The sequence below is a fragment of the Haliotis rubra genome, unplaced genomic scaffold (assembly GCF_003918875.1).
Source record: "Haliotis rubra isolate DU_JTF1 unplaced genomic scaffold, ASM391887v1 Scf403, whole genome shotgun sequence".
In the NCBI taxonomy this organism is placed as follows: Eukaryota; Metazoa; Mollusca; class Gastropoda; order Lepetellida; family Haliotidae; genus Haliotis; species Haliotis rubra.
The window spans coordinates 275,499-419,677 of NW_025767084.1; the positions used below are offsets into that span (position 1 = coordinate 275,499).

The window sequence follows — 144,179 nt, forward strand, 5'->3', positions numbered from 1 at the left end:
TACTTAATCTCAACAGCGTTAGCTTGAGAAACTTTCAAGAATAGTGGATATTTTAATGTGGATGAAATAATTGATCTTATACTGATGCCCATTAATCGTTTCAAAACACAGTGCCTTGCAGCTGTACTCATTCTAAATTAGCATAGTATTTATTTCTAATCATCTCAAGTGAATTTGCCAAGAATTATGTCATAAATGTCAAAATGAATGGCACAAAAATAGTCTACACGGCAGAATAATGCTGAAAGGATTCGACATATGCTCTCGAGAGCTGCAGAGTGTTTTTCACCTGCTCTTTGCATCGGTGTTCCGCTGCTTCCAGCTCAGTGTTGTATAAAAGCATTTCCCTTGGTTGTAACCTTGGAGAAACAGTGCAGAGGACCTTATGATGGACACAGAAGTGTCAATCCTCCTGAGAAGACACAACTTTGACAAGAAGGTTACAGGGACTTACATTGTAGCAGGAGTTGTTAAGTTCAGCAATGTTCCAGCTAAATGTGAATGGTCGCCCCGACAATCATCGATTGATTGCTTATTGTTTAACGCCACACTCAGCAGTGTTTCAGTTATATGGCGGCGGGCTGTAAAAGATCGAGTGTGGACAAGAAAACTCTGTGATCAACAGCATGAACATTGGTCCTCGCAACTGGGATACCATGACACGTGTCTACTAAGTCAGCGAGCGAGACTACCCGATCCCGTTAGTTACCTCTTAACCCAGATTCACGTGGCACAAAACATGCCCAGGAACAGTTAGGATAGTTTGATTTCAATAAGTTAAGATGACATTGCGCAACCTTAACGATTCTCTTCTAATTCAAGCCAAAATAAACAACTTGTTCTGAACCAAACATCATGAGCACCGAGCTGACCATCCAATGTTATTAGTCGCCTCTTACAACAGGCATGGTATGCTGAAGACCAGTTATAAGCCGGATTCACGTGCGCCCTTTGATATGAGTTACTTACTCCAGTTTTACAAAAAACCCAAAGAAGCACAGACTACAAATGTGTACAATGCATGTCCAGCAACAGTGAGAATTGTTGGATTTCATGCAAATAAACAAAGATGATACCGAGGTTCTTTAACTATTCTCTTCTGATTCAAGTCAAAATGGCGCAATTCCCCCTGCAGTACAGTGCCTTGTTATCTGAGTTGCTTACCTTCTTTCATAAGTTTTAAATGTCAGTAACAGAGCATAAAAATATCACATTTAAAGCCAGAGTCATCTTATGTGCTGAGAACATATCCACCTCCAGGGTCATAGTTTCATGGATATGGAATTATGAAACGTCTTTTGACAGAACATCGCATTTAAAACCAGAAATACATGTACTAAAACTAAAACATAAAAAAAAAATATGTATAAAAACTATTTTACATTTTATGTTGTCTGTAATTCTAGAGATTTACATTTATCATATCAAACATAGCTACAATACATTCATTCCCGATCCTCGATGCCCAGATCTGGGGAGGTTAAAGTTCATCTAATTTTCCAAATAATATTTTTAGAGTATTGCAAATGTCCCAGATATATGCTTGCCCACTGAGCTGAGTGTAACTGTGATCGCTAGACTCGCTGGCATCTCAAAGCACCTAGTGTCAGAGATAATGCTGTTGTGGCCAGTTTAATGGCACCATTAAACGCGTTCTATCAGATAGTGGCAGAATGTCAGTCATTGTGCTGCATGTATCAAATGTTTCAGTGCAGCCATGGCCAATAACATGTACACTGTTTTAACAACAGTCTAAAGGCGGCTGGTTACTGTCTCCAAGACGTCATCATCTCATGTGATGAAAACAACATGCTCACCATCAGGGTAATATTGTCATGGATATGAAAGTATGAAACGGTTTTTTTTTATGGGCGTGTTGTACATTCTTTCGTTGTGGTATGTGTGTGATAAGGCATACCAAATATGAGTAAGTCGGATATATCTCCAAATTTGTTTTGTTGTTGAAGCTTTTGTGTGGTGCTTGACACACCTAGAAATATGATCGGAATGAACCAGGATTCTGGAACACAGATCATTTGCAAGACAACAGAAATTCAAGAAATTAAAGATCATGGAACGAAACCAGAGTAAAATATGTTTCCTGTATTTTTTTCTCACACTCGCGTCTCCCTCCACCGATCGATTCCATGTTAAACCTGCTATATCGTGGTTTAAAAACAACAACATAATAATATCAAGAACAAATACAGACATATCGATTATACTAACCTAGGTTTTTGTTCACTGTGCGTAGTCCACAGAAGGGATCAATCCGGCTTCATCACTGTTTCCAACACAAGGTGAAATATGTGCTACTGCTTACTTAATTTACGAGGTGGACCAAACTGGTCTCTGCTGTTTCTCTTGTCTAATGGATTAATCTTTCACGAACTTGTGACTTGTTTTTTTCCAGATCAATTATATATATCCATGCACACAAATTATTTGCTTAATTCAGTTTTTTTCTTCGTTCGTCGGAACCAATTATCGAGTAATAAGACACATGATTTGTAAACACGATACAGTCAGAGTTGTACATTCCACTCTTAGATTTCTTGTGGAGAGGGTTTTGTCGCTTTTCATTTCCTTCGCAGCAATATTTACGAGGCGAGAGTAGTTATTCCAATTTCCTTCATGAAAAAGTGAGTCAAATGGAATTATTGTTTCTGATGTGCTTGTGGGGTGAAGATGATTTATGTCATTTTAGGTAAAATGTGGTTCAACCTCGCGTTACTCTATTTTACTTATTTAGCGATGGACATCCACCCGCGTCGCTGGCCAGACTTTTGATGGTTATAACGTGCCAGCGCACTGACATACCATGTCCTTATTTAATGGATACATTATACTGACGCTGAGCCGACCATTTTTCTTTCATCACTTTGATGTTGAGCGTCAGACAATTAACAATAGGTATCATCTTTTGGCGTTTCTTGGCAAGACGCAACCTTCCCCTCTCTGGGACGTACGTTCTTGATGAACATTTCTGTTTTGCTTTCTGGCATGCAGATATTTTGTTGAAACAATATGCCACCAAGATATATGTATTCAATAATCAGTCATCCTTTGTATATTTAATAGGTACCTGCTTTCAGATATTGTATGGTCGGTATTATTCTATTTAAGAGTTAGGGGTGTGGTTGCCAAATGTTTTAAGAGTTCGCTCTTCACACCCAGGCCCTGGTCTCGATTCCTCACATGGCTACAATGTCTTAAGCCCATTCCTAGTATTTCCTGTCATAATATTGCTAAAAGCGGCGCAAAACCTGATTCATTCATTCAGTCACTCACTCACTCATTCTAACAACATTAATTTTTCCACCATGTCATGTCGACACACAATAGTTCACCGACAACCATCATCAACCGAAATTCTTTATGATCACAAATTTATTTATTTAACTTTATTAGCATGTCAAGATAACACGCAAATAAACGTAATCCACTTGTGAAATGGCACCATAAATGACACAGTCACCTCGATATGACAATGTTCATTAATATTGACAATATTGCCGTTATCATAATAGCAGTTTTCTCTACAATAGCATTTAGGCATTATGTTGTGGATGTAGACAGCACCCACTTCATACAGACAAAAGCAAGAACTGTACAGTTCGAATTCAGATTTACATCTATTATATTTCTAAGTTGACGTGATAGGTGTCTGTGATCTGTATCACCTGCTTCGCCTCGTTCTCACATAAAACTGAAATACCATTAAATGCGGCTTTAAAGTCAAACTCACATACCCATACACTCACCAACTCACTCACAAACCCACACACCCACACACCCACACACTCACTCATTCGTATGCTCAATCAAATGTGATGTACGCCCCTCTGGCTAAGGTAATATACTAGGCACATAAAGAAACTGTGCATACAAAAATTTAAAATCTAAATTTATCAAACCTGTGTAGACACATAAGGATTTAAACTCAGAGATTAGTGACATGTATCCAACATGCATGCACGTGCCACGTTCCGTGACGTCAGTGGGTTCGTCCTTGAGACGTGCAATACGTTGTTGCACGTGCATTCCGGGAGAGAGGAACAGAGCAAATGAATGCCACACAATACTGTCACTTTGGAAAGCTCAACCCCTGCCCTTGCGATCGTTCAAAAAATTAAACGGCTATTGAAACGCATAGCATGCCAAGGCTCAGGTCTGCACAAAGTCATGAGGCCATTTGGATGGTCCGTGGGGGAATGTCTCAACGACAAGTGGCTGCACATTTCCACTGGCACCGGAACACCATTTCTGCACTGGTGAGACACTACCATAACACAAATGACGTCATCGATCGGCCACGTTCTGGACGTCCACGTGTAACAACGCCAAGACAGGACAGATGGATAAGGGTGACCCATCTTCGCCACAGGTTTCAGACTGCAGTGATGACTGCCCGAACCATCCCAGGACTTCACCGTATCCACCCCAACACAGTTCGACAACGTTTACGTCATCACGGGATCAAACCACGACGTACCGCCATACGGCCTATCCTGACACAACTTCATCGACAAGCTCGCCGAATGTGGTGCCGAAATCATGTCCGCAGACCCTTGTTTTGGTGGAGAAATGTTGTTTTTACAGATGAGTCCAGGTTTAACATTTCCCATAGCGATGGGCGTCAACGTGCCTATAGACGCGTGGGAGAACGTTATGCAAAGGCCTGTGTCTTGGAGAGGAATCGCTTTGGTGGTGGTTCCGTGATGATTAGGGGTGGAATAACAGCACGCCAAAGAACGACTTTGGTGATTGTTCAGGGCAACATAACTGGTGTGGGCTACAGGGATCAGATTCTTCGACCTGTGGCAATTCCTTTTCTGCAACGTCATGGCCCTGGGTTAACATTCCAACAGGACAATGCCCGCCCTCATACGGCAAGGGTTGCTATGGAGTTTTTGCAACACCACAACGTTGACTTACTGCCTAGGCCTGCAAATTCACCGGATCTCTCCCCGATAGAGCATGTTTGGGACGAGGTGGATCGACGTCTACGCCGTCTTCCTCATCCGCTAGATAACGTCCTTGACCTTGCAACAGAACTTGAGAGAATCTGGCGTGACATCCCACAAGCCTTCCTTGCACGTTTGATAGCCTCTATGCGTCGTCGATGCACTGCTGTTCTCAATTCCGATGGTGGACATACCCGTTATTGAGCTTGTGACATGGTCGTTTGACCCCTGTCCCGCTTGTGGACTTTTCAATTGAAATTCTCCCGACTTGTTATGGTCTCATGATCCCTCCATTAAAGTTTATATGTACCTTTGACATTGTTATCGCACTTATCAACTGGGATAATATTTTGACAATGCACAGTTTCTTTATGTGGCTAGTTATTTACAATTTACGAAAACTACAACATTAATCGATTTAAATGTTCGGTTGAGTAGACTATGAACTAAATATATACGAAGCAGGAAGCCTTCTTGCATCAGGAACCACCACCAAAATAGATCACTGTCTGGTTTTCTTTTTTTCAAAATAATCCTTCACTGTCATGTTGCTTTACACCATGTGACACAGGGAATTTTGTAATCTCCGACTTGTTTGATGTCCAGTGGGTGTGTGATGTGCTTATGCTCTCCTTTATGACGTTCATCCTACCACTGCGATGTTCCTATCCGCAGGAAGATGTCTCTTAACGTGGATATTTGTTCATAAAAGTAATAGGATCAATATTTTCTTTGGTAAAGAATAAACATTATATATAATATAGAATGGGTTTTTTTTATTTTAAATATGTTTGTTTTATAGTTCAATATGTATTCGTGATTGTGCTTCAAGCGAACGGAAACAACTTTACAGAAACATTACAAAAACAAACAGAAACAGTGCGTTCAGGCAATGCTCATGACGTCAAATAATGGTACTGTTACAAATTAAAACTCAGGCAAGACAATACATTAAATGAAGATTGTGACGCTTGTTTCGTGTTTAAAGCTTTTTATTCCTAAAGCTAATATCAATGTCACGAATATTGTACGGTTTCAGCATGCACCAAAAACAATGACTAATATTGTAACTGATCATTTTCGGTTACATAGTAATCTGAAGATTCACATAAAGATATAAACAACGATATACGTATTAGAACGGAACTATTCACCCACTCACTTGCCTGTTCCAGGTTCACACTCTGTGGCGTGTACTTTTCATTTCCTCTCAGTATGTCTGGTATTTCTGAAAAGGTCTTAAAGGAAATGAGATCATCTATACAGAACAAAATACTCCCGATCATCGTCATCGACCGACAATACAAGCTGGCTTAAGGGAAGGGCTCCCCATGGTGATCTCCTCGTCTTGGCTGGCTGGGTTATTTCAATACATAAAAGACAGAGGGTCCTAAAACTACACTCCAGCTTAGCTCTTTGTGTGGGAGGACACAGGAGTACTTTCTTAAAGATGTAACTATGGACTGGTCTGCTGTTGATTGAAATGGAAAATGGTGTGTGTGTGTGTGTGTGTGTGTGTGTGTGTGTGTGTGTGTGTGTGTGTGTGTGTGTGTACACATACAGTGTTCCATCAGAAGAAGAGCAAGTATGATTATGTTCTTCTTCGTGAATCATAGTTTAATGAGCAGATAATTTAAAAGCACTTTCATGTTTAAAATACTGTTGTTAATTGGAATGAAATTTCTTGACATTTATGTAAACATGTATAAAGAAACAATTATGGATTATCTTGGGAACAGATTATTTATGCCATGGTCCGCTGTTGAACGGAAATGGAAAGATCAATCATATTTATGTCGTAATTAGGAGATAAAACAATTCTGACTGTGGCACTAGGACGCTTCCGTAGAAATTCAATAAGCAAGTAATTTAGAAGCATGTTTATGTGAAGCTATCAAATGCTGGTGTTTAATTGCGTTTCGTAGGGTTTATATAGACTAAATGCATTAAGGAACAATTGTGGATCTTGGGAACAGAGTATTGATGCCATATGTTAGACATGTACCCTTGTTTACTAGAAAGACGGTTCAGACCGGTACTAACAACTCTAATTTCATTATCACAATTTCTATAAATGATGCAAAGCTGAATTTGAAGTGACCATTAAAGGTCACATGCAACCAAATAAGCAAACATAATTAAAACACAATTATCGCTTATTCATAACATATAATATACATTGCTGATTATGAAAAAAACAAATAAACAAATTATAAGCGTACAATCGCAAATCAAAAGTGCAATATTTGGTACTTGGGTTTACTTCCCTCGAAACGAAGCACCCGGGAGACCGAACCCAGTCTGAGGGAGTGGCTGTGCACTCAAGTGTACCGAACTTTCAGTTCTATCGGCTGGTTCATTTGCCGAGAGGCTGAGGGCTCATTGTGTGTGTGTGTGTGTGTATAGAGATGTTGGGTTTTGCAAATACTTGCTCATTTTTTCTGCATTTGCGTTCGATCCAATCAACAAATACTTAGATGGTGAACGACTGCGTGGCTGGAAACTGTCGTTCGTTCAAGTACAAAGCATGACCTGAAACTGACAATCTGAGTTTGCACCGGTTTCCGTCCGATCCTGTCATCCGAAAAAAAAATAGATGCAGTTTGTTTGCAACCCACAGACATAATAACATGTCATGTCTACAAGTATCACACCTGCCTGTCTGTGTAATTACATAATGTGACAGAGACAGAACTCAGGTGCACGATCGCGAGCCAAAAATCAATGTAGTTTGTTTATGGTGTATAGCCTGATACGTTTCAAGTTGATTGAAGTTGTGTATTGCATATCGTCATTAGCAGACAGGCAGGCAGACACATAGATGTCAATAAAACAGACATTGAGTTTAGTCTGTGACAGAGACTGCTTATCACAATCAACATATTTTTCTATGTTTCCATAGACATGTATGAAAACATTTCAGTTTTCAAGCAGAGCAATTTTTAACAAAGAAATTAGTATTTCTAATGCTACACTTTCTTGAAAACTTGGTTTGCAAATCTGCCAACCCCCCAAAAAGCAAGATGTGAAAACATATAAGAAAAAGTATGGGACCAGTGTATTTTTATTACTGCAGACCAAAGATGCTTGTAATCACGAGAAACATCTTTTGTTCTCCAAACCACAGCGATGATCCTTGCACGCATCACTTGCTGTGTTTTTACAAGTCGCCTTCCCGGTTCAAACCGCGTGAACCTAATCATTGCGCATGCACTATGGGCGCAGCGCAGCTAAGCTGTTGAAAACAGTTTTCACCCCAGCGCTGGGTTGAAATTAGTGAATCGTTTGAACTTTGATTTCGCGGGGGTTTTTTCATCGCGTTATTTATCAACTTTATAAGTTGAATTTGCATTTTTGATAATTTGTTACTGTAAGTCCATACCGAAAGGTATCAGAATCTGCAAAGTAGTGTTTTGTGTTGCATGTGACCTTTAAACCAACTGAAACATAATAAACGCGAGTTAAATATATTACTTGTTTAGTCACCGAGGTTGACCGTCTTTAGGTTAGGTATTCACATTGTTAACAGGCCTATCGTTAGACCACCGATGCTTTATGCCCAAGATCAGCATCTCACTGCTTGGGCTGTTTTAAGCTATGGGGCCGCCGTCATTTCCAGAGAGAAAACTTCATTTACGTTCACAAATACCTTGTCCTCAAATAAATTAATTTCACAATCCTCTCAAAAGAACTCGAAAACTCCTTTGAACAGTTTCAATAATACACACCATTTATGTACTCTAAACTGACAAAATGGCGGCCATAGTAAATTTCCAGTTCCTATCCACTAAACTTACGGTAAGAACAGATGTAAAACATGTTGGTCGGCAAAAGGGGACTAGACGACACCCACAGCTTCAGAAGTGTTTCTATAGCCTCAATGTCTTGCGACGTATTTCCTCTTCGTTTGTTTTAAAAAAATAGTTCATAAGTTTGGCAACATCCTAACTAGAGGACAGTTGTTTGAATATATTATTTTGATTTTACAAATGTATGGTATAAAATAATAATTAAAAAGGCACCTGTAAATAACATGAATGAAAATAGACAATGAACATTAATAGTTCAGAACATTTATAGGGTGCATCATGTCTCCCACTTTTGTATTTGCAAGGGGCATTGGGGGGGGGGTGTCGAATGCCTTCATAGAAATGAAATTGCATCTAAATTTATAGGGTACATCATGCTTCCCACTTTTGTATTTGCAAGGGCGATTTGGGGTGTTCGAATGCCTTCATAGAAAATTGGGAAGTCGCATCTGTTTGGTGTCAGCACAAAAATATGAGGAAAGTGTTTGCAGTGATTTGCATATTTATTTCAACTTTCGGTAAAAAGGTGGGTCATCACATATATTCAGTAATCCATTCAAAAAAGTTTCACTGCTGTTTGGCCTTCTATGCTCAATGGAATCTCTTTGGTTAGATAACTGAGACAGCTATTTTGTGGTGTTGATGTTTCAAAACGATCGTCCCTTCTGGCAGTTCATCAAAGTATAAAGACATACAGCAAGGCAACATTCACTCGGCTTGACATGTGTTGTCGGTATTAGACAAGATGTCATTGTCATCGTGTGGACCATCCTTCACGAACGGGCTCTTCACATTAATTCCATTTGTCACTTAGTGTCGCGTTCGCAAGTTGTATTTACTCAACAGTCAGATGTACATCCTATCTGTCTGATCACGGGCACTTTCTGTCAGTCTCAATCACCTGATAGGACAACTGTAACCGATGGAGTAGAAATAACACGGTTTTAGCTGTACCGCGGTGATTAAATACTGCGAGTTTGAAACAAGATTGATGTTCAGGCCATAAACTGACTCGCAGGGAGTCCGGGTTTCCATTATTATCCATGTACCACTGAAGCATTTCACTGAGAAATATTCCAGATGTTGTGTTAAGATAATGCATACATTTCTTTAAAACTGCATTGTTTTCAAATACATATTCTACAAATAAGGTAAAACAACTATGTTATTTTTCATGGATTTTATGTGCTTCATGCTTCATGGACTGACTGACTGAGTTTGGTTTTACGCCGCTTTTAGCAATATTCCAGCAACATCACGGCGGGGGATACCAGAAATGGGCTTCACACCATGCTTCAAGGAACTGGCATTGTTTAAAAGTTACAATTTATTTTCATGACTTGTTCTAGAGACACCAGGGCGGTGGGGTAGCCTCGTGGTTAAAGCGTTCGCTCGTCACGCCGAATACCCGGGTTCGATTCCCCACATGGGTACAATGTGTGAAGCCCATTTCTGGTGTCCCCCGCCGTGATATTGCTGGAATATTGCCAAAAGCGGCGTAAAACCATACTCACTCACTCACTCACTCTAGAGACACCAATTGTTGAAAACAGTTTTTTGTTAAATTGAAAGAAACAGCGATGCAAATTTATCAGTATTCCGAAAACGAAATTATATATTGTGAAATTGATGTCTCTTGGCCAACGATGTAATATATTTTAGCGCGAAAAGGTCCCACATGTAATTGTTCAAGCTGGGGTACGTTTATTCTCCTAGACCTGTATATGGTTATACTGAGACAAAATGAAACAAAAGCTTTAAGTTCTTATCATCTGTCACGATGTGCGATGTGTACTTGCATTACATGTAGGAACATGCAGCGCTTACACAATAATTCACATACATCAGCAGCATTTAAGTGAATTATGTTTTTCTACGACTATAAGTCGATAGTTGAGGACACAATTCGCTACTTTTTAGTGATGAAAGGAAGTAAAAGAATACAAATGTTTAATATGTACATGTATATGTATTCCTTTGGCAAGTGTTTTTTCTCAGAATTGGCCAATTTATAACACATTTATACAGATAAAGGGCAAATGTGTGAATACTAAACATTGAAAGAATACCTACAGACAAAATGCCATACTTCCATGGAAATAATAACGTCAATCATTAATGAAAAGGTTCGTAAAGGATATATTTGTCATTTTATCATCTTGGGTTAATTTTGATCCGAAGTGCTATGGAGTATGAGAGTGATGACATGGTGTATGATTAAGAACCAACTCAAGTCTGGTAAAGGTGCTTTTTGTATGTTGTTTTTGTCGGGATTAAATATTAGAAACTTTAAAAAATACTTACACGCCCAATTTTATTGATCATAAATCAAGGAATTTATTGTTAATCGTAACAGAAATTGGTATTTAATCAAATGAGCTACATACATGCTAAAGGATGTTGGCAAAAGGTACGTTTTCTTCGTCTTCGTCTTCATCTTCTTCTTCTTCTTCTTCTTCTTCCGTTGCATCTGCATCGGGTGTATTTTTCAATGCCGTGACACGCAGTAAGTACACAGAAGTTGTCTTCAAAAACTATTTTACATGTGACACCTAAAAGGTTGTTGCTGTTGATTAGCCTAGAAAAGTACAGTTAAGGATACACTACGACAGACGTGACATTAAAACCAAATAAATAAAACCAAAGGTTTTGGTAAAAGAAAAAGTCCAAACTCATGTTCCCATTATCTGTTTTGGCAAACAGTACGAAAAACAGTCAAACTATTACAATATAACAGAATGCCAGCATGAGAACAGACACCGATGGATTTCAATCATTAAAACATGTTTTCCAAAACAACGGTCTCTATTTCACGACTGCACATAATACCTGCAGATCATCCATGATTATATACGATATTCTAAGTAATGACTGTACTTTACAGCAAATGTGTTTTCGCTTCTGACTTCTTTATCAGATAATATTTTTTGTTGATGTTTTGCACCACAGACGGCTTTATGTCGGGTACCTTGAAAGTTTTCATTTGCGGAATTTTGCACCATTGTGGACGATAGTCTATCGTAGGCCACCTTAAGATCTATTGCATGACGTCACCATTTGCGGCGTTGCGCAATTTACATATTCTCTTACCTAAAAAAGAGTTGAGTTGTGTATGTTTCTTCAGGTAATATAATGTCTATTTTCTCATAGAGTTTCCCTACTGATGGCTTGAAAATTCCAAGCAAAACGTTGTTTAATAGCGTGCTCGGCAATGATTCAAATCATATGACGACAGCCTGGATCATAACTAGGCACTCCAGGGATTGACATAATGAGCAATAATCCCACTTGTCTGGTATAATGACACATAAAATCAAAGGAGCCTAACCACCCGATCCAAATATTCACTTCTAGAACCAATGAATACTAAACTGAAAGCCCCACAAGGCTGAAAGAAAACGAAGAGAAATAGGAGAGAGAAATTAAAAGATAAGAACGAACACAATAAGTGTACAGTGCGTTCAGAGACATTTCGATTCCATAGCCGACACTGGTGTCCATATACAAACGTCAGTGCAGAGGGATCTCAAGTCTTGACTTTCTTTATATTGTGCTTAAGACCAATTGGAATCTGTTTATAAAGAAAGTCAATACTTGCTTCTGCACATACGTTTTAACAGACACCACTGGTGTTTCCGTTCTTGCTGATAGGGATGTCATGTTAACCAAGTTAGCAAGCCTATTCACACGATCCCGTTAGTAGCCTCTTACAAGCATGGGATACTGACGACCAATTTTAACTCTGATTTTCACGGGGTTATGACCGCTTTAAACGCCAATTTGCCCATCGACCCAGGTACAAGGATATAAGTGGTCGAAAAAAGAACCGTACATACTTCCCATGTGACTATAGCTCAAAAAGTGTTTCATCAGGATTACACCATCACCATCAGCGACAAAACATGTGATATACATTTTAGGCAAAAAGTTGACTTGCCTTTGCATGTGTTTGTGACGCCATCGGTACGGCAGGATGCGAGCACATTTTCGCAATGTGGCATCATGGTATTCACAAACAAATGCTTCCGACATGATCGGATTCGCACAGTGGACATTCAAGATTATACGGGAGAGAGTTTTTATGGATGTCAACTTCTTTATTAATAGCAACATTTATGATTATGATTATTATGATATTTGTTAAGATTATCATTTGGAGTTTTGTGACGCACATTTACCATTCAATACAATTTCCGCGTGCTTCAATCCACACTACGTAGGTTATTTATCACAATTGAAGGCCAATGGGCACATCCTTAATGAGCCCTACTAATGAACGCCTGTGTCTCTCGTATAACCAAAGTTAATCCGACAGGCTTAAAATAGCCCCACTTACATTGAATGTGTGTTTGTCACAGGATCGGTTCATTTACAAGCATCAACCGCTAATTGATTCCCATCAGATACCTCATGATTAACCTGCTCAGCTGTGATAAATTCTTCGGTTTGAGAGAAGGGTTTAGTGCCCCATTGACCCCAAGGTCTGGCTGCTAACCTGATGCCTCGCGTTCACCTGCATGTACATAAGGGTTCATTGGTTTCACCATCGTGGAGCAGCTATAACAACGCGGAACATAGTCCGATAAGAGTTTCAATGACATGACCCTATGCTGGTTCCTTGACAGAGTAAATATAAGGTTGGGTAAGGTTCTACCGTTCAGTGCAGAGTTGCGTCCCTTAGGTATGCGACGATGCTATGCTTCTAGCCTGGAATCCTCAATCACAATGCTGACATGTCTTGATATAATTGATATATGACTTTTCCAAGAGTGAGAAATTTGAATCATTTACCCACAGAAGTCAGGTGCCGGATATGGAATTGGGGGCGTGGTGGGCGAGCTGGCTAAGGCCCCAGGCTAGTGATCCAGCGGGAATGAGGTGCTGGGTTTGAGCCCACCTGTGACCGGGTGTAAAAAACCTTGGAGTCAACTTTGTGTGCAGACTCTTTCAGTGTTGTCATAACCCCTAGTGTACAGTACACAACCCTGTGCACTTAAAAGAACCCACGAATCCGTTGGTATATGACCAGATGGTGGCCACATGAATACGTGCAAACACCTAGTTTCGGGTACAGCAACGTGCAGTGAACTTGGACCAAATACTGTGACTATGTGTCCCAGTCCACCCAGCTGTGAATGGGTACCTCGTTAGGATTGGAAAGCCTTGTGGCTGCAAGAGTTGTATGGTCCCCAGGGAGCTGAGATTGATAATAAGATGTGCCGTTGAGATTGACATCCAATGATCGTGGAAAAAATACTGGTCAGCGCCTTGAGCATGAAATAGTGCGTGGACATGTGCGCTATATAAATATCCAATAATAATAAATAATAAATAAACTAATAATAAATAAATGTATTTGAACGCACTGTACACTCACTCACTCATCCCATCACCCACCAACTAACTCACTCACACTCTATCAGTATCGAAAAGCAGACATGGATTCTCCACAGGTCTTTACAAGACTAAATTCACTGATCGATATTCCCCCCGATCATTGCATCTGATCTGCCACGAGACGGAGCAAGTTTCCTGCACAGGTGTTGTTGTCGCCGATAAGATAGTTGACAGTTCTCCCACAAATCAGTAAACGCAGCGTATTTCAAACAAATCTGTTTACACTGCACTAGTCAATCCCTTCATAATATCTTCTAAAACTTTTTTAATACTATGATTTATATGTTCTGAAACCATACTGCGGAAGAAATACTGATCAAAGAAAATAAGATGTACCTTAGACATGTCAAGTGTTTAAAATAAATCAAACCGATCCTAGTTTGTCCCCGCTAAAGAAGTCAGATACAAAAACACTTTGGATGTAAAGTACAGCGGTTACGCAGAATATCTGCTATAATTAGGGATGATCTGCAGGCATTGTTTGCTGTCATGAAATAGAGACCGTTGTTTTGCAAAACATGTTTTAATGATTGAAATCCATAGGTGTCTGTCCCCATGCTGGCATTCTGTTATCTTGCAATAGTCTGACAAAACAGAGGATGTGTGCATGAGTTTGGACCTTTACTTACACAAAAACCTTTGGTTTTATCACGGTGCCTCACTTTAATGAGGAAAGGAAGGCCTTATGTCACGTCTGCACTTTGGCGAATTCTTTCACAGTATTCGCTCAGCTAATCTTAGAAATCAGCAACAGCCTTTTAGGCTTCATATTTAAAATATTTTTTCGAATACAACTTCAGTATACTTATTGCGTGTCACGGAATTGAGAAAATACACTCGATGTAGATACAACGGAAGAAGAAGAAACAGGAGGAGAAGAGTGTGAAGAAGAAGAAGACGGTAAGGCACGTATTGTCGATGACCTTGAGCATGTCTGTAGCGCTTAGCAGTAAATACCAAGCTCTGTTAGAATTAACAAGAAATACCTTTAATAATGATGAATACAGCTGGGCGAACATTATTTTTTAAATATTTAATCCCGACAAAACCAACATCCATATTATTCAGTAACACAAGCTGCTTTGCTAAAGTTTAGCTGTTGTTTTTACTTCTCCGCGTCTAAAACGACAAATATTTTCTTTAAGAACTTCTTCAATTATGACTGACAATGTTATTTCCATGGACGTATGGCATTTTGTCTGGTGGCATTCTTTCAATGTTTAGTGTTCATGCATTTGTCCTCTATCTGGATAAATGTTAATGAAAAGGGCGTTATAAATTTGAAAATTTTACTCAGTCCTTATAACCTTTTATGTCATTGGAATAAGTTTTAAAATATAGCCAGTTAGTACCCCGGTTAATGGATCAGTGTTTTTTCAGGTGCATTTTCATTTGATTCCTAACGGGTACCCATTTTCTGCCGCGTTAACAGGCCCATTTCGAACAAAACCGCTTGCCTAAGGAGATCCGTGTATTTCAACCTGTGTTTTAGTGGGCGAATTTTACCCATGATTTATTGTCGTAGAAACGATGAAAGCAAGTAAAAGATCACATAATAACAAAACATAATTTACTGCAATGCTACTGATGCATGTGAACTATTGTGTGAGCACATCATGACAAATAATATGAATTTATAGATTTTGTTTCAAAGTAATCATATAAAAGATGAAGAAGATAAAGGTAACCCCGGCTTTACATCGTTGGCAAAGAGTTACAGTTGTCCTATCAAGTGATAGAAAGACTGGCAGAAAGTGCCCGTGGTCACACAGATAGGATGTTCATCTGTCTGATGACTAAATACAACAACTTGCGAACGCGATGGAAAGTGACAAACTGAATTACTACGAACTACATCTTCGTGAAGGATGGTCCACACGATGACAATGACATCTTACACCGACAACAACACATGTCAAGCCCAGTGTATATTGCCTTGCTGTATAAGTTAATACTTTGAGGAAATGCTGCAGTTTAACTTGCCAAAAGGGACGATCGTTTTGAAATATCAACTCCACAAAATAGCCAGTCTCAGTTATGTAACCAAAGAGATTCCATTGAGCATAGAAGGCCAAACAGCAGTGAAACTTGTTTGAATGGATCGGTGATAATATGTGATGACCCACAGTTTTCCCGAAGGTTCAAGCAAACGGCAAACACTTTCATCATGTTATTGTGCTGACACCACACAGATGCAATTTCATTTCTATGAAGGCATTCGACCACCCCAAAAACCACCTTGCAAATACACACGATGTACCCTTTAAACCTTCTGCAACAACTAATGTTCATTGTCTGTTTAAATTCATGTTAACTACAGGTGCACCCATATGCACCTTTCTATTAAGGCATCGACCACACCAAAAGCCCCCTTCTGCAGCACATGATGTACATGATGAAAATAATTTATTTGAGGACAAGGTATTGTGATCGTAAATGAAGTTAACTCAGTGGAAATGACGGTGGCCCCATAGCTTAAAACAGCTCAAGCAGTGAGATGCTGATCTTGGGCATCAAGCATCGGTGGTCTAACGATAGTGTCTGTCTACAATGTGAATATCTAACCTAAAGACCTTTAGTGAGCAAATGAGTTTAGTTTTACGCCGCCCTCAGCAATATGCCAACTATATGGCGGCGGTCTGTAAATAATCGAGTCTGGACCAGACAATCCAGGGATCAACAGCATGAACATCGATCTACGCAATTGGGATACGATGACATGTGTCAACCAAGTAAGCGAGCCTGACCACCCGATCCTGTTAGTCGCCTCTTACGACAAGCATGGGTTACTAGCGAAGATCCATTCTAACCCGGATCTTCACGGGTCCTAAAGGCGTTCGACCTCAGTGAGTGACCAAGTAATATATTTAGAGGTCATTTCAAATTCACCTTTTCATCATTTATAGAATTTATGATTTAATAAAATAGGTTTTCTCAGTACCGGCCTGAATCCGTATTTTTAGTTCAGTGGACACATGTCTAACAAATGGCATAAATAATCTGTTCCCAAGATAATCCATAATTGTTTCTTTATGCATGTTTATATAAATGTTAAGAAATTTCAACCCAATTAACAACAGTACTTTATACATGAACGTGCTTTTAAATTATCTACTTATTAAACTATGATTCACGAAGAAGAACATAACCACACTTGCTCTTCTTCGGATGGAATATTGTATGTGTAAAACACACACACACACACACACACACACACACACACACACACACGTCTTTCCATTTCCGTACTACAACAGACCAGTGCATTGTTACATCTTTAAGAAAGTACTCCTGTGTCCTCCCACACAAAGAACTAAGCTGGAGTGTAGTTTTCGGTCTCTCTGTCTTTTATGTATTGAAATAACCCAGCCAGCCAAGACGAGAAGATCACCATGGGGAGCCCTTCCCTTAAGCCAGCTTGTGTTGTCGGTCGATGACGATGATCGGGAGTATTTTGTTCTGTAGAGATGATCTCATTTCCTTTAAGACCTTTTTCAGAAATACCAGACATACTGAGAGGAAATGAAAAAAAAAATTTATTAGAAATACACGCCACAGAGTGTGAACCTGGAACAGGCCAGTGAGTGGGTGAATCTTTTCTTTTCAATAGCCAATAAGTGTAAATTGTTTATATATAATTATTCAAATCATCTCTGACCCAGAGAAAGCAGCTTGAGTAAAGGTTTAGTCAAAGTATGTTAATATCTCTACTGAGTCCAGTGTGGGAGTCCAATTATATCATCAGTATGTGTGTATGAAGCACTGGTACACAGTGATAATACAAGGTGTTCGCCTAAAGTTGACTGTAGTCGCCCTCATCCATCGCATCCATCACAAACACATGCAAATAGATGGTAGACTTTAAACTAGGGAATTGAACTGGACATCACTTTTGTGACTGATTTGCCAAAATTGGAAATGTCGTTCCCATGCCTTGAGTACCCTTCACCTGTGCACGGGAATATGGAGGGGCAGTCACCAAAGGCACCGCTGTGTGTAGTGCAGTTGCGTCCCTTGGTCAGGCCATAATTTTATGACGTGGGTTGGGATCCCTGTCCACTCCGATTGTGTTTCCAGGCTTTCAGCACCATACCTATGGGGGCGGTGGGCTAGCCTAGTGGTTAAAGCGTTGGCTCGTCACGCTGAAGACCCTGGTTCGATTCCCCACATGTGTACAATGTTTAAAACCCATTTCTGGTGTCCCCCCGCCGTGATATTGCTGGAATATTGCTAAAAGCAGCGTAAAACCAAACTCACTCACCCATAGTGAGTTTTACTCAAACATTAAGCTTACACGATGTGCTGTAAATGGATTACTCTTCAAAGCCATGTTACTCACTCACAATAGTCAGATTACTATATAACCGAAAATAACCAACCATTGCCTTTTGGTGTTTGATCAAATGATTTCCTAACGGTACTATATTCTTAACATTATTAATACTTTGAAAAATAATAACTTCAAACACAAAACCTTCCCTTTAATGTATTGTTTACATTACTAATGATTTTTTCATCAGTAACATTAACATTGTTTGACGTCATGAGTATTGCTTAAAGGCACTGGGTTATTTTTTCTTTTACAAAGCTGCTTCTGTTTACTTAAAGCACAATCATGTATACATACAATAAATAGTGCTATAATTTGATATTCAAATAAAAGACGCAATAAAGTCTTTTGAAAAGTTTATTCTTGACCAAAGAAATATTAATCATTTTACTTGTATGAACAAATACCCACGTTATGAGACATCCTTCCAGCGGATACGAACATCGCAGTGGTAGGATGAACGTCATAAAGGAGAGCATAAGTACATCACACACACACTGGACATCAAACAAGTCGGAGATTACAGAATCCCCAGTGTCACATGGTGTACATCAACATATTAGTTAAGGATTATTTTGAATAAACAGGACACAGGTCTATCTGGTGGTAGTTTCTGATGCAAGAGGACTTCCTATGCTCATTTTCTGGTATTTCATATATATTTAGTCTATAGTTAGTTAACCGAATATTGAATAATTAAGGTTGTTGCTTTCGTAAATTGTAAATATTGTTTAGCCAAAGAGGCGTACACCATGTTTTGATAGTCAGTGAGTCAGTGAGCATACAAGTGAGTGAGTGAGTGAGTGAATGAGAGGGTTTATATGAATGTGTGTGAGTTGATTAATAGTATTTCACCTATTTCACGGCGTGTCAGGTTGATGTGAGAAAAAGGAGAAGACAATGTGATGCCAATATCAGACGTTTACTACGTCAACCTAGAAACACAACAGCTGTGATTCTGGATTCGAACTGGGACTTGTGACTGTGACTGTGAGATCTCTTGCTTTTGTCTGCATGAAGTTGATGCTGTCTCCATCCACCACATGAGTAAATGGAAAGGATCCACCCATTGTGATAATGGTCGTATTGTCACCATTTATTACCATTGTCAGGATTGACGTTACTCTGTTAATCATGGTGCAGTAGTTTGCCTTTAGTTGCATGTTATCGTGACATGCTAATCAAGTTAATTGAACAACTCTGTGATCATGAAAAAAATCCCCAAAACAAAAAACTACTAATAACGAAACACTTCTAGAAAATTATGCACATATGTATACCATGCATCAAAATACCCCCCAATTCAGTAAGATATATTTTTGTAGGATTTCCCCATGTACTATGACATCATATATATTTGTTGTAAACTCAACCTTTGTTATTGTATACATGTGTAAATGTAAGTGAAAATTGTATATATGTTGTATACGGCCTGTGGCCTATAGACAATAAAAAGACTTTGACTTGAAAAAAAAACAAAAAAAACAAACAAACTCTGTGATCATGAAATCGGTTCGGTTGATGATGGCCGTCGGTGACCTACTGTGTGTCCATATGATATATTGGACATAATTAGAATTAGGGTGAGTGAGTGAATGAATAAGTGAGGCTTTGCGCCGCGTTTGGCAATGTTCCATTAATATTATGTCGGGGGAATACCAGAAATAGTCTTCACACATTGTAGCCACAAAGGGTATAGAACACAGGGCTTTGGCGTGATGCTTTAACCGCTTGGGAACCCAATCCACCCATCTCAAGTCGAAGTATACCGTCAACATGATATCTGAAGACAGTTGTAAGGGGACCATGAAATATACGAAAAATCACTAATTATTGGATACTCCCAAATATCTTAATTCCAGAAAACAAAACAGAAATGTACATCAACAACGTACACTAGACAACAAATTAGACATAGTTTCTCAGTGCGATTGCACTTTAAAACGATTGCAAAGTCTGGGGAAAAAGCCGCATTAATGTACATCGCTAAATAAGTGAAATAGAGTAACGCGAGGTTGAACCACAGTTTACCTAAAATGATATCAATCATCTTTATCCCACAAGCACACCAGAAACAATAATTCCAACTGACAAACTATTTCATGAAGGAAATTGGAATAACCACCATCTTCTTGTAAATATTGCTGCGAAGGAAATGAAACGATACAAAACCCTCTCTACAAGAAATCTCAGAGTGGAGCTATAACACGGACTGTATCGTGTTTACAAATCATGTGTCCTTTTACTCGATAATTGGTTCCCATAAACGAAAATAAAACTGAATTAAGCCAATGATTTGTGTGCATGGATGTGAAAAAAACAACTCACAATTTCGTGAAAGATTAATCCATTAGACAAGAGAAAAAAAGCAGAGACCTGTTTCGTCCACCTCGTAAATTAAGTCAGGAGCAACAGCACATATTTCACCTTGTGATGGAAACAATGGTGAAGCCGGATTGATCCACTCTGTGGACTCCGCACAATGAAGGCCTAGGTTAGTATAATCGATATGTCTGTATTTTTTCTTGATATTGTATTATTGTATTAAAACGACAGCTTTAACATGGAACCGACCGGTAGATGGTGACGCGAGTACAGGAAACACGTTTTGCTTAGGTTTTGCTGAATTTCTTGAATATTTATTGTCTTGCAAATGATCTAAGTTTCAGCAGCAATACTCCAGCTCTATGGCGGCGAGCTGTAAATAATGGAGTCTGGACCAGTGATCAACATCATGAGCATCAATTTATTTGGGATACGATGATATGTGTCAACCAAGTCAGCGAGCCTGACTACCGGAAGTGCAATGGTTGGTGAAGACAAATTTAACCCGGATCTTTACGGGTCATAGTAGTTTCTGTACTTGACGATTACAAGACTGCTTTACTTGTGAGATTCAGCAGTATTGTTTGCATGCGGGCCCGAAAGCACGTGAGCATGTTGTTCTCATCACGCCAGATGACTACGTCATTGGGACAGGGCCCCACCGCCTTTAAACCTTTGTAATAACAACGTACATGTTATTGGCCATGGTTGCACTGAAAACTTTGATAAAAGCAGCACAGTGACTGATTTTCTGCCACTATCTGATAGAACGTGTTTAATGGTGCCATTAAACTGCCCACAACAACATTATCTCTGACACTATGTGCGTTGAGGTGCCAGCGAGTCTAGCGACCAGACACAGTTACACTCAGCTCAGAGGACAGACATTTATCTGGTACATTTGCAATGCTAAAAAAAAATATATTATTTGGAAATTTATTGTGATTCAACCTCCCCTGAGATATTTGTAGTGGGTAATCTTAGCATCGGGGATCGGGCATGAACGTATTGTGGCCATAATTATACATTGTTCTTGTGTGTTTTATTTTTTTGTTTATCTTTATAGGAATGATGCCGTATTTATCTCAAGGTACCGCTCGTGAGGTGAAAACCCGTGAAGATCCGGGGTAGAACAGGTCTTCAGCAACCCATGCTTGCCACAAAATGCGACTATGCTTGTCGTAAGAGGCGACTAACGGGATCGGGTGGTCAGGCTCGCTGACTTGGTTGACACATGTCATCGGTTCCCAATTGCGCAGATCGATGCTCATGCTGTTGATCACTGGATTGTCTGGTCCAGACTCGATTATTTACAGACCACAGCCATATAGCTGTAATAGTGTTGAGTGCGGCGTAAAACTAAACTCACTCACTCACTCGTGAGGTGAACTCACAGTTCAGTACAGGCGTCTAAAATGGATCGTGTTCTACACTGGTAAGTGTGGAAGTTTATTTCGTTTGCTGTCGAACTGGAGGTGTTTAGCATTCACAGCTGGTGCTATGTACATTACATTGTTTAGAAATATATAGAAAGTAAAAAGGGTAATTATTGTTTCCTAAAAGCCTGGTAGAATTATCTGCCTTCCACACATGTGGAACAGCTTAAAATCACTGCTACTATGTTTGTCAAGAGCTTAATATGACAGTAAAACTCTACAAAACCTTGTTGAACAATTGCCTTAATTTTGACAATTGGAACAGGACACGGTAGTGGTGTTCCGATGATCGAAAATAATCGAAAATCGATCGAAAGAAGGATTAAAAATGATTATCGATTGCAAACAACATATTTTCGATTAATCCGAATTTTGTTGTTTTAGTATAACACACTTGAATGAAGTAAACTAACCATTAAATCTGATGAATATTCACGAACAAACATGCGATCATCAGCCTAAAGCTGTGTGCATTGTATTCATACTTTCGTATTCATCACTAAGGTAAATATTATTGTAACCTGTCTATGAATAAATTTTACATCTGTTGTGAACGTAATGATATATACTGATAAATAGTTGTTGTATAAATAAACAGAATAATTATATTAACATTAATTAGGAAAATCCTGGGGAAAATCCTTAAAATTGGTGATTACAAAGAGAATGTATATATTTCGACTATAATCGATAATCGTTAAAAACAAGTCCTCCGATAATCGATAGTGGATTTGGTTTCCGATTACCAACACTAGGACACGGTTATCATTTCGTGAACTCACCATATACTTAGTGACATTGACATCAGGTGAGCACTTGGCTAGACTTTGCATACATGACGCCGTTGGAGCTCCAACGTTGCTAACCTTTTCGCGAACACCTGGTGTCAATCACTGTTTACATACCGTGTCCTGCAGCTGTAATATTGCTGGATGTGGCAACAAACAAACATATACTCATGATATAGTCACAATTGTAAGTCGAGAGTTTTACTGATGTGGAAAGGGTTTTGTCGTTTCTATCCAGTATGATTCATAAATTGATAACATTCAAGTTCACGCCAACATCTGACCTTCAATAACCCCGGCTAAGTGACGGTAACCTTAGTGCCAAAGTTGCGTTTATTCAGCTGGATTGACACTTCTGTGTCCATAATTAGGTCCTCAGCGCAATATCAGCACTTTTTTCATGCTCCAAGGTTACAACAAGGGATACACTTAGAACCGCCATCATCGTTTCATACACAATCACCACCAAATCAAATGTTTCTCAAGTTAACCTTGTTGAGATTAAGTGTTTCAAGGTTTGGTTTTCGAAGATCATCGTTAAAAGCATTTTCTCGTGATCCCACGGATCTTCGTGCTGTTAATCTCCTTCACCTTGGAAAACATGTCACTGAAACATTAATGTTTTCATTATGACATTTTTGTTGGCTTGGCAAATTGATCGACTTGAAGCCGGTGTGTTGTCAATTGTCTTGTTATGAGGTGCTCGTACCTATTAATTCTGAGAACTACAGTTAAAGTAGGGTTACTAAAATTGGAAATATCAGTGAGTGAGTGAGTGAGTGAGTGAGTGGGTGAGTGATTGAATTAAAATTTCAAGTCGCATTAGATTTATTTCATGGACGAGACCAAGTTCACACATACGTGTCACTCGAAAGCAATTAACATGTGAGTGAGTTTAGTTTTACTCCTCACTCAGCAGTATTCCAGCTATATGGTGGCGGTCTGTAAATAATCGAGCCTGGACCAGACAATCCAGTGATCAACAGCATGAGCATCGATCTACGCAACTGGGAACCGATGACATGTGTCAACCAAGTCAGCCAGTGTGACCACACGATCCCATTAGTCGCCTCTTGCAGCATTACTGAATATCATCTAACCCGGATCTTCACGAGTCCAATGTATATGTACACATCCGGGCGTTACGATACAATACACAATTTAAACACAGGCAATAGAATAAGCGAGTTGGGTCATTTTCAGTGATGTCGCTCTTAGACCTTTGCCAACGTTGCCCCGATGTTGGAATATTGCCTGACAACTAAGATTCAGATAGGTTTACCATCTCTGCAATGTTCACGTGGGCAAGTACTTGAATACACGCCCAAGTAGGTTATTTCACAGTTGTGTTCTTGTTTGCAGAAAGGTTACATTGAAAACTAGTTTCAGTTGGTTGGCCTCTGTGTGAGACTGAGTCAGGGTTATTTCTTCTAATCTTTGGTCTTGTCAGTATTTTCTTCCTTCCACAGCACAACAAGGAACACTTTCAATACAGCCATCATGTATCGTCATTTACGAACTTTCTTCGCCACCAAAAAGCTCGGGCATGGAATTGGTCACATTTATTCTAATGTAAGTTATTATAATGTATGGCTTCTCTAATTTTGTGGAGGTATTGCCTTGCTTTCCGTAACTTGTTTTCAGCAGAGGGTATCTGTGCTTTTCCAGATGAATATGACTGCTGGGTAAAAAAATGCATGCTTGAAAATTGGGTTTTATCAAAGCAATACAAATAGTATCAAAATGTTAACACATCTTAACACACATGTGCTACCTCTATCAAAAACGACATCAACGAATGACTTCTTTTTTTCGTAGGACACCATCAAACATTGATGTATTGTTTCTTGGCCCGGCAGTTTATGATTCATTCATGTCATTGTAAAAGTTTTGCTTCAAGATTCCTTTCCTTTAATCGGCTGTTCTACAACTAATATCACTCCTAAATACATTGTTATTACTATTTATTTCAATAATCTAAATCAAATCAATAATGAAAAGACATCATCAGCATGGTAGCAATCAAAAAAACGGACTTAACCAACATTACTGTACTGGCACGACTGTCCGGGGGCGATGTGTTGCTTGGTCTTGTATAAGTTCTGTATTAATCTTAGCTTTATTTAAATGTGATTTCGTGATCATCTTAAAACGGTCTGATTCACATCAACATTCAAATCCAGCATTAACTAATTAATCTTCTTGGTGCAGTCGGAGAATGACTTGGAATTGTTATGGACGATTTCTGTCATCCCTATTCCCTTCGTGAAATGTACCTTGCTATAGACAACGCCAGGCCAATCTTGTAATGGTTGGTGCTTTGTATCAAGCTTTAAGATAAGTCAACGCCGTATCTGTCTTCAGTGTGTCAGGGTGTGTTGATCAATATTCATTTGATTTGATTGGAAGGCATGATGCCAACATGATTACACAAAAGCTCATAAAACACACGAGGTCAGCATTATTTTCAACTCACTGTCTCAGTGACCCACATCTGTGCTAAAATCAGACCCTATTGTACAGTTTCGACTAAAGCATAAGCATGTTATACAAATCACTGTTCTCGAAAGGACCGCCTCCGTGGTGTAGTGGTTAGAGCGTCCGCCCGGAGTGCGGAAGGTCGCGGGTTCGATCCCCGACCGCGTCATACCAAAAGACGTTAAGATATGGTACTTGTTGGTCCCTGCCTGGCGCCCGGCATTAATGGGTACAACAAGGACTGGTCGGCTCGGAGTCAGTATACTGTGTCTGAGTGGGGTATTCATGCTTCACTGCGGCATGGTATCTCAGTGGGCTAGCACTATAAAACCAGCTTCAGTCTGGGCTAGTACAAGCAGTCGCACATACACATACACACGCATGCACACGTAGTCATATGAGCGAAATATTCTCCAGCACGACGTTAAACCCAATTTCACCTCACCTCATTTATATATCTGTGGAGTTGTCACGGTAACGTGTTGGCAACGCTAGTTATGATTAGTTATGTATATACGTGTACGTGTGTGTGTGTTTAATTAAGTATTTATTTTAAGTATTAATTAAGTTCATTCAGTTGTTATGTAGTAATGTGATTCCTGTCAATTATTGATTGTAAACTTATATTGTCATTTTAACATATTTCAGGCTAAAGCTTTTGTTTATTACATTCGTTGTAGTAAAAGTCCATCTGCCTCACACCCCAGTGGCTTTGTGGTTCTTGTTTGAACAATAACTACATCCTGATGCTACTACATGTACAGTTTCGACTAAAGCATAAGCATGTTATACAAATCACTGTTCTCGAAAGAGTAAGCGTATCCCAGCCAAGCGGTGGTACCCATCACAAACCTACTCGGCAATGTGTCAGACAAGATTCATGTTTCTGTGCTTTGACTGGTCGCTTATTGTCCTCAAATAGCATAGTGGCTTTAGTCCTGTTTCTGCGTTGTCCAAAGGCTTATCCCACTATTTCTATCTGTACAGATGGAGCAGATATAGTTCCACTTATTCCAAGTTTAGACTCTAATATTAGCCAGCCTGTCTGTCACCAATGGTTGGTTGTCTAATAAAAAAATTTCTTGCTGATGTCTGGAAGGAAGCGAAATAGCACGAAATGGAGGTTGGGGCAACCATTCCAAGTAAAAAACACTATGAATCACCATCAGACATTGGTTACACAATGCCATTTAGAAAGTGGTCAAATGTAATATACATCCGGGATTCGAACCCGCACCCTCAGAGTCAGGAACATAATCGCCAGCATACAAAGTCAGCCACCTAACCCGCTCAGCCATTTTGTGGAAGAAGCGATGGCTGAGCGGGTTAGGCGGCTGACTTTGTGTGTGTGCTGGCGATTAGTTGCCTAACTCTGGGGGGGTGGGTTCGAATCCCGGATGGGACTCAACCCAACAAAAGTACTAGAATCTGTACTTTACTAAGGAAGTGTAATCCCGAATATAACATGTGTTACCATCAGACATGACAAAGTATGACCACCCTCAATACTTCAGCCATATTGTGACTGGAGCATGTTGTAACATTGTTATACATTAAACACTGCCATCGAGGGACGGTATGATAACTAGCAATATATCACAGAATGTGGTTAAAGTAGTTGCAGAAGGATAAAATATCTGATAATAAGTTTACGATACAAAAGTAAGAATGGGGCTATAAATCACCAGCAAGAAAGAAAACGTAGGATGTATACCTTGTCCTTAGTTACTGGTGAATGTTCCAAGTTTAGCCAGAGCTTAAAATTCAACAAATATTCTGCAGCTAAAACATAGATAAACGTAGATACGAATATGCTTTGAATGAATTGGTCTTATGTACCCTTTTGGGGGAACAATCATTGTGTCTGTATGGAGATAACATTTAGTAATAACATGTCCAGCGATGTTTGTTTTTGTACCATATGTCTGTAAAGAAATAATGTCCTGGATAGGTCCTCATCATGTTCAAATCTTAGGAACAAAGCTCCTGTAAACCTTTTAAATGAACCATTCTGACATTTTTTCATCCAAAGTTACCCATCCATTTAATATATTTTTCCAAGTATTGTCTGAGTAAAATCAATCAATCAAAGGGTCAAGGACTTGAACATGTTCAAAACCAAGAAAAAAGCAAAGCTCCTGAAAATGTCTTAAATCAACCTTTTTGCCACATTTCACCCAAAGTTACCTCTCCATTTATTCTACAAGCTGTATAAGAAACTATCTATATTTACTGAGCACCATCACGCAATCTACTTGTTTTCACTAATATGATGTAAGTTTGGGTATTTTGCACAATGCAAAAAACAAAAGGACATCTCTTCATTTAACATTTCAACACTACCAGTAAACTGTTTATTTGGGACGTACCTCCATTGAGTCCATCTTCATCCAGATTATGCCTTACAAGCACATTATAAACAATAATTCGAATTGACTATTTCATGAAGGAAACTTGAATGACAACCACCCTTGTCTCGGAAACATTGCTGTAGAGCAAATATTTAAAAGCAACAAAACCTTTGCCACAGCCACAAGAAATCGATAGCACGACTACGACTGTTTCACGAGTGTGTGTATACGAATCATGTGTCTTACATCCCGCCTAATAGGTCCGGTAAGGTAAACAGTTTAAATTAATTATAATGATTTGTCTGCATGGATATACGCCAATTGATCGGTAAAAACATTGCAATTTCATGATTAATCCAAAAGACAAGGGAAAAAACAGAGGCCAATATGGCCAACCCCGTATATCAAGTATGAAGAAACGACACATATTTCACATTGTGTTGAAAACAGGGGGGAAGCCGGATTGATGAACTCTGTGTGCTCTATCAGAGTGAACAAAAAACCCTGGTAGGGAAAATAGCATAATTGATATGTCTGACTATGTGCAAAATATTGTATTATTGTCTATAAATAATTTAAATTGAGATGGGACTGACCGTTTTATATTGTGGATAGAGACACAAATCTGGGGAAAATGCAGGAAACATGTTTTTCTCAGAATTTATTGTCTGATGCAAATGCTAAATTTCTTTTAAAACCCTGTTGACATTCTGTCTATAACACAATGTGTATGATTCAGTATCGTCTTATGCAGGGTTTTGCATGACGCGTGATTCCTGCGTATTTGACGCAACAATTTTGTAAACGACTCTCAAAATATTATCATACGGGTCAAGCTTGACGCAAGTTTTATGGGTGGCTCTCACAATTCAGTTCAATAAAATCGATTTGATAAGCAAAAAATGATATTGTTCGATGATAGCTTGACTTTTACAGAGCTGTCAGATTGTTCCAGAGAACTCAGAGGACACAGTAATCCTGGCTGTTTGAACTGAACAATGCTGTAGTTTCATTTGGTGGTGTGACATAGACAGTTACATACTAAGAATGATTAACACAAAGAAATATTACAATTTTCATGACTCCCAAATATTGAAAATGACTCCCAAAAATAAATATTGTGAGTCACAATGACTCCCATTTTTAAAAGTCTGTGTAAAACCCTGGTCTTATGCAGTTTAGTTTGTCTGGCCCTATAGTAATTCCTATAGATGACGGCTAATGTTTCACATCTATCATAACAATGCCTTACTTGTGAGGTTCAAATGTATAGTGTTGGTATACGGGTGTACTACGGTACAGTCCCCTACCGCGCCGCAATGTGACGTGCATATACACATGTACATGTAGTGTCGTTCCTAGGGCACGCCAGAATCTTAGGATTTGGGGTTGTATCCTGGTTCAACTCGATTATATTTCTAGGTGTGTTAGCACTATACAAAACTCGTAGGTTTATCCCAGATGGTAAATATCTATGGCCTGCGTCACGTCTGACTTTTCTCCCTCATTAAAGTGACACGTTGTGTAACTGGACTTCTGTTTTACAGTGTCCGTTTTACTCAGATCAAAGAAAAGGTATTCTGCCATACCACTATTGTGCATGTCATTCTCTACAGAAATCGATTATGCTCTGTAAAAAGCGACAATTCTTAAATTGTAAACTTGCGAAGTATATCTTCTTTGGACTTAAAATACGTGCCAGGTTTCTTAATATATCATAAAGTCATTATTGTCAAACCTCTGTACATCATTTCTAATGGTGCTCAATATATAGTCTATAATTGTGTTGTATGACTTGTAATATATGGGCCGGTGGCATTATTTACATCTGAATAAACTATTATCACCAGACTTCTGTAAAAGGATAGCCGCGTTTTACCAATCTCGCTGAGTGTCGGTGTGTCTGATGAAGCAAAGACACCCGTGTTCATATCAAATGAAAGAAACACCACGTATCGTTACCATTCAAACACATCCCTTGTGGTTCCCTCTGACTCTCTTCACTTTTTATGTCTTCACAAATTGGGAGTTGTGTACGGTCATTTATTAAGGAAAATATAATTAGAAAACTCACGCGTTTTGGCACGTGTGTGTCTCATCTCTCTATTCCGGCATGCGCATGTAGTGTCAGAAATATCTGCAGATTTTTCCACAGTAAACAATATGCTGAAGCCAAAGAAAGTGCAAAGAAACACGCTTTCCTTCAGTATACACACAGTCTACACAAGCTTATTCTACTATGTACTATGACCTTGGCAGCGAGGTGAGGTGAGGTGAAATGGGGTTTAACGACGTACTTAAGAATATTTCGCTCATATGACGACGTGCATGCGTGTGTAGGTGTATGTGCGGCTGCTTGTACTAGCCCAGACTGAAGCTGGTTTTATAATGCTAACCCACTGAGATACCATGCCGCATTGAAGCATGAATACCCCACTCAGACACATTATACTGACTCCGAGCCGACCAGTCCTTGTTGCACCCAGCGCCAGGCAGGGACCAACAAGTACCACATTTTAACGTCTTTTGGTATGACGCGGCCGGGGATCGAACCCGCGACCTTTCGCTCTCCGGGCGGACGCTCTAACCACTACACCACGGAGGCGGTCACCTTGGCATCCAAGTAGGTTGTACGTCATGTGACAAATTCGATGGACACAAATTCGGACGAGACAGTATTTTTTAAAGGACCTGGACCAATCAATGTTCTTCATTTGGATCAGTGTTCTGTACTCCAAGCAACTCTGGCCCTAAAGCTACATCAGTTTTATACAGCTTTGGGTCGTGAATTTACCAGGGCAAGTCGAGACGAGCAACTAAAACATAAGAGTGTGTGAATTTGATTTTACGCCGCTTTAGATAGCATTTCAAATATATAATGAGGCTGAAAAGTCATTTGCTGAAACCCACTTGCGCACACTCCGGCACAGCGATGACTAACATAACATCACTGCCACAGGCTAATTTGCATATCACGTGACCGGACTTTTCTCTTGTTTGTAATCAAACGCGCATATTCATAATAAGAAGACACTCGACTCACGAAAGCTTTTCGGGGCTCTCTTCATAACGTTTTACATTGTTACATATATTTTCTTCCACAACTGCGACAGTAAGGTCTATGACAGTTACATATTTAGATATCAAACTGGCTGCATCGTTTGCTCTCCATCAGCTTCGATGACAGCACGTGGAGCCGTACAACCTATGTACACAAAGGATCGATACGCAAATCGAAATAGTGTTACACACGTTTTTGGATATTTTCTCAGTGAAACTAAACCATTCTATTAAAGATGATTAGTTAGATGTGTAGACTCGTCAACAATAAAAGAGCTAAGAAATCTGTACATTAAATTGAATGGACATTGCAAGATGTGACGAATCGTCACATTTTTCTGGCCTGTGGTAGAGGTACTATGCTGGCTTGCCGCACGGAACTCTGGGTAGGAGAGTGCCACTAGCGCTGGTATGAGGCTAACTACCACAGGCACATAGCAAGGGCTTGGATTTGAACTCTGGACCAATGTCAGGTGGAAGTGGTATTAATAAATCAATGCACTCGATCTGTTTCACCATAAGACCAGGGTAACTGGTTTGTGATGTTGTGGTCTCCCGAACGACTCCATTCTTCTGTAAAAGAAACATTCAGATTTGAAAATGGCTTAATCATTTGTGGGCGAGGAGGAAACGTAGTGGTTAAAGCTGTCGCTCGTCTGCCGAATACCCGAGTTCTATTCACTATTATGAGTACAAAGGGCATTCTTTCTGATGTTCCCCGCTTTGATAATGCTGGATGATTGCTAAACGAGGCGTAAAGCAACACTTAATCATTGGAATCAAGAATCAGGATAACTGGAACTTAAACAAAACAGGCCCCACAGAAACACTATTCCTGGACAATTACATTGGTTAGACAGCAAACTGTGACTGATCGTTATTTACAGGACACATTCTACCCCTGGCCAGGTATGGCGTCACATTTGTATAGGGACATGAAAACATTTGTCGGTGTGTTGTCTACAAAGGAAGTCAATATTATTTAAAGCTACACGTAGTGATTGTGTGTAGGCGTCATTGTCGTGCAAGCCATGAAAAATACATTTGATTTCGTGTTTTATCCACAAAGATGAAAGAAAGCAAATCCTATAAATAAGTACCCTGATGTGTGGGTGGTGAGTGAGTGAGTGAGTGAGTTAATATTTAACGTCACATCTTTCAGCCATATCGTGACGAGAACAATTTAATTTATATCAACATTAGAATCAATAGGGGCGGCGGGGTAGTCTAGTGGTTAAAGCGTTGGCTCGTCACGCCGAACACCCGGGTTCGAATCCCCACATGGGCACAATGTGTGAAGCCCATTTCTGGTGTCCTCCGCCGTGATGTTGCTGGAATATTGCTAAAAGCGGCGTAAAACCAAACTCAGTCAGTCAGTTAGAATCAATAAATTTAGAGAATAAAAAATCTGTCATCAAAGGACAATAAAACTATTAGAGGATCACAGCTCTTAATTTAAAACTAGCACGCTATCACAAAAAGATAAGGTGAGTGTATCCTGTTAATCCTCCATTGTTGTCACCAATACCCATGAAGATCCGGGTTAGAATTGATCTTCAGTAAACCATGCTTGTCGTAAGAGGCGACTAACGGGGTCGGGTGGTCAGGCTCGCTGACTTGGTAGACACATGTCATCGTATCCCAATTGTGTAGATCGATGCTCATGCAGTTGATCACTGGATTGTCTGGTCCAGACTCGATTATTTACAGACCGCCGCCATATAGCTGGAATATTGCTGGGTGCGGCGTAAAACTAAACTGACTCACTGTTGTCACCAAAGACTGAATAATAATAATAATATATGTGAATTTATGATGTGAATGTGAATTTATAATGAGCCTTTTCCATACACAAGGCCCATGCTCAAAGCGCTAACAAAGTGGATGGATAATATACTTGTAAAGTACAATGAGGGACTAGTAGCTAGTCATAATGCAGTGAAAACAGATAAGTCTTGAGAAGTCGTTTGAAGGAATTAAAGTCAGCTGCTGATTTAATGGTCATAGGGAGAGAGTTCCAGAGTAGAGGGGCAGAGCAGACAAAGGATTTCCTTCCAAACGTTTGCAGTTTGAAACGAGGCACAGAGAGTAGGTTCAGATTCCGAGAACGGAGCTGTCTTTCTGGAGTGCACGGGAAAGAAAAATGCTCGACACAAAGGAACGTTGGTCATTCGAATGATGACGTCATCCCTCATGTCAGCAACAGATGCTTGTCGTTAGAGCGACTGATGGGATCGCTCGGTTGACACATGTCATCGTATCCCAATTACGTAGATCGATGCTCGAGCTATTGATCACTGGATTGTCTAATCCACGCTCGATTTCATATGGATCCCTGGAAAATTGCTGAGTGCGGCGTTAAGCAACAAACAGAATCCTATCATTCAGTTGAAAACACCATGGCTATTCATAACAGGGAATACCCACAATGTTTCCCAATGGTCTCCAAACAACATGGCATTGATCGTTGTAGGTCGTGAGTATTGCATTACACCAGTTTAGCAATATACCACCAATGTCGGCAGGAACAGCAGAACAAGGCTTCACTCACTGTAGTCTTGATACCGCTGGAAACCTATTAAAAGCAGCATAAATCTCTTGCCACTTACTAACACAATTCACTAGACGTTCAAGACCATTACGATGTATTCACACGATTGCTAATCTGGGATAGATTAGCTGTAAACACCAGAATGTATCTGGTACTTGTTTACCCCTTTGGGGTTGTAAATATAATACATAGATACAAAAGTTAATATGTTGTATGAATTTCATTTGTCTGAGGCTGTCCAGTGATGTGAAAAGGCTTATCCTATACAGAGCATCAGGCTAAAGGAATTATTAACATCCTAGACATTTCTTTAAAAGGAAATTATCTTACCAATATCTTTCAATCTGTGCTTTGTCAGGTCGGTTATTGTCCTCAGAAGGCTTTGTTCCTATTTACGGGTAGTCCCAGGGGCTCATCCCTCTATTACTGGCTGTCCAGATGAAGCAGATATAGTTACAACATAATCCAAATTTAGACTATTCTTAGCAAGCCTGTCTGTCACCACGGAATTGTTGTATAACAGACTGGTTCCCGTTCTTTCCTGCGGGAGACTGGAAGGAAGCGATGAAGCACCAAGCGGAGGTTAGGGCAACCAGTCCAAATCTAAAATAGTCAGCTATGAATCACCTTTCGATACGCTAAAGTATGGCCATCTGGAAAGGTCACATCTGAAATTTGAGTGTGAACAATATAAGACATGTTGGGAAACCTGCGTTTGCCTTTCAAATAATATAAAACATGTGCAAATGACAGAAACTAGCATTTGCTGTCTCAAACACGATGTTTGTTACTGGTAATATGATCCAGGACACGCTTATGTAAGTGGTAAAAGGCATATGATCCAGGACACGCTTATGTAAGTGGTAAAAGGCAATATGATCCAGGACACGCTTATGTAAGTGGTAAAAGGCAATATGATCCAGGACACGCTTATGTAAGTGGTAAAGGGCAATATGATCCAGGACACGCTTATGTAAGTGGTAAAAGGCAATATGATCCAGGACACGCTTATGTAAGTGGTAAAGGGCAATATGATCCAGGACAGGCTTATGTAAGTGGTAAAAGGCAATATGATCCAGGACACGCTTATGTAAGTGGTAAAGGGCAATATGATCCAGGACAGGCTTATGTAAGTGGTAAAGGCAATATGATCCAGGACAGGCTTATGTAAGTGGTAAAGGCAATATGATCCAGGACAGGCTTATGTAAGTGGTAAAAGGCAATATGATCCAGGACAGGCTTATGTAAGTGGTAAAGGCAATATGATCCAGGACAGGCTTATGTAAGTGGTAAAAGGCAATATGATCCAGGACAGGCTTATGTAAGTGGTAAAAGGCAATATGATCCAGGACAGGCTTATGTAAGTGGTAAAAGGCAATATGATCCAGGACAGGCTTATGTAAGTGGTAAAGGCAATATGATCCAGGACAGGCTTATGTAAGTGGTAAAAGGCAATATGATCCAGGACAGGCTTATGTAAGTGGTAAAAGGCAATATGATCCAGGACAGGCTTATGTAAGTGGTAAAGGCAATATGATCCAGGACAGGCTTATGTAAGTGGTAAAAGGCAATATGATCCAGGACAGGCTTATGTAAGTGGTAAAGGCAATATGATCCAGGACAGGCTTATGTAAGTGGTAAAGGGCAATATGATCCAGGACAGGCTTATGTAAGTGGTAAAAGGCAATATGATCCAGGACAGGCTTATGTAAGTGGTAAAAGGCAATATGATCCAGGACAGGCTTATGTAAGTGGTAAAAGGCAATATGATCCAGGACAGGCTTATGTAAGTGGTAAAAGGCAATATGATCCAGGACAGGCTTATGTAAGTGGTAAAAGGCAATATGATCCAGGACAGGCTTATGTAAGTGGTAAAGGGCAATATGATCCAGGACAGGCTTATGTAAGTGGTAAAGGGCAATATTTTCATCTGCAAGGGGAAACTGTTAGTGATGAATGTGACCAGCGACGCCTGTTTTTGTGATATATTTTGTACAGACATACTGTCCAGGTTTTATCAGATTTGATAGAAGATTTAATTGTGTTCAGATCTAAGAGGAAAAACACCTACAAAAACTTCAATCTACCTTTTGGACATATTTACGTTCAGTACGAGACCTAATAGTGTGTAATAATTTCAACCCAGGTAAGAGAGCATATATGTATTTTTCACCACTCCTGGCAAACAATTCACTTAACGAGCACCATCAACAATCTATTCGTTTTCCATTAACATATTTCGGATTCTAAGATGCCTAGCGGTTAGAACAATCGAAAAAAATAATACATTATCAGACAATAAAGGTATAGTTTTTTGATGACGTAACAACTGAATGACGTTATCCCGTCACTGCGCCATTCTAGTGTGCCCCCTCGTAATCGAACCATTTTACATAACGTCACAATGTAAGCGACGTCACGATGCATGTCAGTTGTCATCGCCTCGTACGGCCTCCTACAGTAAACTACTCCGTTGCATCCCATTTCTTGGTTTGCAGTTGCTTCATTCGGCTAACATCACTGGTGGAAACATTGCGTTTATGTTTTACGACGGTTAAAATGTGTCAGTTCGACTCACAAGTTTTCAACGACACGGTAACTTTCGCAATGTTTACATTCCCACAATGCAATCGTGGAATGTCGCTTGACTACTCAGCTTCATATGGATGTACTGATCTAAACTTACGTTGGTATGACAAGTATGACAAACTACGGTTATAACACTTGAAATATACAGTAAGTGGCTGGAACAAAACACATTTCGTTACATCCCTAACTTCATAATAAGCGTGCACGTTATAAAAGGGGGCGGTGGGGTAGCCTAGTGGTTGAAGCGTTCGATAGTGACGCCGACGACCCGGGTACAAAGTGTGAAGCCAATTTCTGCTGTCCCCCGATATGATGTTGCTAAAAGCGGCGTAAACCTAAACTCACTCACTCGTTATAAACGTTGTTGACTATATTTATTTTGGAAGCGATTGTACGTAGCTATGTAAGTACATTAATTTTGAACGCAATGTTAAATATCACCTCAACTCACATCGCTTCAAATTATGCAATCACGCACATAAGATCAAAGACACGTATACATTTACACATCATTCAAGTCCCTTATGTCCTATTCTGCCCCACCAGCACCTTTCACATAGACGCCAGTATGCATTCATCGCTATACGTGTTGTTTAAATTTATCAACAGGTTTCAATGGTGATTCTAAACGGAGGCGTGCATTGACGGCACTGCGAATAGCGAGAAAAGGTCAAAACTATTTTGAAAAAACTCACTGCTGAAGCAGAATGACGCACCAGGAAGTTGCGAATGTTCCATGCATGAGCATCATAATTTGATAAAACCATCTACTCTGGAGATAACATGGGGGTTCATGTCCAAAACATAAAGGACATTCTATACATAAATACCTCTTGACAGTATTAATAGCAGATTCCGTTTACGTTGTGTTACTCTAACCAGGTAACATGGACCTACACCCACGCTGATGTCAGTTATGAATAAATATCTAATACGTTACGTGGGTGAACGTCTCTTTTTCATATATAGTAATGCTTGAATTAATGGACATTGCGGACTAATGTAAGACAGTATGATTACCTCGCGCTACCAGTCAGTGAGTGAGTTTAGTTTTAGCAATATTCCAGCAATATCACGGCGGCGGACACAAGAAATGGGCTCAACGCATTGTACCCATGTGGGGAATCGAACTCAGGTCTTCGGCGTGACGAGCAAACGCTTTAAGCACTAGGCTACCCCATCGTCCCTTGTGCTACCAATAGGTTAGGATATGCATAACCTTATCGCGAACACCTGGTGTCATCACTGATTTTCAGTCAGTATTTCATAAATCAAAGACTGATTGTAAAAATATACTCTGGGCTGTATGACAACAGTGATGGATTTCACTCGCTCTTTGTATCGAGGAACTCCAGACTTTAGTGTCCAAACTCCAGCCTTAGTGTCCAAACTCCAGACTATAGTGTCCAAACTCCAGCCTTTAGTGTCCAAACTCCAGCCTTAGTGTCCAAACTCCAGCCTTAGTGTCCAAACTCCAGCCTTAGTGTCCAAACTCCAGCCGTTAGTGTCCAAAATCCAGCCTTAGTGTCCAAACTCCAGCCTTAGTGTCCAAACTCCAGCCTTTAGTGTCCAAACTCCGGCCTTTAGTGTCCAAACTCCAGCCTTAGTGTCCAAACTCCAGACTTAGTGTCCAAACTCCAGCCTTGAGTGTCCAAACTCCGGCCTTAGTGTCCAAACTCCAGCCTTAGTGTCCATACTCCAGCCTTTAGTGTCCAGACACCAGCCTTTAGTGTCCAAACTCCAGCCTTAGTGTCCAAACTCCAGCCTTTAGTGTCCAAACTCCAGCCTTTAGTGTCCAGACTCCAGCCTTTAGTGTCCAAACTCCAGCCTTTAGTGTCCAAACTGCAGCCTTAATGTCCAGACTCCAGCCTTTAGTGTCCAAACTCCAGCCTTTAGTGTCCAAACTGCAGCCTTAGTGTCCAAACTCCAGCCTTAGTGTCCAAACTCCAGCCTTGAGTGTCCAAACTCCAGCCTTTAGTGTCCCTTTAGTGTCCAAACTCCAGCCTTAGTGTCCAAACTCCAGCCTTAGTGTCCAAACTCCAGCCTTTAGTGTCCAAACTCCAGCCTTTAGTGTCCAAACTCCAGCCCTTAGTGTCCAAACTCCAGACTATAGTGTCCATACCCGTGAAGATCCGGATTAGAATTTATCTGCATAACCCCATGCTTATGTAAGAGGCGACTATCGGGATCGGGTGGTCAGGCTCGCTGACTTGGTTGCCACATGTCATCGTATCCCATTTGCGTAGTACGATGCTCATGCCGTTGATCACTGGATTGACCTGACCTGATTATTTTCAAGCCGCCACCATATAACTGGAATATTGCTGAGTGCGATGTAAAACTAACTCACTCACTCACCTTAGGGTCCACATTTTTAGGAGGTATCCACCTCTGGGAAATGATACGCTAACCGTTTTGCGAACACGTGATACTGATATCTGTGATTTAAGGCACAATGTCACATATTTTCGACAATATGTGTGCCTATATTACCTATATTGGAGCATATGCATTCACTTCAGCTTCATATTGACGCAATAAAAGACTTATTATTCCTTACGACTTGCATGAAATCGATAATTGAAACTTCGAGCGAACAACTTCCAAACAGAGAACACTTGCCATTTATGGAATGTAAACAATTGAAAAGTGTGGCACGCGGTGTTGTCGATGTTTGCCGATCTGGTTTCAAGTTTTGCGTGGGATATTCGTAAAGACCGCTCCAAGGGACATAACTCTATAGAGTTTTCTCGAAATAATGTTCGGCCGGTAGAGGGCACGAGGGGTTCTTTAATTTTTAGAGAAGTGTGGTGTGATATAGTGCCTTTAACGACACGTGTCTGCGCTTGTTTACCTCTTTCGGGAACACTTGGTGTCAAAACTGATTTTCCAGTGATCCGCTCGTCTGTATTTAGAACTATTTCTCCTGCGAAATCAATTTGCTTCGGGTGATAATCGAGACACTAGTTATTCTCAGGTGTTGGCGTTGAATGTTTGAAAGAAGGCGCGTATCAATACAATGTGAAGGTGAACCGCCCAGAGTATGATATAATGTCAAATGGTTTAAAACCATGTGTTTTAATAGAATGATTCTCTCATCAGGAAACACATTCCAAATCCAAAGAAAACGTTAGGCGAGTAGTTTGAGCAAGACGACATTACATAGTCGCATGTACTTAGTAAAATGTAATTCCTCCTCAGGTTACTTATTTGCATATTCATTGGTAATGACGTAGGATGTATCACCCGTATTACGTTATTCATTGCATGATAAATACCAGTTTACCGCATTTATCTCTGTCTCCTATGGTAACAAGAGAACTGACTTCTTTCATACTACTAGATATGACCAATGACGAGATAGAGCAGCAACGTCTCCATAGCAACAAGACACATACTCGTCGTAGGTTTTTACGTTGCCACTTTGTCACACATCACATGTTTGGAATAGGTCTGGGACTGGAAAGGAATATCTGCGTGAAATTAAAGAACCAAAATAATCTACCTACGGCATTTATGTAATTTTACGATATTATGATTGTTAAAAGTAGCGAGCAGACAATTTACACCCAATATGCCTTTTTTCAGATCAACAGAAGTACTAAATGTATTGATCTACCAAACAGCAGAGAAGAATTGACGATTTCAAGAGTCACACATCTCAGTGCATACGATCAAGAAGGGATATTATCAAGGTGAGTTGAGTATTTGTCAATTTTTACTTATTCAACGATAAAGGAAAACCAAGTTCTATGGATAGTCAACTTCTTTATTGCAATGAACGCATTCATTGCAATAAAGAAGTTGACTATCAATAGAACTTGGTTTTCCTTCATCTTTATACCTTCTAAAATGAGTCTCAAAAAAGTTATTAAACGATATTGAGCAACAACGGACTACAGCATGTCCTAAAGAGAAACGAGGATAAGTGATAATGTTGTTGCTGAGTTGTTGGTGTTGTTGCAAATGTTGCTGTGTGATAGAAAAAAAGAAACATATATAACAATACTTCTGTAATACATATTGGCACACACAAATGTCACAATGCCATATCTAACCCTCATATTGGCAAAGGGGCGGTTGGGTAGCCTAGTGGTTAAAGCGTTCGCTCGATTCCCCACATGGGTACAATGTGTGAAGCCCATTTCTGGTGTCCCCCGCCGTGGTATTGTTGGAATATTGCTAAAAGCGGCATAAAACTCAATTCATTCACTCACTCACTCATATTGTCACATAATACTGTCCCCTTCTCTTACACCTCTGTCATATTGTCATTGTCATCCACTACGGGATAATTGTCATACCTTATTACCAAATTGTCATACACTTCGGACGAATTTTCATCCAATACCGTCACAGTATCGTATTGTCACATCATACTGTTAATTTGTCATACACAAACTACCACATTGTCATACACTACTGTCACAGTATCGTATTGTCACATCATACTGTTAATTTGTCATACACAAACTGCCACATTGTCATACACTACTGTCACAGTATCATATTGTCACATCATACTGTTAATGTGTCATACACAAACTGCCACATTGTCATACACTACTGTCACAGTATCATATTGTCACATCATACTGTTAATGTGTCATACACAAACTGCCACATTGTCATACACTACTGTCACAGTATCATATTGTCACATCATACTGTTAATTTGTCATACACAAACTGCCACATTGTCATACACTACTGGGGTGGTGGGGATAGCCTTGTGGTTAAAGCGTTCGCTCATCACGCCGAAGACCCGGGTTCGATTCCCCACATCAGTACATTGTGTGACGCCCATTTCTCGTGTTCCCCGTCGTGATATTGCTGGAACATTGCTTAAAAAGCTGCGTAAAACCATACTCACTCATACACAACTGTCGCATATTCATATTGTATTGCCATACTGACATATTGTCATACACTACAGTGACACTGTCATTCAGCACCGTCATAGTGTCTAGCAACACTACCGTGACATTGTCACACATTGTCACCACATTGTCATGACTATTACTTCCTGGGTTGCTGAAGACCAACTTTGAACAGGATCTCCGTGGACCTTGCGTACATTGGCCCAGCAAAACTAATCGGGTGTTTCAACGGGTAGCGGATATTGGAATCGTCTTTTTTCCCAAAATAATTACGGAATGCAGAGGAATCCCACCGTTGTCATTCGCGGTTATTTCAAAGGTGAACATGATATTGTATGAATGTTTCTTTTTACGGGTTTAGGAGTCTTGTAGAGAAGAGGGGCGGTTCTAGTGGTTTAAGAAAACGAGATCATTTGTAGAAGAGCGGGAGTCTTGTAGTGAAGATGTTCCTTTGGTGATGTAAGCTCATGTTTTACTGACCATGTTCAATACCATATGTCATTTTAAGAAACCATGCAAGAAGGAAGTTGGACATGTGTGTGTCAGTAGAGGCGGTTTGGTGTCGTCTTCAATGAGACTTTCGAGGAGAAGAACTTCGTTTAAAATTAATACCTGAAATTGGTTTTAGTGTCATATTTTTCTGCCATCGGTCTTCCCACTATAATGCATTACCTCCCTTAAGTTAAGCTGGTGACTTATTGCGACGGTATGCATATTTTATGAGCGCTTCAATAAGTTTATTTCACCAGATACGTACCGTGTTTTTCAAGTCAGTTTAAACATTTTATTATCATTAGAAAGGGTTTCACACAGTTATCGCAACGCTGTCTCTGTTAGATTAACAGGTGTTAGATTTCACAGTTCACACATTAAATGACAGTAAGGAAGGAAGAGAGAAGCGAATGTGTACGGTGCTCATTCAAACCGTTTTGGCTTCTCTTAAAATTACAAAATGTACATTTCTCAACCTTTTTTTGTTCTAATGATTAGGTGAAGCTGCATCGCCAACTATTACCCAGTCAATATTACAATCGTAAGTACTTCTCTCAAGTTCATATTTTACAATTAAAAATGGACAGTCGTTCCTGGCTAATTTATAAAAATTGAAATTCATTAAAAAAATCATATGAATTTTGACTGGGGCTGCCAAATCGTCATTTTGGATTTAATCGGTTTAAATTGTATCATTTTTAATTCACTTAAATTTGTGTGTATTATATTAAAAGGTCTGAGACGAAATGGGAGACATGAGGAAACTGCAGATTTGTCTTTTCTTAAATGGAATTTAAACAGAGGAATACAGAGTTATTTATTCTTGTAACTTCCAGCTCAATTCAAGACAAATTACAAATTAATCTTGTAACTGCCAGCTCCATTCACGACAAATTACATATTTCATCCTGTAACTTCCAGTTCAATTCAAGACAACTTACATAGTTTATCTTGTAACTTATGTTGCAATTACTTCCACAATGAACATTTCGTCTGTTATCTGGTTTCTTTTATAAATTCGTATTACCTGTAATATAATCAACTGCAAAAAAACAATCTCTCGTTTTTGTCACTTTTTCATTTCATGTTAAATGTCCGGAACGCAATTTGTGTTCAAGCGAGGCGCTACCTGTTTACGTCATTGTGTTATGTTAGGGGCGGTGGGGTAGTCTAGTGGTTAAAGCGTTGGCTCGTCGTGCCGAAGACCCGGGTTCGAATCCCCACATGGGTACAATGAGTGAAGCCCATTTCTGGTGTCCCCCGCCGTGATATTGCTGGAATATTGCTAAAAGCGGCGTAAAACCAAACTCAGTCAGTCAGTCAGTCAGTTGTGTTATGTTAACGACTAGAAGTAGAGCGTTTAGTCGCCTTGACCCTGGTTCGATTCATTACATTGGTGCAATATAAGAGGTGGTCCAGTAGTTAATCATCCTCGATAATCTTCAGGGTATACGTTACAATCACTCTCAAGAGTGGAGACTGATCGTAACGTATACCCTGGAGATTATCGAGGATGGTAGTTAATGCGTTAGACCGCCTCCGTGGTGTAGTGTTTAGAGCGTCCGCCCGGAGAGCTGAGGGTCGCGGGTTCGATCCCCGAACGCGTCATACCAAAAGACGTTAAAATGTGGTACTTGTTGGTCCCTGCCTGGCGCTGGGTGCAACAAGGACTGGTCGGCTCGGAGTCAGTATAATGTGTCTGAGTGGGGTATTCATGCTTCACTGCGTCATGGTATCTCAGTGGGCTAGCATTATAAAACCAGTTTAAGTCTGGGCTAGTACAAGCAGTCGCACATACACATACCGACGCATGCACGTCGTCATATGAGCGAAATATTCTCAAGCACGACGTTAAACCCAAGTTCACCTCATCTCACCTCACCTCACACCCAATGGTCGGATGTCCTCAGTCATCGGCCAGGTCACTGAAGTGTGACGAGCGTCACAGCCCAGTCACCCAAGATGAGCATGACTATCCAGACACGACGTTAAACCCAATTTCACCTCACCTCAGTTAATGCGTTAGCTCGTATCGACCCTGGTTCGATTCCCTACATGGGTGCAATATAAGAAGTGGTCCAGTGGTAATGCGTTAGCTCGTATCGACCCTGGTTCGATTCCCTACATGGGTGCAATATAAGAAGTGGTCCAGTGGTAATGCGTTAGCTCGTATCGACCCTGGTTCGATTCCCTACATGGGTGCAATATAAGAAGTGGTCCAGTGGTTAATGCGTTAGCTTCGTATCGACCCTGGTTCGATTCCCTACATGGGTGCAATATATATAAGAAGTGGTCCAGTGGTAATGCGTTAGCTCGTATCGACCCTGGTTCGATTCCCTACATGGGTACAATATAAGAAGTGGTCCAGTGGTAATGCGTAGCTCGTATCGACCCTGGTTCGATTACCCTACATGGGTGCAATATAAGAAGTGGTCCAGTGGTAATGCGTTAGCTCGTATCGACCCTGGTTCGATTCCCTACATGGGTGCAATATAAGAAGTGGTCCAGTGGTTAGTGCGTTAGCTCGTATCGACCTAGTACAAGATTCCCTATATGGGTGCAATATCGAAGAAGTGGTCCAGTCGTTATATGAGCAGGATCGTATTCTCCAGCGCGACGTTATTCCTACATGGGTTCAATATAAGAAGTGGTCCAGTGGTTAATGCGTAGCTCGTATCGACCCTGGTTCGATTCCCCTACATCAGTACAATATAAGAAGTGGTCCAGTGGTAACTGTTAATCGACCCTGTTCGATTCCCTACAGCGTCAATATAAGAAGTGGTCCAGTGGTTAACGTTAGGTCGTATCGATCCTGGTCGATTCCTGACATTAAAACCCAATATAAGAAGTGGTCCAGTGGTTAATGCGTTAGCTCGTATCGACCCTGGTTCGATTCCCTACATGGGTGCAATATAAGAAGTGGTCCAGTGGTAATGCGTTAGCTCGTATCGACCCTGGTTCGATTCCCTACATGGGTGCAATATAAGAAGTGGTCCAGTGGTTAATGCGTTAGCTCGTATCGACCCTGGTTCGATTCCCTACATGGGTGCAATATAAGAAGTGGTCCAGTGGTTAATGCGTTAGCTCGTATCGACCCTGGTTCGATTCCCTACATGGGTGCAATATAAGAAGTGGTCCAGTGGTTAATGCGTTAGCTCGTATCGACCCTGGTTCGATTCCCTACATGGGTACAATATAAGAAGTGGTCCAGTGGTAATGCGTAGCTCGTATCGACCCTGGTTCGATTCCCTACATGGGTACAATATAAGAAGTGGTCCAGTGGTTAATGCGTTAGCTCGTATCGACCCTGGTTCGATACCCTACATGGGTGCAATATAAGAAGTGGTCCAGTGGTTAATGCGTTAGCTCGTATCGACCCTGGTTCGATCCCTACATGGGTACAATATAAGAAGTGGTCCAGTGGTAATGCGTAGCTCGTATCGACCCTGGTTCGATTCCCTACATGGGTGCAATATAAGAAGTGGTCCAGTGGTAATGCGTTAGCTCGTATCGACCCTGGTTCGATACCCTACATGGGTGCAATATAAGAAGTGGTCCAGTGGTTAATGCGTTAGGTCGTATCGACCCTGGTTCGATTCCCTACATGGGTGCAATATAAGAAGTGGTCCAGTGGTTAATGCGTTAGCTCGTATCGACCCTGGTTCGATTCCCTACATGGGTGCAATATAAGAAGTGGTCCAGTGGTTAATGCGTTAGCTCGTATCGACCCTGGTTCGATTCCCTACATGGGTGCAATATAAAGAAGTGGTCCAGTGGGTAATGCGTTAGTTCGTATCGACCCTGGTTCGATTCCCTACATGGGTGCAATATAAGAAGTGGTCCAGTGGTTAATGCGTTAGTTCGTATCGACCCTGGTTCGATTCCCTACATGGGTGCAATATAAGAAGTGGTCCAGTGGTAATGCGTAGCTCGTATCGACCCTGGTTCGATTCCCTACATGGGTGCAATATAAGAAGTGGTCCAGTGGTTAATGCGTTAGGTCGTATCGACCCTGGTTCGATTCCCTACATGGGTGCAATATAAGAAGTGGTCCAGTGGTTAATGCGTTAGCTCGTATCGACCCTGGTTCGATTCCCTACATGGGTACAATATATATAAGAAGTGGTCCAGTGGTTAATGCGTTAGCTCGTATCGACCCTGGTTCGATTCCCTACATGGGTACAATATAAGAAGTGGTCCAGTGGTTAATGCGTTAGCTCGTATCGACCCTGGTTCGATACCCTACATGGGTGCAATATAAGAAGTGGTCCAGTGGTAATGCGTTAGGTCGTATCGACCCTGGTTCGATACCCTACATGGAGTGCAATATAAGAAGTGGTCCAGTGGTTAATGCGTAGCTCGTATCGACCCTGGTTCGATTCCCTACATGGGTGCAATATAAGAAGTGGTCCAGTGGTAATGCGTAGCTCGTATCGACCCTGGTTCGATTCCCTACATGGGTGCAATATAAGAAGTGGTCCAGTGGTTAATGCGTTAGGTCGTATCGACCCTGGTTCGATTCCCTACATGGATGCAATATAAGAAGTGGTCCAGTGGTTAATGCGTTAGCTCGTATCGACCCTGGTTCGATTCCCTACATGGGTACAATATAAGAAGTGGTCCAGTGGTTAATGCGTTAGCTCGTATCGACCCTGGTTCGATTCCTACATGGGTACAATATAAGAAGTGGTCCAGTGGTTAATGCGTTAGCTCGTATCGACCCTGGTTCGATTCCCTACATTGGTACAATATATATACGAAGTGGTCCAGTGGTTAATGCGTTAGCTCGTATCGACCCTGGTTCGATTCCCTACATGGGTACAATATAAGAAGTGGTCCAGTGGTAATATGTTAGCTCGTATCGACCCTGGTTCGATTCCCTACATGGATGCAATATAAGAAGTGGTCCAGTGGTTAATGCGTTAGCTCGTATCGACCCTGGTTCGATTCCCTACATTGGTAGTGGTCCAATATAAGAAGTGGTCCAGTGGTAATATGTTAGCTCGTATCGACCCTGGTTCGATTCCTTACATGGGTGCAATATAAGAAGTTGTCCAGTGGTTAATGCATAGCTCGTATCGACCCTGGTTCGATTCCATACATTATTATTATTTTGGTATTATTCTTTCAAATTGCCCTTCATGTTAAAATTCATTATTCACACCGACAACAATATCACAGTAAGTACATATTTTTATTGCACAAAGAGCTTTAGACCCTATTTACAAGCAACTTAGAAAGCAATGAATTGCAGGAAATAGAATGTGGCAGGGAAGGAACACAATATATGTATAAACAACTTCTACATTACAGTGAGAGCGACGTTTCGGTGTAGGTTCTAACACTGTTATCAAGGAGCAGAATAAAGACTGAGATATATATATAAGTCTGTAGTATAAACAAGGTTCTTGCGGAGTCGGTGGTAAGCTGGTTGTATATGAAGTCTGTAGCATAAGCAAAAGGATTCCGACTGATGAGAATCACAAAAGGATTCCGACTGATGAGAATCTTTGATTATCTGGTGGTAAGCAAGGTGTATATGAAGTCTGTAGCATAAGCAAAAGGATTCCGACTGATGAGAATCTTTGATCAGCTGATGGTAAGCTGGGTGTATGTGAAGTCTGTAGCATAAGCAAAAGGATTCCGACTGATGAGAATCTTTGATCAGCTGATGGTAAGCTGGGTGTATGTGAAGTCTGTAGCATAAGCAAAAGGATTCCGACTGATGAGAATCTTTGATCAGCTGATGGTAAGCTGGGTGTATGTGAAGTCTGTAGTATAAACAAAAGGATTCCGACTGATGAGAATCTTTGATCAGCTGATGGTAAGCTAGGTGTATGTGAAGCCTATAGTATAAACAAAAGGATTCCGACTGATGAGAATCTTTGATCAGCTGATGGTAAGATGGGTGTATGTGAAGTCTATAGTATAAACAAAAGGATTCCGACTGATGAGAATCTTTGATCAGCTGATGGTAAGCTAGGTGTATGTGAAGTCTATAGTATAAACAAAAGGATTCCGACTGATGAGAATCTTTGATCAGCTGATGGTAAGATAGGTGTATGTGAAGCCTATAGTATAAACAAAAGGATTCCGACTGATGAGAATCTTTGATCAGCTGATGGTAAGATGGGTGTATGTAATAGTATAAACAAAAGGATTCCGACTGATGAGAATCTTTGATCAGCAGATGGTAAGCTAGGTGTATGTGAAACCTATAGTATAAACAAAAGGATTCCGACTGATGAGAATCTTTGATCAGCTGATGGTAAGATGGGTGTATGTAATAGCTTTGGTCACGGTTGGTTGATGATTGGAGTCTTTTGATGTAGAAAGCTACTTCGATGGTTTTTACTTTGAAGTCTTTGAAGTAGCTGTTGGTCTTTTGACTTTGGGCCAGTCGATCTTATTTTCAAGGGTACTGCTTTTCATTCTTTCGTTCTTTCAGTCAATCATCCCCGTGCTGATATGTCATTGGACGTCGCATAATCCTGAAATGTTGCTCCCGATTGATATACAGCTTTATATATCCTTTCGTTCGGTATAAAGGCAGTTTACGTTATTACAGACCACCTGATATTCGTCAGGAGATGTACCCATTGCTTTCTTCAACATTCACGTCCATATATTCTCAAGTTGCCATCATCTCATCCTTGTCGCGTCTAGATTATGTTAGATGGCGAAGCCTACAGCAGCGCAGATGCTTGCCACTGTCAGCATCGGGATACCTGGAGGAAGAGACACACACGCGTCTTAAGAAAGTAACACAGGCGTACACAGGCGTCATTCACATACAGTTTAGACTTTGGTACTTGAAACGCGTGTTTTAATGAACTGGCTTTCTGTGCGACAAAAAGAATTGAAAATGTTTAAAGTAATTTCATAAATTTCAAACATAATGAAGATGAAGCATACAATAACCCATAACACCACCTACATGAACCGCTTAGAATTGAGTGAGTGAGTAAGTAAGGATTTACGCCGCTTTTAGCAATATTCCTGCAATATCACGGCGGGGACACCAGAAAGGGGCTTCACACATTGTACCCATATGGGGAATCGAACCCAGGTCTTCGGCGTGACGAGCGAACGCTTTAACCACTAGACTACCCCCACCTCCCCGCTTAAAACTAACTGATGTCATCTTCGGGGACGGTCTACTGGGACGGTCTACTGGGACGGTCTGCTCGGACGGTCTACTGGGACGGTGAGGTAGTCTAGGGATTAAAGCTGGGGTTCCATACCCACATGAGTACCATGTGTGAAGCCAATCTTGGGTATCGCCAGCCCTTATATTGCTGAAACATTGCTAAAAGCGGCGTAAAACCTTATTCACTCACTTTAAGCAATGTTCAACGATCCATCGAGTTTTCTATATGCTATGTAATACAAAGGCCACCAATTAAGAAGCGTCGTGTGCAATATTTTGCACCGTGACCATCTTGGAACGTGTACTTACCTCCAAGTTGGGATGCTCCTTCTGTGGCCTGGGTGGTGAGACCAGGTTCGGGTGTTGAGGGTGGTGCTGCCCCGTTGCAGGCCACGGTCAGGTAGGAGGTACCTTGAATAAAAAGTGTGGTAATAATCAGTGTATGAAAAGCCCAAACTCCAGCCAGACATCAGGGCTGGAAACTACAAAATGTTGCCAGTCCAAAATGCATTTGACCAGACCAGACACTAAGATATGACTTAGATGTATGTAACATCTATTTTTTACCAGACCATCGGGCTGGCTAGCTCTTCATCTAGACCGTCCGTCTGAATCTAACCCGTCTCGGGCGGTCGGACGGGCCTTATTCCATGTACTGAAATGTACGGTAATACTGTCTTACTGTTTCAAAAGAATCATTTGTCGCTCATGTTGACACGACAAAACCAAAGAAAATGCTGATTCGGCTAAATGCAATAATTACACAGTAATTATTAAAATGTATAATATGCAAGTCAGCCTCTTTCGGTATCAGAATAAGCGCGAAAGTTTACAAATAAAGGAATGTTCGGTAACAAGATATGTAAAATATTCTGTGGCAGTACCTAGTCATCACTGCGCCGGAGTGATCAAACGCGATCACGCATCAAACCACAGGGGAAAATAATTTTTTTAAATAAAAATCTAGACTTTTTGCAATCGTATACTGTTTTACATGTTATGATTAACCTATATTTCAAATCTCGTTCAAATTTGAAATATACGTTAATCATAACATATAAAACAATGAACGATTGCAAAAAGATTTCTATTTTTTTAAAATTATTGTCCAAACAGTGATTCGAACCCCTGTGCATCAGACTACTGATCATGAGTCACGAAGGTCAGCCTTCCCACTAACCACCGCACCCAAAGGCGATTAACTCCCCGATTTGTGGCCAGCCTGATTCCCTGGTCTGTTGCGCCTGCGCTACGCCCCGACAGTGTCGGAGCGTAGCGCAGTCGCAACAGACCCAGGAACCAGGCGGATTTGTGGCATGTGCTCTCTACACGAAATCAAGCGCCGCTACCATGTTATGTTTGTTTGTTCAGTACATAATCGAGTCTGGACCAGACAATTCAGTGATCAACATCATGAGCATCGATCTACGCAACTGGGATACGATGACATGTGTCAACCAAGTCAACGGGCCTGAGCTCCCGATCCCCTTAGTCGCCTTTTGCTGAAGATCAATTCATATCCGGATCTTCGGTCTTTTGGTGTTCAACGTATTCATATAGAGTAATTGATTCTACAACCAAAGGGGCGGTGGGGTAGCCCAGTGGTAAAAGCGTTCGCTCGTCACGCCGAAGAACCAGGTTCGATTCCCCACATGGTTACACAGTGTGGAGCCCATTTCTGGTGTCCCCGGTGTGAATATTGCTAAAAGCGGCTCAAACTAAATTCACTCAGTCACTCTACAACCAAGGGGACAGTCGGGTAGCCTAGTGGTTAAACCGTTTGCTTGTCACGCCGGAGAACCGGGTTCGATTCCCTACATGGGTAAAATCTGTGAAGCCCATTTCCTGTGTCCCCTTCCGTGATATTGCTGGAATATTGCTAAAAGCGGCGTAAAACGAAACTCACTCAATACCACAAACAACATACGTGTATCTACACTCCTTACCTTTAACTCTGAGCCAAAGATAATCGCCATCCCTCCCCTCCTTCTGAATGGCATTATAATTCAAGGTTATTTCATTCTTGTTTTCCATAGGTTTCGGACCTATTATCAGATGTCCGATAGTAGAGTTAGCAATCGTCGGTGTGTATGTCTCTGAACCTGATGTCAAGTTGAATTTGTCCATTTTGCCATCACCCCATCCATAGTAGCCCACGAGGATCTCTACCGACATGCCTGACCCTGCAAGGTCACACGTGCAGGTCCTGTTTGTATCTGAAGCATTCGAGTTGCCTGGGTAGTTTGGTGATGCAAGAAACAGCGTCATCTCGTCATCAGATACAGCCCCAGCTGTGCTACAGATATCCACCGGTGTCTCTGGAACACAAAGCAGTGTGATTGAAAAACGAAGTAAAGCCTTTTGGCCAGGTTCGATTTCGCCAGCGCAATTTTAGCAGAGAATCTGCCTCAGCCGGGGTTGGTTGGTTTGCAAAATATTCCAGGTATATGGCGGCGATCTGTAAATAAGGGACTGTTCATAACTTATGGCTATTATGGGGTGATGATGATGATCAATTTTGTACACACGTACTAGTAGGGGTCAGCAATTTTGTACATAGAAATATGTTCAAAATCATGCTTAGCAATTATGGGGAGGGGAGGGGGGGGCATTGATTTTGTACATGATATGCAGAGGGGGGGCACTTATTTTGTACATAAATGTAAGGGGGGCTCATTCACATTGTACATGCTTCTCCATAAAAAAAATCATCACCAAACACACACACACACACACCCCATCCATACATTATGAACGGTCCCTAATCGAGTCTGGACCAGACAATCCAGTGATCAGCATCATGAGCATCGATCCACGGAATCGGGACACGATGACATGTGTCAACCAAGTCAGCGAGTCCGACCACCCGATCCCGTTAGATACAACAACCATGGGTTGCTGAAGACCAATTCTAACCCGCATCTTCCAGAGTGACTGAGACTGACTGACTGAGTTTGGTTTTACGCCGCTTTTAGCAATATTCCAGCAACATCACGGCGGGGGACACCAGAAATGGGCTTCACACATTGTACCCATGTGGGGAATCGAACCCGGGTCTTCGGCGTGACGAGCCAACGCTTTAACCATTAGGCTACCCCACCGCCCCCAGAGTGACTGAGAATAATATTAAGGCCGGGTGGGACAACTTAGGAATGGCCAGCGAGTCCTAACTTGACACACAGAAGGAAGCGAGCTACAAAGACATAATTTATATCATTGGAAAGATCTCGAGGAGATGAACCCAAAAGTTCATGTGCCAGTGCGCTCACGTGTTCATAAGCTCACAAATGGGCTCTGAAAATGCATTTCTGCAGAAATGTCTTAATTGAAAATGATTAGACACCATCTATGGATAATTCAATATGGACTTTCTTCAAATGATGTTGTTTTCTCCTGTAAACAACTTCAAGTGGGAGGAAATGGTTCCCAGAAGTAAATACTCGTAATGGCTAATTATTTGGGAGAGTGTGTATTTGACCGTCCTTTCACCTGTATCAGATAATTTATGAGACACCTGCGTGTGGGCCACTTCTTGTTTATTCTAGGTAATTAGCAATCAGTGTGATCAACTGATCTGGATCTGATCTTGTTGGGTTTGGGGTATTTGCATCAGAATGACAATAACTGATTCATGATCAGGAAACTAAAACTATATACACTTCTGTTATTACCTCAAAGACCGGTTTGAGGAATTTAAGCAATTCATATCATCATGACATTAGATGTTTTGGTTCAGTTCTGTGTTGGACCTATTCGATACACTATGTTTCAGGTGTACGAGGTCAGATAAAGTAGGTTGTATATATATATACAAATTATACAACAACGTCATGAACAGCAATTATGATTGTATGTTTCATTGGCATTCTAGCATGCGGCTTCTTAATAGCAACTTCTTGTTCTTTGCATAAAGCAACGTGTGACGAGCGCTGTGAATGTAGTGACTGACGAAGGGTACTACATACCATAGCCTACGAAGAGCTGACCAAGCTATAGACTTCAATCAGCACCCGTTTTTTATGACTGTTTTTACAACTTAATCCGTCCTGCTTATCGGCTTCATGGCTGTGCTATTTATTGTTCTTACTTCCCACCTGGCCTCGTCCAATTATCTACCCCTTGTTATTCAAGTACACGATGTTTGTCACAGCATTCGATCATTCTAATCACTTGGTTTTTGTCACCGTTAGCTTGAACATGGTGTGAGAACCTACACAGAAACGTTGCTCTATGCAATTAACAAGAAGTTGCTATCAAAAAGACCGTATGCTTTTATTAGAAATTTTGCTGTCGCATTCCTGGGAAATTAGAGACAATTGTGAATGTCGAGTCACCACTGATTTTTTGAAATGATGTTAGTCACCCAGGATTCCTACAAAATATCGTGTTAAATTGTTTGAAAATATACCAGTCCTAATGATTCATTCATCCACATCTCTTGTTTACCCTAACACTGCCGTTGCAATAAACAACCTATACATTGGATCAGTAAAAGAGCAAAACTTGCTTATGAAAATATCTCTTCAGGTAATGTGTTGAAACGGCTGGTTTGTGCACATAGATAGTGCTAAACATAATGTACCATTGCACAAATGAAATGCATAAAGTCAGTATTTTGAAGTCAGTGGTCCAACAAACTATAATGTCTACGTTCTATCGAAAAGGTATCAAAATTTTCTTGGATAAAATGGTGAATGAAACTTGATGAATACGTTTGGAAAGAGCTACGATATATACCTGCAAAACGCAGAGGTTGTTCGAGATTTATACAGTATTGTGATTTAAACAGTATTTTTTTAAATTTCCATTAATGTTTACATTTTTCATAATACACGACATAACAAAATGAAAATAGGATTAGCAAACAGGCCATATGGCCTATGTCAATGCTTCTCCGCATATAGTTCGTTATTATCTTGACTTAATTCTATGGAGCAGACATTAGGACATTAATGAATGAATCAAAACAAAAGAAAATAAAGAAAAGAAAATAAAGAACAAGACACCAAGTGCATTTTATGTTTATAGGTTGTTACTTGAATTCCGTAAAGCGGTTAGTTTCAGTTATATAATTCTGAACGGATTTTATAAGGTTTTCATTGTCTAAAGGAGATAAATCGTCATTGCCGTGAAGTATAGTATATATGCTGAGGTGGTTAAGGACAAAGTATCTCCTCGATGAATTTTCACATTGTTTTGTCACTGAACAACACGCTCCATGCTGTTGCTACCGAGATCATAATATATAGATCTTATCTATTTTATGATTTGTGTTGTAATACGAGTGTGAAAGGAAACGATTATTCATACAATAATATCATGAGAAAATATACCAATCACGAATTAAACGCATATGATTTGCACACCACCATATGATTTTAGAGCCTCACGTTACTGACTTACATTCATATCATTCCTTCAACACATTTTCGCTTCATGGATGACAACGTCTATATTATATAGGATGCGGCGTTTCAGTATAGATTATTATACCGTTGTCAAGCGAGACTGAGGTGCTGTAGCAGACTTATATATACATCAACATGGATTAAGCAGTTCAAATCCGCGGACACAAGCCCTCCATCAACAGAGATGAAGGATATCTCATCCCATCTGCATACAATGAACTGATAGCAACAGCTTAGGGGAGCATTCCACCCATGTATATTTTCTACCTCTTGGACATTTGACTTCCCCCTGTTGTCACTGCTTTATTACCCTATCCTATAGTTGTTGCTGTTAATCCCTTTGATGCACGCCTACATGTTGTTTTACTTATTCCCTGTAAAGTCTGATCTGTGCAAAAGAGTGGGCACCTGCTCCTTTGATAATTATGATTACCCCTCTAATAGAGTTTTGTCATTTGCAATGAATTATAGTAACCCTTATCGTAGATTACCCAGCAACATATGTTTGCTTGGACACTGAGCCGTTGCCTACCTTTTCCTGTACCACATAAAATCTGCATGGTATGCCGGTTGATATTGTTATTTGAAATCGGCAGACAATGCACACCTGTTGTTGCTGCGGGACAATGAATATTTCCGATACGACATTGTAAGTACTTGGGGTGCAGACATATGACTTAAATATGTTTGCGCATGCTGCTTAATATCATATTTGTGTAATACCACAATATACATGCATAAACTATCAAACTATGCATCGTTTAGAAAAAAAGTATTTTGAATACATGAAAGAGAATATTTATAAAGTTATATCTTGTGAAATTTAATTGTGCGGACCCAATGTATGTTTCATTACAAAGTTCTCTGTTAATGTCTTCCTACAATCAACAAAATATCATCATCTGGTGTTTAACTGAACCGATAAAACCTACTGGATAGAACCCAAAAGACGTGTATTGTCCATGCGGCACCACCCGACATTGTTTTGGTGTTTTCCCTTGAGTGACCGCTCTCTGGATTACGCAATCGTTAATTGCTGTGGCCACCAGGGACAACCGAACCGGGACGGTGGCCGCTTGTAGGGACAGCCCCATAAACAACAAATTATCAGGTGTGAAAACAATTAGATTTTCTCGGGTATTGTCACTTTGAACAGTGATACATTGTCGCTTAGGTATTGTTTAACATCTCAGTTCGGTACACTGGTCATGTTGAGCGTGTTGATGGAGGCATTTCTAGGAATATGTAAATGATCAAATATTGTTATTATGTATCTAGTATGTGTCCAAACATATTGAATGCATTTATATTTATAGGAAAAAGACTGAGGGTTTTTCATGTTGTTCAGAATATATGCTAATAATAAGCGTTCAATGATTTGAATACATGAATTAATTCACCTAAACTATATACAATGTATATATAGAGAGATGATATATATGCCAGGGTAGAGATTGCAAGCGGAGTCTGTACTGGTAGAAACTTATTATATAGAATAACCTATGCAATTGCAATCTCTAACACTGGAAGCTCCATTCTGATCCTACATATGATTTTTCATATGTGAAACCATAGTTTGTATCAACAAAATGGTCATGATTAGGACATTATCAATTAATGCAATTTGTATTAAAGTGAGATACATTGATATGGAATTATTTTGAATTTCTTTACATTTTTCACATATTAAAATAACATGCATAACAAATGAATATTATTGTTCAGCAAATAAAGTGTTGTTTGCCTACAGAACAATCAGGGTTTCTACCAGTTGAATTGGAAATTGTACTGGTAGAATCGGATCTGACAGGTAGGATCCGATTTCAATCTCTACTAGTAGGATACTGGTAAAGACTGCGAAGTCTCTACTGGTAGAATCTCCGATCAGATCGCAATCTCAACCCTGACAAATATTTATATATATATATAGGACACATATTTCTCCGAGAGGATCTATCTCTGAAACATTTGGCAACAGGGCTCATGTCTAACATGAAATGACTGTAACTTCGTCCAGTGAAACTCATGTTATACAGAACGTGAATAAAAGATGTATAAAAAATCACCATATTATTTTTATTTTCATTTCGTCTTGATAAGATGTTAAAATATGCCTTGTAAGATTTGTGCGGCGATCTACTTCTGGGAACCATTATCCCTCCAACTTGAAGTTGTTTACAGGAGAAAGTAACATCATTTAAATAAAGTCCATATTGAATTATCCTAAAATGGTGTCTAATATTTTTCAATTAAGATAATTCTGGTAGTGAAATAAAAATTTCTGCCAGAAATTTCTGCGGTAAAAAATTCTGCCAGAAATTTCTGCGGTAAAAAAAAATCTGCCAGAAATTTCTGCGGCAAAATTAATTCTGCCAGTAATTTCTGCAAAATGCATTTTCAGAGCCCATTTGTGAGCTTATGAACACGTGCGCGCACTGGCTGAGATGATTCTCAGGAGATAGACCATTGTAGGATTATTATCGAAGAAATTAGGTACTTGAATCGGGATGGTAATTTATTAACATTTGCTCATGACAAAGATTTCCTTTGAATCAGAATTTATCTCATTCATTTGAGGGGCAGTGGGGTAGCCATGTGGTTAAAGTGTTCGCTTATCACACCGAAAACCCTTGTTCGATTCTCCACATGGGTAAACTGTGTGAAGCCCATTTCTGGTGTCCCCCGCCGTGATGTTGCTGGAATATTGCTAAAAGCGGCTTAAAACCATACACACTCCATTTGAGGTACAGGTACTCGAATCCTTTTCTTTTCTACCAGTCTACTTATTATTTACAGACCGCCGGCATGTAGCTGGAATATTGCTGGATGCGGCATTAAACAACAATCAAACAAACAAATCATCTCCGTCACAAAATGTTCAAAATGATCTGCGCAACTGGGAACCGATGACATGTGTCAACCAAGTCAGCGAGCCTGACCACCCGATCCAGTGAGTTCACACCCAATGAGACCGCCTCCGTGGTGTAGTGGTTAGAGCGTCCGCCCGGAGAGCGGAAGGTCGCGGGTTCGATCCCCGACCGCATCATACCAAAAGACGTTAAAATATGGTACTTGTTGGTCCCTGCCTGGCCTGGTCAGTACAACAAGGACTGGTCGGCTCGGAGTCAGTATAATGTGTCTGAGTGGGGTATTCATGCTTCACTGCGGCATGGTATCTCAGTGGGCTAGCACTATAAAACCAGCTTAAGTCTGGGCTAGTACAAGCAGCCGCACCTACACATACACACGCATGCACGTCGTCATATGAGCGAAATATTCTCCAGCGCGACGTTAAACCCAAGTTCACCTCACATCACCTCACACCCAATGGTCGGATGTCCTCAGTCATCGGCCAGGTCACTGAAGTGTGACGAGCGTCACAGCCCAGTCACCCGAGATGAGCATGACTATCCAGTCCTACCTATCTATGAGCAATTGAAATAGCATAGGACCTAGGACAAAGAACAACGTGGAGGAATGCTCGTGTAAACCACAGTTTCCAACTGCAGCACCCCAACCTCTTCTGGAGTCTGGAACTGCTACCAATGGTGTCAGGGTTCAACCTGACACAGATAGATAATGTTCAGGACCAACGTTTTGTCTCTAAATATGTATAATAGAATAAAAACATACTTCCATATCAAGTGAGATGAGACGGTAGTATCAGAACGTTGGGTCAATCTAGACTTGCTTCATTTAGATTATTCGCACAGCAGACTAGGCTTAGTGGAAGGGACAATAATGTGGTTCAGGGACTGATTACAAATGCTCATGTATCCGCGCCCCTGTTCAAGGTCTTGCGACACACGGGAAAACAACAAGCGGCGTTCAGTGAGGCATACAGGAAAACAACAAGCGGCCTTCTGTGAGACACACAGGAAAACAACCAGCGGCGTTCTGTGAGACACACAGGAAAACAACAAGCGGCGTTCTGTGAGACACACAGAATAACAACAAGCGGCGTTCTGTGAGGCACACAGGAAAACAACAAGCGGCGTTCTGTGAGACACACAGGAAAACAACAAGCGGCGTTCTGTGAGGCACACAGGAAAACAACAAGCGGCGTTCTGTGAGACACACAGGAAAACAACAAGCGGCGTTCTGTGAGACACACAGGAAAACAACAAGCGGCGTTCTGTGAGACACACAGGAAAACAACAAGCGGACACACAGGGAAACACACAGGAAAACAACAAGCGGCGTTCTGTGAGGCACACAGGAAGCGGCTTTCTGTGAGACAACAAGCGGCTTTCTGTGAGGCACACAGGAAAACAACAAGCGGCGTTCTGTGAGACACACAGGAGCGGCGTTCTGTGAGACACACACAGGAAAACAACAAGCGGCGTTCTGTGAGGCACACAGGAAAACAACAAGCGGCGTTCTGTGAGACACACAGGAAAACAACAAGCGGCGTTCTGCGGAGAGACACACAGGAAAACAACAAGCGGCGTTCTGTGAGGCACACAGGAAAACAACAAGCGGCGTTCTGTGAGACACACAGAATAACAACAAGCGGCGTTCTGTGAGACACACACAGGAAAACAACAAGCGGCGTTCTGTGAGACACACAGAATAACAACAAGCGGCTTTCTGTGAGGCACACAGGAAAACAACAAGCGGCGTTCTGTGAGACACACAGGAAAACAACAAGCGGCGTTCTGTGAGACACAGAATAACAACAAGCGAGACACACAGGAAAACAACAAGCTGGCGTTCTGTGAGACACACAGGAAAACAACAAGCGGCGTTCTGTGAGGCACACAGGAAAACAACAAGCGGCGTTCTGTGAGGCACACAGGAAAACAACAAGCGGCTGTTCTGTGAGGAAACAAAGCGGCGTTCTGTGAGACACAGGAAAACAACAAGCGGCGTTCTGTGAGACACACAGGAAAACAACAAGCGGCGTTCTGTGAGGCACACAGGAAAACAACAAGCGGCGTTCTGTGAGACACACAGGAAAACAACAAGCGGCGTTCTGTGAGACACACAGGAAAACAACAAGCGGCGTTCTGTGAGGCACACACAGGAAAACAACAAGCGGCGTTCTGTGAGACACACAGAAAACAACAAGCGGCGTTCTGTGAGACACACAGGAAAACAACAAGCGGCGTTCTGTGAGACACACAGGAAAACAACAAGCGGCGTTCTGTGAGGAAAACAACAGCGGCGTTCTGTGACAGGAAAACAACAAGCGGCGTTCTGTGAGACACACAGGAAAACAACAAGCGGCGTTCTGTGAGACACACAGGAAAACAACAAGCGGCGTTCTGTGAGGCACACAGGAAAACAACAAGCGGCGTTCTGTGAGGCACACAGGAAAACAACAAGCGGCGTTCTGTGAGACACACAGGAAAACAACAAGCGGCGTTCTGTGACACACAGGACAACACGTTCTGTGGACACAAAACAACAAGCGGCGTTCTGTGAGGCACACAGGAAAACAACAAGCGGCGTTCTGTGAGACACACAGGAAAACAACAAGCGGCGTTCTGTGAGGCACACAGGAAAACAACAAGCGGCGTTCTGTGAGGCACACAGGAAAACAACAAGCGGCGTTCTGTGAGGCACACAGGAAAACAACAAGCGGCGTTCTGTGAGGCACACAGGAAAACAACAAGCGGCGTTCTGTGAGACACACAGGAAAACAACAAGCGGCGTTCTGTGAGACACACAGGAAAACAACAAGCGGCGTTCTGTGAGCACACAGGAAAACAACAAGCGGCGTTCTGTGAGACACACAGGAAAACAACAAGCGGCGTTCTGTGAGGCACACAGGAAAACAACAAGCGGCGTTCTGTGGCAGACATTCATCAGGATACAGATTGCTAATACGCTGCATCCTGTGAAGCCATATACAATGTGAAGTTATGATTATGTTTGACAAGTGAAGCTTTGTGTAGCAAAATACAAAACAGAAAACTGAACCCTTTGTTGAAGCACACACGCAGACGATACGACACGACAGACACGCAGACGACTCCACACACAAGCATACGACACCACAAACAAGCAGACGACACCACAAACCAGCATGCGACACCACAAACAAGCAGACGACACCACAAACACGCGGACGACATCACAAACAGGCAGATGACTCCACAAACAGCAGACGATACCTACCATCTACACATTCATATGATATCGTTGGTTGATATTTCTCGACGGTCCCACAAACTCGCTCTATCATTGTCTTGTTGACAGTCTTCTGGCACGATGACACTCCCATACAGTCGACGTCTTTAGAACTGGCGAACCCTGACTTACAAGAACCTTGTCCGCAATTGGCGGTCATATTCCGGATGTTTAAATCGATGAAATGCAGCATGTCCCGTTCCGAGCATGTGAGATTAAATGTAATCGAGGCATTGGAGGTACAGCTCTGTTTGGTCTCCACCCCATGACCTAAAATCAAAAAGCTGTCTTAATTCACGGTACACACACGTTATGTCTTCTTTGAGTGGCATATTTAGAAGTTGGAGAGTCTGATAAGGACAATATTTACGGATAGACAACTTCTTTATTCATTCTTTATTCTATTGAATAAAAAAGTTGTTCATCCATAAAGTTGTCCTTATCTGTCACGTTATGTCGATATTTACTAATAAAACATGTAAAACCCTACGTGGCTGGATAACCGAGGTAAAGCGCCGGATAACTGAAGCCAGGTATTCCTGCATCAAGCTAAAAGTTAACTACACGCGGCCATGTTCTTAAAACGTTTGTTGACTCACCTGAAGCCACTGAATTTAAGCATAAGCACAAAAATATCACGGCTATGGCTGATCTCATGTTGAAGGCAGCCCTGATGTCTGTTCTAAACCGGAATGATGTAATCTGTGCTGTATGCGTATCCTTGAGAGCTCAGGTGATTGTATCCTGAATCCCAGAGATCCTCTGCTTCCCACTCACCAACACAACTACGAAGATGAATTTACGACGGCAAACATTCCTGCGCATCACAACAGAGTCGCTCATGCATCACATCCAGAGGCGGACAAACCAGTTATAAGTCTTGGGTTTCACGGGTAGTTGGCCAGGGCGTGGGGCCATCCCAGTGATACATTTGTCACCTTATCAGCTTGCTGACGGCGTTAACCTCATTAGTCGTGTAGACAAGGCATCTGGCCTCAGATACAAGATGTCTTGGTTCGAATCCCGTCAGGGGACCTTGAAAATCTACAGCCTTTCGATTGGTGCCAAACGTGGTGCTGTGCACGTTCAGATTTTGCGCAAAATAAATCTCAGTACCAAGATGTGCCTTTTGTTGGTTGCAGTATTCTGGAAGAGGGATGGAGTCATCTGAATCTCTTTGCTTGTGAGTATATATAGGGGCCATGGGGGAGCCCAGTGGTTAAAGCGTTCGGTCGTCACGCCGAAGACCCGGGTTCGATTCCCCACATGGGTAGAATGTGTGAAGCCCATTTCCGGTGTCCCCCGTGGTAATGTTGCTGGAATATTGCAAAAAGCGGCGTAAAAATAAACTCACTCACTCACTCTTGCTCCTACTCAGTACACATACACAAGAACGGCTCTTCTTCGGCGAATTATTGAGTTCTTCATGTAAAAAGGCAAATAAACCATTAAAGGCAAAAGGTTCTCTATGGGTAGGACATTGGATCAATTAGAGTGAAATACAGGAAATGCGTATTTTATGACGACAATCCATGATGGTACTAATGATTAAGACTACGGGACATTTCAACTGACCAGGGGCGGTGGGGTAGCTTAGGGGTTAAAGCTCGCTCGTCATTCTTCACGCGGGACCCGGGTTCGATTCCCCAAAAGAGCACAATGGGTGAAGCCTTTATCTGGTGTCCCCCGCCGTAATATTCTTGGAATATTGCCAAATGCGTCGTAAACCAATACTCACTCACTCCAGATGTCTCAAATGCATGTATCTTCTAAAACTTTATATTTTACGTCAAATGTAGTGACATTTTGTCTGTTGCCACCAATAAGAATGTATAAAGGAACGCAGTTAATGTATTTATGTGCATCTGCCATGCCCCTATCAGTTCATTATCATATGGACAGGTCACTATTTCTTTGTCTCTTCGGGGCGGTGGGGTAGCCTAGTGGTTAAAGCGTTGGCTCGTCACGCCGAAGACCCGGGTTCGATTCCCCACATGGGCACTATGTGTTAAGCCCATTTCTGGTGTCCCCTGTCGTGATATTGCTGGAATATTGCTAAAAGCGGCGTAAAACTAAACTCAGTCTTTGTCTCTTCACTGACGATGCTCCCAGTGCAAAACGTTCATCACATAATGAAAGGTTCATAAAGTCAGCAAATATTTCCAAGTGTTGAGGTTACTTTAACATATGAGAAAACATGTCTTAAAAAATTATAACAGACACAAAGTTTATTCAACATAAATTCAAAAAACTTTAACAACTAGTCTCTGAAATGAACATATTTTACAGAAAAAAAGTTCATAGTAAAAAAATTAAATATAATGAAAAGGAGCCCTGAGACTTAATCTAGACTTGCCACATTTTCTAGGCTTGCGTGGGCTTTCTTGGATATATTTGCTTCAGGGTCTGTACGACAGACTAGGCTACCGCCACCGCCTGAGACATGTGGAGACACTTTGTATTGTCTCAGAGCAGTATGGGTTTTAGCTTTAGTGATCCTAGACATTTATTAGAGTTAATATTACCTTACGTAACGGAGTTGAGAGAGAAGGTAATAGTTGCATATTTTGAATATAAAAACTATTTATGTAAATGCATTGCTGATTGAAAAATGAAATGAAAGATTAAAATGCGAATGATTCAAAAATACTAAAAATATAGAGTCATTGTTTGAAAATACATTTGCATTGTAACACGGACATCTGATTTTTTTACCCAAAACCATCCCAAGCGTGCGTTGAGAACCGTTCCACCAAAATTGAAACGTTAAGTTATGTGCATATCATACTCTCTGACAGCGTGCGTTACAAAGTAACTCGGTGCGGAGCTTATTCTAGGCACGTGACGCCAACTTCCGTGTTTATGTTATGGGGTTTGACTGGCAGCTACTATCAGCTGACTATAGCCAGTGCTTGTGGATGTGAGTCTGTTGGTAAACGATATTCTAACAGTTGATGCTCTGTAATGAATGTCATTAATATAACATGGAGCTGTGTTTAGCGACTGTGTGATGATTACAATGATGGCTGCTGCAGAGTGAACTTGTGAAACCAGGAAGGATACAAAAGAAGTATCATCACATGACCAGCGACATCTTCTCGATAATTTCCATCCCATTCGTATAAATTTGGGTTATACGGTTGGCTGTACGATGCCTTCGAACGAGTGGTAGTATTCGTAGTCGTACGTACGACTGTTCGTTGAAAAAGTATCTCTTAACAATGAAGACTCACATATTCCTTGTAACAGTAATATTGCTGTGTGACCAATTGCATTGGTCAGAGACTCTAGATCAATCGGAATTATCAGACTCATTAAGGAATCTCGTAAACCCTATTGGTGTAGTAAGCGAACTGTTCCCAACTGAAGATGTAAGTAACTCCAGTGATATAGTGAAGACATGTAGAGCTTTCCTGGACATATTTGCCACAGAATCCTCTCTTTTCACTAAATGTCTGGTTAAAAATGCAAGACCATTTCGATTTTGTGAAACTTGTGTCACCCCCTTCGAGCAGGCATCAACAGTCTACAAAGATTTGGTAAGTAATAACAAACTATTATGACATCGTTGTGTAGGAAAATAGCACATGATTTGTACTTGCTGGGATCTATTGTAGGGGGATGGGGCATGTACTTTGAATCAACAAAAGCTTTGTAAAATGGTACTTGTTATGCAATACAAGAACTGGTATGCTGTGTTCAAATGGGCATCTGATGGGGTATCCAGGTAAAATATTAGCATCTCAATGGGCTAAAACCCATTTGTCGGTATATAAGTGAAGTAATCTTTAACGCAGTGTTCAACCCCCAAATTTGGTCTCATATCACAAAGTATCTATATTAAATATATCAACAGAATTAGATAAAACCAGCAGTACTCTGGTTCTTGATGAAGTTTTCTATCTAATTAGTGAGTGTTGATATATCCGGATCATATTGAAGGACAATATCAAGAAAGACAACTCAATTCAGAAAGAAACAATGCATTATGACATTGATATCTGGGGCCTTCATGATATTACTTAGGCAATCAAAAGAGTACCTTACCTTTGAATTTTGAACATGTTGAGTAATGCCTTCTACATCAAAGATGTATGCTATGTGTATGAGCAGAGACCATAATATGTATTATATGGTCTCTGGTATGAGTTGTTAACATTAATATATCTTTTCTTTACTGTGTTTAGACAACGGATGGAAACTGTGTGAAGGAGTTGCTGATGGCCGATCGAGTGCAGGTGCTCACTCTGGTGTATCAGAACATGAATGACATCTGGGCTAAAGCCTATTGTCAACGTAGGTGTTTTTCTAATTGTTTGCATGTATGACATGATCTATTCATTTGTTGTTTAACGCCACACTCAGCAATTTCCCAGGTACATACGATGGCTGTCTGTAAATAATCAAGTCTGGACCTGGTGATCTAGTGATTGATGCTATGAGCATCGATCAATGTTATCGGTATATGACACACATCAACCATGTCAGCAAGCCTGATATGACCACCCGATCCTGATTGTTGCCTCTTATGCCAAGCAGGGATTGCTGAAGACTAATTCTAACCTGGATTTTATCACTTTGTATTTGATGAAGCATGTTAACATGGTTAAGTGAATGAATGAGTTTTAAGCCCAATTTGTAAAGTTTTCTGTTGCTCATAGCATTTTACACCTATGATATGTACTAAAATACGGTTCAATCTGCAATAAATTATTACCCGGTAAATATATCAAAGGTGATTCAAAGCAATATATAGTTTCAGTCTAAGTAAACTTAGGCTCAGTATTATTCGTTACACTGCTATACTGAGTCTAACAAAACCTTATGGAAGGTCGCGTCAGGTAACCTTTTCAATTGACCAAACAGAACACAGCTTACCAAATCGCGAAAGTTGACATTCCCACATACCTTTTGAACTTTTACCTCAAAAACGTTTTGTAGCTGAACGATTCCGAATGCTATTTTCCGTACGATCGCTTCCGAGTGATGCACAAGGAGCACGCCACAACAGTGAGTAAACAGTCGCAGAAAATAGCGTTTTGTCAGTATTCAAGGGTGTCAGCTTGCGGAAATATTAGCTAATGATAACCATGTCAACAGAAACCCAAAAGCGTATATTCTGCAGGTCATATGTCTGTGTTTTATGTGGGTTTTCATTTGTTGTGACATCAGTGTTGGTGACCAGGGAAGAGGAAATCCATTTTGTAAGTCCCGCCGAACCCTAAATAGTAGCCGTTGTCTGATTGGTTAAATCCGTTCGCGTTTGATTGGACGGTCATAGGTCGCTCAAAGGTTACCTGACGCGACCTTCCACAAGATTTTGTTAGACTCAGTATAGCAGTGTAACGAATAATACTGAGCCTAAGTTTACTTAGACTGTATATAGCTTTTGAATTTAAAAGTTCCATAAGCGTGATAACCCTCAAAATATTTATTTAAACCCAACTGGCATTTTGACAAATACTGTGTTGCCTAACATTTGTTTTGCCTATTCATCATAAACATAAACATTAAATCATTTCAGAATGTTTTGCCAGCATAACTGAAGAGAGTCAGAATGCCACAGTCAACTCAACTCTTTCAGTAAGCACTGTGGAGTTCTTTCATCTGTTCACCAACATGACACACTGTATGAACAACACAATGCAGGTAAGGACGATAATGTCTATTATTACCTAGGAGGGCGAACATATCGAGGTTTATATTTTTCATACGATGCCCTAGGCAAAATATCACTTTGTCATGGTGACGTGACATCATGAACAATGCCATGACGTCACGTTTCTTCTGTGACGTTACTTTCTACATGCGGCAACGGGGGGTAGCCAGCCTATGTTTGAAAGTAGATTTAGGTTTATTTTCCTCAATTTGACGACTTCGGTAATAAACAGAATATTATATATTCGTGTCCATATCACACTATGTTTATGACACTCATGCCTAAGTATACATTAGCACCCTCCTCAAGGGTGATATGGATTTCAACGCTCGAGCCGTCAGGCGAGAGAGTTGAATCCATATCACCCGGAGAGGGGGGGTGCTAACCTACTTATACCACGTGGGCGCCGAATGGACTCGTACATTGCTTGTTGCACGTGTGTTTCCTGCAGTGCCAAGGTTGTTATCCACATATCAACCTCTGCACGTGCAGATAGAAGGTTGATTCACAGAAAATCAACCTGCCAGAACAATTGACATAACATACCCTAGTGGTATTAATATTGGTATATCCCTCACTCTCACTCGGGAAATACCAACATTTAGGCACTCGTGTCGTAAACATATACTATAAGCCATTAAAAACGCAATTGGTATTTGTTGTCCTGAAACTTACAAAAGTTCTACTGAAGATTTTTTCCTGCAATACAGAGGATGTAGGGATAAAAGGCTGTTACTCTGGCCCATTTCGAGTTCGAGTTCGAGTTCGAGTCCCGGAGCATTCCTCTCACATGAACTTTGATACTTAAAACTGAACCTTTGACATTTCTCGTAAACACAACCACATTCATGAAACACGTTGTGCACATGCATTACCTGCACCCAGGCCCTGTAAAAGCACAAGGAATTGTGGAACTCAATCACTTTGAGAAAATGCCACACTTTAACACAAGACGAAAGGAATCAGGTTATCGGTATGGTCAGCCACGGTGCTTCAGATGTGATGATTGCCAGGCACTTTAATGTGCGTCTATATACTGTAAGTTGACTCAGACAACGTTTTCGGGCTACCGGAAGTGTTGCTGATCGTCCGCAACCTGGTGCACCACCTGTGATAACAGCTCGACAAAACCGCAATATCCGAGTTTCACACTTGTGAAATCAGTTCCAAACAGCTGATGATTAGGCAAGGAGGACAATTGGGACGAGTCAACGTCATTTCAGCGCCCAAAAGATGCAAGGACGCCTTGCTGCCTTCAACATCCGGTGTCATCACCCGTACCGTGGTCCAACCTTATTGCATCGCCACAGACTTGCCAGACAGCGATGGGCAGCAAATGGGGCCAATCTTGGCAACAGGACATGGCCAGATGTCATTTTTTCAGATGAATCAAGGTTTAACTTATCCTTTGCAGATGGACGTCAACAGATTTATCGCCGTAAAGAAGAAAGACTTGCGCCAAACTGTGTCCTTGAACATGATCGTTTTGGAGGGGGTGGTGTCATGATCAGACCACAGACCATCAGAGGCTGCAGACCATCCAACAGCTGTTCCTGAGAAATGTGTGTCTTTCAATGCCCCAAACACTGCGAGCATGTCTTGCAGCGCACGGTGGACACACACGATATTGACTGCAAGTGACCCCTCCTTTGTTTGATGTCTTGTTGCGTCACTGATGTTGTTGTTGACTGGACATTTTCAGATGAAATTATTCACAGATGTTCACTTAAAACATATCTGCCAGTTAGGTTTATATATGTTGAAATTAGTGTGAGTAAAGAAAGTATGAATGTCAAATTGCGTTTTTAATGGCTTACAGTATAGTATGACAAGTGCACTCATATAATATCCTCCATATATGTCTGTATTTTCCATTTTACAGTAAAGACACTTTTGCATGAAAGGGTTCATCTTGACCAACGAAACTAGGGGTCCAGTCGATCCCAATTAGTGATTTCAAGGGTCCTTCTAGGAAGAGTGAGGGTCTCGTGAAATAATGACATGGTGTTGCGCAACGAACTGTTAATTTACTATTTAAAAAATTAAGTTTCAGGTACCTTTTATATCTTGTCAAGAATTTGGTACAATGAATCGTATTCTGCATCCCTCAGGACACAAAATACAGTAACGAGCAGAAAAAATGCGACTTTTCACAGACATAGTTTCAAAATTTATTTACTGGTAAATTCAGTTATATTTTTCATACATCCACTCTGGATACTGAAGTTTACATTTATGCAAGTCAATAGTCTGTTAGTCCACCGTCTCTGTCAATTCACTGCTGAATACGGCGTCCCATGCTGTCAATCAAATTGTCTATGTAGTCCTGTAGGCCCACCCATATTTCACTGATGAGATTAGACCACTCAACGACACTCTTCGGTTCCAACTTTTCTAATTTGTCCTTCATAATCTGCCACACATTTTCAATTGGGTTCAGGTCTGGTGATGCCGCTGGAAATTTCTGTAAGGTCACGTGACTCATTTCAAACCAGTTACAGGTGTATCTTGACTTGTGTACAGGTGCATTGTCCTCTAAAAGTTTGAAAGGTATTCCACTCTGTCCTATATGGGATTCCACTATGCCTTCTTGTATAAGTTGACAGTACTTGCGTGAATCCATCCTTCCTGTAATAGTTAGCAGCGGCGTTACCCTGAGTTTGCCTATACCACTCCAAACCATGACACTGGGTGAGAACTTCGGAACCATTTTGCAGCTACGTCCACCTCTTGACCACCTCTTTCTTGTGATCCTATAAAACTGAAACTTTGATTAGATCCGTAAAAATCACATTTGAAAAGTCTGTACCCTGCATTTCCCTGCACCACTCGAGCCTTTTCTCCATATGTGCTGTTGTCATCAATGGAACTTTCTTTGGCACTCGCTTGACATATCCAGATTGCTTTAAAGATCATCTGATTGTCCATTCTGATACCTTAGGGGTTCCTTGACTTGACGCCTTCACGGCAAGCTGTTTTGCAGACCAGTTTAGATGCCGCCGCTTGACGCCGATACGTCGTCTGTCATTTGCCCTAAGAGTAGCACGACATACTGATCCAGCCTGTTGCTCTGTCCCTAACCCTGCATCAAATTTCTTCAAATTTCAGTAAACAGAGGCCCGATGCAGTCCCGTCAGTTTCACAAGTCTAGTTACAGATGTAATACCTCCTTCATAATATGCCAAGAGTCAATTTCTGTTGTTTTGTAACGTCATGGCAAAGCTTCGGTATCGTCTGCTAGCAACGAGGTCACGTGATCAAGCCATCCCTGAACCCAAAGGAGATAATTCCATACCAATGAGGCAAGCTACTGGCGGCTAGAAACAATGTATTTCGGCTTTTTTGATAGTAGGATTGAGTCTACAGAATAAAGTTTTTTGTCACATACTTTCTGCTCATTACTATATGTTTCCATCCTATATATTTGTGCATACTGGATGCACATCAGCATCTTGTGAAACTGTGGTATGATCATGATGATAATGACGATATATATTACGACTACTATTACTAGGGTGTCATGATTCACCAATGTGTCCATGGATTGAAAATTTACATCTGATGACATACACTCAAATTAATGTGTTGTCTTTCTCATTTCATTAAAATCTTATCTTAGTCCTCACTAGTGTTAAACTAAGATCTTAGGTGTGCTGGCTCTGAGGGTGTGGGTTTGAATCCTGGATGAGACTTAACCCAACAAAAGTACTGGAATCTGTACTTTACTAAGAAAGTGTAATCCCAAATATAACATATGTTACATTTGTCCACTTTCTACATGACATTATGTATTCATAAGATCTTATGACATCCCATTACGGGTCACATCAAAACAGTCTTTTGCAAAGTAAGGGACCAGTGAAATGACTTACAAGAAGTTGACTTTAGCCAATCTGATGTCACTTTTTTCAAACTCTACAGCACTAGTTTCAAATGGTGACTTCCATTAAAGAAACTATTGCTTCAAAATACACAACAAATTCTCTAAATATCTAACAGAGGGCCGATATTGTATCATAATACATCCCACAGGCTATTTCAAATGTTTCCGGCTTTGATGCAAAAGATTGTCAAAATTGCCCTCAATCTTTTTGAGGTTGCCTGATTAGAAAAAATATCAATCACTTTCATTGGTCAGATGAAGGTCATTCTGACAAAACATTCTGGTATGTCGTCAGATGTTTGTTGAGATTATGTGAGAACTCATATGATTGTACTGAGATTGGGTGTGCTTCTGTATTTGCATAAAGTATCCATGAAGGTGAGTCTCCTGTGCCTCTGGTTCTCTGGTACCTTTTGTTCTTGCTTTCACATCTCATTATAATCTTCACCGACTATTCGAATAGATTATCTACTGTGGTCATTTGTGCAACATTATATCAATCAAGACCGCATGTAAATGATTTTTTTCAATGGCATGATTGAAATCTAATTTATGTCAACAGGATATCGATCCTGAGGGGATGAACCATGGCAATTCGTCCGTCTGTTTCAAATGTCGAACACAATACAAGTCTCTCAATGACAAATTCACAGCAATGATGCAGGATACTTCATCAGAAATCTGTATGGATGTTGTGGATACGGTGAGTTACACTCAGTGACTTTTTGACAATGCATTTTGCAATATTCCAGCTATACAACAGTGGTTTGTATGCTTTCTTGATTAGACAAACCTGTGAATTTTATTATGACAGGGATTTTACAGCTACTTTCAAAAATGGGAGTCATGGTGACTCACAGTAAATGTATTTTTTAGTTATTTTCTAATTTTACGAGTCATGAAAATATTTTGTCAATGATATAATTCCATTATTAATGCTAACTAAAGCATTTTTTGGGGTGATAATGTCCTCTGCTGTAAGTAATCTGATGCATTGCATAGCAACTTATTTAATTTCATAGTAACTAAATCTATTCATTCATAGCATACTTGAATATAATGAAACTTTGAAATACACCTGTTATTTTGTTTATCATAATTTAACATGTTGTTACAACAACTTTTAGCTTCAACGTACACTTATTTAAAAAAATATGGCATCAACTATGACTTTTGTGAAAATATTTTGGGAGCATTTTCCAAAATTGTTGAATCAAATATCAAAGAATTATGCGTCATGTAAAAAAATGTTATGAGCAATGATTTAGTCTTTACTCACTCCATGGACAAACACTAAGTTTAAGTTATGGATAATGTTTCTTACCAACAACGCACATAATTTCTCCTTGGAATTATTCAGTTCAGTTGGTTTCTAGTTGGATTGTAACTGGCATTATTTCAGATGAACTACACAAGACTGGTGTGGAGTACAGTTTACAACTGTTCTCATCGTAATGGAGATCTTGCACCAGTGTTGGTCATAACTGGGGTTATATGTGCTTTGCCTGTGATATTCTACGTTGCCAACAGACTAACTGGACAAGTTAATGAGAGGACAATTGTTGTGCGTAAGTGCTCATCTGCATACCCTTATACTTTGCTTCATACATTCTATTACATAGCCAAGCCTGTCTAATTGTTACAGAGATGTCAACTCCAAAGTGTTGCAAAAGTAGCTTCAAGGATCAAAATTAGTAGTTTGACCATAAAATTAGTAGTCAGCTAAATACTTAAAATCATGATGGATTCTGACTCTATAACCTGAGAAAGATAATGTGATATGAATCAAGAGTGAAGCTTCAATTTCACATACCCAAATTGTCACTCACTCACTCCAGTTCAAATATGTCAATCATTAAATTTGATGAATGGATGAATGGAAGATGGTAAATGAAGTCCAAAAAAGTATTTTATTAATGTAAATATATGTTTTTGTCTATATATCCCAATTTTAATGATCTTTCTTCAAATTTCGTAGTATTTCTAGTGCAATTGTATTGGTGAAGTCTGAGGTTAAAATTCGTAGCGACTACGATAAAATCGTAGAGGTTGGCATCTCTGTTGTTAAGGTGAAAGAGAAACTCACCGATATGGTACAATTCACATGTATAAATTTAGTTAGTCAAAAATATGCAGGGCTTGTGTGCATCTGGAAACAGCCTCCACCTTGGCTTTTATTCACATCATCTTGTTTACAGGAGACTTGTAAAATGATCGTTAAAAATATTATCAGGATTAAACAAATCTCTTCACTTACCATTTTTAAGTTGAGCGTAGTTTGTTAGGAACTGTCCTAGTCCAAAGATTATTTCAGTGTGTGGTGGAAACAGTGACTTCTATTCCATATTTAAGGTCCAAAATTATTACACTGATATCACCCTTGAAGGTATGAAAACAGTTCCTTTTATCTGAAATTTACTTAAAACAACACTGACACCATGGCGAGTGTACATCGGCATGTTAAGATGGAACTGACATCAGATGTTCATTCTTTGACGTCACATTTGCCAGCCTTAGAACTGACTGCTTGAAGAAAGCCTGTCGTACAGACCCGTGGCAGATATATTCGGACACCTGACATAATTTCCATAGACTTACATGTTATTTCAGTGTAGCATAAATAATTTTCTTGAAGTGAGTTTAGGATGGATCTTTGTAAAATTTGACAGGCAAATTTGAAATCATCTCTGCTCTGCGCACATAATTTAAGTTCAGTTTTCCAAGCACTATTTAACTAACGACATCACATTTATCAACTTGCGTATGGTTCCACAATGCACACTCCCATAGGCCGCCATGTTAAAGGAGTTCACAGCACTGTACATATGTTGATTAAATTGTTGCCATTCGATAAAAAAGCAACGGAAAATTAAACAGAAAGTATGTGATTGTAGGTAAGATGATTCCTCACAAAAATGTGCAAAATTTGACATGGATCTTACGAAAATTAAATTCATGAAAATTATTAATGCCACACTAAATTAACATGTAAGTCTATGGAAGTACGTCAAGTGTCCGAATATAACTGGCACAGGTCTGCAGTTATCCAGCAAAGTGGCCAACACATTAGCTTAAACTTTAATCTTCATTGTAATTTAATCTGTTTCACTGATGTGTCAAAGCATTAAATTTTGTGCATGCTATAGATTTAATTCCACATTTTATGCCAGACTAATTCTTCTAATGTATCCATTTCAGCAAAAAGAATGAAGCGTCCCAAATCCTATGGGTCAATGAGTACCAGTCAGCAGACTGTTCTGAACTCCCAAAGAAGATAATGAGATAATGAGTGATATTGTGTACAAATAAACATCCAAAACATACCATAATACATTGCCAAGGTAATATGCCTCTGTCTGTTTGTAGGCTGTTCCCAAGCAGGAGGGGTACAGTAATATGACATATTTGTTATGAAATCGCGCAAAGTTTGTGCAATAAGATGGTTGCCGGTACATTAATTTATGATGTACAAGATTTTGTTGTTGGGTTATTCATGAGCTTCTGCAAATAAAATTGTTTTCTATTTGAAACTTACTGGATTTGTTTTCATTCAGATCTTGCCACTCAAGCACATAAGTATTTTTGTGTGTTTTAAATGACATTTTGGTAATGATGACATATACTGCCATGTAACTTGGTCATATGCTGGATGCATGGTTGGTCTGACCTGTCTGAGGCAATAAAGAGTTACATCCCTTGACCTTGCAAAACTCAAGAATTAATCTACCAGCACCTTATACCTGGGCCAATTGATTTCATTAAAAGTGGTACATATCTCTTTCCTCCCAAGCTGATGACATGCTAATACTAAGATGAAATACACTGACATCAATATCTGTCAAAAATATATTCTTCAGCACAGAATACTATCGTGTGTTCATGGCAAGGATCTGGTAACCTGTCTTCATCGTTACATCAAAATTACGGCCTTCTGGATTAGAAGATATAGTCTTATGCAGTCTCTGAACTAGATAATCCAGTATTATGTGGGATATTATTAAACACTGTAGATTCAAGTTAAACACATCCACAAGGATGCATGTACAACCTGGAAGGAGTTCAATATTCCCATGTGTTGAGTTACACCTGTATCACATTGGGGTTTTCTCTCACATTAAAATGATATGACATAATATAGTTGCAAAACTGTGAAGCACCATAAACATCTCTCATTTATATCACATTCTAGAAAGGCCAATATCCATGCAAATCTTCTGTGTTCTTGCCAAATTATTACATGCACAAACATGGAAATTTGAAAACTGGTAGTCTTGAGCACATACTTTGTGTACCCTTCTGTCAAGTGTAAATTGGCATGGCTCCCATCGCCAAAAGAGTGAAACATAATGCCATTTAAAAGCGGTCAAATGTAACATGTGAAATTGGGGACTACAGTTTCTTAGTAAAGTACAAACACTGGTACATGTTGGATTGAGGCACCTAATCACCAGCACTGGATCGCTGAGTTTGTTTGTTGCTTCACTCTGAGAGTGTGGTTTTGAATCCCAGATGGAAACAACCTTGAAAAGTACTAGAATCTGTACTTACCGGTAACTGAGGAAGTGTAATCCCAAATAGAACCTATGTTATATTTGACCACTTTCTGAAAGGCATTGTGAATTCAAAGTTTGTTACTGTATCCATTAGTGGACACGTTGTCTTGTGACAAAACAAGCTGGAAAGCAGGGAAAATAAACAATGATTTATGATGTCAACAAATGCAAATATGAACAACAGTCTTCATGTTTGGACAAAACCACAAAAATATTGTAGACAGAGAAATAGTAAGTACCAGTACTCATTATAGCTGTTTTATATTATCATTAAATATTGTGTAAATCAATTTATGAACATGGGGAATCCAAATCTTTATCTCTCTCTATTACAAACAAAACATTAAGCACATTGAGTAACAACAACAGTTTTGCAAGTAACCATGAAATGTGTGTCATGACTTTAACTAAGATAATAATGGATTCATCTTTACATTATTTATTGATGTAAACAAACCATCCCACAAGTATATAATCATATGATCAATGTTGGAGGGTAGGGTCAAGCATTTAGCCAACCTGTACAAAGCAACCAAATTAAAAATGATGCAAAAATTAATCTTCAGGACCAAATCCAAACACTGAGTCTAAATCAAACCAGGCTATATCATCTTTTTCACCCTTCTTGTTTTTTTGGTACAACCTTTCCCTTGGGGATCCTTTGAAAAACTTTGTGGTATTCTTGGAAGGAGTGTGTCTGACATGGGTAGGTTGTTTGTCTACCTTCATCTGAAATCCAACATTCATTGGTATCATTAATATATGTTAAATTCATATCAACCAAACAACTATTTGGTTACATGTAGAACTATACACATTAAACATGGGGTAGACATAAATACACATGAAACATGGAATCACAAACTGGGTTTTTACCAACAATGGACAAGGCTTATCATAAAGTTAAGAAAGATAGAAATATGCCTACTGAACTAATATTTTGAAAGCAGCAGGACACTTTTGTAAAATTGTTATACAACATCATATAGTCTGAACTTACTGTCCATAACTGCTGTCATTATTTATTTATCCTCTTTCAGATGTCTTCTGATATGCATTTAGAGTATTTTCCTTTTTCTGATGTGGGAGTTTTGATAACCTATAACAATTTATTGACAATGATTGTCAATGATTCTCAGCTGTAATCCTGTACTGCTTCATCTGAGTGACAGACTTTAAAAATGTCACATAAAGAAAACAAAATCATACCTGTAGACAGCCTTAAATAAGACCTGAAAGCTTTCATGGGCAGCAAATTCTTTATTGTTTGTATGATTTACATAAGTTCAGATATAGTACCTTTTGTGTATTTTCCCTGCTGCTAATCAGTTCTCCATATTGGTTTGGTAAGAGTTCTTTAAATTTCTCCCTTTCTTCGTGCATGGCACACTTTGAAACCTGTAAAGTATATGGTAATGTTCATTTGTTTTTACTTTCATTTAGTTTGACACCCAAACCAACCTTACAACCCCCAAAGCCAGTCCATAGCAAAATGGCCAAAAGCCTATGTTGCTCCCTCAAGGAGCTGCAGATTCAACATGTGAGCACAAGAAGATTGATCATTACTGGAATAACAGTCATTGGGTTAGAGTTGACATTATTATTGTCAATTCATGCCCAAACAGCTTAGCACATAACAATGACAAGAATAAGCAATTAGAATAGTTTCATCCAGGTTGATTTACAATAATGGAAAAACAACAATTTAAACATATCTGACAGGCTGTGATAATATATTTGGTTACGAGAGGGCAATTGTTCTTTAACACTGCTGTTAGCAGTATGACCGAAATCATCATATGACATATATAGTACACTCTTAACTGTTGCCATGTATTAAGTACAATATGTTTCATAATAACCATATGTAAAAGGATATTCAACAACTAAATGCTTAAGAATGAGAACACCTGCATTTAGCATGTGATACCTGTTCCCTCGTCCTTTTGCACATACACCTTACTACATTGTATTTGAAATGCATAACTTGGGCCAGGTTATCATCTCATACAGGACCACTCAGGAACATTTATGAAATACGTAAGGACTACTTGCCAATTTTACCCTTTATCAAAATACGTACTTTTTACTGCTTTATGTTTCTCTTCTATCTGTTCAGCTACATGATTGGACATATGTACTATGTATAGAATAACATAAATGGTACTCAAAACCTATTTCATTTTCATTAAAAAAAATATGAGACTTGATGTTGTAAAGTTTTAGTTTTAATTCCACACATTTCTTCACTGTCACCACAGTTAAGCTTCTGTGCAGAACTTTGTGGCTCCATGTATTTTTTTGAAATAGTTAAAAGGCAAATGTTATGGGATGACATGCCCAGTTGTGTTTAACTAACAATTCAGTTAGTTAATGTTTGATACTGGACAAAGGAGCTGTGGTTTAGGAAACTTTACCTCTCTTTTCTCCTTGAGTTTAACAGGTGGACCCCGAGGGACTCTAACAAGAGGTGTTTTCTGTGTTGCCTCAATTCTCATATCTGGTGTTGCTACCTTTGGAGATGGTTTCACTTTAGGTGAGGGGCGTATCAAGACTGGTGTAGTTTTGGCATTTTTCATCTGCCTTACATCAATATTCTCCAGCTGAAGTGAAACAAGTAACAATAATACTGCACCATAACACATCAATAAACAATGTAAAGTGTATGCTGGGGCATGATAGGGTCTTTTTAACAATTAAATGCCTACCAATAATCTTTTCTAAGAGGTAGTTGCTTAGGAAATAGCAGAACATTTACACCAAGAAAGTCAAGAGGGAAGGAAATATGATATTGCATTACCTGAATTAGATGTAATAAGTTACCTGTAACTGTCAGCATCACATATCTCTGCCATAGCAGGGTATGAAACTCCCAAACATTTCAGCCAGACCACATGGCTGGTTTGATGTAACACTTGCTAGTCATAACCAAAACTTACCTGCCCACAAAAAAAATACTAATATACATGTCTAAATTTTAACCCGACCGTCGGGCAGGTGAATTTAGAAGAACCCATCCCGGGCGGTCGGGCAGGTAGATATTTCGAATGCTGGCCATTTTAACAATTTGGCATCCAATATTTGGGTTATCAGTCTAGAACTGAGATTGTAGGAAAGGAGGATTGTTCATACCTCAACATAACCAACTCATGTCATGCATTATTAGATATAGGAATGACAGAAGCTACCAGATTAAGTCATGTTTATGACAGGAATTTGACCTTATGATCAATGTGATGATAACCAATTTTGAGTACAAATACCTCAACCTCCATCAATTCTGTCGAAGAATCTGAGTCTGATGCTGAGTGGTTTCCTGAATCATCATGTGATGAAAAGGCAACCTTTCTCCTCTTTGATACTGAGTTCACATTCCGCAGAATGCTTCTCTGTGGAGTTTTGAATGCACTCTGAGGTGTCCTTGTTTGCGGGCTATTGGGAGAGCTGTCTCTGCTTTGACACTTGTGGTGTTGTAGCCTAAAGAACAAACAAATATAGCTGATCTTAGCTGATCTGACTATAAACTTAATCTCAGCCAAAGAAAACAGATAATGGTCCATATGAAAGGATAGTGAATATAAGATTGTGGTTCAGCTTTATTTGTTCTGTAATTCTGAGTGGATAATGTATTAATAGTGCAGGGCTATCCATTTGGAGAGAATTTAGGAGCATGGACAAGTGGAGAGGCCATGAAAAATGGAACATATGTTTTGAAGCCTACCATGCATGTACCAAATTGCAACACATAGTATCCTGTTTCTATATGTCTGCTATGGCAACCATGCATTTCCATATGTATATTTGTCATCATTTTTTATACCGAACTTGGAAAATTAGTAACAGGTACAAATACCAACTGGAGGATTTGAAATTGCTACAGGTGAGGACATTGGACTTGTCTGTGTAAGAGCACTTGATGTACGCTTTTTCTGTTTTGATTGCTTCATGGTCCTTATCTCATCCTGTAGCTGAGATATTTTAGTCTCCTGTAAGAGAATGGAGGTTTTATAATGGTCCTAAATACATATACCAATAATCTGTACATGTAAGCATGTAATATTGTAACAATAATAAATGTACCTTTAGTGGAATGCTTTTTTCATTTGAGACAAATCATAAGTCCCTTTTCCATCTATGGCATGTTGCAAACTCTTATAATAGACAAATAAGTCAGCACATTCAAACCAAAAATGAAGGTGAAGCAACTGATGTCAGAAGGAAGAGAACATATGTCATGCCTACATTCATCATGATCTTATAAAATAACTATTTTCAAAATAATCAGCATTATATAGATGGACAAATAGATATCTCTGGATTATCAGCACAGAATAAAACTTAATCCATCAAGTCAGGACTTTTTCTTACCTTCTGTCCAAATTTCTTTTCCAAGTTCTCAGTTTTCTTCCTTTGTTGTGACAACTGAGACAAAACTTCATTCTGTAAATGGAACAAAATTGTCAGAGGCTCATTATAACTAAAAAAGTGATAATTTTGTCATAAGTGATATGTTTACATGCATTAATTCTTTGATCAATTAATGGTCTTTTTGACTCATTTGTAGATCACAAAATATTTTGGTCACCTTCTCAGATATTTCCTTGTTTAAGTTTACTTTCATTTCTTCCAGTTCTTTCTTCATCTCTCCACACTGGTCATCATTTTGCTGAAATATTGTTATTTGAGTAATTATTGCAATGAAAGTTAAGATATGCACAGTTTTTCATGACACTGCAATCTAAAGAGTCCACTTACGTAATTGAAGTTATTCAAGAGGGAGGCTTCTCAATAACACACTTAATATCAGAAATGAGACAAAAATGCTCCTGAGCACAAGCTTAATAATAAGAGAAAAAAAATAAGGTTTATTAAAGAGAGCAATGTGTGAGCAAAAGTTTATTCAAAAATGTCAGATGTTAAAACTGTTCTTAATATCACACATGCAGTGTCAGAACATAAAGTTATATAATCAAAATTATGACAAGACCGTTGACGTAACTCCCAGGACTTTCAAACAAATGGTAAATGGCAACTTTGTTTACAATCAAGAAATATGTGCCTAAAAAGTGAGCTTAAAATCAACTTAAGTTAATATGCCTTATAAACCAGTTTAAACAAGAAGACAAAGTCATCAATATCCCCCGCCACGGCAAAATACTCTGTATGAATATGTCTACTAGTTATGATTATGTCAAATGTTTTGGAGTGTATACAGCAAAGTGGAAGGAGAGTATTGAAAGGTTTTTAAGATCTCCTCCAGAAAGCAGCACTACCACCAAATTCAGTTGAAGCCTAACTTGTTGCAATGGAAATGCAACAAGATGACATCCTCATAGTCACAGCCTAAGTTATGTTTCCTTGGAAACAGCAAAAAATAAAATTCATATCTAGGTCTAACCCCCAAAAGGCACATCTAGGGATCATGCTTGATATGTGTACCAAGTTTGATGAAGCAAGCATGTATAGTTTGGGAGATCTGCTCCGGACAAGATGACATCCTCATAGTCACAGCCTAAGTCGTTTCCATGGAAACCGAAAAAAATAAAGTTCATATCTGGGTCTAACTCCCAAAGAGCACATCTAGGGATCATGCTTGATATGTGTACCAAGTTTGATGAAGCTAGCATGTGTAGTTTGGGAGATCTGCTCCAGACAAGATGACATCCTCATAGTCACAGCCTAAGTCATGTTTCCATGGAAACCGCAAAAAATAAAATTAGAATCTAGGTCTACCCCCCCAAAAGGCACATCTAGGGATCATGGTTGACATGTGTACCAAGTTTGGTTAAGCTATCATGAATAGTTTAGGAGATATGCTTCGGACAATGTGTGACAGACGCACAGACGGACGGACGGAACTCGTTTCTATATCCCTCACAACTTTGTTGTTGCGGGGGATAAAAAATAATATCATATTCCCAGTGAGGCCAAAACAATGAATCTGACATAATACAATCAAATACACGATATAATATCATTATTTTGGTTGTTGTAAAAAAATTATTTTAACCTCAAGAAATTGTCCGCAAATAACAGTAATGATAATACGAGATGAACACAGTAAACATAGATAAATTCCAAACATATCTGAGAAACAATCAAAGCATCTTGATTCATTTTTTCATAATCCATACTGAAAGGCATTTCTGTTGCAGGATTCTTATAGTCAGTAAGTATCAATTCATTAAAGATTTCCATTATGATACATACCATGATATATCAAGAATATCAAAAAAACAATCAAGTGTGAGTGAGAAAAGGAGAACAAAGCACCTGTTTCAAAGATGTAAACTGATCAGATTTAGATCGTAAGAGTTCCAGCTCTTTTTCCTTCTGTTGTACAATCTTGCCATTTTCTTGTTTGTACTTTTCCATGGTAGCCATCATCTGTGAGAGCTGGAATTCACATCGTTCCTCTGTGTCTTTCTTCTCCATCAAACCATTCTCTAGTTTTACTTTCATTTCTTCCATCTGCAAAACATTAAGTATACTGTATATCTAAATGAACCATATATAATACCCAGTAGATCTAATAAGATGCCATTAACACAACTACAATAAGCAACATAACTTATGTCTCATTGCTTGTAACCAATAACACTGCCACAAGGAATAGTTTTGTTATACCGGTGTTCCTTTCGGCTACTGCTACCTTAATTTAACAGTGCTAATTTCAAACCCTGATAAATAATCATGTACATTGTTTCATCCACCTTTAATAAATGCTTCTTGAGGTGTTTTGTAAACAAACAGGGTCTTTATATTAATAGAAATACCATGGCATATTTCTGATGATGAGTAAGTCAGAAGACATCCCGGAGAATACAGTTACACTTGCTATGACTCAACAAAATTACTGACTCTAGAAATTGAGACATTTACATGTAAAATACAGTTATAAAAACTCAACGGACCAAGTTTGTTATAACTGTAGTTCGTTATACGCATTTGACTGAAATATACAGCCAATGTCCGGGACAGGAAACAGTTATGACCGTCAGTTCATGTTCATTACAACTGTATTCAAGCAGACAAACCACAAACAAATAATTTATGTAGCAAAACTAATGTAGAGGACTCTACATTTGGACCCTTTTGATTTTTCTCAGCAAAGAAAGGTGAAATACTAATGTAAATGAGAATGAGTGGCAAACAAGATTATAAAGACCTGAGACCCTTGTGAAAAAACATTCATGTCTATGTTTCATTGGACACTTCAGATTTTATGATCATAGAAAGATTCCTCAGTACCTGTTTCAGTGCCTGTTCTTCCCTCCACTTTGCCATCTTCAAGTCATCATCTGATATCATTAGTTTTGATTTCATGTCATCAAATTCAAGTTTGAATGTGTCCATTTGTTCCTGTAGTTCATCATACTCCCTTGATTTGCATTCTGTACTCTTCACTTGAGAAGTTAATTTTGACTTCAAGCCTTTGATCTGAAAGTAAACAACTGGTTGATCAAACCTAGTGAACTGGTTCAGTGGTTATATGACATATCCCAGTTGAGTGCATCACCGCCTGACTGCCTGTTCCAGACTCAGCTATTTTCAGACAGCCACCAAACAGCTGGAATATTGCTGAGCGTGCTATTTCAAATTTGACAACAAACAAATATGACAAGTGTTCACAGAAATGACCATCACTGTTAAGCACTATACTATAAGCTAGGTTACACTTCATACACATGCTTTGGTAATCTGCATGGATTTTTGGGATCTATTTTGCATCAAAGTCCTAAAAAGGTTCTTTCATAACATGACCACTGAATACAGGTGTTTAACTGCATACACCAAAGAATGCATGTTTAAGTCACATCCAAAGACATGGATGTAAATTCACTAAATGTGCTGCAAATGAATAATTGCAGCTGAAAAATAGAGGCATGGGCAGTTAAACATTTTGAAGACATGTAACACATCTGTAGGTGCCAAGACTAGCAAGAACCTTAAAACAAAACTAGTTTCTTCAAAAATCCAGTTATTGTACGAAAACCATGACAGCAAACTGATCTGTGGATCTGGTGAAGTTAACGCTTAATGTAAACCTCTGAATATTGGCAGTGTGTATGGCACAACAAGAACAGTGATTATATTTATCTTAAATGCTTATAAACCTGTTATATTTACCTCTTTTTCCAGTTCTCTGATCTGCTTATTCTTTGTAGTAATCTCTCCTTTCAAGTCTTTGTGCTTTCCTTCTAGACTTGACATTTGTTTTGTCTTTGACTGTATCTCCTTATCCAAGTGTTTATCCTGTAACAGTTATATACATGGTTATGTGTTCAGGCTCTACTTGTATGAAATAAACAACAAACTTATGTATACATCCCATAGAAATGACAACATAAATAGTAATGCATAAAACACATATACTGATATGGGTGTGGTATCATTGTACTCTCATTGTATGGGACTCATGTTATGAATTACAACAGAACAATATAACTACAAAGCCACTTCATAATGTCTTACTTCAGAACTGAAATTAGTACAAATTCAATAGGTAAGTTTGTCAAGCGTCAAAAAAAACAAAAGACAGAGATAAATGCCTACTTACCTGTTCTGTCTTTTCATCTCTCAACGTGTCAACGATATCTTGCAGTTCTTCTGTTTTCTGTGTCAACTGTTCATTTTCCTCCCTGAATATAATCATAATTACAAAGATATAATGATGTCATATTTGTAGACATTAACATAGGGGTCTCCATGGGTCTATTGGGGAACTTTAATAATTATTCCACAAGTACCTGTAGACATCATGGCTATATAGTACAGAGAAAGCCCTAGACTCACTAAAACTTTGCTAAATATGTAAAATTAGATTTGATGAAAGAGCAAAAGAAAGTTCTAATTGTATAAATTCTTATAACAAATAATCAACATGTTCAATACATAGTATGTTGTTCATAACCACAAGCAGGTTCCCTCCTTGTTTCTGTAACTTGCTATGGGTGAATATGTGTCTGATTACAGTTTACCAAGATTATTTATCAACTTCCAGGATTAAACAGTTATTTGTTCAAAACTGGTACAGGATACACTTTAGTCTTTAAGATGTTCATGGTGTGCCCTTTTTAATTTAAGTGTGCAAAGAAGAAGTTTGAACAATACTGATAACAGTTAAACAATTATGGCCAAAATTTGTTGCACTAGAAACAAAACACTAAAGAGTTTGGGAAAGACCATTTGAAAAAATAACCATCACAAAAGACTTACTTCATATGGATCACACTTTCATTCAACTTCCTACATTCATCCTCTGTTTTCCTGAGGTCCTTTTGTAACATCTGTCCAAAAACAATAAACAAGCAAACATAGAACTCATTTCATGGGCTATGCAAACTATCAAAAAGTATTATGACCCAACCCATAAAAATTAAAAAAGAATTTCACACTACATTCAATGCATAATGAGTGAATAAGTTGGGTTTCTAATTTAATAGCGCAGCAAGTCAATTTTTACAGTGAAAAAATATTACTTCTCCAAATACTTCAAAGAGAATAATGTATCTATCAGTACACTCATAATGCAATAATGTAAACAAACCTCATAGTCTTTATTTAACTTCTTAGCTTCGCTATCTAAGGATTTAATATCCTGTTCTTTGGAACTGAGTTCTCTTCGAGTGTTGTCAAGCAAAATGGAAGTATTTGTCACCTTCTCCCTGAAGAAAGATAACAAGGTCCATAATCAATATGGAATTACATGTATACCATAACATTGTCTACATTTTGTAACGAAGATAGTCAATAAAAGCAAAATGTTAATAGAGGCAAAGATGCCACTCTTGCTGAGACATTTAAGGTATATTCTGTGTAAACTTAAAGGTATCACTATTATATAAGAGTGAGATCCCATGTGATCACATCACATTAAAAACTTCGTGGGTTTTAAAAGAATTTGAAATTTCTTGCACATAAAAAGGGTATGTAATGGGATCTTTTTGATCAAATTAATGTGAGTGGACAATTTGTGATGTGAGCAGCATTAACTTGCTTCTCTAGAAAACTTCAAAACAAACATATACCATATATGTTTCAGATTTTCATACATTTTCAACGTTTTACAAAGGTTATTAATGTCATCATTTCCAGCTATAATGTCGCTAAAATTTAATCTTTGTGCTTTTTCTTTTAACAAGATCATGCTAAAACCATTTGTAAATGCTTCTATTCCATGTCATGTACAAATCCAATGTCAGATAATGACCAAACACATCTTGATAAATTTTCAGCTTCATTGCCATGTGGTTTCAATATTTTAATTAAAAACATATTTTTTTTAAATTATTTTACTGGCATACAAAAATGTGAATATCACTGTTTCAGATTCCAACACCTGGAGCTATAGTCAAAAATGTATCTCAAGGATTTTTTTCAGTTTGATTTGTTAAAATTTTGAAAATAATATTGAAGGAAACTACGTGTGGAGAAACCTTCTGGCAAAGTCAAACTTACTTTTCTGCCATCAGAGACTGTTGTAGATCAAGAAATTCTGAGCTGAAAGCATGTTGCTGATTTTCCAAAATCTGACACTGTTGCTTTATCTTTAGAATTTCTTCCTGTTGGTTAATTGTGAAAAATGAAATCAATAATTCTGAACATTATTTAAATATATCACAGCATATCTTTCAAATAAATCATGATTATCATGAGAAAGTTTTATCAAAATGAGATGAAAATCATGAAGAATCGAGATCAATAAAATATTTATTAATAATTGATGCTAAATTTTTTGTCTAAAATATACTTCCATGTCACTGTAGCTCACATGGATATGTAATTGAAAATGTTAACAGAGATGTTAACTTAACAAAAGCTGGTGTCAGTATGGATATTGAAATATTTTCTGCACAAAGTTTTACTCATTTACATTAATACATCTAATACATGTATCTGATATGATGGAATCACAAGGAGAAACATACATGCGAAAGTTCAGCTCCCTGTGTTTTGCAATTTGGCAGGAAAAGAAGTATACAAGCCAAAATATAAATTTTGAGAGACTGAAAAACAATATTCAAAACAGCCAAAATTTAAACTTTGCAAAAAACATACATGATGAATCACACAACAAATTAAACAAAACCTGGAGTGAAAATGATTGAGAAATGACCAAAAAAGTACATTTTTCAATATGTTAGCTATACTGAAAATCAGAATCCAATGTCTTGAGCAAATTCAGATATAATTATTTGTAGGAATAGCTTCATTAGTTTAGATGATTCTGAGCAAAGGATGTTCATAGACAACACAGACTCTGACAGACGCAGGCCAAGCATGCTATAACATATCTTCACTTGATATTCATTGAGCTAAAATCCAAGTTACATTTGAGCATACATTTAGTATGTAAATTATAAGTTAAGATTCCAATACGTGTATTTTCTGTCATAAAGTGACTCAGAGACATCTATCAAATAATTTAAGCTGAAAAGGTTTCACTGAACTAACATGTTTCTCTTGAACTGTGATGTCGCAGGTGGCAATTCTGTCAAGCAAGCGTTTGTTCTCTTCCTCCTTTTGTACTTTTTCTGTTTGTTCAAGCTCAACAGTTTTCTGGAATAAGATTAATAGTATATTCATGTGCCACATATTCCTGTGGAGTTATGTCTTGGCCAATGATGTCAAAATGAACTTAAAAGTGGCATTAGACTCTGCTGAATCAGATGCTCCAGCCACCACTCTCCTCCTCCCCCCTCCCCCCCCCACCCCCTAACTTTTATGATACTGATGATTTTTAAAGCTAATGATTACCATCATTACTAGTACACAGGGACAATATCTCACAATTGAACAGGATGCTTAAAGGATATTCTAGTATATACACATATTTGCACTTTACATGTATATCCGGGACCTATGTTCATAGAAATTGGTATTAATTCACTCTCAGCCCATGGAACACCAACAGAGAAAACGTCAATGTTTGTTGTTTCTTGTGAATGTGAAGTAATGTTTTAAGACAGCAGGACCTCAGTGGACATGTCCATTCTATGCTACTCTTGTCTATGTCTCTCATCCTACTAATTCCATATACTGTGTGAATGTTTGTTGCTTTACATCTTTTTTTTATTATTCTATTTGTATCATGGCATTTATAAAATCAAATCTTAGCCAATCAGAACAATGCCATATCATGACTAACAAAACAGCCACCCAAAAAGTACATTAACTTCTTTGAGTGGCATTTTAGACTGAGTTGAGAGTCAGATAAGGACAAACTTTATCACTTTTGAAACAATGATGAACTTCTTTATTCAAGTGGTGCAATGTTACGAGGAAGATACAGATTCTTGTATCATATCATACCTGCCAGACAATGACATAAAACAGCCACCCAAAAGTACAGAATCTGTTTTGAAACATCACACCACCTGAATAAAGAAGTTGTTCATCTATAAAGTTCATCCTTATCCGAAAGTACATTTTAAACGTATCAACCTAGACTGGAAATATAACAAAGGAGACAAAGCTGCTGACAATACAATCATGTAAAAAATATTCTAAACTAATTTATGGACCTGCGCTACAGGAATGGCCACTCCATTTACATATAGCTGTAGATGTATATGCATTAATTACTTTTTACACGATTCATATAAGTACAAATGGAAACTGCTTTACAATAAATGAAAAGTGATTTCATTTGGCCAATACAAAAATCTAGATATTAAAGTCAACTTAACAGAACCTTTGACAGAAACTCAGGGGCATGTTTTTTCAGTTACTGATTTATTACTTTTCAATGGAATATCTCCTATTTCGGCAGACCATATTGAATTTTTTTAAATACTTTTGTAACATGAATTATTGCATCAAATAATACAAATATATCAATACCATAATAAAAGTCATAATAATACATATACCTGTAACTCCAAAGTGTGTTGCTTTGTTTCATGCAGTTCACCTATAAGTCGTCTTTGATCTTCTTTTAAGCATGCATTGTCATTCATCTTTTCATCAATAGTCCTCTGATACTCACTCTGTTAGAGTAAAAATATTTTCACTAAACATAGTATTAATTATTACTTTATATCTACATTGACACACATAAAATACTAGTTTGAATAGAGATTTCAAAACCAAAACAGGCACAACACATTAACAAGGTTAGTTCATATGCTAAACAGAAATATTTCTTTTTCACTCAAATCAAATCTTTTGTGAAAGTGACAAGCATCATAACAACTGATTTGTCTTACAACACTGAAATCAATGTGAAAATATCATAACTGAGGTCATTCAGAGTACAAGAAAAAAGAAAAAGATTTCAAACTATTTTTAAAAGTTGGAATTTTTATCTTTTCAGCTTGTTTCAGAACAAAAATAAATCTGAATACCATTGTTACTACAATTATTTCTAAGCAGGTAGTTTCTGACAATATTTAAAAATACTTCTCAACTATTACACAATGAGTTCAGACCTACTCTGCCCTATGTGATGAATAAGAAATGAAAAAATCTACTTACAATGTCCCTGTTCAAAGCATTCACAGTTCCTTCCAGTTCAGTCTTCTCAAGTGTAAGAACATCTGTGTTTAGAATAATGTGCAGAAAAATGAAAAATATGCATAGGCACCTTTAACCACTAAATGGATTCCCATGTCCAGTTGTAATATATATTTCATTCTGCTACATTTAGGCAACAATAGCCACAATATCAATGGTACAGAAGCCAGGTATGATGTGAAAGGTTTTTACGTGATGATGTACTCAATAAGCTTATTTGTCCTCAAGTCATACAAACCAACACTGATTTAATACACTGAGTTTTCATTCTTAATTTGTTTCATCTGAACATTTTGTCATACCTTATTGATATTTGGGGATATTTGAACAGAGGCTGATGGATTTGACTGAAATCATTCAGTGATCTAATAGTGATTAATTTGTGTGCCATGGCACTGTAAATATTGAAATGGCACGAATGAAATATTTTCACATATTTTCACCTAAAATTATACAAAAATACTCATGATTCATTTAATGGAAGATGCAATACATTTGACCGATTCAAATTATTGAAAACGTGTTTTTGCACCCCATGAAACTATTTATTGGTACCCTATATCTCACAGCTTAACATGGACGTGGCCAGTTTAAATTCCAGTGCCCATAACAGATCACATTTTGGAGGTGAGGTGAAATTGGGTTTAACGTCGTGTTGGAGAATATTTCGCTCATATACGACGTGCATGCGTGTGTATGTGCGGCTGCTTGTACTAGCCCAGACTGAAGCTGGTTTTATAGTGCTAGCCCACTGAGATACCATGCTGCAGTGAAGCATGAATACCCCACTCAGACACATTATACTGACTCTGAGCCGACCAGTCCTTGTTGTACCCATTAATGCCGAGCGCCAGGCAGGGAGCAACAAGTACCATATTTTAACGTCTTTTGGTATGACGCGGTCGGGGATCGAACCCGCGACCTTACGCACCGGGCAGACGCTCTATCACATGATTTCAGCATTCTTGTGAGTGGTAGCAGGAATATTCCGAAGCAGTCACAGTGCCTGAAAGTGAAGTTTACCTTTGGAACTCTTTAGGTTTTCAGACAGCGATGACATTTCTGATAACTGTTGTTCATATTTCTTACAGCTGAAAAAACAAAAAAAACTGTGATCACTGTTTTTTTTAAAATACACAGACAGTTGTGAAATAATTAAACTCCATGAAATCACTGAAAGCTTTCAAACATAATCCATCAGGTAATATTGATACACTCTCCATTCACTAACACCAATCAGTTTCACAAGATCTAAGTCTGTTACTGATGTTAACAATGAAGCGAAACTACCTGATTGGAATGATGCATCATAAGCAAACATAATCACAATCTTATAAATTCTGGTAACTGGATATGATGGCAAACAATCAAAGTGGTATCATACATTTCAACTTGTGAAAGTAGGCTGCAGTTTAAACCATCAATTTGTTGCTGCAGGGATGATAGTTTAGTCTCATATTCAGTTCTGGAAGAAACCACAGTCTGTTCCAGAAGGCTCTTGGCCTCTTTCAAGTTTTCCAGTTCAGCAAATAGCTCTTTCAATTTTTCTTCATTCTGGACTTTTTCTTCCTATAATGATAATAAATATTCACTGTTAGTCAATTCAAGGTGACAGGAGTCTGCACCCATTGAAGTATGACAAAAGTGATGTGTAATGTCACAGTAATACTATTTGAATAAATCTTGCATACACTAACAAGCATAAGTGGGTGGATGCTTTTTTAAGCAAAAGGAAGTAACACTCATAAGTATGTACAATGAGCATTGTCACACAATGTTCGTTCTTATAACACTCATGGCATCCTCCTCTGTCTCAATAAGTGTTTGAGTGTGATGTGGGTGATAAACATTACTTCATAAGCCTAATGTCAAATATTTTGTATTTAAATTCTTCGCTGAAGTTCAGTTCACCATTTACAACTGACAACCTGTAAACAGTGAAGCTGCTCTGACGTTGTAACCAAGTCACTCTCTTTGGATTTAATTTCTGCAAGCTGTTGTTCAGACTTCTGATGGAACGAGGCTGTAAAGAGAGGTGAGGTGAAATTGGGTTTAACATCGTACATAAGAATATTTCGGTAATATGACGACGTGCATACATGTGTATGTGTGGCTGCTTGTACTAGCCCAGACTTAAGCTGGTTTTATAGTGCTAGTTTAATGAGATACCATGCCACAGATAAGCATGAATACCTCACCGGATGGCTTCAAACATTGCAGTGTGAAGTCAGGTGGAGTGCATTTGGACAAGTCCTTCTAAAGCCACAGATGCATGACTTGCAAGTAAAGAAAACTTAGATTCCTGTATTCTGTTGTTCAACGAGAGATATACTGACATGTTTGCATTCTTTTGAGAAAGAAACAGCCATTGGTTCTCGAAGGCCACAGAACCAGCATGGAACAATGTAGGAATCAATGGCTGGCCCATCACTGACACTTCTTTAACAGCTAGGGTTCCAGCTGTGTATCAAGTTCTTGCTTACATAACCAAATTGTCGTACCTGCAAATTTTTTACTCAATGTCCCAAAGAATTGTTTTCAGAAAGTTCTATGAAATGTGAATGTTGGCTGTCAAAATATTTCAAAGCATTTGTAGGTTATTAATACAACATGAAATTCTTTTTCATGTCTCTTTGGTAGTTCAGTACGGATGGACAACATCAAATAAATCCACATAGTTCAATTCAAGGCAAGCTTTTTAATAGTTTTGGGGCTCAATTCAATTTCTGGCAAGCTTTTCAATAGTTACTGGAGCTCAATTCAAATTCGGACAAGCGATTCAATAGTTAATGGAGCTCAATTCAAATTTAGGCAAACCTTTCAATAGTTACTGGAGTAACAGATACTTACATGACTTTGTATAACCGTTTTATTGAAAATTTGCTAAATGAGTTAGGACATATGTAATAATTAACATCTTCTTGTTATCAATTCCTTACAAATATTACAAAGCCCCAAATCTATCTGTGTAATAATACTCATAGTTGTTATCATCCAAGCAGGATGTGACAATCAAAGGAAACACTTTGTTATAACCATATATCTGAGTGGGTGAAGAAGGGGATAGATAAACTAAAGCATTAAATGTAACACTTTGTTACCATTGCTTTGTTCTAAAGTATGTATCTTTTCATCATTTCTCTGCAGCATTGTTCTGACGTCTCTGATTTCTATGTCTTTTTCATCACACTGATCCATTAAAACTTTCAGCTGAAACACAGACACAAAAAGATATATTAACTATCAATAGTGTATTATGTGACTAATTTCTTCTACAAACTAAAACTGATTAAAACATTATAACATATTCATATAATCATATTATACTGATTATTATTTTAGATATGTTTCAGTGTCTTATCCTACATATCATCACAGTCTAAGTAAACTTGGGCTCAGGATTATTCGTTACACTGCTATTACTGAGTCTAACAAACCCTAGTAGAAGGTTGTGTCAGACAATATTTTATAACCTAAAAAGGAATTTGCTTTGGTTCACAGAGCTTGACAAAAATACAAATGAATAACAACATAAAATATGACATTACTAAAAACATAAAAAGAGATAAATATGTGCTTAAATAGACTTAAATGAATAAGATGATAACTGGACATTCAACATTTGTTTAAAATTGCAATACTTTGAGGTACAAAAGACGTTCGAGCTCGTTTAGTCTTGGTGATTGGCACTGTATAGCAGCGGCCCGAAGGTAAAAGCTAATATACTCTAGTTTTAACAAATTTGTTGTGTCATTAATGGTTGTTTCAGAAGTTGAAAGTACTTGCCGCTCATAGAGAAGTGAAAGATTATCAAAAGTGACCCGAGCTATTTTAATAGCTGTATTTACAATGTTGTTAAGTTTTGATTTGTTTTTGACTGAAAGAGACTCGCACTGAGAAGAAAAAGTGAGTATACTCTGTATAAAAGTGGTATAAAACAACATCATAACAGATTTGGAAATGTTAAAAGATCGCAGTTTGCACATTAGATGGAGGCGTTGTTGACATTTACTATACAGGGCATCTATGTTGGTGTTCCACGTTAACCTGCTATCAATAAAAGTTCCAAGGTACTTGTACTCAGTGACTGTCTCAATTGGTTCATTATTAATGAACAAAGGTGGTACTGTTGGGGAGTTAGTTCTGAAATCAATACAGAGTTCTGTTGTCTTTTTCACATTTAAAATCAAATGATTCTCTGTACACCCTGATGTGAAATTCTTTACATTATCTCTGTATCATCGTTCTGACTTGTAATCATACATCTGACCAACAGTGGCTGCATCATCAGCAAACTTCACATTTATACAGTTATTTCCTTTGCTAGTGCAGTCACTGGTGTATAGAGTGAACAGAACTGGTGACATAACACAACCTGCGGCGCTCCTGTATTGATAACCTTTGAGCGACCTATGACGTCCAATCAAATGCGAGACGGCGGAACGGATTTAACCAATCAGACAATGGCTACTGTTTAGGGTTTGGCGGGACTTACAAAATTCTCCGGTCACTGGCACTGATCTCTCAACAAACGAAAATCCGCATAAAACACGGATATTTGACCTGCAGTATATACGCTTAGGGCTTTCTGATGACATGGTTACCATTAGCTAATATGTCCACAAGCTGACATCCTTGAATATTGACAAAAACGCTATTTTCAGCGACTGTTTACTCACTGGTGTGGCGTGCTGCATATGTATCACTAAGAAGCGATCATGCAGAAAAAAGCATTCGGAATCGTTTGGGTACAAACTTTTTCGCGGTAAAAGTTCAAAAGGTGTGTGCGAATGTCAACTTTCGCGATTTGGTAAGCTGTGTTCTGATTGGTCAGCTGAAAAGGTTAGACTCAGTATAAGCAGTGTAACGAATGATACTGAACCTAAGTTTACTTAGACAGCATATCATCATTAAGTCCACCTCTAAAACAATAAATTCCGATCACCATGCCTTCAATATACTTCAACTAACTTATGGCATCAGCATTCACATTTCTACACCCCAGAGTTTGTTGGGGGTACAGCAGGTGTTACCAGTAGTAAATAAAACAAAAACATGACATATATCCATGCCTGAATTTCAGCATCAGTCAGTTTGCTTTCTAATGCTTCTTCAAGCCTGCTACGGTCATCCCTTTCAAGCTGCACTGAAAAATTCAATATTGTCATAACAATTAGGAATCAGTGCTGTATAGGAAATGTTTAGCAACATATGCAGTAGCCAATTATTATTTTCTAGTTGTTCTAAATACAACTTAAGATTAAGTTTGGTAATGCAAGGAAGGCAAAACTTTGCTTTACAAATTACAAGTAAGGGTCATATCATTCAATATAGATTTTGAAATCAGTGCAGTTAATCCAATTGTACCTGGAATTTGAATGTGAAATACATTTAATAACGAGCATGATTAATATGATGACAACTACCCATCAATGCTTATTCTTAGTACAATGGTAATGTGTTCCTTTAATTCAATGGAAAGAACACTAGACGCACTATGTACTAAGCTTAGATCCTATGCTTACACAATGTCAAGGAAGGGACTGAATCCATCTCTTGTGTCACCCATTGTGTGTCTGAAACTGATCCAGAAAGAAACTCTGCCAAAGTGTCTTTTCGGTAGTGAGCTGTGGGACTCTCTCAGCCAAACTGAGATTGTTATGCTTGAAAGCTCCAGAGGCATGTCATAAAGACAATCCAAGGCCTCCCAAAGAGAACTAGGACTGATGTGTGTCTTGGTCTCCTGGGTCTACTACCTCTGGAAGCAGAGATAGATAGAAAGAAACTCTTGTTTGCCGGAAACCTCATAAACATGAGCACATTCTACCTTCCTCACCAGGTGTTTTTGACAAGGCTACTGTGCTTTGTTCATGGTGTGTGTGCACAACCGTGAAGTTTCATTCCTGATCTGATGAGTCTCCTTCAGAAGTATCAGTTGACAAATGTGCTAGACGACTACTTGTCAACTGGCATATTTCCACATAAGGCTTCGTGGAAACAAAGCGTGAAAGCCGCTGTTTGGAAGTTCCATTTCTCTTCTTGGACTGATAGGATAACAGTTGATCCAGTTGTTCGCACAGATACACAGAGATCTGTTTGTTCATCCAGCATGGACTTTGTCTCAGGGGAGACCACCGATACCGAACCTCGTCCAAGTTCCTGGTGCTGGTATATTCCAGCATCAGAGACATTAAAGATACTGTGTACCTGTGCGAGAAGTGTGGAAGGATATATAGTGATTCTTGTGTTCATGCTGTCATGCAGTGTGATAACTTACTCTCTGTGAGAGATCAGCTGTGGTGTGAACTGATCAATATTGGCCTTGTGGACTTCAGTGTATGGTTCCACAACTTGTCAGACATTGAGATGGTGTTGTGTCTTCTGTCATACAGGCCTCAGTATGGACTGAATGCGGAAGACCAGAGAACATTCACCAGTGTGGCTGTAAGGTACATTCATCTGATGTGCAGCGAAGTCACACAGCACTAAGCAGTGCAGCCAGCTTTCTGAGAGACAATGTCACGTAACAATGTGACAGTGGTGTAAATATTACCTTTCGCAACTTGTATTTGTACTCTCCCAACTTGGAGGATAAATAAAGAATATATAAATGACAACAAGCATGATTAATATTATGACAAGTACCCATCAATGCTTATTCTTAGTACAATAAAGTAATGTGTTCCTTGAATAGAATGTGTAAAATACCTCTGTAACTCATAGGTGGGTATATGTTTGCAGGTGTAGTGACATAACAGTTTTTTCTACAATTATTGCCATACCAGGAAAATTGATAAAGGGTATGCTGATTGAAACCATACACAACCAGTCAAATATATTTCCCCGAGATTGAGCAGCTGTAAACAAACGTTACATAGGTTATAATTGGGATTACACTTTCTCAGTAAAGTACAGATTCTAGTACTTTTGTTAGGATGAGTCCCATCTGGAATTCGAACCCACACTCTCAAAGTCAGCCACATACTCGCCAGCACACAAAGTCAGCAATCTAACACACTCAACCATCGCAGCTTCCACATAAATGGAAGTCGGACAACTGGTAGTCCAGATTACACACTTTGTGTACACCTCTGACAAGTGTAAACTGACATGACTCCCAATGCCTAAACCTATCAGTACACCATGCCTTTTAGAAGTGGTCAAATGTAATATACCGGTATGTTATATTTGGTATTACACTTTCTCAGTAACATACACAAGCAAATATGGACTTTCATGTCAAAGTCCTGTAATGTTTCTTTACTTTAGTTGGAGGTGCTCACAGATAGGCAAATACTGTGAATATGGTAAATGTACTAAACAGATAAAAATGATGATTGCTAGTAACAATTCATACACCTTCACTCAAAGATAATACAAGAAATATGTTGACCAAAACTAAGTATTTGCTTACACTGATTGACAAGCCTGTTGCAACTTTCAGTGGTTGTGATTTTCAGTTTCTTGAATTCTGCAGACAGCTCCTTGAATCAGATATAATATTATGTATAAGGTATATTAATCATGTCACTTTCTTTAAAAAGGTTGCAGATTTCTGATCAAAGTGAAAACTGTCATTTCATCAACATAATGATTTTTTCTCGACTATTTGCAACAGATGATTAAGGTCATAATAAAACTGCAAACAAGAATATGGAAATATAAGAAAATTTGTTATAAAAACCTGTGAATATTTAATTATGCTACTTTAGGATATGCCTCAGACTACTGTTTTGAAATAACAGCTGGGATGATAATTACAGACAACAGACAAAACACCAGGTTTGAGCTGAAAGAAAACCCATTGATTTGGCAGTTCACCTTGATACAGATGTCACATGTAATTCGAGAAATCCAAAAATAGCAACTTCCACACTACAATAATTCTTTAGGTACTGACATATCATGACATAATCAATGCAGTGCAAAGTTTATCTTAAAGAAAACCTCATGCTTTGTCATTGATAAGCTTGGATTTTCCATCTTATTTATCCCTGCAGAATATTACACATGGACACTAAATGCTGAATAACATTGTAAAAAAAATGTGATTGTATTACAGTAGCCACACCATATGTTATAGCCACAGAATTTGTCAGGATTGGTAAAGCTGCAAGATATGAATAATGGATGATATATCATTTACCTCAAACTGCTGAAGGTGATCCTTCTCCAAATACTTCAGTTCTGTTCTTTCCGTTTCACCTGGAAATAAATCATAAAATGATAATCCGAAGAAAACTGAAAATAATAGCTATCGTTATGTGATTGTGATCTCTCTTATAAATAAAATAGTTATTACAAGATGTCAAGCATATTTTCTGCCAGTTATACCAGTTCATTATTTTGTGCAAGTATTGACTTTACTTACAATGTTGCAGTTTTTCCTCCAGTTTGACGGCATGGTCCTTGAGAATATTACAGAGCTGTCTTGTAGAGCTGATTCTAAAATTTGGAGAGGTTAAGCAACTATATTAACTAATACCATTATACCTGTGTTAGGTTGACTGACTCTGACTTTTTGTACATCCTTTTTGTAAATGAAAGTTTACACTATTATGTTAGTTCCACACCTGCACTAAGATAGAAGCTGTGACACCCAATCTATCAAGACACCATGGTTAAATACCCAAGATCTTCTAAAATTCTCTCCAACCAGATTGACCAATTCTAACACATGGTGCCAACTACCAGTAATTTGCGATGTCTTTTATTTGTCTCAGGTGGTATCAGTGGTCCATGGATACATTGACTCTGGATGTGCAGAGAACATACAATCATGATTATTGTATAAATTACCTCTGAACAATATCCTCTCTATTGCCCATTTCTTCCTGGAGTTTCAAGCTTAGATTTTCATTCTGGAGCTGAGAACAAGAGAAACAAGCAATTCACTCGTTAGTTGTAATCATTTAGTTCAAAGTGTTTAAAATTCCTATGTGACTTAGAGCATTGCATCTCCCATCTCCCAAATAGAAAACACGTCATTCAAACAACACCATCACTATGCATATCCAAGGCTGCATATTACTGTACCCATCACTGCTTGCATGATGCAGTGGATACAGCACCAGCCCAGAGAGGTCTGTGCTTCAATTCCGTATCTGCTTCATACCTTAAAAAGTTGGTACATGTGCTTGTTTCCTAAGCCTAGCTCTTAGCATAAAGGGAAAAAACAAGGGCTGGTCGGGTCACTCTGTCTGCAAAGGTGTATCTTTTAACATTGTCATTAGCTCTAAAGAATTTGAAATCTACTGTAGATATTGGGCTGATATCAGCCTCTAGGCTGCTCTACAAAAATCCCTGGGGTAGATTTACTAATACCAGTACCACTGAACGTATTTTCTGTGCATGATCGGAAGGAAGCTTAAGGTTAGGGTTAGCAGGGTTAGGGTTAGACTCCTATATACAACAACTGGAAGTAGCTAAAACAATGGTACCGGTAAAAGTAAAGTGCTCCAATTCCTGCAATCAATCATAAAAAGTCAAATGCGTTAATGTTATCAGGCTCAGTATACAGTGCTTATGATAGTCAATATGCTCTGAAAATAATTCATTAGGACTAATTTCAAAAGATTCAATATATTTAGGCACAAATATGCATTACCTGTATTAACTGTAGAATATTTAATTATAAGCATCTCTTTCCATTTGATCCTAACAAAATCTATTAGTTTAGAGGTTAAAAAATATCACCCATTACAATGTTCATTTTGGAACACATTTTGTTTTGGGGTATTTTTGTAACAAGGGGGAGGAAAGTACTACTTGCACAGTTGTAACTTCTGTCAAAATACCAAGAATCATAACTTTGTATCATACAGTTTTGTGAAAGCACCAATTTCCCCAATGCATGATTTACCCCAGTTTGTGTTGCACTTGTATCTTAGCTTTGAGCTAGAAATATTTAAAGGGATGTTATGTCTAATGTTGTTCAGATGCTTGCTGGGGTGACAAGGCTTTCTTTGACAGCTATGAAGCCATAAAACAATTATCAGGTAAACTGGCTTATTGTTATGGGGTACAAACTATGTGCCACAAAGAGTTGGCATTCAATCTCTTTTCTCCACAACAAACAATAGATCTGAAAAAAGTCATGCTCACCTGAAGCTCTAAAATTGACTTTCGAAGTGATTCATTTGTTGTAGATGCCTCATGTATCTTCTTCTCCTGAAAATGTCAAATATTCTTTCAGCAAACATATGAATCTGAAGTCCTAATTACCATCCTATTTACATAGTACAGACAAAAACAGATCTACAATAGTGAATTTATACTTGTTATTTTAACACATTTATTGAAGTAAAATACTACAATAAAATAAACCTTAACAGTTTTGATTACCTTTTGTTTCAGTTCAATTTCAGTTTGAACTTTCCACTTTCGAATTTTGTCTGCCTCTTGATGAAGTTTTGCATGGAGTGATGAAAGGCGCTCTGTGCCAACATCCTGATTTTGCCCCAGCTTACTCTGATTATTGATGTTTTGGTTCTCTAAAAAACAGGCAAGAAAACTTTGATGAGCCATGACAGAGTATAACATATGAAAAAAGGCAACATTTAAATTGTTATTTGGTAGTTAAAATAACATAATGTTATTTGCAGGCATGCACAGGTTTACTACTTACCATTTGAACGGTGGAAAGGAGTAGGAGCTGAAGTCCTTACTGTTGAAGCTGGAGGCTGTTCAAAAGTATAGCAAAGCACATAAACATATAATAGATGTACTTCCTTTCAAATTTCCGCAGAAATACAGCTACATAATTCATACATTGTATTCCATGTATTCTGATGGTATTTAAATTTTCAGTTTGAAGTTCTTTAATGGTTTAAGCAAAATGTGAATTGTGATGAATTTGTGGTGGACTGTCAGCACATTTATTTGAAACGTAGGGTCTCTTAAATCTAAACTTTTAAAAATTATAAATACACTTTCTTTTCGAAATATGTCATATCAAAAACTGATGGGTGTTTTAAAATTATACACAGAATAAATTCCCAGCATTTCTTGTTTGTTGCAACTCAACAGTTTATTGGTCTCTTTTTTCATGATTTTCACTTACATTGTAAGTTACAATCTGACAGATTAAATTCTGAGAAGATATAAATCCCTGCAGAAGTATTTTTGTAACCAGTCAAAACAATGATAATCTTAAAATACCTCAAAATTGAACAAAGATGTATTTTCTGTATGTGTTAATGGTTTGAATACTGGTGGTCTTGCTTGTTTCATTGTCCACTTTCACTTCAACGCTTCCAGAATTCACGTTTTCAACTCCAGTGGAATTGTAATTCTCCTATGTAGGCTGATGTGATCAGTTCTTCTGTCAGAAACAAAATTATTCTGAAAATAAGTCAAATAATTAAATAATTAGGATCTAGCTGCTTCTCATCTACGCAAATGACATTTCTAGTTATCCACACTTTCATTCTTCTTGTTTTATCTCAACATCATGCCCGCATCACACAGTTGGGACCAGGGTATCTGTCTCCATTTACAAAATGTATATCATTGTACCTCATGGCAAAGGAATTTACTCAGATTATCAACCACTAGTTGGAAAGCTGCAATATTGTTGACTCACACTGATTGTGGCCCAATCAACAAAAACGAAATATACATCAATCGTGCTTCTAATTTGTATCATCGCTTTTTGGCTAATTTATGCTTTTATCAACAGACAAATTGAGGGCCACGTAGGTTGGATACTCCAGAATGCAACAGTGCCCAAGCTCTGTAACAGATTTAGGCTAACAAACGGTAGACTCCACAGACCAGAAATTATCAGGACTTTCAGTCTTCGAGTTTTTAGAGATGTCTTCTACGCCGGTCGAAACAAATGAGCTACATGAAAGGGATATAAAGTTACGTACCTGCTGCGTTAGTTGTTTAAAAAGAACTGACAGCCACGTACAACGACGTACAACGACGATCACACGACAGGTTAGGGCCACAATATTATATTGTTTGTAAACAGTGTCAGTCAGTCGGCCCCCCTGTCGTCTGCTGTAATCTTACCTGCAGCGCCATCTGTTGAAAAGTTGACGGTCGTAAACGCTAGCTCCATATATTTCCCGAATAACTCTGCTGTTTAACATTGTTTTGTTGTCAAACCTGCTGATACAGTGTACATTATCAGATGATTGTCAGGAAAAATAACTTTGGAAAACCAAGCACAACTCCAATGAAATACTAAAAACTTCAAGTAATGTAGTGTACTTGAACAAGGGCAGGTAACTCCCATGCTGTTTTCTTGTCACTTTTTAAAAAATCACGTTGAAAGAAGTTGTTCGAGCCACAAGTACTCATATGAAGTTATACGTTATTTGGACAAGTACATTAAGAGTGAGATTTGATTTTATTTCGATACACAATATGAAATCGAAAATAACTTTCAATACTTTGATGTCACTGCCAGTATCTTATGTCTTTTATCAATTAAATCAGTAATGGTACGATTTGAAACTACACGTTTATATGATATACATATACGGTATATAATGATAATAATAATAGTTTCTAGCGACGTATCAAAATATTACCGATATATTTTACTTGGTCAGTCTGTCAATAATTGACAAACAGAATGCGTCTGATGCTTTGCTCAACTTGTTTCTTGTACACCATCATTCCGATGGAGCCCGAGGTCACTGAATCACATGAAATAATGTTGATGGTCCACTTGTTTGCTAGAGAAGAAAATAGACAAGAGACATTTGATCAGTTTACAGATTACAATTGCTAAGGCTTTCAAAACTTGTGTCATGGTGATATTTTCCAAATTATTCAGTAGCAAAAAGCCAAGGATACCTTGCTGAGGAACACAGTCTCACCCGGAATCCCAGCGAGGGTCCAACAGTCCAACAGATTCCAATACATTTATGAATGATCATATCCGTTCTTTTTACTGTCGTATTTTCACCAATCAAACATAAGATGCATACATCGTGTGTTCATTAAAACTGATTTTCATCAGGAAGAGAAAGATGCAAAGAGATACTAATCCTGTTAGCACCTTTTTAAGGTTAAAAATTGAACTGTGTTTGTGTGGTTTAAACATATTTTTATTTCACAGAAATCTGGATCGGTAAAAAAAGGGAAAAAAGGAAATACCTCTCCAGGTAATGCCTTTAAACTGCTGGTTTGTACCGATAGATAGTGCTAAACATAAAGTGCAATTGCACAAATGACATAAAGTCAGTACATGTATTTTGAAGTCAGTGGTGTCTATGGAAAATTATAACTATTTCTACGAAAGTTTAAACTTGCTCAAATGTTTTGCTTTTGATGATAAAATCGTTAACTGATTAAAAAGATGTCCATGTTTGTGGAACTGCTGACTGAACTATGGCCATAAAGTATTGATGTCAGGTCATACTAGAGGTGTTCCGATTAATTGAAATAATCGAAGATTGGTCGCAGTGACCAAACGACCAAGCAATCGATCACATTTTCTCATGATCGAACAGAAACGATTTTGGAACTACTGTTTTAGTCTTTGAAATACTTGACAATGGAACATATCTTAGAAGTTGTCAGGGCCTGAAAACATGTTGAATTCTTAGAAAACACACTTTACTAGCTGAAAAGTCATGACTGAATATTTCTCTAAGACTCCAGGAAGTTTATGTTCATGATATATTAGTCATCACTTTAATGTAACAAGTTATACTTTTCTGCAATAACAACCTGGATAGGAAAATCTGAAAAATGACGCTAACCAAGTTTTTTCGATGATTGTTCGTTGGTAATGAAGCATTCATCAATTGTGAGATTTCAACCAATTTCCAACACTAGGTCATACCCATGTATGTAAATGTACATAGTCTCTCTGATATTATCGTATTGTGGCAGGTAAAGAAAACATGAGTTGTATCCTCAGATTTATACCCACATGTGCAGTCTTCGGTTTCTGATACATGGCCCTTAAACTCATCAGCGTCTAAGTCGCTACAGCCGAGTCTGAGGCGACAGTGGACAATTTGTCAGAATCTAGAACCATAATTCAAGACCAGGTTGTTCGATTGACGACTGATTAATAATTTAAATTATCTAGTAGTAATGATTGTTTGTTGGTACAATTGTCACAGATATGGCAACAGTAGTCGAAATTAGGTAAGATAAATGACACATACATACATGTAGTTTTAAGCGTATTTCTGGTTAGTCTGAACTTGTATTTTCCATTAGCAGTCACTTTGAAGTGTAATTCCTAGATGTTTATGGCATTGTATTTCATTTATAAGAGTGCCCCCCATGTATATGTTTGGTCTAACACTGGATCCGACTTCACGAGTAAATGTTATACTTTTGGTTGAATCCGACTTGCCATTTGCGGGCCCACTTTGAAATGTTTGCTAAATCGTTATTGATACAATTTGCTGCAGAGAAGAGATCGTCAACTATGATGTATACTACTCACACTTTGCTAAGGATCACAAAAATTCCCAAATTTACTTAAACGCAGATTCATAATTTGAAATTATATCCATTAAAAACTGGATAAATAATAAATCCAATTTGACCCCACATCATAGTTTTCTGTTGAATCCATGATTTGATCCTTAGCAAAGTGTGAATAGTATATATGGACCTATAGTCTGCAAATAAGCGTATATCTATGCTTTCGACAATGCCGTTTATGTAAACAATAAACAGGAGTGATTAGCAACTTTTTTTAGGGTTAAAATTGACCTGCGTTTGCATGTGTTTGTGACAGTGGTCGCCGGGTGGTCAGGACACGCTCACCTTTCCACAACACCAGTCCTTGACATCAGCAAAGTTTGATGGTGATTCATAAACTCATCCACTGAAACAACTCCGCGTGCAGCAGAAATATCTCATGGAGGGAGTGCAATGTGACCATATTTCTAGCCAACGAAATATGTGAGCATTGAAAGAATGCAGCAAAGCCAATGAGAGATGGAACGCTGATATTAAGCGATGAAACGAACAAATGATACGATGGGACGACGCCATCGAGCAACTACAGTCCGTTTGGTTTCATTTGAGGCCGATGAATTGCTCACTGACACAAAATCTAATAATTGCAGCAAAACCAAATTTTGCATAGTCACGTTAAATCGACAGAGGAGGGACTACTTGTTGGTGGAACAGCCATGTAATCAACAAGCGTGTGTAGTGAAATTTCAATTTAACACATGCAACTCGCACACCTGGCTGTTCTATCAGCAAGTGGTCCCCACTCGTAAAAAATAGCGAAAAGTGACAAGAAAATATTGATCGTATGTTAAACAACTTTTTTATTCGGGTGTCCAAAATTATGAGACAAATCATCAGAGTTGGTCTGTCGATTTCATGTGACTGCAAAATTTGGTTTTGTAGTAATTATTAGATTTTGTGTAAGTGGGCAATTCATCGGTCTCAAATGGAACCAAACAGACTGCATATATAGTATGACCAGAAATTATTGAGGATGTTAGGAATATGATTAATTGGATTTCTAGTATAAACAACCTTGACCAGCTATCAAGTGCTTGGTTTCATTCAAGAGAGACAACTCCGTTAATCCTTTTTCATTAGTTTGTGAAGAGTTATCCCCCTTTGTTTACTTGCTAACAGACGACATTTTCAGTGATCCTCAGTATGGATGATTTAGAGAAGAGGAAGTTGATTTTAGAGTATTATAACAAGGACATCAGATCAGCTAACGTGATTTCAAGTAGAACAGGCATCCCTTTGTCCACTGTTTATCGTGTTTTGAAAAATATTGCAAATGGATATGGCATTGAGCACCGGAGAGGCGCAGGTAGGCCCAGAAAATTGAATGTCGGTGACAGGAGGCGGCTTGGTATTCTTGTTTCTAAAAACAAACGAAGGAGTTTAGAAAACTTAAGGCTGGATTTGATTGATAGAGGAACTGTGGCTGTCTGTAAGGAGACAATTAGAACTGAGCTGCATGCAATGGGTTGGCAGAAAAGTCGAGGAATTCCATCACCGATCATGAAACCTAAACAAAAGGAGCGAAGGTTGAACTGGTGCTTACAGCATAGAAACTTTAACTGGGACAATGATATTTTCTCAGATGAAAGTTCTGTGTAGCTGTTCCTAATACACTGAAATTCTGGACCAAACAAACTGAAAAACCTTTGTATCAGCGCCAACGGTACAGTCCGAAATTTAACGTATTGGGTGGCACATCTGTTAGGGGCAACGCCCCTCTGTGTATTTGAAGGGAATATGAACAGTGAGCGGTACAGAGATATTCTCGAGAGACATTTACTTCCATCTGCTCACGTGTTCTATGGACATTTTGGGATTTTCCAGCCTGACAACGACCCAAAACATCGTTCAAGGCATTCACAGGCCTGGTTTCGGACCCAAAATATCACATTATTAGATTGGCCAAGCTATAGCCCTGACCTAAATCCAAAAGAAAATGTTTGGTGACTTATGAAGGAAAGTGTCAATAAGAAAAATCTGACAAATATTGCTGAAATGAAAGAAGAGGTGGACCGATATTGGGACAGCATGGAGCGCGACTTTCTAACTTCTTTGATCAGAAGTATGCCCCGTCGCATTGAAGCCTGCATTGCTGCCCATGGTGACTTGACAAAATACTAACTGTTCACCTGTCTTTGAATCTGGTGTTATGTTCTGCTAATATTCACATTTAATACGTGAGTAATGAGTGAAAAAAATAAACAAATTACAATCTTTAAATTCTCAATAATTTCTGGTTGTACTGTAGAATGATGGTCCATTGAATGGCACTATCTGTCTATCGCATCCTTTTATACAATTGCTCCTTCGCATCGTTCCGAAAGGTCTAGATACATATCTGTTTCGACATGCGTGAAGCATTTGACAAAGCTCACCGATATGGTGGTGAGAGTGTCATGATGTGGGGAACCATATCCTACTCCCTGAAATCTATTGTGCGCCTTCAGGGCAATTTAATTGTTATTCGTATAAGTAGACGAAATCTTACTGATTCACATGGTTCCGCCAGAGGGAGATTTCAGAAAGACAGAGCCATCCCTCACGCAGCACACACCACTATTCAGTATCCTCAGAATAAGAACATTACAATGCTTCCGTTGCCTTCCAAATTTGTGGGATGACCTCGGCCGTCAACCGCCGCCCCATCAAATTGTAAGAGAAATGAGCCAGAATTACACAAGGTAGAATTCAAAGACTTATTCAGTCCAAACCGATACGATGAAGAGCAGTTTTGTGGGGGCTCATTGTGGCCACAGCAGATATTGAAGACAACGCCCAACTGGAACTGACGCCTTCACTTATTGAACGTGTTATAAGCTATACGTGTTAACAGTTATTTGATCTTTTATACCGTGAAATTTAGCTACAGCAGATCCAGATTTACATGTGTTATCTCACTTTAAAATTAGCAGATTAAATTCGTGAAAATGCACTTAAGCGCTTCTCTTTTGGGAGAGTTTACAACATTAAATAAAAATACAAATAGATATTTCCTCAATATTATTCTCATTCTACAGAAACGCATATCGAGCTAATTTATGTCACTCTCTTCAATTATTAGAACAGTGTAGCCTGCAATTACCTTGAACTGGTAATTCCTGGTATTTCCCAAAGAGTTCTGACTCTCTCTTTTCATAAAATCAGCGTGATACACATTATCGTATATTAATCTTTATATTTTGACGGGGTGGAGAGGTAGCCTACTGGTTAAAGTGTTCGCTCATCACGCCGAAGACCAGGGTTCTATTCCCCACACAGGTACAATGTGTAAAGCCCATTTCCTTTAAACACCGATCTAATACCATTAAGCAACGACCCAACACTGTCAAGACTATGCAACATGAGGTCGATGCTTAACCCGGATCAATATAGCACATGGACCCAGCAGCTATCACATTGCACTGTAATAACAATTCGGATCAGGAGATATTCGTACAGAGTACATGTGCTATCAATTGTATCTCAAAGGTCAATAAAGCCAATATAAGCAACAGATTTTGAGATATTGAATCTACTGAGACGTCAGCAACACAACTCGCTTACTCCTTCCTTGAAATGTTCTCATCTTTCGTGAGACGCGTCTCACCGTTATTGCTTCTTCAGTATTGTGAGACCACAGCAACAGATGGGGTTACAGCCCGGGTTAGCTTGAGCGTTAAGTTTCTTGTAAAGATGGTGACCAGTAATGAAACGAACTGGGAAGTCGCTACACAGTAGACTGATGCTTAGTCTTTGGAGACATATTGTCTGGATTGTGTTAAAACTAAACTTGAAGGGAGATACTGAACATAAGCCAAATGTTTTTGCCTGGTTTGTTTCTGGTTTAACGCCGCACTCAGCAATATTCCAGCTATGTGGCGGCGGTCTGTAAATAATCGAGTCTGGACTAAACAATCCAATGATCAATATCATGAGCATCGATCTACTCAATTGGAATACGATGTCATATGTGTCAGCCCAGTCAGTGAGCAAATTCTAGACTTGCTTCTTTCAGGCATTATAGTACAGCTAGGCGAAAGGGAAAAATATATTGTTGATGGATTATTGTTGATGTACAAAAGGAACTACACACCCTTTGGGATTATGTTAAGATAAGAACAACGTAACTATTCTGAAAGTGTTCTGATTGTGACTTGCATGTCACAAACGCTGTGTACGTTTTGCCAAGTCACAATTCTCAAAATACTTATCAAAACATTTACTTCTGTTTTTTATTCCCTCTTGTGTGTCAATAGGAAGCCGTTGACATAGAGAACGCACAGTTATCCTCATTTTTGTGTGTCAATGGAAGGCCCTTGACATAGAGAAAGGACTGTACTGTGTTGACGTAGAAAAGATGGAAGATATCACTGATTTCCCGTCATGTGTCAATAGAAGGCCGTTGACACCGAGAAAGGACTGTAATGTGTTGACGTAGAGAAAGAAGGAAGATATCACTGATTTCCCGTCATGTGTCAATAGGAGACTGTTGACACCGAGAAAGGACTGTACTGTGTTGACGTAGAAAAGAAGGAAGATATCACTGATTTACCGTCAATAGGAGACTGTCAATAGGAGACTGTTGACACCGAGAAAGGACTGTCAAATGTGTTGACGTAGAGAAAGAGGAAGATATCACTGATTTCCCGTCATGTGTCAATAGGAGACTGTTGACACCGAGAAAGGACTGTACTGTGTTGACGTAGAAAAGAAGGAAGATATCACTGATTTCCCGTCATGTGTCAATAGGAGACTGTTGACACCGAGAAAGGACTGTAATGTGTTGACGTAGAGAAAGAGGGAAGATATCACTGATTTCCCGTCATGTGTCAATAGGAGACTGTTGACACCGAGAAAGGACTGTAATGTGTTGACGTAGAAAAGAAGGACGATATCACTGATTTCCCGTCATGTGTCAATAGGAGACTGTTGACACCGAGAAAGGACTGTAATGTGTTGACGTAGAAAAGAAGGAAGATATCACTGATTTCCCGTCATGTGTCAATAGAAGGCCGTTGACACCGAGAAAGGACTGTAATGTGTTGACGTAGAAAAGAAGGAAGATATCACTGATTTCCCGTCATGTGTCAATAGGAGACTGTTGACACCGAGAAAGGACTGTAATGTGTTGACGTAGAAAAGAAGGAAGATATCACTGATTTCCCGTCATGTGTCAATAGAAGGCCGTTGACACCGAGAAAGGACTGTAATGTGTTGACGTAGAAAAGAAGGAAGATATCACTGATTTCCCGTCATGTGTCAATAGGAGACTGTTGACACCGAGAAAGGACTGTAATGTGTTGACGTAGAGAAAGAGGGAAGATATCACTGATTTCCCGTCATGTGTCAATAGGAGACTGTTGACACCGAGAAAGGACTGTAATGTGTTGACGTAGAAAAGAAGGAAGATATCACTGATTTCCCGTCATGTGTCAATAGAAGGCCCTTGACATAGAGAAAGGACTGTACTGTGTTGACGTAGAAAAGAGGTAAGATATCACTGATTTCCCGTCATGTGTCAGTAGAAGGCCGTTGACACCGAGAAAGGACTGTAATGTGTTGACGTAGAGAAAGAAGGAAGATATCACTGATTTCCCGTCATGTGTCAATAGGAGACTGTTGACACCGAGAAAGGACTGTACTGTGTTGACGTAGAAAAGAAGGAAGATATCACTGATTTACCGTCATGTGTCAATAGGAGACTGTTGACACCGAGAAAGGAATGTAATGTGTTGACGTAGAAAGAGGGAAGATATCACTGATTTCCGTCATGTGTCAATAGGAGACTGTTGACACCGAGAAAGGACTGTACTGTGTTGACGTAGAGAAAGAAGGAAGATATCACTGATTTCCCGTCATGTGTCAATAGGAATATTGGAGACTGTTGACACCGAGAAAAGATATCACATAATGTGTTGACTGTATGAGAAAGACTGTACTGTGGAAGAGAATCCACTGATTTTCCCGTCATGTGTCAATAGGAGACTGTTGACACCGAGAAAGGACTGTACTGTGTTGACGTAAAGAAAAGAAGGAAGATATCACTCCCGTCATGTTCAATCAATAGGAAGCGTTGACACCGTGAAGCTTATACTAAATGTCAATAATAAGACTGCTGACACCGAGAAAGGACTGTAATGTGTTGACGTAGAAAAGAAGGAAGATATCACTGATTTCCGTCATGTGTCAATAGAAGACCGTTGACACCGAAAGGACTGTAATGTGTTGACGTAGAAAAGAAGGAAGATATCACTGATTTCCGTCATGTGTCACAGACTGTACGTGTTGGAGGAAGATATCACTGATTTGTTGACACCGAGTGAAAGGACTGTAATGTGTTGACGTAGATAATCAAAGAAGGAAGATGTACACGGCAGCATGTTATTAATCACTGATTTCCGTCATGTGTCAATCATGTGTTGTCAATAGGAGACTCGTTGACACCGAAAGGACTGTAATGTGTTGACACCGAAAGGACGTGAAAGAGAAAGGGAAGATATCACTGATTTCCCGTCGTATTGTCAATAGGGAGACTATTGTGTTGGATCACCGATTCTGAGAAAGGAAGGCCCTGACATAGAGAAAGACCGTACTGTGTTGTACTGATTTGTCGTCATATTGAAGGCCGTGACACCGAAAGGAGAAAAAGAAGGAAGATATCACTGATTTCAACAGAGACCCGTCGTATTGTCAATAGAGACTGTTGATCACTGATTTCCGGTCATGTGGACTGGAATGTTGACGTATTACGTAGAAAAGAAGGAAGATATCACTGATTTCCGTCATGTGTCAATAGAGAGGCCGTTGACACCGAGAAAGAGACTGTAATGTGTTGACGTAGAAAGAAGGGAAGATATCACTGATTTCCGTCGAGAAATATTGTCAATAGGAGACTGGTTGACACCGAGACCGTTGGACTGTAATGTGTTGACGTAGAAAGAGGAAGATATCACTGATTTCCCGTCATGTGTCAATGTGCTGAGGAGACTGATTTTTGACGGTACCGAAAGGACTTGTAATGTGATTGATTTCGTAGAAAGAAGGAAGATATCACTGATTTCCCGTCATGTGTCAATAGAAGGCCGTTGACACCGAGAAAGGACTGTAATGTGTTGACGTAGAAAGAAGGAAAGATGTTCCCGTCATTGTCCCGTTGACACCGTAGGACAAATATCACTTGATTTCCGTCGAAAGGACTGTAATGTGTTGACGTAGAAAGAGGGATATCACTGATTTCCGTCATGTCAATTGACGTAGACACCGAGAAAGGACTGTAATGATACGTAGAAAAGAAGGATTTCCGTCATGTGTCAATAGGAGACTGTTGACACCGAGAAAGGACATGTAATGTGTTGACGTAGAAAGAAGGAAGATATCACTGATTTCCCGTCATGTGTCAATAGAAGGCCGTTGACACCGAGAAGGACTGTAATGTGTTGACGTAGAAAGAAGGAAGATATCACTGATTTCCCGTCGTATGTGTCAATAGGAGACCGTTGACACCGAGAAAGGACTGTAATGTGTTGACGTAGAGAAAGAGGAAGATATCACTGATTTCCGTCATGTGTCAATAGGAGACTGTTGACACCGAGAAAAGAACTGTAATGTGTTGACGTAGAGAAAGAGGAAGATATCACTGATTTCCCGTCATGTGTCAATAGGAGACCGTTGACACTTAAGAGAAGGACTGTAATGTGTTGACGTAGAAAGAAGGAAGATATCACTGATTTCCCGTCATAAGGCCGCTGTCAATAGGAGACTGTTGACACCGAGAAAGGACTGTAATGTGTTGACGTAGAAAGAAAGAGGGAAGATATCACTGATTTCCGTCATGTGTCAATAGGAGACTGTTGACACCGAGAAAGGACTGTAATGTGTTGACGTAGAAAGAAGGAAGATATCACTGATTTTCCCGTCATGTGTCAATAGGAGACTGTCGACACCGAGAAAGGACTGTAATGTGTTGACGTAGAAAAGAAGGAAGATATCACTGATTTCCCGTCATGTGTCAATAGAAGGCCGTTGACACCGAGAAAGGACTGTAATGTGTTGACGTAGAGAAAGAGGGAAGATATCACTGATTTCCCGTCATGTGTCAATAGGAGACTGTTGACACCGAGAAAGGACTGTAATGTGTTGACGTAGAGAAAGAGGGAAGATATCACTGATTTCCCGTCATGTGTCAATAGAAGGCCGTTGACACCGAGAAAGGACTGTAATGTGTTGACGTAGAGAAAGAGGTAAGATATCACTGATTTCCCGTCATGTGTCAATAGGAGACTGTTGAAATGAGAAATTTATTAAAACTTTGTTATTTATCCTTTCAAATGGCGATAGGCGACCGTTAACATGAAGACAAATCAGGTAGTTTTACTTTAGAGACAGACAGAAAGATCCCGACAGTCAAATGTTTGAAGAGATGGTTTTATCTGAGAAGGTTTAATTAACAAGACGACACAAACAAAGTCCTGATGTGTCCTGGACATGGTACGGTTAACGTTTACCTCACTCACTCACTCACTCACTCACTCGCTCATCCAAAACTCATTTACTCACTCAGGGGCGGTGGGGTAGCCTGGTGGTTAGAGCGTTCGCTCGTCACGCCGAAGACCCGGGTTCGAATCCCCACATGGGTACAATGTGTGAAGCCCATTTCTGGTGTCCCCCGCCGTGATATATTGCTGGAATATTGCTAAAAGCGGCGTAAAACCATACTCACTCACTCATTTACTCACTCACCCACCCACCTAGCCACTCACTCACCCACCCACCTACTTACCCATTCATTCACTCACTCATTGCCCCAAACACCAAAGCACACCCCCACCCACTCACCCACACACACTCACTCATCAACCCACCCACTCCTCCATTTGCTCATTCGTTCACTCACCAGTTAATTTATTATATGATTCTTCATATATTTGCAAATATGAAAACAGAAATCATTTTCAAATTCTGTCCACCCATCCACTCACTCACTCACAAACGCTGTGTTGGAAAGTATTGATCTAGTCAACGATATTGACTGCGCACAAAGTGACAAAGATCACAACAGCTCAGACAACTACAACCCTATCAATAAAAGGTATCGTTTGTGTGGATCTCCCGAACAGCTGCTTGTCAACTGGAGTTTATTGTCTTCAGCATCAAAAGTCCGATTTCATTCATTTCAACGATGTCGGTCAACCATGTGAAGAGTGTCATGGCCGTGTGCATCTTGACGAGTGTCCTTTACGTGTTGTGTAAGTATTTGTCCACGTTTTAGACATCAAGATTAAGCGAGAATTTTTTAATGTCAAAGTTTATTTTCAGGAATATGACGTTTCGGAGTACATACTTACGCCTTCACCATCTCATTCGCCAATATTCTCCCAAAAGTCGTTTTCCTTAAGACATACACCTGATGAAATAGTAAAAATATACTCCCAAACGTCAAGTTTCTCAAAATATAGACCCTGACATTGATAACATTCTCGTCAGTATGTGTATCACTTCCAGAGGTACAGATAAGCTGCGTATCTGTGTAAATTACCCAAATATTTATGTGAAACTCAATTCCTATTAAGTCTATTGCGTACAAGTACGCTTGAGATTTGGTAAATACTCAATAATTGTGATCTTACATGCGTACACACAAAAATGGATGGATTAAATAACTGAGGTGTACTGAGAGGTTCTATTTCAGGACACGAACTTGAAAACTTGCAGTCTTTCTTATCGTTTCTCATATTACAGATCAAATATAAATAACAAACACTAACATTTAAACTTTATTATATTTTTGAAATGAATGGAAAATGGCAAAATATCCAATTGAGTTTGAGTGAGGTGAGTACAATTTATTTGGTTACTCAAAGGAAAACTAGGATACCCAATTGAGATGAGCACAAGCGAGTACGTAACTCAATGACCCCAAAAGTTATGTGTAGCTCTGTCACATCTAAATGCCGCTCAATGCTTTTATCAAGATGACGATGCTGTCGTTTGTTATTAAGGATAACCATGCTTGACTCGATATCATACCTTCACATGTATACGTCCCAGGCCCAGATAAGCTGCGTATCCGGGTGAAATACGCATAGACAATTTCCAATTACGCATTTAAAAATAATTGTTGCGTACCAATTACGCATTTAAAATGTGTGATACGCAAAAAGTTTAAAACAAATGCGTACGGAATATATTTATAAAAATCGCTTGCGTAATCAAAAAGACATCGATTGCTATCAAGTTGTACTGTTAGTATAGGACTAGTGTTGTACCGTCAGTATAGGATGAATGATTTTTTTATGAAATCATTTCCATTATATTTAAGTTGGTTTTGATTAGGTATGACATAAGGCAGAACATACCTGCTTAGTAAACTTACTCAGTCACATAATACTTAGGTGAGTAAAATGACTGAAATACGCACATGTTTGAAAGCAGTGGGTAACGGAAAATGAAATACCCACTCAACATTCATAATACCCACTCCCAAAAAATACATTGGGTACAGTACCCACATGAGCTAAATCTTATCTGGAGCTCTGTAAGGTAATAACAGGTTGCCCCTGAAGCCCAGTATAAGCGTATGATAATGATGGAGTTTTGGTATTAATGATTTAGAATATCGACGTAACAAATGTATTCGGGGTCCGATCAAATCATTTTATGTTACTTCATAAAGATCTTTAATTTCAATGGCATTTAGTGATACACATAAGGAAGAGGGTTTATGGATGTCAACTTCATAAATCAACTCAGTATTGAATGGTGTGTTTTGACAATAAAACCTCCTATAAATATCTACTTAATCGATTAATTTATAAGTTACCAATGATATTTCAGCGAAATTCATCATTTTAATGTGGTACGGTATCAAACATATGCTATGCGGTGACTTTCTCTACATTGACCTATTGTAGATTTACCTACGACATTTTATCTATATATAGCATGTGAAATAGTCTTTAGAGATTTATGTTTTTAGTGTAGAAATCATTACGTGGCATCTATATACCTCGAAAGAGTGAGTGAGTTTAGTTTTACGCCGCAATCAGCAATAGTCCAGCTATATGGCGGCGGTCTGTAAATAATCGAGTCTGGACCAGACAATCCAGTGATCAACAGCATGAGCATCGATCAGCGCAATTGGGAACCGATGACATGTGTCAACCAAGTCAGCGAGCCTGACCACACGATCCTGTTAGTCGCCTCTTATGACAAGCATAGTCGCCTTTTGTGGCAAGCATGGGTTGCTGAAGACCTGTTCTACCCCGGATCTTCACAGGTCAACTCGAAAGAAGGTTTACACCAACCCTTTTGCACCCGCATACACTGATACACTAATAAAAAATATAGTTTCGCTAAAAGGAAAATGTGTGAAAACATGTACAAATGTGCGGTGGAATTTAATATTTTGATACTTGATACACGTGCAGATCCGGGTTAGAATTGGTCTTCTGCAGCCAATGCTGTCGTAAAAGACAAACGGGATCGGGTGGTCTGGCTCGCTGACTTGGTTGACACATGTCATCGTATCCCATTTGCGTAGATCGATGCTTATGCTGTCGATCACTGGATTTTCCGGTCCAGACTCGATTATTTACAGACCATCGCCATATAGCTGGAATATTGCTGAGTGCGGCGTTAAACAACAACCAAATCAGCTACTTGAAATCATGTATGCTGAAAGTTATGCATTGGTTCCATGGCATGAAAGCGGTAACCCTAAGGTGATCGTTCCTGAAAGACTTACGACTGTCGTAGCGCTATGGTGATCGTAACGCTAAGGTGATCGTAACTCCCATACTTTAACATAGACTTACGACTGTCGTAGCGCTACGATCGCTTTGAGGAACGGGACCCAGCTGTATATAGGCCTATATGGATCACATCCCAAAAGATCACTTTTTCTCTGACAGGTTATTTACTTTTTGAGTGAAGTCACAATATAATTTCACTTATATTTGTGTTCGCTCCTCACACTGAAGACCCGGGTTCGATTCCCCACATGGGTGAAACTCTATGAAGCCCATTTCTGGTGACCCCGGCCGTGATATTGCCGGAATAAAACTAAGCGGCGTAAAACTAAACTCACTCACTCACCTATATGCCGTTGGGTGCAGGTAAAAATTAAACACTGTTTGCACGAATACACATTTGCCATCCAATTAGGAGCGTGCGCGTATCGCTGTGACATTCAGCACGATTTTCACGTGCGAAAAGTGGACCGTATTTTTAGACTGAGTGGCATGTTGGTGTGTCTGCTCGTTTCGGGCGTTCATTATACAGAAGTGAAACGACATGCGAAAGTTAGCGAAGAAAAGGATTTTATCAGTCGTAGTTGGATGTACGGCGCTGATATGTGTACTTTATGTTAGAGGTAAGTACTTATTGTTTGGAGTGACTATTGATGGGGAACAACTATTGCGATTGCGATAGTCTATTGCGAACAATTATATTTTTTCTCCTTGAATATATTCTCATTTGAAGTCATTTATAATAAGATTATTACAAGTAATTGTTATGATATGGAAGCAGCTCTAGTCTGGACCAGTGAGTGAGTTGGGTGATACGCCGCTTTTATTCCAGCAATATATCAGACCGCTTCCGTGGTGTAGTGGGTAGAGCGTCCGCCCGGAGAACGGAAGGTCGCGGGTTCGATCCCCGACCGCGTCATACCAAAAGACGTTAAAATATGGTACTTGTTGGTCCCTGCCTGGCGCTCGGCATTAATGGGTACAACAAGGACTGGTCGGCTCGGAGTCAGTATAATGTGTCTGAGTGGGGTATTCATGCTTCACTGCGGCATGGTATCTCAGTGGGCTGGCACTATAAAACCAGCTTCAGTCTGGACTAGTACAAGCAGCCGCACATACACATACACACGCATGCACGTCGTCATATGAGCGAAATATTCTCAAGCACGACGTAAAACCCAATTTCACCTCTCCTCGCCTCGCCTCACCTCCAGCAATATATCAGCGAAGGACACCTGAAAGACGTTGTACCCATGTGAGGAATCGCACTCGGCGAGCGAGCGATGTAATCACAAGGCTACTCCACCACCCTGAGTCTAGACTAATGTCTGAAACTGTCGAAAGGATAATATAGTTATATAGTTATCTTACAATCAAATTATTTTAGGTGATCCATTGAGGTGCCTTTGCAGATGTTTTTGACGGATGACACTAGTGACGCTTAAACAAAGAGAGAGTGAGTGAGTTTAGTTTTACGCCACTTTTAGCAATATTCCAGCAATATCGCGGCGGGGCACATCAGAAATCGGCTTCACACATTGTACCCATGTGTGGAATCGAACCCGGGTCTTCGGCGTGACAAGCAAACGCTTTAACCACTAGGCTACCCACCGCCCCCTCAAACAAAGTGGTGTTATTACTGTTTTATAATGATTGATAACACATGCTTATGGAAGAATCGGAATTGATGGAATATTGTCTATTGGTGACAACTGTAACATTTGGGGCTGGGCAAAAATTATCGATAATCGGAAACATCGTCCATAGAATTGATGATTATTGATATGGAAATTGTGTTATCGATAATATCAAACATTAACTTTTGTGATAGAATTTCTTTTAATTAACTCACAATATAAGTTAGGTCTTAAGTCATGGACTGCTTCTAAATTATGTTCAGGATGCTGTTGTGTTCGTAATCCATGCGGGCGGTGGGGTAGCCTAGTGGTTAAAGCGTTGGCTTGTCACGTCGAAGACCCGGGTTCGATTCCCCACATGGGCACAATGTGTGAAGCCCATTTCTGGTGTCCCCGCCGTGATATTGCTGGACTATTGCTAAAAGCGGCGTAAACCTAAACTCACTCACTCACCAATATGATACACGTCCCGTACGAACATCACTTCCGGTATTCCCACACTAAGTTGATATGCCTTGACTTTCATCCAAATACTGTGCAGGGGCAGTGGGGGTAGCCTGGTGGTTAAAGCGTTCGCTCGTCACGCCGAAGACCCGGGTTCGATTCCCCACAATGTGTGAAGAAACTTTCTGATGTCCCCGCCATAATATTGCTACAAGCGGCGTAAACCAAACTCACTCAAGTACCGTACAAATCCGACTTACTAAATCTTCTGTTCCGCAGACAACACGGGGACAGAGTATCTGCCATATTCCTTTCCTGCGGTCAAGACAACCGAGACACCGAGACGAGTCACCTCTAACAAAGGTGAGATTCGGATGTTAGACGCTGTTCACGACGTAATGGTACGTGACGTCGACGTCAACGTCGGGGCTGATGCATAATTCTCACAGCACCGCACAACGTTCAGGCAAAGTTTTCATAGAACGTGGGAGAACGTTTTGTACTATTGTTGTATTGTACACAAATGAAATAAACCATTGGCATCGAGTTGTTGTCAAAAAAAATAAATAGCAGTTTTAGAGAAAAAAAACCAAGGCTAACAGTAGCGGCATTGACGCATTGCAGTACCCTCTACATTTTTTTATTGATTGTTAGGGTGCAAGGTCTCGCGCACGATGAAAAGCGTGATCACTTGACCGGTAAAATTTACAAATGACCGGTATTTGAAATGCCAGCCGGTCACAATGTCCAGCTATAAAAAAAAATGCCAGCGGAAACACTGCTGGGCTCGTAAATATATTTCAGGAGAAAAAGCATATTTGATCTGTGGTTTTTGTTGTTGTTGTTGTTTGTTTGTTTGTTTTGTTTTTTGTTGTTGATTAAACTTTTGTTTTTTATATTGTATATATAGTGTAAATTTAATATGTTCGTAATTGTCTTTAGGGACACGAAATAAACTTCTATAATTATGATCACGGGCTCGTATTTCGTTTGCAAAACTGAGTTCTAGCAACACGATATGCACAAGAAATTCGTAATTCCGGGTCATTTCTGGCAGCAATAAATATAGTTAATAGGTAATTCCTTTATGTAAGTCTTCCTAATTCAGGCAGAGACGATTGCGTAGCCTAGTGGTTAAAGCGTTCGCTTGTCACTCCGAAAACCTAGGTTCGATTTCCTACATGGGTATAATCATTGAAGCCCATTTCTGATTTCCTCCGCCGTGATATTGCTGGAATATTGCTAAAAGCGGCGTAAAACTGAACTCGTCCACTTACTCGCTCATTTTTAATGCAGATATAAACCACATAATAGTTGGTATAAATCACATGGCTCCAGGTTGTATGATTCTGTTGTTCTACCCTAAGTAATCACAATGGTTGCATCTTTTCCAGAGTCCGTAGGCCTCTTCGCACAGTTTTCAGGTACGTAGACACGTCTGGTACGCCGTGAAGATCTGGGTTAGAATTGATCTTCAGTAACTCATGTTTGTCGTAAGAGGCGACTAACGGGATCGGGTTGACTTGGTTGACATGTCTCCGTTCCCAGTTGTGTAGATCGATGCTCCTGTTGATCACTGGATTGTCTGGTCCAGACTCGATTATTTACAGACCGCCACCATATAGCTGGAATATTGCTGAGTGTGGCCTAAAACTAAATTCACTCACTCACCTATTATTGCCAAATGTCAACCCATCTTCAAAGTGAAATGTTTCGCCCCTTGTGTTTGTGATGGGATGGATGTGGGCTGCTGGAGATAGGAATGCAATGGGGTTTAATGTTTCAAGTATATCCTCCTGGGTTTGTCAGGTGATGATAACACATTCGACAACGACATTCATTCACTCGGAAAAGTGTAACTTTTAATTTTATTACCTTCCGCAGGCCTCTTTAACCGTTCTCTCCCTTGCAACTCGACCAAATCCTGTCGACCCAAAGCTCGCACAAAGGTCATTCTGCTCACGTACATGCGCAGTGGCTCAACCTTCACAGGAGACATCCTTTCTGCGCACCCGGATGTGTTTTACTTCTTCGAACCACTTCACTTCCTGGTCCAGGAGAAACACACTGTATTCGATTATTTGCGAAAACGGAAATTGTGAGTCAATTAATTTTCTTATTTTACTTTTGTACACTTTTGTTTCCTACAAAGTCAGTGTCTAGAATGGTCTATTTAATTGATTCCCTTTGTTCCCATTAACTACTGAGGATGGTATTAGTCGTATGTATGTTTTCTGTTTGTCCTAAGATCCGCTGTACATAGTGGGTTCGAATCCCTGATTTTCCAAATCTGATCTTGTCTGCAATGCAGCATTATAGATCGTTCGGTTCGCCGCTGATAATGAGATAAGGTGCCACGACCAAATTGAAGTACTGTTCGTCAAAGCTGCGTTAACTTCAACTCAACAATAGTGAGTGAATATGGTTTTACGTCGCTTTTATCAATTTTCCAACAGTAACAGGGACAGTAGAAATGGCCCTCGCGAACGCTCTACCCACAAGGCTACCCACAGTCCCTGTTCTTGTATAGTAGTTAAAGCGTTCGTTCGTCACGCCGAACACCCGGTTCGATTCCCCACGTTTACAATGTGGGAAGCCCATTTCTGGTGCCCAGCGCCGTGATATTGCTGGAATATTGCTAAAAGTGCCGTAAAACCCAACTCACTCACTCATGTGGTTTATCGTCAGAGTGGTGTTAAGATGGTCATATGTATGTCACCTGATTGAAACAGGGTCGTCGTGCCCTCGTGTGGTATTGATCACGTTGTAAACCGATCGTGTATATGACCCAGACTGAACATCCCCCGCTGTGATATAATTTATATGACGGTTGAGGGCCAATACATATTATGTGCATTTCAGTCGATATCACCATCGCAACACAACTCAGTAAGTTCCACATCACCTTCACATTCAAAATGGGCGGTGGGGTAGCCTAGTGGTTAAAGTGAACGCACGTCACGCCTAAACCCCAGGTTTTATTCACAGGCCCTCGTGTCTTTGCGAGGATTAAAGATTCTATAAAATATATACAAAAATTTGAGATGACCCCCGACTCAAAATGCTTCACAATACAATACATTATGACAAGGCCGGACACTTAGGTGTAGCCCACCCGACTGCTTTGCCGATCGCTACACTACCATCGCATGCAATCGATTAAAACTTGATGTTGACATAAATTAAATGAAAATATGTGGCACCTTAGTGTGACTTGTTCATGTCATGGAATTATGATACTTATTCGAACATCATCTGATCAGAAACTGGGGGAAACGGAAAGGCTCAGAGCACGCGTTATGGTCATGTTAGCAGACCTACAAGAGCGTTAGTAGGCGTTCATTTTTTTGTATTATGGCGTAAAGCGGCGTAAAACTGAACTTCCTTTCAGTATGCAGCTGCTACCCTTTGGAACTCTCCCTTTGATCTAAAACTAAAGTACTGTCGGAAAGAGGAAAAAACTTTTTTTTCACATTTATATCTACAATTTATGAAGTTAATATGTGAAATATCTGTTAAACTCAGTTCGGCCTAACTACAGTCTCAGTGGTAGGGAGATAGGAAATGTGAAAAGAGGACTTTACTGAGGAGAGATTAGTGCAAAGCTGAGCAATGCGAGTCCAAAGCGACTTATTTAGAACAGACCATGGCTTTATGCAAATTAGGGTGCGATGATATTGTATTTCAAAGGACACTTATTAAATGCTTTTTTTGAAATTAGACTTAGCTTCATTATAAACGATAGCTGACGTAAAAAATACAAACTTTAATACTGAAACTATTAAGGATGTAGCTACCATGGAGAAACAGGTAGGAGGGGTCTTCTCAAAAGCAAAACCAGGACAAGTGTCACAGACGGTGATTGGGGTCGTACTCGTGGATAGAGATGTCAGCTAAGATATGATAATCACGACACTTACCAATTGTACATGTACCCTTAAAAAAGAAATTAGTTTTTAGAAGAATTTGCGTTAGTTTAAGAGCAATTTTTTCATGTAATGTCAATGGTTAAAAGGTGACAATTCACACGTCTATAAACAAAGAGTTCGCCAACACAACAGCTGCCTTTATTGTGTTTCTGTTTACTTGAGTCCAAACGATGGCATCAAAGTCAGAACTTTGTTTGGCCACCATTGGCAGAAATTACTGCTCGGCACCGACTGGATAAGTCGACGAAGTCGCTCTTGGAGAATTCTTCCCCCACTCTTCCTGCAATGCGATGGCCATGTATGGAAGTGTCTGAGACGTGTTTTGACGTTGACGTACACGTCCATCGAGTTCATCCCATAAGCGTTCTATCGAGTTTAGGTAGTGGCCAGACACTGACGTTAGAATTTTTTTATTTATTATTATTGGTTCCCAGGATTACAATGTCATATGTACAAAAGTTATGTACAGACAGATGGATGACGTACAGGTAGTACCTCAATATCATATTAATACACATATATAAGTCAATAAAAGAGAAATATGACCTCAGGTAAATACGGATACATTTTAAATTCATCAAAGTACTGGGAAGAGAAGACCCCATTTATGATTGAAATGTTCTATTTTATTATTTCTTTTGCGTATATGGTTTTCCACAAAGGAATCTTTCAAAGTTTTTATAAAATAGAGTTGTGTCTGAATACGTAAATGTGTCTTTTTGCTGCAATGATGATGTGATTTAGTAATATATTATGATGTAGAGTACCAAACCAAACCATATGTTTTGATAATAGCAATGGATGAGGGTATAAATTTTAAAGCCAAATTTTTAGGTTTTTCCAAAAGTTTGTGTCTCCTGACATTCCCAGTACACATGACAAACACTCTCATTTAGATCATTGCAGAAACAACATAGACTGCTATCAACTTTTTTCATTTTAAGCAATTCTCTTTTTGTATAAATAACACCTTGTAGAAATCTATATTGAAAATCTATAAGTTTTGTGTCTTGCAATCCTTTTCTGTATGCTGTAAATGTATTTTTCCAATCAAAGTCTGTTTCAGGAAATAGCAGCTGCCATTTATTACACATATTTGGGTGTATATCATTGGAAATAAGTTTCTCATAAAAGTCCTGCAGCCTTTAGATGTTTTTACTAGATATATCTGACATTGGTTAATATTTAAATCCCTGACTGGTATTTAATGACAGTGGCTTAGAGTATTTTTGCAAGAGTCAGGTTATACATGTAGTAAATATCTATAATCTTAAAAAGTGCCTTTGATACCATATATTTCTTTTAAAGATTATATTGACAATAATCCAGTTTCATCACAAATATCCCTAATATTTATAATCCCTTTATTTGCCCAGTTCTTTATGAAGTTTAATGAATTTTTAAAATTACGATTAAACCATAATGGTTGGGATAGAATTTCATTAATGTTATTTGGGTCAATATAATGTTTTTTGTAGAATAGTTGCCATGATTTTAGCACATCACGCCAAAAAGAATTTTCAATCTTAAAGTAAGTTTCAGAATTTGCTCCAAAATTAAATATGTCTTTGAAAGGTATATTGCATGGATTATCTTTATCACCTCTTTTGAAATACCGTCTTAAAGAAGATAATTTCAAAGCGTCTATAAATGTTTTTGTATCAATCATTCTCAAACCTCCTTCTTCATAGTTGTTTTTAATTACATTTCCTTTTTATTTTATTTTTATCATTCTTGTCATTCCAAATAAATATTAAAAAACATTTTTCAAGGGACGTGATAAATTCTGCTGGTGGGTTGGGCAAGGAATTGAAAATATGGACCAATTTGAAGATTGCTAGAGTTTTTATTACTGTTATTTTACCAATAAGTGTTAAATTTTATTTTTCTCCAAGATGCTAAGAGTCTATTAATTTCCTCCAGTCTCATTCTGGTGTTGATTACCCATAAGTCTTCAAGATCTGGTGTAAATTTAATACCTAGTACATCAAATTCACCAATTACCCATTCAATTCTCAGATCGTTACATATTTTATCCATAGATTTAGCTTTGGATCCAATCCAGATTGCTTTTGATTTATCTAAATTAATTTTCAAACCTGACATTTTGTAAAACGTATTAATTGTGTCAATAGCAGAGTACAAACTCTCTTCAGTTCCATCAAGAAATAGTTCAGCATCATCGGCATATTGATCCAGTTTATATTCATTATCATTGATGACAATACCTTTGATGTTTTCATTATTTCTTATCATGCAACCAAGAATCTCAGCCACAAAAAGGAAAAGATATGGGGATAGTGGGTCTCCCTGTCTATATCCCCTTTCATTTGCAAAGAAGTCGGATAGATTGCCATGTTGGATAACACAAGATGTTGTTTCATAAGTTAATATATTTATCCAACTTATCATTTCAGGGCCAAATTCAAGTTTATGTAAAACCAGGTTGATAAAATCTTTTGAAACAGGGTCAAACGCTTTTTCAAAATCAATCAGAATCAGCAGACCAGGAATGTTTTGTTTCTTTGTTTCAAACATTATATCATATAACAATCTTGTATTTTCACTAATAGTCCTACCCGGTATAAAACCAGTTTGGTTAGAGTGAATAAGTTCATCTAAAGTAGTTTTTATTCCATGTGCAATGCAGGAGCTGATAATTTTATAAATAACATTAAGTAAAGTGATTGACCTCCAATTTTTAAGATACTGACGTTAGAATTGACAAGGTAGCGGACCGTGACGCGTGCTGTATGTGAAGTTGCACTGTCATGCTTGAACAACTCCCTCTGTCGGTCCATAATCGGAAACATGTCACGTGCAAAGACTTCGTTGATGTACCAATTTGCTGTCAAATTCCCCTGAACCACCACTAAATCAGATCTTTGTGTGCTGGATATCCCACCCACACCATGACCCGAAACTGTCGACCTGTCGAATGCAATTAGGGGCAAAACGTTCATTTCTTCGGCGGTAAACACGCTGTCTTCCAGAAGAAGAAATTGTGATTCATCACTGAACCCGACTCGCCTCCAGTTTGTAAGGTTCCAGTGCCGGACTCGATTGTTATTGCCATGGAAGTCTCTCAAAACAGAGGCGATAACTGGCCTTCTTGGTCGAATCCCCACTTCATGCAATCGATTCCTGACAGTGTAGTCTCAAACCAGGGATGCGTTGTGCAGTCTCCACGGCTGTGGCAAGACGATGACGCAAGTGAGTAATCCGGATGTAGCGGTCCTAGCTTGAGTGGAAACTCTTGGACGGCCACTGCTCGAGCGGAATTGGTCTGCAGGAAACGATCAAGTTTTTATCCTGGTGACCGGCTGATTCTGATCCTGTCATAAGCGTTGTTCCATCCTTTTTCCGTACGGAGAAACAGCTAAAGTACTCACGGAAATAGAAATAAAACGGTTTTGGGCGTTTATTTCGTAGTTTTGAACACAACTAAAGTTTGATTATTAGATATTCTATGACTATCGTTTTTCCCAACTTTTGTTTTTAACACTTTTTGTAAAATCATCCGAAATAGATGAGTTTACAGGAGAGAAAAGCGTGTTATTTTTACCCGTCAAGTCAAAATGCACGTTTCTGATCCAATCTATAGTATGCAAATGTGATGTAATCTCCATAGGTCTCGCACATAATACATTTTTTTTTAAAACATCATATACCATTTATCCTTTAATTGTTTATCTTAAGTGATGTACAAAATAATTGGTTTAGGCATTTACTCAGTACATTTTTCATGCCTGTACTCTTGCTGAAAGTTTACTATTTCAACGAGTTCATTCATAGCTTTGATTGTCAATTGCACAATCGCTATGGCAAATGCATCTTCCTGTCTAAACAGTGCTACATGTAGTTGTTACTATTGTTGAATGTGACGTAAGTTATAACGTGTTTCTAAATTTGTCATAATATGCACATTTTGGGGGTTTTACCTGTAAAATGGTATTTTGGATGATGATTAGACCAAATTAATAATAATAAAAAGGCCAATTTGGGAAAAACATAGTTATTTCAATATTTGTTAAAACTACCTATTTTAATGAAGTAGAACAAATAAACGCCAAAAATCATTTTATCTATATTTCCGTGAGTACTTTAGTCATGACAGCCCAGCCATGCAGTGATGCTCGTCAGACTTGCTACAACATGAGCAACATGTTGGACGAGAATTGAAATGAAAGAGTCTGATATGTTTTAATATAAGTCGATAAGTCAAACAAACCGCACTATCAAAGCCGTGTCAGCTGTGCGCTTGGTATCCGAGGGTGAGGATGCTATGAAGGGGTCCCGCCGAAGATGGTTCAGAGCCGTAATGCTGGGCCTGTGTATATGGTCCGTATATATCCTATGTAAGTAAAATTTCGTGTATATCCACACATACGGAAACATTGTTCGTCGCCAATTACTAAACCATGTCTCTGAGCGTCATTTGATTTTGTTTGTTTTGTTGATGTTGTTTGTTTGTTATTTTTTTAACGCCCCATTCGGCAATATTCCAGCTATATGGAGTAAAATTATCGAGTCTGGACCAGACAATTCAGTGATAAACAGAATGAGCATCGATCTACGCAATTGGGATACGATGACATGTGTCAACCAAGTCAACGAGCCTGACCACCAATTAGTTGCCCCTTACCCGCGCATGGTTGCAGACCAATTCTAACCCCTTTATTAGACTACATTTAATGCCTTGATCTTCAAACCAACCATATACTGTTTTAGGACGCTGGTTGACATTTAGACATTTTTCAGCTACAGAATCAAAAGCAAGTTGGAAATATGTAATTTTTGAGGCAGACAATTTCATCCTTTTCATAATCCCAAACAACTTGGAACAATGTAATTTTAGACAAACAATTTTTATGCATAATTAACGTGTGGATGTAAAGCGAACGTTGCGCCAATGTCTTAAGACAATTTATATTCTGAAGGGTTAAATACTGTAAATATTGGTAGAGTAGAATGAGTAGAATAATAGTAGAGTATCACGTTTGCCTGGAACTCAAGGGCTAGACTGTAGTTGGGTTGCGTAATAAAATGCAGACTTACTCGATGTCTCGATCATTTATAAACAATTATCAAAATATAATAAATAGAATATTTTGTTAATGTTGTCAAATAACATGTATATTTCATCTCGTGGTCTGACATCATGATTTCATAGTCAGCTGCGACAAATGCAACACTGAATTCCCCATGCATTTTTAAATCAAATCACAGTTGGTCTTTGTTACCAATAGACCATTCTTAATGAGGCCTTATGAATATTCATATCTGTACCAAAACGAGGCTAAATGGGGCAAGGACACAATCGCATAATGGCGACAAATCTCAACGTACACTTCCTGGTTTCAAATTTCCCTTGAACGGTACATTACGAAACTGTCCAGTAGTTCGGGGAAATCGCAGAGAAATGGGAAAGGGCTACACAAATGTTTCTGTAGCATATCCACGGACTGAAGGGTGAATAATTACTGTACACCACGACACATCACGATAAGTCATATGACCTAGATATCTAGGTTAACGCTTACCATGTTTATGAAGGGAAGCTACTCTAAAGTCACAATAGTGGAAATATTACCAAGGGAAGTCAATTACGTTTACTTTATGAACATATGAACAAAGCAAAAGACTAAACGTATTTCCTGACCTGGATTCAAATCATCCACTTCCACATGGGAGTAGTGTTGTTAATTCTTGAGCTGGATAATCGAGATTATAAGTAATATGTAGATCAAGATAGCTCTCCTCGAGTGGATCTGGACCAAACAAATTTGTTTGTATTATTCATGTGATGAAATTATTTGTTTGGTATTTTTTCTGTTTAAAATGTTTTGTCCTATCGACTCTGTTTTATAGTCAGAGTCACTATGATTACTTACATTTCATATTTGTGTACAAACGATCCCTGAATCAAGGGAAGAGCCCTCGCAAAATCCTGTGTATCCTTGTCAGCGAAGCCGCCATTTTGTAAGAAATCGGTCATCGGTTGTGATGTCACACGTCAACATTGTTGTAGTACCACATACTAGGCAATATCTTTGAGGTGAAGGTCGGATGAAAAAAAAGTAAACACAATCGTCCTATCCTTCTGATTACACTTTCAGTACTATGATGTATATTTTGCGTATCATTCAGATAAAAAAAATTCATGAAACCAATTTCAGTACCTACAATTAGCCTTGTTCAATATCATATCATACGTGGATATAGGGTATACGTTTTTATTCTTTTAAAGTTTTTGATTGTTTGAATAAAAGTTACAAAAGAAATTGACACATTTAGAGTATCACACCATATTTTAAACCTTTCCACAAGTGTTAGTAGACCAAGCGTAGCCATAACTGCAACATTGACTTTAGGTCCTATAGTGTGCAATATTCAATACATTGGGAATAATATTGCAGTTTCATATGAACAAGTTAATGGACAGCGATTTAATTCAAACCTTATAAGTAAAACTGATAATATTAATAAAAATGATTTATACATTTTATCTTGTAATTTTCAATTTTCTTTGATATTTTTTTACGATAAGATAACCTGTACATTGAATTAAAAACATAACATTTGCATTGTTATTCATTTGTATTTCTATTTTGAAATACTTTGGGAATAACAACATAAGCAGGTGCCCGTTCGGTCTCGCTTTATGCGTTGCTATGCAACAAAGTACCTCTTATACAATGTACGACATGGATTTAGGACGTCTTTGTGAAACGGTCGTAAAGGAGGTCGGAAGAGGGTCGTAAACAAGGTCGTATGAGCTACGACCTCCTAAATTTAGGAGGCTTTTGTGAAACGCGGGCCAGGATCTCTTTCAACAAATCGATCTTTGCACTGCAAGTCTAATGTAGAGAACACGAGTTCTTTCAACAACGCGATCTTTGCGCTGCTTGTCTATTGTAGAGAACATGGGCTCTTTCAACAAAGCGATCTTTGCGTTGCAAGTGTCTAAAGTCCATGTTAAGGTCTATGGCGCGTTTCACCGAGGCGATCTTTGCACTGCTTGTCTATTGTAGAGAACATGGGCTCTTTCAACAAAGCGATCTTTGCGCTGCAAGTGTCTAAAGTCCATGTTAAGGTCTATGGCGCGTTTCAACGAGGCGAATTTTGCACTGCTTGTCTATTGTAAAGAACAGGAGCTCTTTCAACAAAGCGATCTTTGCGCTGCAAGTGTCTAAAGTCCATGTTAAGGTCTATTGCGCGTTTCACCGAGGCGACTTTTCCACTGCATGTTTATTGTAAAGAACACGAGCTCTTTCAACAAAGCAATCTTTGCGCTGCAAGTGTCTAAAGTCCATGTTAAGGTCTATTGCGCGTTTCACCGAGGCGACTTTTGCACTGCTTGTCTATTGTAAAGAACACGAGCTCTTTCAACAAAGCGATCTTTGCGCTGCAAGTGTCTAAAGTCCATGTTAAGGTCTATGGCGCGTTTCACCGAGGCGACTTTTGCACTGCATGTCTATTATAAAGAACACGAGCTCTTTCAACAAAACGATCTTTGCACTGCAAGTCTAATGTAGAAAACACGAGCTCTTTCAACAAAGCGATCTTTGTCACTGCAAGTGTCTAAAGTCCATGTTAAGGTATATTGCGCGTTTCACCGAGGCGATCTTTGTACTACATCTGTTAAAGTACAAGCTCGTCTCTGATCACCTTGATTACACGATTCTCAAACAACGATAACGCAGCAAATATCTTTGTAGCTATAGTAACGCTGGGATCGTTCAGCTAAACGGACAACTAAAGGTGTAAACCACATTCCGACTAGTAATTTCTATTCAATGAAACACCGTGCTTGGTCAATGCAATGAATTTGATAGTGATTATGATTTCACTAATGTATATATATATATACCGTATATTACCGTCTATAAGCCGACCCCATAGATAAGCCGACCCCCAAACTTGACCCTTAAAATCAGTGTCAAAATGGTATGTTTCGTGCATAAGCCTAACCCCCGCGATGGGGTCCTAATTGCGGCAAACACAAACCACAACTGGCGGTTACCAATAATTATAACTTTGGTCCACATTATTAAAAAAATTCACAATCATATTGCGTCTACTGACGCATCGAAATGAAGTGTAGTTGACAGAAAATGGATAATATATTTTGTTTCGCTAAATATCATACATATTGTAGTTAGATGATGACATGTCAACAAACTGGCTTTGCCTATTACCGCCTTGTTTTCCATGGACTGCTAGTTTACAGTAACATCGGTAAAAATGTGTGGATTTAAATACCTAAGTATTATGTGACTGAGTAAGTTTACTAAGCAGGTATGTTCTGCCTTATGTCATACCTAATCAAAATCAACTTAAATATAATGGAAATGATTTCATAAAAATCACTCATCCTATACTGACAGTACAACACTAGTCCTATACTAACAGTACAACTTGATAGCAATCAATGTCTTTATCATTACGCAAGCGATTTTTATAAATATATTCCGTACGCATTTGTTTTAAACTTTTGCGTATCTAACATTTTAAATGCGTAATTGGTACGCAACAATTATTTTCAATGCGTAATTGAAATTTTCTATGCGTATTTTACTCGGATACGCAGCTTATCTGGGCCTCTGCGGGAATAGATATCATCGTCCAAAACGGAGCCAGAACACATGTTTTGACAGGCGAGCGGATCTTCCAAATACAGCCGGGGTCACGGGGGTCTTGTACCTTTTAAGTAGTTCCGAGAAGAAATAGTTCCCTCTTTAAAAGGCTGTATCTCAGTTGTTCTTGGGTCTACGTTCAAAACAATTAGTGTTCTGGAATCACCAGGACATCATCTACCATACGTGCATCTGTACAAGAAATTTGGAAGTGTTGGAACAATTAGTTCTTGAGATATTTGCTGTCAAACGTTGAATTTTGGAATTAATTTTGAATTATCTCTCCTTTGCTATTGGGCCAAGAGCCTAGAGATTTTTAAGGGGAATATCCGAATATCTACACCTCGGTGCGCATCTGTGTGATTTTTGTAAGCGATTCGGAGCATAGGTTTAGGAGTTATGTTTGGTACAAAAATCGGCGGAATAATAAATAATAATAATAATAATCCGAACGATTACAATAGGTCTCCTGCCTAGAGGCAAGGAGCCCTAATAAATATAATAGTTTGTTAATGTTGTCAAATAACATGTATATTTCATCTCGTGGTCTAGCTGACATCATGATTTCATAGTCAGCTGCGACAAATGCATCACTGAATTCCCCATGCATTTTTTAAATCAAATCACAGTTGGTCTTTGTTACCAATAACAACTGGATATTTGGTGTGAAAACAAACGCTGTGCTCGGAAGACTGCGCTACTGTAGTTTGAAATGTAAGCAAAGAAAATTCCGATTAATATTGCGTAGCAGCCGGCTATTCATTGCTTGCAATGGCTCAATACCTTTAGAATATGTATGGAAAGAGTATCTATCATAGCAAGAAAGAGGAAATTAAAAAAAAGATACAATGCAATGATTTGATACTTCATAAGAAATTGTCAAAGTTTCCGTGCAGCGTGACGCCATAACAGACGCAAAATCACGCAGAACGACAACGGTAATTATCAGCATTTCTGGCTTCTTCTCTTACTTACAAAGAAAACACATAACAATACACAGATAGTCAGAGTCACTCTGATTACTTACATTTCATATTTGTGTACAAACGATCCCTGAATCAAGGGAAGAGCCCTCGCAAAATCCTGTGTACCCTTGTCAGCGAAGCCGCCATTTTGTAAGAAATCGGTCATCGGTTGTGATGTCACACGTCAACATTGTTGTAGTACCACATACTAGGCAATATCTTTGAGGTGAAGGTCGGATGAAAAAAAAGTAAACACAATCGTCCTATCCTTCTGATTACACTTTCAGTACTATGATGTATATTTTGCGTATCATTCAGATAAAAAAAATTCATGAAACCAATTTCAGTACCTACAATTAGCCTTGTTCAATATCATATCATACGTGGATATAGGGTATACGTTTTTATTCTTTTAAAGTTTTTGATTGTTTGAATAAAAGTTACAAAAGAAATTGACAGATTTAGAGTATCACACCATATTTTAAACCTTTCCACAAGTGTTAGTAGACCAAGCGTAGCCATAACTGCAACATTGACTTTAGGTCCTATAGTGTGCAATATTCAATACATTGGGAATAATATTGCAGTTTCATATGAACAAGTTAATGGACAGCGATTTAATTCAAACCTTATAAGTAAAACTGATAATATTAATAAAAATGATTTATACATTTTATCTTGTAATTTTCAATGGAAAATCCAAAATAATTCATTTATTGATATTTTTTTACGATAAGATAACCTGTACATTGAATTAAAAACATAACATTTGCATTGTTATTCATTTGTATTTCTATTTTGAAATACTTTGGGAATAACAACATAAGCAGGTGCCCGTTCGGTCTCGCTTTATGCGTTGCTATGCAACAAAGTACCTCTTATACAATGTACGACATGGATTTAGGACCGCGTCGTACGACTATGACGTCTTTGTGAAATGGTCGTAAAGGAGGTCGGAAGAGGGTCGTAAACAAGGTCGTATGAGCTACGACCTCCTAAATTTAGGAGGCTTTGTGAAACGCAGGCCAGGAGCTCTTTCAACAAATCGATCTTTGCACTGCAAGTCTAATGTAGAGAACACGAGTTCTTTCAACAACGCGATCTTTGCGCTGCTTGTCTATTGTAGAGAACATGGGCTCTTTCAACAAAGCGATCTCTTTGCGCTGCAAGTGTCTAAAGTCCATGTTAAGGTCTATGGCGCGTTTCAACGAGGCGATCTTTGCACTGCTTGTCTATTGTAGAGAACATGGGCTCTTTCAACAAAGCGATCTTTGCGCTGCAAGTGTCTAAAGTCCATGTTAAGGTCTATGGCGCGTTTCAACGAGGCGAATTTTGCACTGCTTGTTCTATTGTAAAGAACAGGAGCTCTTTCAACAAAGCGATCTTTGCGCTGCAAGTGTCTAAAGTCCATGTTAAGGTCTATTGCGCGTTTCACCGAGGCGACTTTCCACTGCATGTTTATTGTAAAGAACACGAGCTCTTTCAACAAAGCAATCTTTGCGCTGCAAGTGTCTAAAGTCCATGTTAAGGTCTATTGCGCGTTTCACCGAGGCGACTTTTGCACTGCTTGTCTCATTGTAAAGAACACGAGCTCTTTCAACAAAGCGATCTTTGCGCTGCAAGTGTCTAAAGTCCATGTTAAGGTCTATGGCGCGTTTTCACCGAGGCGACTTTGCACTGCATGTCTATTATAAAGAACACGAGCTCTTTCAACAAAGCGATCTTTGCACTGCAAGTCTAATGTAGAAAACACGAGCAATTTCAACAAAGCGATCTTTGTCACTGCAAGTGTCTAAAGTCCATGTTAAGGTATATTGCGCGTTTCACCAAGGCGATCTTTGTACTACATCTGTTAAAGTACAAGCTCGTCTCTGATCACCTTGATTACACGATTCTCAAACAACGATAACGCAGCAAATATCTTTGTAGCTATAGTAACGCTGGGATCGTTCAGCTAAACGGACAACTAAAGGTGTAAACCACATTCCGACTAGTAATTTCTATTCAATGAAACACCGTGCTTGGTCAATGCAATTTGAATTTGATAGTGATTATGATTTCACTAATGTATATATATATATACCGTATATTACCGTCTATAAGCCGACCCCATAGATAAGCCGACCCCCAAACTTGACCCTTAAAATCAGTGTCAAAATGGTATGTTTCGTGCATAAGCCTAACCCCCGCGATGGGGTCCTAATTGCGGCAAACACAGACCACAGACAACTGGCGGTTACCAATAATTATAACTTTGGTCCACATTATTAAAAAAATTCACAATCATATTGCGTCTACTGACGCATCGAAATGAAGTGTAGTTGACAGAAAATGGATAATATATTTTGTTTCGCTAAATATCATACATATTGTAGTTAGATGATGACATGTCAACAAACTGGCTTGCCTATTACCGCCTTGTTTTCCATGGACTGCTAGTTTACAGTAACATCGGTAAAAATGTGTGGATTTAAATGGCTTGCTTATTTTACCCCATTCCATGTGCGTACAACTTACCACGTTCATGAAGGTCCGTATAACCTTAGTATTGATTATATATTTTACATTTATAGTGCAAAAACTGTAATTAAAAAATTAAACAATGCTGGAATATATTTCTTTGGGTTAAATAATAGTACTCTGTATTATATTTTACTGATGACTGCGTCAGATTTCATCCCGCTGTATTATTGTGCATGTTTGAACTTGCTATGAGACCGAACCACCTGTTGCTTAGTCGATAGCATAACCTATTTATATTTATGAAAATATTAATTCAATGTAGAAGAGATTCGACGAATTCGTTGGTTTCACATTAATTATTCGACTCGCTGTGCGCATGCGCAGAGCATGTAAAAATATCCACTGTCCAACTTCCGGTTTGGTCGTATGCTTTACCGAGTGTAAACACACCCTAACGGAAAAAAAGATCAAAACAAATATATAGTTTTATGTCGAATGCAACTGATCCCAATTGATTTATGAAACAAAGGCTGGGATTAGTTAAATGAATAGCTTAACTTATGTTAACAAGCTCTTGTATATAGACATCTCACTACCACCGTCCTTCCTGCACATCCCCTTCTCACAATGAAAAACACTCCACATCTCTAGTGCAATTACAACCAAAATGGGACATCAATTGTTCAAAAGCAGAAATGGAAGTATGTACTCAGCTATGAACAGTTGTCACAACGTAAATAATTTTCATAACAGTTTTTTTAGAGTGTATTTACGCTATCGGTAAACATACGACCAAACCAGCAATAGTCCAGTGGGTATTTTTTACACGCTCTGAGCATGCGCACATCGAGTTGAAAAGTAATGTGAAGCCAACGAATTAGAGGTCGATGTACGATCAAGGAGCCGTTTCAATCAAACACTGTTGTGTCGAGCGTGCGATAGTCTGGAATTAAACGATTGGTCCCTGCGTAATCTTTCGTAAGTTATCAGTTTCCGGTTGGGTCGACGACCTTCGTCTTAACCTGCCCCGCACTGAAAAGAGCAAGGGAGCTCATTGGCTATAAATAAAATGTGTCCCATCAGATCGCTGACTCTTTTCATTGCGGGACAGGTTAAGGCCAAGGTCGTCAATGGCGAACGGGCACTACACAATTCTGTTTGCGATGAATAAATGTGCGTAAATTCATTATGACAGTGAGGTGTCAGTGTGCCATCAGTTTCACATGTGTTGGTGCATGCCGTTTGTGTATACTGTGAAATAAACAAGAAAATGGATGAGCAACCCCTACAAATTCTGAGCAGGGATTTTGGCTCGGAATCGAGAAATCACGATTTTTCCAGCTTCCAAAGATCCTAGCTCCCAAATTACTGCTTCGATTTTTGTGCTGTATGTCTTCTTTTGTATGTAAATCTATTGGCTTTAAATGTGTGCATGGATAAATACAGTGAGCATTGTTGAATTCGCCCTGAAAGAACGTGGTGTGTTGACCTCGTTACATCCCTTTCCTTTTATATAGTACTAAGACCCCGTCAGTGATAGTACATACCTTGATGACAGTTTTTAGCGTAACAAGCCTCTGTGGTTTCAGTCACAAATGAAGCACAATTCCGTGATATTACTGTTATGGCAGGACTAAAAGCGGCCTAAAACCATATTCACTCACTCACTTACTCACCCATCAACCCACCCACTCAATGACCCACTCACTTACTCATCCATCAGTCCACTAAATCATTCATTCCTCTATTCTCTCATTCATTCAGTAACTCTCTAATTTATATAATTATTCATATATTTGCAGATAAGAACACGGAAAACCTGTTTTCAAGTTCTGTCCAAAAGGTCGATACACAAGGAGGACATCCTGGACGAGGTGATTGTTAGTACAACTGGGTTCTTCAAATATTACATGTAAAATATCACAAGTTAGACGAAGTCATCAGATTAATAAACTAAAGTAATGTAGATCATTTTTATGAAAATTTATCAGAATCATTATTTCTTTTGATTAACATGTTTGGTTAAAGTTAACCAAAGTCATCAGGTTCAAAAACAGGAAATAATGGAGACAAATTTTCTGAAAACTAATCAAAATCATTATTTCTTTGGGAAATAATTTTTTCAACTTTAAATTTGTCTTTTAAAAACTTTAAGAAATTATTCATACAATTTTGGATACATTTTATTCAGAGTGCAAATGTAAATGTGTCTTTTAGCAGAGAGGTTTATATGATTTAATGGTGGGTCTTTTTCTAGAATACCAAACCAAACAAGGAATTTTGTCAGTTGCTGTTCTTGTATGTTTTGAATAATCCAATTTTGAATGTCATTCCAAAAAGTAACGAGGTGATTGTTACCACGCTGCAGCTGCTGAGTGTATACATCAGAAAAACTCTCCAGTCCTTATTAAGAATTAGTGTTAACTATTGATGTAATAGCCCATATGTCGTTCCTGGTCTATAAAAGTAATTACAGTGAGGCGATTCTCTATTGGACACTATGAGTAATAGCAGTTTGTTAGCTCTTTGTAAAAGTCAATTAATTGATACATTATGACGGGGAGATTTGACACCCTCTGAAACAGGTGGCGGTGTTGGCGGTTGGTGACGAGGAGTAATGTATCGTATATTTTGTTTGTTGTTCAACGCCGGACTCAGCAAGTTGCAAAGCAGTATGGCGGCGGTTTGTAAATAACCGACTATGGACCAGGGCCCTTATTCTCGAAACGTTCGTAGCCCTAAGAATTCTTAACTTTGATCGTAGCCAATGTGTTAAAAATGGGCTTAAGAAGTTCGTAGGGCTACGAACGTTTCGAGAACAGCTAGCCAGACAATCCAGCGATCAATATCGCGTTGCATTGTGTTCATGTGTCAGACTATTCGAGGACGGGAAGGGGCGAGTGGAAGAAGCGTTCACTCACTTTTCAAAGGCTTGAGTTTGATTCCCCATATGGTTCCATAGATAAAGACAATTTCGGGTGTCCCCTACAACTATAGTGGGTCGTGAAGTCATCCGACATATGGTATCGGAGACTGACAGGGTTAATCTCGGTGATCATGTGGAGAAGGCATCCGAATCTTACGCACCGACTGGGAACTGTTATGGGCGCTACGTAACTACGATGATACCAAATGCGTCGAAAATCTATCAGTGAGTTGTATGCCACTTTTAGCAATATCACAACGGGACACCAGTAATGGGCTTCGCAAATTGTACCCATGTGGAGAATCAAACCCGAGTGTTCGGCGTGACGAGCGAACGCTTGAACCACTAGGCTACCTCCACCTGTCCCCGAAAATCTATGAAACGTCCCTGGAGTAAAACCGGGACAGTGTTTCTGTATAATTGGATTGTCACTGATTACGTTGAAGTGCATGGCGACTGCAAAATTGCCCCATGTTTCACCGTTTAAAAGTATCAGACTTTTGCTTTACTTTTACAGGGTTCTTTAAAGAACCGATACCGTGCGACACGACTAACCCCTGTCAGCCTAAAGCTCACACAAAGGTCATTCTGCTCACGTACATGCGCAGTGGCTCGACGTTAACTGGAGACATCCTTTCTGCGCACCCGGATGTGTTTTACTTCTTCGAACCACTTCACTTCATGTCCAAGGAGAAACATACTGTATTCGATTATCTAAGACAGCGACAAAAGTGAGATTCTTAGGGGGTTATTTTTGGTTCGGTTGGTTGAGTCATAATTTTATATGTGTACTGGAACTGTTAATACATTTTATATGCAGTGAGGGTGTCCACCCCATTTTGATACGTGATTTGTTTGTCTGAACCGCAGATGCCTGTATTTCAAAGATGAAATTTATTTTGGGTCTTATCTTTTCTTCATGAATCAAAAAGATGTACAAACGGGCAAATTACACGAAAATTAACCTTTTAGTCTTGCACTTTTCAGCATAAAAAGTGTTTGCCTAATAGTTTGATAGCCAAAACAGTACAGATATTCACAAGTAACTAATTTACTTTTTGCATTATATCGATTCATATTTTGCACATTTACCAAGATTTCTATGTCCACAATAAACATACCATGGCTTATAAATGTCCCTTGCAAATGACGTCATTGGTGCCAAACTGATAAACGAATGACGTCATTAGACCCATTTCACGTGGTGCAGGTTTAAGTGTGGTTCTTGTGTCTCGATGCGCAGCCTACTGTTTTGACCCTCTTGTTGCCTGGCCGTCAGCTGACTTTGTGTGTACCATAATCCCACAAACAAGCCCTGTCGTGCATTGAATTTGGAAATCCAAGTTAATTAACTTTTACCAACTGTGAACACAGATACGAATTTAAATTCCCTCTGTAGCTGCCTCATGTCCAGTTAAGGTTTGCATTGCTTAAAGGGTAATCAACGATATAGTCGCCATTTTTAAACAAAAGCGAAAACGAATCAGGCTGCGTCCAGGTTCAGGCGAGAGCAATTTCTATCAACACTTCTCGTTCGTGAATAAGTGCGCTCGGTTTGAGGTGTAGGCGCTGTTTGTATAGAGAGAGGTATTTTAGTTTTACGTCGCTTTTAGCAATATCCTGGCAATAGCACGGCTGGGCTTCACACATTGTACCCATGTGGGGAATCGAACATTGCCAAGTGCGGCGTTAAACAACAAACAAAACAAATTAACATACACAACACGCATCCTACCTGGTACCCATTATAAAGCTGACATAATTTCCATCATTGAAAACTATTATTAAATCGATAACCGTTTCTTTGTTTCAGACGCGTTGGCCATATTCACAAAAGTTACATAACTAAACTTACAATGTCTGCATTGCTGAACTGCGACTTCGTAAAGATGGACATTGATACGCTAAGTGTCTTCCATCTTCAATTCAGCCGCACGACCAAACCCTACTATAACTGTTTGACTGCATACCCAGGAGTCCAGGGCGTGTTCCTTTGCCTGCAGCACCTCTACAGGGCGTGTTACAGCGCTAAAGTCCTCCTCACTAAAACGGTCTCTCTCAGCGGGATTATTACCAAAGACTTGATGGATTCAGATTCCAAATTACGTGTCATCCATCTTATCCGCGATCCCCGTGCCACAATATGGTCCGAAGGGCGGTTCTATGTTTACAAGCAAACAGATTTTGAGAAATTTGTTGGAACATTTTGCAAAAGGTTATTAACAGATCTGCAAACAACTGAAGCAATTAAAGAAAAGGATCCAAGCAGGGTCCACACAGTTCTTTTTGAACATTTAGCAGAACGTCCTCTCAGTTTGTCTAGACAGTTATACAACGTCCTCAATTTACCCATGATGCCTTCTGTTTTGAAGCATATACGAAATGTGACTATGGAAGGTCACAACCAGAACTGTTCCATGTGTATTTCTAAAGCCAATTCTGCGAGGGCGTCCCAGGAATGGCGGCTTCATCTGGATTACAAAAAGGTCCAGTTTATTGATGAAGAATGTCAAGAGGCCTATGACTATCTTGGTTATAAACGTGTTGAAAGTAAGGAAGTCTATACCAATTTGTCCATCCCTTTACACACGTGGCCCATCATTTGATTGCAAAATTATGAAAGCCTAATGGTGCCACTTTGACAGCATAAATTCTTTTATAGATAGTTTCATAAATAGCTTTTTATTCCTGTTACCTCGACGAGACGAGACATTTCGGTTATTTGCATTGTCAGCTGTCAGTCCATTTATGTGGCTGAGTGGGATAAGTCGCTGACTTTGTGTGCTGGCATTTAGTTCCTGACTCTGAATGTGTGGGTTCTAATCCTGGATGGGACTCAATCCAAAAACTAACTACAATCTGTACTTTACTAAGTGTGTAATCCTAAATATAACATATGTTACATCTGACCTTTACCCGTGAAGATCCGGGTTAGAATTGATGTTCAGTAACCCATGCTTGTTGTAAGAGACGACTAACGGGATCGGGTGGTCAGGCTCGCTGACTTGGCTTACACATGTCATCGTATACCGTTTGCGTAGGTCGATGCTTATGCTATTGATCACTGGATTGTCTGGTCGAGACTCGATTGTTTACAGACCGTGACATGTAGGTGGTATATTGCTGAGTGCGGTGAGGGGTCACCTATATCAGCCCATGGACAAACATGACTATATGATACTAAACATTCCATACTTGTCGTAAGAGGGGACTAACGGGACTGTGATCGATGCTCATGATTTTAATCACTTGATTAGCTGGTCCAGATTACTTTAGACAACAGTCATACAGCTGGAATGTAAAATCTGAAAACCAACACAACCCTCTGTAGTGACATTATGTTGGCTGACTTTGCCTGTTGTAGACCAGCATAGCAGTTTAGAAATATCCTAGGTACAGACTTGACTTCATATATAGGAATGGGCAGCGATTCGTGGAGCATATTGCCACAGATTGTTGGATTGACCGTATGTTCACATCATGGCATGAATGAACACGGTATGAAGGTGTTTGATAGATTTTTATTTAAATAAAAAATGTATCTCCAAACAAAATTGTAAACAAATCAATTATTTTTAAGCCACATCACTCCACTGAGTTTCCACTATTTCATGACACGTGATCTGTTTTCCTCCTCTGGATCGCACATCAATATCTTCCCAAGAGGAGTTACAGTAATTGTCAGATGAACCTCATCGAGCCGACATGGTCCACTTTCCTACTTGTAACACTTTCCAACACAAATACCTTTTCCACAGGCATTGCCTGCCCGACAGAATCACTTTACCTCCGTCATCACTTGGCCACGCAAATGATTTTTTCCACTGGCATCACTGGTCATAAAGAACCCTTTTCCATAGGTAGCGGAATAGTTTTTCCACAGGCATCACTTGCCCAATAGGAAAAACATTTCCACATGCATCACCTGCCCATTAGAATAACTTTTCCACAGACATCACTTGCCACCACGATTCATTATTCCACAGGCATCACTTGCCCAATAGAGAAACATTTCCACATGCATCACCTGCCCATTAGAATAACTTTTCCACTGGCATCACTTGCCCATGAGAATCATTTTCAAACAGGCATCACTTGTCCCAACGATTCCCTTCTCCACAGGCATCATTTTCCATGAAGAATCACTTTTCCACAGGCATCACTTACCCAAAAGAATCACGTTTTCACAGGCACCACTTGCCTATAAGCATCACCTTTCCACAGAATCACTTGCCCAGACGGATCACATTTCCACAGGTTTTCGACAGGATCGCTTGGCTATACCATTCACCTTTCCAAAGGCATTGTTTGCCCAAAAGAATCATTTCTCCACAGCCATCACTTGCCCAGTAGAATCACTTTTCCACAGGCATTACTTTCTGGTATGAATCACTGAATCATGAATCAACGGGCATCCCCTCCTCACACAGGCATCACTTGGCCACGCAAATTATTTTCCACGGGCATCCCTTGCTCACACAGGCATCATTTGCCCAGTAGAATCACGTTTAAACAGGAATCCCTTGTTGATATGAATCATTTTCCACATGCATCCCTTGCCCACACAGGCATCATTTATTCAGTGGAATAGCTTGTCAATAAGAATTACTTTGCAAGAGGCTTTGCTTGGCCTCTCATTCTTCCACAAGCATCACTTGCCCATAAGAATCATCTCTCCACAGGCATCACTTGCCCATAAGAATCATCTCTCCACTGGCATCACTTGCCCATAAGAATCATCTCTCCACAGGCATCACTTGCCCATGAGAATCATCTCTCCACAGGCATCACTTGCCCATAAGAATCATCTCTCCACAGGCATCACTTGCCCATGAGAATCATCTCTCCACTGGCATCACTTGCCCATAAGAATCATCTCTCCACAGGCATCACTTGCCCATGAGAATCATCTCTCCACAAGCATAACTTGCCCATAAGAATCATCTCTCCACAGGCATCACTTGCCCATAAGAATCATCTCTCCACAGGCATCACTTGCCCATAAGAATCATCTCTCCACAGGCATCACTTGCCCATAAGAATCATCTCTCCACAGGCATCACTTGCCCATAAGAATCATCTCTCCACAGGCATCACTTGCCCATAAGAATCATCTCTCCACAGGCATCACTTGCCCATAAGAATCATCTCTCCACAGGCATCACTTGCCCATAATAATAATAATAATAAGTGCATTTATATTGCGCTATTTTCCATCCGTTGCGGTTGCTCAAAGCGCAGGTATCAAGGGTAGAACTTGGAGAAGAGATGGGTTTTAAGTTTGGACTTGAAGACAGCTAAAGATGGGGAGGTTTTGATATCAAAAGGAAGACAGTTCCAGAGAGCAGGAGCACAGAATGAGAATGATCTCTGGCCGAAGGATTTGAGATTGGTCCTGGGGATGGTAAATAAAAGTTGATCACTGGATCTCAGGTTTTTGCATGAAGTATATTTCTGGAGAAGTTCTTTCAGATATCCTGGTGCAACATCATGGTAACAGCTGTAGGTCAGTGATAACACTTTGAACTCGATTCTAGCTTGTACTGGGAGCCAGTGGAGATTCATCAATATTGGTGTTACATTGGATGTTTTCTTGCAGCGATGAGAATCATCTCTCCACAGGCATCACTTGCCCATGAGAATCATCTCTCCACAGGCATCACTTGCCCATGAGAATCATCTCTCCACAGGCATCACTTGCCCATGAGAATCATCTCTCCACAGGCATCACTTGCCCATGAGAATCATCTCTCTACAGGCATCACTTGCCCATAAGAATCATCTCTCCACAGGCATCACTTGCCCATGAGAATCATCTCTCCACAGGCATCACTTGCCCATGAGAATCATCTCTCCAGAGGGAAAACTTGCCCATAAGAATCATCTCTCCACAGGCATCACTTGCCCATGAGAATCATCTCTCCAGAGGGAAAACTTGCCCATAAGAATCATCCCTCCACAGGCATCACTTGCCCATAAGAATCATATTTCCACAGGCATCACTTGCTCATGAGAATCATCTCTCCACGGGCATCACTTGCCCATAAGAATCATATTTCCACAGGCATCACTTGCCCATAAGAATCATCCCTCCACAGGCATCACTTGCCCATAAGAATCATATTTCCACAGGCATCACTTGCTCATGAGAATCATCTCTCCACGGGCATCACTTGCCCATAAGAATCATATTTCCACAGGCATCACTTGCTCATGAGAATCATCTCTCCACAGGCATCACTTGCCCATGAGAATCATCTCTCCACAGGCATCACTTGCTCATGAGAATCATCTCTCCACGGCATCACTTGCCCATAAGAATCATCTCTCCACGGCATCACTTGCCCATAAGAATCATCTCTCCACGGCATCACTTGCCCATAAGAATCATCTCTCCACGGCATCACTTGCCCATAAGAATCATCTCTCCACGGCATCACTTGCCCATAAGAATCATCTCCACAGGCATCACTTGCCCATAAGAATCATCTCTCCACGGCATCACTTGCCCATAAGAATCATCTCTCCAGAGGCATCACTTGCCCATAAGAATCATCTCTCCACGGCATCACTTGCCCATAAGAATCATCTCTCCACGGCATCACTTGCCCATAAGAATCATCTCTCCACGGCATCACTTGCCCATAAGAATCATCTCTCCACGGCATCACTTGCCCATAAGAATCATCTCTCCACGGCATCACTTCCGATATATGAATGATTTTCCACAGCCATCACTTGCTCATGAGAATCATCTCTCCACAGGCATCACTTGCCCATTAGACTCACTTTTCCACAAGTATAGTTTCCAAATGTGGACCACTTTTCTAAAAATCAAGAGCACATACAGAACACTTTTCCACATGAGTTTCTGACACACATGGACCATTGTTGAACATGAATCAGTAGCACATATATATAAACCCCTTTTCCAATATGCAGACCATTTCTTTCGGGACTTCATAATATGTTGCATCCATTTCTCCGTTCCGTTGCCAAGTCCTCATATTCATCATCACCATCGTAATCCATGTCGTCTGCTGCAACGTCATCAACGCCATCATCTGACGATTCTGAGCCGACGCCTACCGGAATATAGCCACCAGAAACACTGTCACGTGACCCATCCCGCCATTTTTGCCAGGCAGGAATGGCATATGGCTGAATGACCTTCCTCCACAAAAGAAAGGCACCGACAGTGGTTGCTGAAAAGTTGGCGATACAAAATAAACTTGATTTGTATATATTATATATTCCCTTACTTACTGAAACACTTTGACTGACTGACTGACTGAGTTTTGGTTTTACCCCGCTTTTAGCAATATTCCAGCAACATCACGGCGGTGGACACCAGAAATGGGCTTCACACATTGTACCCATGAGGGGATTCGAACCCGGGTCCTCGGCGTGACGAGCCAACGCTTTAATTACTAGGCTACCCAACCGCCCCGAAACACTTTGAACAATAGCGATTGATGTTTGATTGGCATTTTAGAAAATGCTATTTGATGAACAAAGAAGAATTTTTATTGTTTGGTACAACGTTTCAGCAGAGAACATCTATCATATGGTCTCTGGTTTCAGGGCTTGTTCTGGCCCCATCATCAGTTAACTGGCCCCATCATCAGTTAACTGGCCCCATCATCAGTTAACTCTGTTAACAGTTCCTGTTCTTTAGTCCTCAAACAGCGAGTGATATGACGCCGTGTAGAACAGTATTCCCGTAATATCGCAGGTATCAACCTGAGTGTGATTAGCTATTGCTTTACGCCGCTTTTAGCCACATTCGATCATGGCTGGAACCCAAGAAACGGTAGGAAATGGCCCCTGTGATTCGTCACTCCAAAGATTCCCGTACGACTCCCTGTCTGGGTTCAATGTTATCAGGTTGTTGCTGGTATGCCCGCCATTGTTTTAACACTGTTTATTCAAGCGACACTAATCATTCAGTTAAGCATAGAAATGATATTGCAATTTTTGTGTTGACAATGCATAAAATGGCCATAAACTATGATTTCCAGATTTGTAACTGCATTCATGGCAAACTCGTGTAATTCCGGGACAAGTCGAATGTTGACCCCTGCTCCGTGCCATGTTTCCGACTGGGATTAAGTGCTTGAGGCATATACACATTTTTATATTTTTGTATACAATGTATATACGCCTTGTATCTAAAACATGCTCAATCATACTGTATGTCAACTGAAGTCTAATTTATTTTAAAAAGCATCTGCAATATGATATATGGGAGAAATATAAGTGATAAATGTAGAATGTAGTCGCACGAGTTTGCAATGTCTCAAGTTTTTTTCGCTTGCACTAAGACTGAACATGGTATGGAAAATGGCACGAGTCGCTATTCGGCTTGTTCTGGAATAACACGACTTCGTCACGAATGTTCTTGCAGGTTACGGAAAGGGGCGAGTGCTGGCGAATGATCCTACCTGCTCCCGCAACAAAGGTGCCGCCGATAAGTTTAGAGTTGTCATGAAGGTTTGATCCTAAGTCTGAAAACAAATCACACAAACATAAGCGACTATTATTTCCCAATGCCGTATACTCAAAATCCCAATCTCAGAATGCAGAGGAAAGTGTGGGATACAACATTAAATTACTGAACAAATATCGACAAAATAAATGATGGAAAGGAAAAGTGACCCTAAACCGTTACTTTGTCATTAAACATTGAATCTGTGTTCCAAGTACGAGTTCATTTGTGGTCAGAGTACCAACCTGTCTCAACAAACACCGATTTTTCGGTACCTAGGTGGGTTTGGCACTCAGTAACAACACTGACAATATGTACAACAGCGGTTTAAAAGGTAACACTAACTAGTATGTAACAATGAGTTTAGTTTTACGCCTCACTCAGCACTATTCCAGCTATTTGTAAATAATCCAGTGATCGACAGCATGAGCATTGATCTACGTATTTGGGATACGACGTGTCAATCATGACACTGAGCCTGACCACCCGATCCCGTTAGTCGCCTCTTACGACAAGGATAGGACGGGTGTAGCACGTGAGAGATAATAACGGTACCTCGGCAGTTGTTTCATTTATCTAATTTTGTTTGTTTGTTTATTTGTTCATGATGCTGACACACGTGGTTGATACATGTCATTGTATCCCAGTTGCGTAGATTGATGCTCATGATATCAGTCACCGTATTGTCTGGTCCTGACTCGATTATTTACAGACCGCCGCCACATAGGTGATGCGGCCTT

At 39.3% G+C, this 144,179-nt stretch overlaps 5 protein-coding genes across 10 annotated transcripts; 3 read left to right on the forward strand and 2 right to left on the reverse strand.

Moving 5' to 3' along the window:
- Positions 1 to 47,869: 47,869 nt before the first annotated feature.
- Positions 47,870 to 60,967, reverse strand: LOC124287633. The gene is made up of 5 exons (XM_046724132.1): positions 60,746 to 60,967; positions 60,135 to 60,416; positions 50,550 to 50,921; positions 48,913 to 49,014; positions 47,870 to 48,181 (listed from the first exon to the last, which is right to left on the reverse strand). The coding sequence occupies exons 1-5, from the start codon at positions 60,801 to 60,803 to the stop codon at positions 48,126 to 48,128; spliced, it is 870 nt and encodes a 289-aa protein (XP_046580088.1). The 5' UTR covers positions 60,804 to 60,967; the 3' UTR covers positions 47,870 to 48,125.
- Positions 60,968 to 63,016: 2,049 nt separating this feature from the next.
- On the forward strand, positions 63,017 to 73,218 carry LOC124287632 (osteopetrosis-associated transmembrane protein 1-like). Of its 3 annotated transcripts, none has more exons than XM_046724129.1 (6): positions 63,017 to 63,685; positions 64,334 to 64,442; positions 65,671 to 65,795; positions 70,251 to 70,391; positions 71,091 to 71,256; positions 72,887 to 73,218. In XM_046724129.1, the coding sequence occupies exons 1-6, from the start codon at positions 63,368 to 63,370 to the stop codon at positions 72,964 to 72,966; spliced, it is 939 nt and encodes a 312-aa protein (XP_046580085.1). In that variant the 5' UTR covers positions 63,017 to 63,367; the 3' UTR covers positions 72,967 to 73,218. The 3 variants fall into 3 exon arrangements, with proteins under 3 accessions (XP_046580085.1, XP_046580086.1, XP_046580087.1); XM_046724130.1 differs by having other exon boundaries at positions 63,018 to 63,329; XM_046724131.1 differs by lacking the exon at positions 63,017 to 63,685 and adding an exon at positions 64,119 to 64,249 and having other exon boundaries at positions 64,289 to 64,442.
- A 1,522-nt stretch (positions 73,219 to 74,740) lies between these two features.
- On the reverse strand, positions 74,741 to 99,878 carry LOC124287657 (synaptonemal complex protein 1-like). 4 transcript variants are annotated; one of them, XM_046724160.1, is made up of 31 exons: positions 99,778 to 99,878; positions 98,920 to 99,102; positions 98,387 to 98,441; positions 98,104 to 98,252; positions 97,864 to 97,929; positions 96,559 to 96,626; positions 96,131 to 96,204; positions 95,906 to 95,964; positions 95,174 to 95,243; positions 92,832 to 92,905; positions 90,861 to 90,969; positions 89,688 to 89,782; positions 89,144 to 89,328; positions 88,783 to 88,850; positions 87,721 to 87,782; positions 87,117 to 87,233; positions 85,699 to 85,803; positions 84,703 to 84,806; positions 83,792 to 83,909; positions 83,461 to 83,531; positions 82,802 to 82,883; positions 82,372 to 82,497; positions 81,493 to 81,681; positions 80,515 to 80,712; positions 78,827 to 78,907; positions 78,610 to 78,681; positions 78,099 to 78,227; positions 77,505 to 77,718; positions 76,659 to 76,844; positions 75,541 to 75,639; positions 74,741 to 74,970 (listed from the first exon to the last, which is right to left on the reverse strand). In XM_046724160.1, the coding sequence occupies exons 2-28, from the start codon at positions 98,989 to 98,991 to the stop codon at positions 77,674 to 77,676; spliced, it is 2,643 nt and encodes an 880-aa protein (XP_046580116.1). In that variant the 5' UTR covers positions 98,992 to 99,102; positions 99,778 to 99,878; the 3' UTR covers positions 74,741 to 74,970; positions 75,541 to 75,639; positions 76,659 to 76,844; positions 77,505 to 77,673. The 4 variants fall into 4 exon arrangements, with proteins under 4 accessions (XP_046580116.1, XP_046580117.1, XP_046580118.1 ...); XM_046724161.1 differs by lacking the exon at positions 99,778 to 99,878 and adding an exon at positions 99,633 to 99,771 and having other exon boundaries at positions 98,920 to 99,082; XM_046724162.1 differs by lacking the exon at positions 99,778 to 99,878 and adding an exon at positions 99,633 to 99,771 and having other exon boundaries at positions 83,461 to 83,522.
- Positions 99,879 to 114,400: 14,522 nt separating this feature from the next.
- Positions 114,401 to 118,922, forward strand: LOC124287636. The gene is made up of 5 exons (XM_046724135.1): positions 114,401 to 114,571; positions 116,309 to 116,392; positions 117,424 to 117,453; positions 117,914 to 118,127; positions 118,892 to 118,922. Exons 1-5 carry the CDS (start codon positions 114,493 to 114,495, stop codon positions 118,920 to 118,922), a joined length of 438 nt encoding a protein of 145 aa, XP_046580091.1. The 5' UTR covers positions 114,401 to 114,492.
- A 5,265-nt stretch (positions 118,923 to 124,187) lies between these two features.
- Positions 124,188 to 137,558, forward strand: LOC124287656 (carbohydrate sulfotransferase 4-like). The gene is made up of 4 exons (XM_046724158.1): positions 124,188 to 124,316; positions 133,828 to 133,899; positions 135,469 to 135,682; positions 136,765 to 137,558. Exons 1-4 carry the CDS (start codon positions 124,244 to 124,246, stop codon positions 137,555 to 137,557), a joined length of 1,152 nt encoding a protein of 383 aa, XP_046580114.1. The 5' UTR covers positions 124,188 to 124,243; the 3' UTR covers position 137,558.
- Positions 137,559 to 144,179: the final 6,621 nt, after the last annotated feature.

Excerpts from the sequence above, each read along its gene's own strand:
- LOC124287633 (XM_046724132.1), bottom strand. The coding sequence starts at position 60,803 with ATGAGATCAGCCATAGCCGTGATATTTTTGTGCTTATGCTTAAATTCA. Across the intron at positions 60,417-60,745 it reads CTTAAATTCAGTGGCTTCAG|GTCATGGGGTGGAGACCAAA; the intron begins GTGAGTCAACAA and ends TTTTGATTTTAG. Across the intron at positions 50,922-60,134 it reads ATCATATGAATGTGTAGATG|AGACACCGGTGGATATCTGT; the intron begins GTAGGTATCGTC and ends TTTGTGTTCCAG.
- LOC124287632 (XM_046724129.1), top strand. The coding sequence starts at position 63,368 with ATGAAGACTCACATATTCCTTGTAACAGTAATATTGCTGTGTGACCAA. Across the intron at positions 64,443-65,670 it reads GGCTAAAGCCTATTGTCAAC|AATGTTTTGCCAGCATAACT; the intron begins GTAGGTGTTTTT and ends AAATCATTTCAG. Across the intron at positions 65,796-70,250 it reads GTATGAACAACACAATGCAG|GATATCGATCCTGAGGGGAT; the intron begins GTAAGGACGATA and ends TTATGTCAACAG.
- LOC124287657 (XM_046724160.1), bottom strand. The coding sequence starts at position 98,991 with ATGAAACAAGCAAGACCACCAGTATTCAAACCATTAACACATACAGAA. Across the intron at positions 96,205-96,558 it reads AGAGAGGATATTGTTCAGAG|AATCAGCTCTACAAGACAGC; the intron begins GTAATTTATACA and ends TCCAAATTTTAG. Across the intron at positions 87,234-87,720 it reads ATGCTTTGAACAGGGACATT|AGTGAGTATCAGAGGACTAT; the intron begins GTAAGTAGATTT and ends TTACTCTAACAG.
- LOC124287636 (XM_046724135.1), top strand. The coding sequence starts at position 114,493 with ATGCGAAAGTTAGCGAAGAAAAGGATTTTATCAGTCGTAGTTGGATGT. Across the intron at positions 114,572-116,308 it reads ATGTGTACTTTATGTTAGAG|ACAACACGGGGACAGAGTAT; the intron begins GTAAGTACTTAT and ends TCTGTTCCGCAG. Across the intron at positions 117,454-117,913 it reads CCTCTTCGCACAGTTTTCAG|GCCTCTTTAACCGTTCTCTC; the intron begins GTACGTAGACAC and ends TACCTTCCGCAG.
- LOC124287656 (XM_046724158.1), top strand. The coding sequence starts at position 124,244 with ATGAAGGGGTCCCGCCGAAGATGGTTCAGAGCCGTAATGCTGGGCCTG. Across the intron at positions 133,900-135,468 it reads AGGAGGACATCCTGGACGAG|GGTTCTTTAAAGAACCGATA; the intron begins GTGATTGTTAGT and ends TTACTTTTACAG. Across the intron at positions 135,683-136,764 it reads TATCTAAGACAGCGACAAAA|ACGCGTTGGCCATATTCACA; the intron begins GTGAGATTCTTA and ends TCTTTGTTTCAG.